The 144,179-nt window shown below is 45.2% G+C and overlaps 2 protein-coding genes across 15 annotated transcripts in view; both read right to left on the bottom strand.

Moving 5' to 3' along the window:
- RBFOX2 (RNA binding fox-1 homolog 2) overlaps positions 1–60,215 on the bottom strand; it is a 161,770-nt gene extending 101,555 nt beyond the window's left edge. For 13 of the 14 annotated variants that reach the window (XR_004307447.1, XR_004307453.1, XR_004307454.1 and 10 more), the window contains exons 1-2: positions 60,003–60,215; positions 29,774–29,824 (exon numbers count right to left, since the gene is read on the bottom strand). Coding sequence is in view for 10 of the 14 variants with exons in the window: in XM_032444984.1 (XP_032300875.1) it covers positions 29,774–29,824; positions 60,003–60,200 (249 nt within the window). In the remaining 4 variants the exon portion in view is untranslated. Of the gene's footprint in view, positions 1–10,473; positions 10,577–29,773; positions 29,825–60,002 lie in introns of those variants that run through there. The other variant, XM_032445017.1, reaches the window with a different exon arrangement.
- A 10,061-nt stretch (positions 60,216–70,276) lies between these two features.
- MYH9 (myosin heavy chain 9) lies at positions 70,277–136,271 on the bottom strand. The gene is made up of 41 exons (XM_015862207.2): positions 136,128–136,271; positions 122,100–122,452; positions 117,235–117,391; positions 107,246–107,273; positions 106,385–106,478; positions 101,937–102,029; positions 101,199–101,262; positions 100,566–100,664; positions 99,575–99,718; positions 97,396–97,491; positions 96,256–96,374; positions 95,150–95,302; positions 93,586–93,759; positions 92,495–92,668; positions 91,790–91,904; positions 89,230–89,423; positions 88,777–88,898; positions 88,350–88,419; positions 87,664–87,824; positions 86,808–86,916; positions 85,715–85,846; positions 84,923–85,129; positions 84,272–84,409; positions 83,630–83,753; positions 82,640–82,811; positions 81,858–82,070; positions 81,294–81,438; positions 80,582–80,788; positions 79,653–79,757; positions 78,863–79,015; positions 78,278–78,526; positions 77,576–77,788; positions 76,381–76,593; positions 75,881–76,042; positions 75,069–75,197; positions 74,628–74,716; positions 74,301–74,424; positions 72,994–73,202; positions 72,450–72,558; positions 72,059–72,231; positions 70,277–71,899 (listed from the first exon to the last, which is right to left on the bottom strand). The coding sequence occupies exons 2-41, from the start codon at positions 122,430–122,432 to the stop codon at positions 71,782–71,784; spliced, it is 5,883 nt and encodes a 1,960-aa protein (XP_015717693.1). The 5' UTR covers positions 122,433–122,452; positions 136,128–136,271; the 3' UTR covers positions 70,277–71,781.
- Between the last annotated feature and the right edge of the window lie 7,908 nt (positions 136,272–144,179).

Below are 144,179 nucleotides of genomic sequence, written 5' to 3'. Positions count from 1 at the left end.
AGCACAGTGATGCGAATGAAAAGCACAGGGGAGACAGTGACAGGACAAGGGGAAATGGCTTTAAACTAAAAGAGGGCAGATTTAGGTAAGATGTTAGGAAGAAATTCATTACCCATTGTGGTGAGGCACTGGCACAGCTGCTCAGAGAAGCTGTGGGTGCCCCATCCCTGGAGGTTCAAGGCCAGGCTGGATGGAGCCCTGGGCAGCGTGAGCTGGTGGGTGGTAACCCTGCAAATGGCAGAGGTTAGAGTCTTTAGATCTTTAAGGCCTCTTCCAATGTAAGCCATTCTATGATTACGATTCTATGAAGTTTCAGCATGGCTAAGTGCCAAAGGCATATATGGGCAAAAGGCCTTAAAAATGACAGTGCCATCCAACTGTCGCAGACCAGCGAAACGCGTGGCCGCCATTGAGATGCAAAGAGAATGATGACTGCATAAAAAAAACCACCATGCTCTCTGCACGTTCCGTTCCTGACTTACCTCCTGTACAATTACGGGATAGCTCTAATAACAGCCCCTACAAATCCAGCTGTCACAGTTTGCTAGTTCAGTGATTGCCCACTGAGATCTCATTACCTCGGCCAGTCCGTATGGCCAACAGCTCGTGCGGGCATGGCCATTTCTCAGCCTGGCCCTGCCAGAGGCCTGCAGAGCGGAGGTGAGCACAGCGCTGCAATGATCAGACAGATTTTGGGGCCATGCAACAAGGTCACAGTGTAGGGACAGGAAGAAGGGAAACACCTGCTCCAGAGCTTGAGACGACAAAATACTTAAAAACCTAGAAAAATAATTAAACAGACTAATGAGCCGTGGAGCACAGGTCAAGGAATATACAAGTCCTCAGTGAGGGGAGAAACAAGGATGGGGAGCAGCTTCTGAAGCAGAAGGGGACCAGGTTACAGCACTATAGCGGGGCTGTGACAAGCAGGGAGAGAAAGGGATGTGCAAGAGGAAGAATTTACTCCAGAGCTTAAGGGCTGGAATAAGCATTAGAGGGTGAACAAAAGGGAATGGCCGTGGTGGATCAGAACAGGGAATGGGGTGGGACAGCAAAGCCTAACGGGTTGTTTTGTTATTGCTTTGTTTGTTTGTTTTAAAAGGGAGCTAACAGCAAAACAGTGGCAGCTTCAGAGGCTTTGCTCTGCTCCTCCCAGCTCGTGGGGAACCTCCCACCCCGCCGGGAGAAGGAAGGGATGCTGGGGATCCTGCAGCCCTCCCACCCTCACCCACGGCCAGGGGCGAGGGGGTTCCCGTATCAGCGCCTCGGCAGCACGGAGCTCCTTGCACCGGCACCGGCCGCCTGCCCAATTCAGACCCGTAATCTCCCTCGACTTTGATTTAATGCAGCAATTACTGGTAATGTGGTTTGAAGGAGATAAATGCCCAGTACAGGGCTGGCTGGCACTGACGCTCATTCCGCTCATGATGCGAGAACAGTTTTAATTAAAATCCCCTTTATGATAAAGGAGCTGCTTGACTGGATGTTTCTGTGCAGCCCTGATACGGAGCCTCCTCCAAAGCGGATTAGAAATCAAAGTTTCCCCCTTCTCGCTACTGGCAACACACAAAAATATGGAACACAGTCACCATGTCACCCCTCTGCAGTTTTCTTAACCCTACAACTGCTGGGAAAATGCCCACGCCTGCTTCAAAACGACTGCCACCTCTTGTCGTGGCTCTAAGTGCTTTCCAAAAATTAAGCACCGGGGCTGCTTCAATTAGCATAAACACATCCGGAGAGCTCAAACCCCATGATCCAAAATCCCTTCCCCTCTCCCTGGTGTAAAGGGAATTAGCGTGGCTGCTCATGCCGCAGACCTGTCGCTGCAATGAGGAGGAGATCAGAGCATTTTGGCAAGATGGGAGGAAGCCGGGATCTGGCCAAAAGGCTGGAAAAGCAGGAGGTTCTGCTGCGTGAGGCAGAGCAGGGCTGGCAGGGAAAAGGGAACAGCCCCACGAGATAAAGGAAGAAAACCTGGCAGGGTGGTCACAGTCCCAGTGCAGACATGTCCCAGCAATGATCTGTCAGCTCTTGATCGAGTTACAACAAATGGAGGTGCAGTTTTGGGTCAGTTTTCTCCTCTACAGTATAGGAAATACCAGAGATGAATACATTAAGCACAGCTAGTTTCTATTATTGCGAGTGCCAAGAGCAGATTGTCACAGTGAGAAATTGGCCTTGTGCATCACACAGAAAAGGCAGCTCTGGGTTTGGAGGCCAGCAGACAGTGCAACGGGAAGATAAAGAGTCTCGAGTCTGAATGCACATCATTTCATTCCTTAAGCGACCGGGCACACGTAAAAATTAAAAGGCTGACTTAAGCAGCTTGAAATCCTCCTTGACCCTCGGAATAGATCTGGGGTCACAGGACCATCCAAGCCTTTTCTCAAGACCCCCCAGAGCTTTTGCTTCATTACCACAGCATTGCTCCATATTCCCCTAAAGTTCCTTCTCCCACAGTGCCCTGAATGAGACTCCATTCTGAGAACCCTTCTTCCTTTTTTCCTAGGTTAAAGTGGCTCTCATGCTCCATGCTTGCCTCCTTCAGACAACACAGTATCAAAAACAGATGAGGAAAAAAATGGAGCACTGAAAGGAACCAGAAAGGACTGGGCACAGCACCTCACCCTGTGAAAGTCCAAAGCATCTAGTCATGATACTGTCGGGAGCATCCCAGTACACAGCAGGACACACAAAGGGCAAAAGCACCAGGTGGGAGATGGCAACATGAAGATGTAATGGGGTTTTGCTGGTCCACTAGGGGAAAAAAATGAGACCGAAAAAGGCCTGGTGTAATTAACAAGATTAAAGGGGGATTTAGGATCAGGACAGAAAAGCAACGGGCCAGATTGATCCTGACAGGATTAAAGCTGGAATCCTACTAAGAGTCCAGTGGTTGAGAGATCAACGCAATGTAATGGGATTAAATCAACATCAGCTTTTGTTTTTATACAACTGAGTCCCCAGTGCCCACAGTCTCACTGCTCTGGATATGGAGAAGGATTGACGAGGAACCTCAATACTCTTCATAGGGCTCAGCCAGGCACCTCCCCACTTCAGCCCTGCCACCACCGAGCAGAAGGCACCACGGAATCCAGAAATAAAGGACGAGAACCTGAGCGTGTAATGAGTGGTCCAAATGGCCAAAAGAGCCAATGATTCACTAAGTAACCGTTCCAGCCAGCTCTAAACCAAGTGGTATCAAATGCAATGGGATCACCCTGTGACTGATGGTTGGGAAAGCCAGGAGGACAGTCCCAGCTGTATCCAGGCATGCTTGCAGATGGGCAGTTGGATTCTGATATAGTCTCTTGCTGAAGAGGAACAAAAGGAGCAGTATACTCTGAGGAATGTATCAGCAAACACATTTAAGACAAATTATCACGTGTCCCCATTGCACAACAATATCCAAGAATTACAAAAGTGAGAAAAGCCTCTTTCAGAACATATCGTTTGCATTACAGCTGGTGCAACACATGCGGGCCAGCTGCACCTTGATTCCACTGCCCTGAAGTTTCCAAAGCTTGCTGGTAATTTGAGTTGGTAGCAGGGGGAGGGGAGGAGGGGGCCAGGACAAGGCACTTGGTTCTTTCTAGACACGTATACTATTTTGGAAGTTCTTATTCTTATAGGAGAAAAAAAGCATGCATGTTTAAATTAGATGGTATCCATCACCACTCTGCTCGCTGAAGAGGGAAGGAGTGCTTATCACACACCTGTTCTCAACAGCTGCATTTGAGAGCCACGCTCCACATGCAAGGAAAAAGCATTAAAGCATCTCATATTTCTGCAGCACTTCTGAGTCCCGAAGATGTTAAGAAACAGTGATTACACATACACTATATGCACCCCAGCAAAGTCTGTCTTCTTTTCAGCAGACACTACGTTCTAGCTGAAGAGAAGCTTCCCCAGGACCAAAACTAAAAGACATAAATACCACCCATTTCTTGACAGATGCCACCTTGTCCTCACCTGTACTGAATATGTCCCTTCTTCTCAGCTGGCTGGACAAGAACAGTAATTGGCATTCAGTGCTTTTCCACAACTAAGTATGAATCAAAATCTCAGAATAATAAACTGGGGAGCATTACTGAGACAGCGCTGATGGAGCTGTGCATCCCACTTACACTGCCAAAGAGGCCTTGCCACCTTCCCAGGAGAAGCTTTGCCTTTACTCAGAAGGGCTCTGCACCCCAAAGGTACCCTAAGGATTCAAACAGGCATCACCGCAGCGGTTGAGGACATGAAAGGAGGCCCTTGTGACAGAAATGAAAGGTTAAAAAGCAGCAACAGGCAGATCACACCGCATGCTTTTTTTGTTTCCTAGCCACATTGGCATAGTTGAACTTGAGCTTTTTTCTGCATTTAAACTTTGTTTCAACACCAGATGATTGATAATTATAACAAAGTACAGAGCAGTGCTCCAGTATCATCCAATGCCAGCTCCTTAAATCACGACGAATAATAATCCCCAAGAATATCTAAAAAACAATTGTCATCTGGTCAAAATATTTTCACATTATCATCGTCTTAATGTCCCAAATTCAATTAGAGCATTGTGTGAGGGACAGTATGTTTCACTTGAGTAGGAGAAAAACTAACTGCTTTTGCCCTGGACTCAGCTACAGACCCAAGAACCATCTGGTAAAAAATCAACAGCATTGTGCAGGCAGCATATTAGTCATGAGATGTAGGACTCTGAGAACAATGAAAACTAAATTTGAGGGACAGACAAGGGAAGCTTAATTACTTGCTTAAGCTTCTTCACAGCTCTGAGGAATCCTTAACACTTTCAGCAGCAGAATTTAGCACTGGAGGGCACCAAGCACACCCTCGACTGATTTCTTAATTTTCAGCAGACCTGTTTGCACTTCCAATGTGGGACTATCCACACTGGTCCAACACCACACAGCCTGCCTCCCCAGCGAGAGGCTGCAGGATGCATCACCTCGTGCTACGGATGGAGCCAGAACCACCACACTACAGACCTGAGAGCAGACTGCACATCCTCCTCCAAACTAACTTCCTAAAGAAAATATTTGCCTGACATCACAGCCTGACTCAAACTTCTGCTGTACCCAGAAGCCCTCGCTGATGGAGCATGGGATCTCCTCCAGCTAATCACTCAAGTCATCTTGTAGTGTAGCAAACACACATATGTGTCCCTAGTGACTGCTTAGGGCTTTGGCAAAAATGTCATCCAAACCCAGATCCACTCAAAGACCTTTCCTGTATCAACACTGTAACCTTTGGGGTTGGGATAAGCGTGAAGTTCTGGCACTGCTGGAAGTAAGATTTGCAAACAAGCACCATGGGAAGTGCAGGAAACACAGATGTTCAGCCTCAGGTCGCTATTATCTACACTATTCCTCAAACCTTCAGCTGGAAACCAGGAAGGCTGAGGTTTATTCTCTTATTCTCTGAAGGTTTCTTCTCTTCCTTCCAAGATAAACAGGCTGCTTTGTGGAAAACTAACTCACACAGAACTCAGTCCCCATCAGCCTTGCAAGACTTGGCCAGTTTTACAGCAAAGAGAGTCCCCCGTGCTCACTGCTGTTTGGACAGGTGGGAATAGAGCAGACAGGCAGAAGAGCTGCAGGAGAAATTCACACCAAGTCAGCCAGCCAAAATCCTTCTGATTCTTTTGTTTGCACTCATCAAGGAAGTAAATTCCTGAACATGATGGTAATATGACAGTTGCTGATTTTACCTGTTTTTATACTAATCAGGTGCAGTGTGCTGAATGGCTGATCATGACTCCTAATCTCTCTTCTCTGAAGCTGGTAGCTTAATCTGAAATGCCTTCTCTCTCTGCGCTGCACTGGGCTTTCTTTTCTCTGTAGTGACCTTGGCTGCTTCTGGGATTACAGGCCTGCAGGAACACAGAACTGGAAAAGACAGCCTGAATTATCAGCTCTAGTCCCCTAATAACACCGGCGGTCACATTATACAATCTCTTTCAGACATTCTTCTTTCTCCATTTCCCAAATCTCCAAAGCCTGTCTAAAACCCCAGATGCAAACACATGCAAGTTGCTTTGTCACACTCCTCCCTGGGGAAGGTAGATGAGGATGTCCCAAAAGAAGCTGTGCACAGAGCAGCTCGAGTACGGAAGCAGTACAGGCGTGGTCACAAGGTGCTGCACCAAAGCTAATAAACCTTATCGAGCAGCAAAACTCATTATCTCAGTTGCAGCGCTGGACAAACAGAACTATATTACCTCAGGATTCAAGCTGCTGCATATGCATACCACAGTATGGGACCACAAGGACTTGCAGGCTGGGGAATCAGCTTACTGGCTGTTAGCTCAGGGATCTCTGCATGAGCTCCATTTTACGATTTCCCAGGGCTTTCCTGCTCCAGAGCATGAATCTAAAACTGGTGTTTATATTAGCAAGAAGTGCCTTTTGCCACTTCCACAGAAATCCACCCAGATCTGATCTCTGAAGAGTGCAGCACACTGGCATTCAGGGAGATCTCCCTGCAGCCTCCCAGCAGCTCCCACTCCCAAACCTCTCCCTGTGCTGACCACACTGCATGGTGCGTGTGTACCTTCACGGCAGCTGCATGCTCTCCAACCCTCCACAGGCTCAGTTTATGGCTGCTGCATTTATTTGCCATACCAACCAAACAAGTTCCATCCAAAGGCCCACAGGCACAGCCAGACTTCCCTCCCCAGGCCTGGCACCAAAACAGAACAGGTAGGGCATCCTCCCAGATAGCCACTTGCTCTGCTGCTACCCAATGTGTGCTTTGAAAGCCACGCTGTAATGACCATACCTCTCAGGAATAAAAACAACAACAACAAAAAAGATGTGGCGTGAGGAAAAGCACGTTGCTAAGGCCCAAGTTTGGCAGCAGAGTTGGGTTTCCAGTCCCTTGGTGGTAAAGCTGATGAGCTTGGAGCCTAGGGGGAAAATTTATTCCAGTGAATGCAAAGAGAGGCTTTTAAGTGACATAAAGGCAAGTAAAAGGCAGGTCGAGAAGAAAACCAACAGAAATAATTCAAAATGAGCTTGGCAAGCTTACTAGGCCTATTCTTGCTTCTATGGTAGATAATTAGTAGGTCTAGGTACGATATTCACTTTCATAGGCCTCCAGAGAAAGAAATCATTTCTTGCTGCAATAGGCAGCCAGCCGTCTCACAAACACTCAGCATGTCCTCTGCACATGGCTTTAGGAAACAAGGAAATTATCTATACCCACTATAATCGAAGAACAGAGCGATGAATCCGGCGCTTTCCTATCAGAAGCCGAGCAAAAGCATGGACCCCCCCTACCTTGGTCTCTCCTGGCTTTGATAGATTCTGCTGCCTTTGAGCATGGGCAAAGGATGGTTGATAAATTGCTTGCTAGGGCTGCTGCCCCTTCCTTTTAACCTTTCTTGTAACAACAGACCTCTGACAAGGCAACATTCATACATGCAACTCTCAGAACACATCATGCTCTTTAGAAAACACTTGGAATGAAATGACTCTAGATTGTATCTTATGACTCACAGCACACGGAGATTCATCTGCTCATAAATGAAAAAAATAAAATAAAATAGGGCTTTCTTATCCAGAAAAGTTGAAAGCTTTTCCCACACTCAAACCACCCTGCTCCTGGCTGCCTCTACAGGGTGCTGGCTTAGTCTCACCAAGCCAGGACCCTCTCCCCTTGCTATCAGCAATTATCCCATGGCCCGTCCACAAAATCAATGACCAGGAGCCTTTCTGAGCAGCTTGGGAGCTCAAAGGTGGTGAGGGAGAGCAGGGACAGGGGTAGATTTAGGTGTCCCCCTATGAACAAAATGTTGTCAGCAAAACCAGAGCTCTGACATACAGAAAGAAGTGCCCACCTTGAATTTCAGCACTGATGATTGAATGCGCACACTTGAACAGTCTGCGACATCAGAAAGAAACTATCAAACTGTCTCTGCCTCAGAAAGGCTTCATACAACTGCATCCCACACAATAAAAGTGTTAAGATAAATAGTCTCTCTTGATATTTAATGGCACAGCTAGTCTGCCGCCTTCACTTCGCGCGCAATGCCAAGCATTAGGTCACCACGACAGATATTTAAGTTTCCCACTCTCCGGCTCCCCACAGCCCACAATCCCCTGAAGCCTCCAAGGCCCTCATTTAAAGCATTCTGCAACAAGTTTCACTCCAGGGAATACAGTTCAGCGAGCAGGAATGTCAGCCTGAGCACCGGATGCAGAGCTGGTTCCTTTTAAAGGATAAGCACTATAATCAAAGGACTGTGATGTTGCAGATAGGCTGTACTTATGGGTCCAGCATCCACGCCACGCTACAGCTACTTAGAAAGGTGTGCTCTCCTCTAATTGTGTTACTCGTCAAATGTGACGGCATTCGGTATTGCAGAGGCTCTTTGAGGAAGATAATTCTGTAGTTTGCACCCCTAAGGGGGGAAGAAACATTACGGTTGCTGTGGGAACCTTAATTCTGGATTTCAAGACTTGCATATTTAAAACCTCAAATTTAACTTTGCATTAATGTAGCTTCATGCATCGAATTAAGGAATGACTCAGTACAAATCTCTCTCCTGAAGTCCTGATGTCCCAAGGACAAGAGCCTCAAAGCAGCAATACGGCAGCGTGGGGAATGAGAAGGGGAACTTGCAAGTGTGGAAGCAAGAAAGCAGCACAGTGGAAGCACGGCAAAGCCCTCACCATGCTAGATATGCAGCTCAGGGCCCCCGGTTGTTCCCACGGAAGGCTATGTGGCCCAAAGAGCCCAAAGCAGAAAAACAAAAAGGCATGGAGGAAAAGGTTCCTGAAAGGAGCGAGGAGGGGAAGATTCCCCGAAAGTAACAGGATAACTTGTGTTGGGAAGAGAAAGATCATACCCAGATAGCACAAATCTGCTCATTTTTTATAATTAGTATGGCACGCTTCCCAGATGATGCCCTTACAACCCATTCAGCTATTCTGGTATTTAATGCTTCTTTTACCCACCGCCTGGAAGTTTAACTGCAATTCAAGCAAGGCACCAGCACTGCCCTAAGTCAGGGGGAAGCCTGCAGAGGGCAACTACTCATTGGAAAGTGACCCAGAACTCAATCTCGCCTTATGAACAGGGCTGCAGCACTTCATCGTTTGCCTTGAGGCCAGTCCCCATGCTGGCTGACACTTCTGCTTCCCAGCAGGGCAATCACACACCTGCCACCAGCAACAGGAAGAAGGACACCGGCTGGCATCCTCTGCTTCTCAGCCCGGTAAGGAACATCCCCATTGTTTACCACTTATCTCAGATCAGCAGCAGCGTGGCTGAATTACTTCTTGGCTTAACCCACGCGCTAGTGAAGCACAAATCTTAGCCCAGCCACGGGGCCTGCCCAACCTCCCTCGATAAAAACTGGTGTTCCAAGCCAGGGTCTGCCTGCAAGGTTGCGGGGGGAAAGGCAAAGAGGCGACGTGCCTGCCAGCAGGGCCGGCTGTACAGGAGCAAGCAACTGTGCATACCCGATGCAGAGTCAAGTTACTCTGCAACAAAGATAGAGTGTGTGTGTGTGTGCGCGCACAGAAGGGAAGGAAAATCCTTTTGCCTGGGCTCCAAGGCTTGTTCTGTTGTTGAAATAAATCTGTGTTTGTTCCTGGCAGGGATAGGGAGTCAGGCTCTACAGGCAGAAACTATCAGGGCCCCCAGCTTCAGTGTTACAGACAGATTAAAAGAAAAAAAAAAAAAAAGGCAAAAACTCTGGCATTGATTACTTTTAACCTCCCGTATCTAGGTGAGGAGCCCAAGGGCAAACTGCTGATCTCAAGGGTGCCCAGAGCAGACAAAGCTGCGTGTCTGAGACAAACTGAGCAGCCCAGCAACTGGCTGCTCCAGAGGAAATTCCAGCCCCTGCTCAAAGGCTGAAAGTACATATGCTTTTCTGTATGCTTTTACTTTGCTCGCTGGATCTATATAACATTTTACACATGTTTTTTCTGACATTATTTTCCATATTCCACCAGAAACTTGAGCAACTGTGCCACTTCTGGAAAAACAACCTCGCATCCAACTTTTGTCCCAGCAACTTCTCCCCCCGCCCCCGGATCACGCTGTTTCCCCACAATCACAGATCCTCTCCAGCAGGGCTCCTCCGCTACCTGGGCTGTCTGTCAGCAGCACCAAAAGCCCATAAAGCAGAGGCGTATGGGTGCACAGGGAAAAAGGACACACAGGTTTCAGATGGGAGACAGCGAGCAGCATTAGATGGATAATTCTGCATGTGAGGCACCTGCCTAAAGCCGTTCTCCCCGTAGGAAGTCAGAACTGCAGGAAAAGCCTGCTCGATCCCCAGTTAGCAATACATGCTCTACAGCTTTCTTTTTTAAAGGGGAAACTAAAGCCCGCTGTGTGTAGAGGCTGCAGAGCTGAGCTCAGCCGAGAAGGCCGCTCGTGTTAGTGAGGAGCCCTTCAGCTTTCCATTCCTTATATGTGCAAAGTGTGCAAGCCCGCACACACAGCTCTACTCACCCAGAGGTACATCATGTTAGCCTGGGTCGCTCGAACCCAGCAGTGAGATGATCCAGGAACGCGGGAGGCACTTCAGGAAAAAGCTGTAGAGACTGAGATGGTTTTGCGTTTGTTCTTTTTTTTTTTTTTTTAAATAAAAAATAAAACAAATCCGAATGGCTCAGTTTGAGGCTTAGAAAGCGTCTCGCCTCCTCCTCCCCCCTCCTCCAGCTCTGGCTGCTCCGCGCAGCGCTCTCGCACTTAATCTCTCCCTGGGAGTTCCCAGCCCGTGTGTCTGCACTGGCGTGCACAGCACACACTCTGCATTTGCCTCCAGGGAATTTCTCTCTGTCATTCTACTTCTGAAAACACGATCTCGGCCTCGCAAGATTCTTGCAAGAGGCAGGGATGGGTGGGGTTTGAAATAAATGCAGCCCAGCTCCCAGCGCCCGAGCGTGCTCCTTTTAAAAGAGGGCTGTCTGTGCACGGAGGAGGCAGAAAGCCATCCTCTGGGGCTGGGGACAGGTCCCCATTGCTCATCGCTTCCCCAGAACCCATCCCCACAGCCCAGCGCTATTCACAGCGCTGCGTGCCTTCACCTGCCCCATCAGCCAACACCCACAATTTGGTCCTGGTTCTGAAGCCGCACTTAATCACCACCACCGGCAGGCACTGAGAGGAATCCTGGCACTGAAAAACACAACACCAGTCACCCCGAGCCAGGCGAACGCCACCGCAGTGAGCTCGGAGAGAGGCAGCTCTCAGATAAAGGGGTTAATGTGCTTCTGCAGGTGGCTCAGCACGCATGGATTTCGCAGGCTCGGCAGTGCCGGAGGGAAAGCAGCAGCTGGCTCCAGCTCCCCAGAGCGTATCGGGTGTCGTGCACAGCCCGGCCCAGGCAGCAGCCCCTCGCTGCACTCCCACCCTTCTCCCCTCTCTGTGTCACCCACTCCTGCCCCAGGCCAGCAAGACCTGACAGGCCCAGCCCAGTGAGCCTTCAGCCCAGCCCGTACCAGCACCAGGGGACAAGTGTCACTTCTCATCTCCTTCAACAGTCACACGGCTCTGCCAGACTCGGGAAACGGGTTCTACGACCCCTTTCCATTCCCCGCTTCAAAATGTAGAATCATCTTTCCTCTCCAGGCTCCTAACGCTAAGTTAAAATTGGCCTCTTCTCAAATGGGGAGAGAGGGAAAAAAAAAAACAAAAACAACAAACGTGTTTTCATTGAGGCAGCGGTATCCTTGGAAATGAGTGTTGAAGAATTATTTTTATCTCTGGCAAAGAGAGAGAGAGGGTGCTCTAACACGTATCCCCTCCGCTCCTTTGTCTTACAGACTACCTGAAGGCAACAGAGTGAACCAGCAGCACGGATGCCCTGTTTCAGTCATGGTAACGTGGGGAACAAGTGGGCTCTGCTCCCAGCCAAGGCCTGACCTCAAACATGGACAATGCCAGACAGGCCTCTGCCTTTGCTCTCACCCCTCAGCACAGCAGGTCAAGCCCGGAGGTGAAAAGCTGTGTTCCTAAATATCACAACTAGATGCTCCAGTTCATGTTCCAGCTGCAAGGTCAGGTCACTGGCAACTAAACCTCCCAAGTGAAGCAAGGCTGATCAGCCCTCCTCAGGTCATCCAAATGCTGGCTATCTGCTGACAGTGAAGTGAAGCCACCAACTCACCATGGAAGCAAAAGGAGGAGACTACAGAGAGCAGCAGACTTCGGATGACAACACACCCAAGACACGGAGCACTTTAAGATCACAGAATCATAGAATCATAGAATGACAAGGTTGGAAAGGACCTACAAGATCATCTAGTTCAACAATCCTCCCATTACTGTTGCCACAACAAACCACCAAACCATATCTTGTAGCTCCTCATCCAGACACCTCTTGAACACTGCCAGGGACGGTGGCTCCACCACCTCCCTGGGCAGCCATTCCAGTGCCTGACCACTCTCTGAGAGAAACAGTTCTTCCTTATGTCTAGTCTAAACCTCTTCTGGTACAACCTGTGGCCATTTCCTTGGGTTTGTTGCCTGGGTGAAGAGGCCAAGTCCCTCCTCATTGCAACCTCCTTTCAGGAAGTTGTAAAGTGCAATGAGGTCTCTCCCTTGAGCCTTCTCCAGGCTAATCAATCCCAGCTCTCTGAACCACTCCTCATGAGACTTGTGCTCCAGACCCCTCACAAGTTTCGTTGCCCTTCTCTGGACACAATGAACTGAAAGAGCAGGTTTCCCTATGCTCAATATTCTCAAACAATCAGAGGGTACCTGACCAGAAAGGAAATGATGCTGTGGAATGCCTCCAGCAGCACTGCTGCTCTGGTTCAGCTGAGTCCTGCCCAGATGGTCAGTGAAATGCCCAAGAACATGAAGGCTCCCGAGGCTCTCCACAGCCACAGACGGTACTGGTGGCAGTGAGGCCATGCTAGCTTCAGGTTATAAACAAGATGACAAGATGTTAATGAGCCTGATTGCAGGAAAAAAACAAACAAACAAACACAAAGCAAGACATCACTAAGACAGGGCTTTGAAACAGGTAGCTACGATCCTCAGCAAATTCTTCATCTCCATCCTAATGACAGCTTTTTCCAGGACGTATATGCTACAGAATTCAGAAGGCTGCTGTTTGTGGAAATGCATGTGATCTATTAGGGATCCTTCCTGTCTCAGAATGGATTAGAAAGGAAAAGAAACACATTTTAAAATTAATACAGACAGAACTAAGAGAAAAAAAAATGCTCAGAGAGCTTTAGCCTAGTGAAACACGGGCACATCTCCTCCAAGGGGAAGCTGTAGTGTAAATCAAAGTGAAAAGGGAAAAAACAGCCCGAGGAAGATATTAGTGCTTGCTAGAGAGGTAAGGAAGATGTCAGCAAGTAACAAAGGGGACTGAGAGAAAAGGGAGCAAGTAGCCACTTCCATTTGGCAAAATAAGAGGCAGTTGTAAAACAGGAAAAAAAAAGTCTACCTGTGAGTTGGACTCAATCATCCCTTTGGGTCCCTTCCAACATGGGTTATTCTGCCATTCTGTGCTTGTTTATCTGTATCAAAAGCTCTACATACATAGGAAGAATTGTGGCTGCTCAGTTATGTGCACACAATTCAGTCTCAGGATATCACTGGTAAAAACATTTCCAACGAGCCAAGTGATTAAAAAAGAAATAATTTTAAGATGTTCTAACCTATTTAGGAAAGATCTCAGTGGGCAAATGAGGAGCAGGTATGGCACCGTTTCAAACTGACATTATCTGTTTCTAGCTGATTGTGTCTCAGAGGCATATGATTTCAAATGCTTGTGGATTAACATTCTAGCAGATAAAGCTCAAGACAGGGTATGAGCTGGTGTGTCTGCTACACACTACTGAAATCACATTAGATAGTAAGCAGGATGAGTGGCTAGCTAAGCACCTCTTCATAACGGAGGAAAAACCCATATGATCCCCAGGAATTTCAAAGGGAATGGCACACACAGGAAGCGGCGTGGAGCTAATGCCAAAGAACACCCTTGAAATTTCTAAATTATAGAAAACAATTTCTTAGTTCAAGGAGTGTTACATTTAAAATGAGCAATTTCATATTAGATTTCATCTTGACAGAAGAGAGCAATCAATCGTAAAAATAGAAATTAGTGGTAGCTTAGGTAAAAAAAAAGATTGTGACAATCACATTTTGGTATGTGGAAGCAGAAAGGAAACTAAGCCAGTACATTTACTTATATACTTGGCATCTGAGTGGGACCAGAGAGGTGCACTGGCCTGCTTTTCCTGGACAAACAGATCACCTATTGGGCTTGCCAGTCACATTCCCACAATGAAATGCTGTTACATATTCTAGCAAGTGGGAAAAAAAAAAAGCAAAGCTGAGAGAAGGAAACTAATTAGGAAGGGCAAAAAGGAGAAAAAAGAGACAAGGGAGTCCTACAGACAGGAGGAGAAACCTAAAGTCAAAGCTGAAGGACAGTGATGAGTTTTTCAACAGTTCTCAAGAAGCTACAACAACAATCAGCTTGATGTGCTACGATGGGGAAAAGGTAGGAACACAGGCAATACTGAAGATAGAACTAAAGCATTCAATACGTATTTCTGTTCTATACTTGGAAAAAAAGTCAGCTGTTGTGGTCCCATGATAACAAAATGCCTTCCATTCCAACAGTAACTAAGGAAGATGTTCCAACAGCCTCCCAACAAACAGCGCTGTTGTCCTCTTATCTGGCTAGAGCTTACAAACAGGAGGGATGTAACCAGATAACAAGTGGGTTTTAACCAAAATACATCTGTGAACACATTCAGGTGTAGACACGAAGGCCTGCAGTTGCTAATTGCTCCATGTGTATTCACAGCACCAAGAAGCCTACACTGCTCCTGCTGTAGGACCAAAAGCACAACCACAGGGCAATGACACCCTCAAATGCAAGCACTGGTTAGAATCTGTATTGTGAAAGCCTTGATGCTGTTAGCTGAGCTTGGCCAAAAACCTGTACCTCCACCAACTCCAGAATGCTACATCAGGGAAGCAGCACAACTGAAGAAGCTACCAATACCAATTTTTTGCAGCTTCTGAATTTTCCTCTTATAACAGGAGAAAGAAAATGGAGGCTGAAGGCCACAGGTAGGGGAGCACAAGTTCAGTTGTGTTCCTGAACACAGCCGGGAGGGCATTCAGACACATGAATGAAAGATACTGACCATAAAAACATCCACTCGTGATGTTTAACATGGCTTCCTGGCAACCCCTCCTATAAAACAAAGCTGAAAAATAGTTTTTAAAAATAGCCTGAACACTAAGGGAAGACAAAGTTCTTTTATGATTATTAATAACTGCTTCTGAACGCATGTGTTCCTCTTCACTGGGCAGCTCTCCTTGGCTAAAAAGTGGGAGGGGAGGTATTCTGAAGCTGGGATGGGTTGAAGAGGCAAATTTCATTTCAAAGTAGCTGCTCTCACATTTTATACAGGCACTGGATTCAGACTGAGGATGCTCGTCGTCCCACCACGGTAAACACTTCACCGACTGCCCACAAAGGCCAGACTGCAGATGGGAAGCTCTGCAATGCTTAAAGGCACATTTCTCTGAGTAAGTGGCTGCGTTCCACAGCTTATCTGACTCTGGCAGAATGTCCCAGCAAGAGAACATGGGAATAGGACTCCCGCTACCTGTGGGGTTTGAGCAAGTCTCGTGTCTCGGTTTTTCGTTTTCTTAAAGAAGACTGGAGATGGGAACTACCTGGGGAAAGGCACTGAAGGCAGCTCTAGACACACTTGCAGTTCCTATGGAGATAAGAGGATGTTCTTTGAGGCTGGTTTGCTCCTTTGGGTGCTGCTGGAGACAACCCCTGTGACAGACTACCTCTCATTTGTGAAGATTCCCACCACTCAGGATCCTGGCATTACCTCTGATTATCAGAATTGCTGAACCAACAGGTAGATTTCCTCTGCAGGTCCAAAAGGACTCCAGGAAGTCTCTTTCTGCATTATCCCGTTTGTGAAAGAAAAATACAAAGTGCATACAATAAATCACTCAGAACACCACAATCCGTTTTAGATTTTAGATGTTTAGCCAAGCAAATAAGCTCAACATTGGCATATTACAAGAGAAAAAGCCATTTTGTTACAGAGTAACTCACTTCATTACTGGAAAACTGGATTCCCTATTCCCTCTCTGGCAGGTACAGTTTGGCTATGCAGAAAGAGGCTTCTGAAAAGAGATTACTTATTTAAAAGCAAATGATCAAGGGCTAGTTTATCTTCCACAGAATAGAGCAAAAAGCCTGAAGCAGTAAAACACCTTGACACGCAAACAAAACCAACAATTCTCAGGGACTGTCCTGCTACTGACTTCACACGGTAATTAAATTTAAGTCGTTAAATGAGCTTCAGAAGGTCTCGATTCACAGGCAAGTATGTAGCAAATAGAAAGGAAATGGGTAACAAGAAAAGCTTGTTACATTTTGTTTGGGATTTTCCTCTCTTCACAAGTAGCTCGGGAACACCATTCTGAAAGACACTGCCAATTCCACAAGAGAAACCCAATGAGCTCAGTAACTAGAAAAAGCATTCTGCTGAAAATATGTTCCCAGACAGAAATATACTTTTACATTAAGATGAAAAACACCCACATCAACAAAACTAAATCACGAAGCCAGAGAACTCAAAGTCAAACACTGAAGAGCAGGGAAACTTTCCGATATGAGGAATTGTTACAGCGATGGTGTGCTGGTTTGGACATTCACCTGCAGAAGAGAAAGCCATAACTAAAAACCCAAACTCAGCCCCCACCTCAGCATAGCTCACAATGGTAGCTGTATCAAAGGATGAACTGATGGCATCTGAGTGTTACCCTCTTTAAGGCAGAAGACACCACGTAGCAAGAAAGAAACTGCTCCATGTATCTCAGCAATGGAGATGCAGCATCACTGCACCATTTTTCAACTCTGCTTACCGCGCCAAGTGGCCGTACTGCGTGAGTGATCCATCAGCATGGCAACAGTCCAGCAAATTGAGAAACAATATCAAGATGAGAGTATTGCGACAGTGGAAAAAGGAGGAGAGGGCACAGTTCTCCTCCCCAGACCACACGCGTTCATTAATATGCCGAAACTTTGGCTTGGGCTTCCTGCTGAAAATGGGCAATGCAAAGCAAGGACAAAACCATCCTGCAGAAAGGGACGCCTTTTGGCTTGTTTGCACAAAGGGAGGTTAACAATGTTAGGGAGTTATTCAGGAAGTAATGGATACTCTCTTGCCCTGAGCAAATTCCTTTTCAATAACAGTAGTAATTTCCTAGGCAATACAACTATATCAAAGTATAATGGCTTACTATATTTATCTACACAGGCCCCGCACTGCTGGGATCTAATTTACTACAGCTTAGAAAGCAGTTTACAAATCCTAGGATAGTAAAGCTGCTAGAGACTTGAATGAAATTCTCTCCTGTTTCACTTAGTTTGAAGACCAGGATTTAACAACTCTTTTTAAGAGTATAAAATGTATTCTCTCCAACTTAGACAAACTGAAAGACTAACAAACCCCAGACTGGAAATACACCTATGAGAGTGAAAAAATCAGCTTAACAAATTATATATGTTGTGCGATTCTTTTTGTTTTTTATCCTGCTGTCATAGGTGCTTTATTTCTTTCCTTATTCAAATATCATTCTTTCAATCGACACTCTGAGGAGCAAAATAATCCTTGACACTACACAGGAGCCTTACATACCTAATGAAGACAAAATATCTCAAGTTTGCCACGTCTCTGTTAGCCGAATGCCTGAATTACAGCTTCACTATGAGAAATGGCACCAGTATATAATCAGCAAAGGAGAGGGGATTGACTCCAGCTAATGAAGAGGTAACACTGATAAACACCAAGAGACATCTCCCGAGAAACAACAAAGCTAAATTGCTAAAAGACTTTGGTGGAAGGCAGCATCAGCAAGATAAATAAGGGTGGGTGGGAAGAGACCAAACGTGTGTCAGGGGACTGCAGATACTTCCATTACATAACGGTCGTAAGAAAATCCAGGCGAAATCGCCATTAACTGAACTAAAAGCAAAATATTTCAACAGGGGTATTGGCAGTTGTCAAACCACATAAAGGAACGGCAGCCTGTTCAAATGTAAAAGGCATTAATAAAGCATGAGCCAAGAGGCATAAATAGACACAAAATATACAGGAAGATTTCTGGAGGACAGAAACACTACTGGAAAAATTTAGTTATAGAATACAATATCTCAAACTCCAATTCACAATGATCAGCAAAGGTCAGTTGTCAGAAAAGCTATTCTGCTTGTGATCTCATTCTGAGCACAGCAGCCCTTAACCATACCTTCGCCACCACTGTCAAGCTGGATTAGTCTAATGGCTGCAGCCAGCAGCTCCCTCCATCCGACTGGCTCCCTGCTGCATCAGGAGCACAAGAAGATAGAGAGATCTGTGTGTATGTGTGCAAAGCTAACTAAGCTGCTTCTTTCCTGCTATACCTGCAAAACATCGTCTGTTGGTCTTAATACACTTCTTAGTGTATTTAATATGGGACTTGAAGACATTCTGATAGGCATCTATCCGTATCTCTTAAGATAAGCCATCCTGCAGATCTTATACACGCTTTAAACACCAGGAACTTGTAACACTGGATGTTCCAGCAAATTTCCATACGTTTCTTGGCACATGTGTCAACCAACATACTTGTGTGAGGAGCCTTTTGATACTCATATGAACAGACTGGCTACAGATCTGGTCTTCAGCATCACTGCAGACCGTGGGGAACAAACACAATGGGACTCTCAAACACTTCCAGCTGAGCCCATATTAAAGTTGTTCCACCTCTCCTTTTTTCCCCACCCTAACACAACAAAATACCGTACTGTAAATTCCACTCTGCTGCCCTGTCTGATGAAACCCTGACAAAATTAGATTCTTCCATTACAGATTGACTGCAACTTCCTTGCTCTTCCCTGCAAGAGTAGCAGCTGCCTTGCATTCAGCTGAGATGAGATGAATGGTGTGAAGTGACAATGGTCAGCCAACACATAGAATTACAGTGCCAATGCTCCTATGGAAGAGATTCTCACCTTACTCCAAAGGTAAGTTCTGAATTGTAGATATACCCTCTGACAACTACAGCACTGTCCACAGAAGCCACACACTTTGGTATCAAAACAGCCAGCAGAAACAAAAGATGAAATTCCTCCCTGCTCCCAAATTCTCAGAGAGCAACAGTGACCAGAACAATCTTTTTTCATCCTTTTGTGACCTGAAGAATGCATGTTTCCTCTCAGATAAAGGCCTTGCTATGGCTATCTAATGCCAATGTCACTACAAACTGGATTAGAGATGCCCAGAAACCTCAAAATATGCACATGGGTAGTCAGCTGAAGGAAATCAAATGCTCCAAATTGTGCCTAACGTAGTTAAGTTTGCCCTTTAGGTAGGATAGACCAGTAAGAACATATTACACAGTGATTAGATTAATTCTTGACTGAAATTCAGAGGGTTGGCTCTATCTGTCTATTGTACCAGTATATTTCAAATTATTTCAGAGACCAGCACTCTTCACTTGCTCTGCTCCACAGCAACAGCTGCTCAAGAAACACAGCAGTTCTCTGTCCGGGGTGAAGTTGGCAGCAACTGGGGACAACGCTGCTGTCAAGAGTTCAGCTCCCAGTTCTGAAATGCCATTCTACTGGAAATACCAAAGAGCCTAAATCCGGCTACATATACTGCGGGATGTAAAATACCTCTAAGCTCAGCTTTCAGCAGAAAGCTCCTGAGCTTATGACATTTACCCCTTTGGCCCTTGTCAGTCTTCCTGCAGACCCCACAGAGGATTGGAGCTAGCTGCCATAAATGGCTGGAAAACAACATGTTCTCCAAGCCCTTGAAATTGAGGAGAGCTGTTTTAACTCGGGGAAACAGTGGCAAGGAGCCACAGTGACAGGTGCTCCAGAAATGGAGATGATGATCAAACCGTTGCCAACATTAGCCACTGCTGTCCTGTTGACCTGTAAGAAAGGGCAGCCTGTGCTCTCCAGGTGTATCAGGGCAATGATGGACCAGAAAACAATTGGATGTGTTTGCTGGCAGTTGCTGGCAGTAACTCAAGTTTCTCCTCATTAAAACCCAACCGTGAAGGAATATAATGGGTCTCACCAGAAACAGTCCTCCCAGGAAACCTTTATTAGGCATTATGGCTCAATGCTGCTGTGCCACCAGAGCAGCCATCACAATCCGCTGGCACCAGAAGTGTTAAAAACACAGATTCCTGCTAAAACTGCCAAGAGCTACAAACCTTCTCTTGTGTGGGCGGCAGCAGCAACTAAATCCACTCCCCAGCAACTGGCTGGCCCGCAGAAAGAGAGGCGGAGAAGAGACAGGTCAGGGGGGAGCCCCCACCCCTGAGTAAATAGCAGTGCTTCATATGCTCAGGTTTTCAGCTAAAATAAGTCATGTAAGTCCCTCTGGAGACAACAGCCTCCAACCTATAGCAGGAAAAGCACCTTTGTCCTTTAATCGCAGACTTCCCAGAAAATGCAACTTACCCAGCAATTAATACAAAATCATTAAAAAAAGAAGAAAAAAAAAACCCCTTCATAACATCAAATGAGCACCACAAGATTTTTAAATACATCTCCCACCAAAATGGCAGAAGAATTCAAGCGTGTTCTCACAAGCCATCCCTCTCCCACCAGCATTACCTAACCGTACTCATCAAAAACATTTTCTCCCACCTTTCCTTCACCCCCACCAAAACGCCTGCCCTCCCCACAAGGCCCTGTTGTGCAGATGTTGCTGGCAGCAGCACAGCTTCTTGCAGTGCAAGCTTCAACACAGGTGTGCAGAGCGTGACCTGGGCAGAATTACATGTGCCATTTCCACTGGGAAATCTAAGAGACTTATTAAGCCAGGACAGTGCCGATTAATCTACTAATGGAATGAATCAGAAGAGTGTTCTGGCCCTTTCCCTTTCGCATCCCAAAGCCTCGGGGGAGCTGAAACCATCTGGCAAATGCCTGCTCCAAGTAACGTTATGCTACCGCTGGAAACACCTCTCCCTTAATATTGAGAAGAATGAAACCATCTTCTCTCCATCAGCTATTCTGGGGAGCATCTGCTTAGCTCACTGAGGGAACCTGCTTGCACGCAGCATCCTTCAGTGGCAAGTGCAGAGCTGCTCACTCACCACGCCGAAGAAGCAAGCAGAGGAGCAAGTGATCCCATTCATTGGCTCACAGTCCTGCTGAAGCGACTGGCGTGGGCCGGGCAACGAAGCAGTTAACACACAGCTGCCCTCCTACAGCACATCCTGACAGCAGGGAGGCTCCTGCCCAATTGTCTCCATCCTTTTTTGGTGCAGCGGGAGTTGCAGGTAGGGTAGCAAGAAGGTGTTTATGTAAAAAAACAGGAAATCTCTAAGGACCAGAGAAGGAGATCTGGCCAGAGAGCTTAAAGGGAAACGAAGACAGCAAGCAGCTCTGAGGATCATACATGATACACGTTATTACAGTGAGGCAGAGAGAAGGACTGACTCAGAGATACTGAACATCCTGAGCTCTTTTTGAGTAATAAGCAAGCTGAGGAAGAAAACAGAGCTATCAGACAGTTGTCTCAAAGAAAGGACTTGCCACTTGGAATATCATACAGTAGCAAAGAAGCCTCCTTATCATAAAACGTAGACACCCCTAAAACAGAGAAAGGTCCAAAACAACAGCATTCATATGGCTGTGCAATTATGTGCCTGGTAACAACTGTTTTCTGACTGTCACAGAATACTGCTAATGCAGGGCAAGGGAGACAGAGGTCCTCCATGCTCAGAGGCAGCGCAGAGCATGTTTAGACAAGCATCCATCAGAAATTGCCTAACTTGTTATTACAGGCTCCAAGAAACAGGAACTCTGGTCCCCTAAAATTACCCTGCTTCAGTGCTTCACTGAGTGGAAACAGAAAACGTTTCACCCCGTAATACTCAATTTAGACCGCGGTGCAAATTAAGCAGCCTTCAGTAAGCACAGTAAATAATCAAACCCCATCCTCCACACTCTTTTTTTCTTGTTTTTTTTTTTTCCCCCGCTTTTAAAGAAGGAACAACCTCAATATTTTCCTCATATATCACGCTCTCTAAGCCTCCTTTTCTTGATCTTCCCTGGATGTTTTCCAGATTCTATCTGTATCTTTCCTAAAACTGGGGCTCAACTCACTGTGCTCAAGCATTGAAGAATAATTACCTTCTGCAGTTACTTGACATAGCTGGAAAGACATTCCAGGTTCTTAAAACCACAAGAAAACAGCGCTACGTATTCAGTTTGTTATCTTCTGTTACCCGAGATGTTTCCTTCGATATTACTGCTTAGCCAGCTACTCTCCATTTTACATTGTGTATTCAGTTCCCTTTGTTAATACAGCTTGGTTTTATTGAATTTCACACTGTTGAATTTCAGACCATTTCTTCCATTTATCACAATCATTTTGTCACATATTCCTGCCTTCTAAAGGCTGCCAGATCCCCACATATGCATATGTACATATATATATATATATATATATATAGTCACTGAATTACCCTAATGTGTGATGAAAAGCACAGAAGAACACGGCAGCCAGGACAGACCACACTAAGACTCCAGATAACACATACAGAGAAAGCCATGACATAATGACTCCGGACGTGGCTTTCCAAGGAGGTGCTCAGCCGCTTCTTAATTTCACCTTCCATTTGCCCAGTGTATGTAAAGGTCAGACCACGCTCCATCCAAAGCCAGTGCCTTTCTCCATCTGCCAGGCCTGTGGCCACGTCAAAGGGAGAAATTAAATTGATCTGACGTGACTGGTCCTTAAAAATTAAGCAATGTACATCTGCTGTTGCCTTAATTTCCTTTAGTGAAGCATCTGATCTCTGTCACCGTCTGATCTCCATCAACATCTGGGAAACTACACTGACTGGTTGTATTTCCTAGGGTCTCTACCCTCCCTTCACAAATAAAGAAATACGAAGGATGGAGGACTGTTATTTATATTTCACACGCACACAACGAAACCCTGCCGAAGGGGCACGGAGGAGGAGAGCCCTCCCTACGAACCTCACGGCCGGGCCCATCCCGGCGCTCGCCACGCAGCCCCGCACTGCAAACCGAGCGGGCGGAGCGGCGCAGGCCGGGCGCTGGGTGCCCCCTTCTGGCAGCGCTCAGCCCCACCGCGGCACCGGCCCGGAGCACGCCGAGCTCCCCTAGTCGGCTGAGCCCAGAGCAGGGCTGAGGGGAGGCCTGATGGCGGCTGCAGCTCCTCACGGGGAGCGGAGGGGCAGCGCTGAGCTCTGCTCTGTGTGACAGCGACAGGGCACGAGGGAACGGCATGGAGCTGTGCTCTTACTCCTAAAGCACACCTAAAGCGCAGGACTCATTGCCGCAGGATGTTGTTGATGCCAAAGACTCAGGCAGCCTCAGAAACCATTTAGATTTTGCTTTACTAAGTCTGTCTATTGTAGGTGACCTCAAAAAATACCTATGGCTAAGAAATCCCAAAGCCAACGGACAGCTTAAAGAGGATAAAGAAGTATAGGAATATAGAAGTATTGCTGAATCTTGGCACTGCTCCCCATGCTTTAAGTACTTGCCATTAGATACTGTCAAAGACAGAATGCTGGAACGCAGAAACCTCCTGTCCAACCCGGAACAGCGATGTTTATGTTCTCCAGTACGATGTAATATCCATCAACAAGCTGTTTTCTCTACACCATTTGGCCTCGAGCTCCAGCAAGCAGGACTCCAACTAATCACTTTACAGACCTCATCTAACACACGTGACACGATCTCTAACGCTCCTGCAACTGGTCAGAGGGAGGAAATGTAAACAAAATGCCGTCCCACTCACCCAGCTAACTGGGGGGCCGGGAGACTCCAAGGCTCTTGCAGGCACCGGGTAACACCCCAACGGTCAAAAAGTACATCAGAGAACAAAGAAAGTGGTCTCCTGGTCCTCACCCAAGAACGATGACTCACATCTCCTCTCTCTGACCCCAAGCAGAGATGAGAAATTGCTTGAATCAGAGAATTCAAACATGAAAGGAATTTTCATTACATCATCCAGCCCATTTCCTGCCAACGCCTTGCAGCTCCAGAGCTTTGGCCAGACTATTCATCAGCAAGGTAATCATTACTTCCCTTGAGAAGCTGTTTATAGGACTAAAGGATCTTATTGTCAGGAAGTCTTCCCATGTATGTGAATTAGATGCACTTCTTATTTTCTCCTTCTCACACAACTTCACAATTTGCTTGCTGTTATCGAGCTCTTTATTTTTTATGGGACACTGCAGTTCAGTGAATAAAAGAACATCCATCCCATCACTCCTGGCTGAAGAGACTGTGGGAGCCAGGAAGCAGAGGATCTGGCTGTCTTATCCATAATTCGCCCAGTCTTAGATAAGGAAGATGTTTAGAACAGCTTTCCCTCATTTAGCTGGTTCTATCCCAAGGCTTTGGGTTGTCTGCTTTCCCCCAGAGCACCAGGATCACTAAGACAGGCCTTCTCCATTTTATACAGAGGATTTCCTGATCTTTGTCCTGGCTCTTCATTCAAAAGGCTTCTAAATTTTATTTACAGCTTTTATCCCTCCCCTCTGTCCCTCAGCTAAGGACTTGCATTAAATATATTTCACTCAAAACCAGAAGTGCAAAGTTAAGTGGCAAACAAACCTAAAACCCACAAACACCAACCCTCCTTTTCAGCTCCCTCAAACAGCAGAACGGTTTGGGTTGGGAGGGACCCTTAAGATCATCTTGACTTCCAACCCCCCTGCTATAGGCAGGGACACCTCCCTCCAGACCAGGTTTGCTCAAAGCCCCATCCAAGCCTGGCTTTGAATGTTTCCAGGGAGGGGGCATCCACTGCTCACTGGGCAGCCTATTCCAGTGTCTCACCACCCTCACAGTAAGCAATTTCTTCCTAATATCTAGTCTTTAAACTGGAAGAGGGCAGATTTAGACATTTACCATCATCCTGTCACTATATGACCTTACAAAAAGTCCCTCCCCAGCTTTCCTGTAGGTCCCCTTCAGGTCCTGGAAGGCCGCTACAAGTTCCCCCCAGAGCCTTCTCTCTTCCAGGCAAGGAGCCCCAGGTCTCTCAGCCTGTCCTCGTAAAGGAGGTGCTCCAGCCCTCTGATCATCTTCATGGCCCTCCTCTGGACCTGCTCCAACAACTCCATGTCCTTCTTGTGTTGGGAGCTCCAGAAACAGACGCAGTACTCCAGGTGGGGTCTCATGAGAACGGAGTTAGAGGGGCAGGTTCACTGCACTCATCCTGCTGGCCATGCTTCTCTTGATGCAACCCATGATACAGTTGGCCTTCTGGGCTGCAAGCACACATTGGCAGCTCATGCTGAATCTTTCACAAACCAACACCCCCAAATCTTTCTCCTCGGGACTGCTCTCAAGCCATTCTCTGCCCATCCCATATCTGTGCATGGGACTACCCCAACCCAAGTGCAGGATGTCCTCATCAAACCACCCAGCTGCTAAGCAAGCTGTGATATCCCCAAATTCTCACCCCAACCACATGATAGAGAGAGGAGGAAGATGATAAAGGAAGCCTGGAGCACTCAGACAATAGGATTCCCCATTAGCTCTGTGCCAAAAGCCCTGCTGCTTGGGGCAGACAGCACTAAGGGAATGGAGCAGCAGTGCCTCCAGAGGAAGGCCCCACGTCGCTGTGGGAGCTCATACATCCCCCACATCTCAGGACGAAGGACTTCCTTGCTGAGCTCCCCACACTATGAGGGGCCACACAATGAAAATAAACAGAACACAAGCGAGAAGGAAGGCTTCCTGTTCTCACAGACTGCTGTGCTGTTCACTCAGACCAGGGAAGGAGCCAGGCAGCCTGCTGGGGCCTGCAATTCTCCAACAGACTACAGCAACGCAGCGAGCAAGCAGCAACCCAGGGGAACAGGCTGACAATTGGAGAGGATTTAACAGCATTTCACCTTAAGCTTGAACTCCAGTGGAAGAGATGGTGATAAAGCTGTTCCTAGTAGTTGCCATGGGCACCCAGGCTACTCTGGGCTACAGGCTCATCTACATGCACAGGAACAACAGGTCAGACCTGGAAAGCACTCAGACGGTAGATCAGCCTCTGAAATTATGCCGCTGAAGGAAGTGTCACTTGTGACAGGTAATGATGTTTCCACCACCTAAGTACCAAGTCAGTGGCCCAGTTTAATTTCAGAATGGCACTCACGGAAGTACAAGCTTTTAAAAAGAGGCTTCAAATCAACATCCTAACCTGCCTTGATGGCTGAGGATCACTTCCCGTAACAGAAGAGGTGTAACAGCTCTAATACCCTGACCCAGTTCTGGGCATGTGCAATTACCTCCTGCTTGCATAAACTCTCTCCTCCCCTCTTCCCTTCAATGGGAGCTGAACAAGGTGTTCCTGCTCATTCTGTTTCCTTCTGGAGAATATATTTACTCTGCACAGCTTCCAAATGTTGCCACAGAAGTACCAGCATTCAGCAGTAACTCAAACAAATTTTGGACAGCGTGTCTAATACACATGAAAAGCACTAAAGCAATAAGACATAGGCCTTGGTTATATTTGGTTATATATATTAAACTAGCTGGCATACTTAGTATGGAACAGCTTTCCAGGGGCAGAGTGTTCTTGATGAGTTTGTCTTTACGTAAAAGTTATATCAGTATAGCTGCTCTAGTCATTTTCCATGTTGAGACAAACTCATCGTATCTCAGAGCTGTTTGTCACAGCTTGGGAAATGAAGCAAAGAAGTCTTGCTTCACTGCATTTTAGGCAGGCACTCATGTTACAAAAAAAAGAAACACCATTTTGCTGGCAGGCCCAACAGAGGGATACAGAACTGAACAGTCCCCAGAGAATAAGCTCTCTTCACCGAAAGACCTGGTTTTCATCTCTGTTACCAGCATTATGTCGATGCTTCCCATATTCTCCCTTTACAGAATACCTTGTTCTTGCCATCAGGCCAGCACTAGGAAAAGCAGGGGCATCCTGCAATGCCTCTGTATGCATTAGACACCCACAGAACGAACCCTGAGATCTACAGTACAGTCCCTGAGAGCTTTTCAGCTCCTTACACAGCTTTAACATCCCCAGCAGCATAACGCTTACAGCAACAGAAAGCCTTCTCATTTTATGACAAGTTTTACCATACAGGTTTAGCACTCACACTCCTCAAGCCCTGTTACCACAAAAAGGTATTCTGGCAGGATGGGAAAGGAACGGGGCAGCTGTGCTATGGGTTGTCTCAAAGCAATCATGCAACACCTGAATTAAGAGAAATCCAGCCCCAGCATGAACCCGTCTGCTTTGCCTCAGTGCTGCTTGCCCGTGTGTGATGCTGACAGAACGCTTAAATATTTGGGAAAGGATACAAGATAAACTTTGTACTGTAGTCCTAAGCATTCCCAAATGGTCAGAGCAAGGGTTTAAACCAATCACTGATTTCCACTGGCGGGAAGAAAAACTGTAATAATCTGGAACATCTGGGTATGGTTTAACCACTAGAGGGTGTAAAAACAGCATAGTGAAAGGTTTGCAGCCAGCAATTAGTGGAACTGAGAGCTGAAAGGAAGGAAAAGGACATATAAATGAAACAGAGGAAGAGGATGCTACAGAAAGAGAGGGTAAGTTATATCCAGAATTCCTAGCAGGATTACTGTGGTCACACAACAACGTGCCTTGAAAATAAACCTCAGCTCTGCTGCTTGCGCTAAGGAAAACACTGCGGTCAAAAGCACAATACAGTATTTACAATAAATAAGTGCAATAGTAAAGTACAGTACCTGTATTTACAAACAAGCGCATCGGCAAAGAGCAAGATGCACATACTTACACTTTCCAGCTCAAATCCAGTTCCTAAACTGATGACAGGGAGAAATCTGACTCAATTGTCCTTACATCTCATCATGACTTTGTTACGGGGTCAGGATGCACACAATCTCACACCACTTCCTTCCTCCCTCCTGAGTGCAGCAAAGCAAGCGATGCATCAGGCAGCGCTGCCTCTCCCACACCAGCCCCAGCCCGTGGCAAGAGAGGCCTTCCTTCTGCTGCTATCATCTTAGAGGCTCCCAATCAGATTAGCTAAAAGCCTTGGAACCTCATTAGTGAAAACCAGACCTGAATCTAATCCGTTTCAGGGCTATAAAGGAAGGAAAAATGTTTACCGCAGATCAAGATATTACCTAGAACAGATAAATGTAGATATTTATTTTTAACAAACATTTGCTAAAATGAAAACACTCAAGTGAAACTGACCCTGTTTGTCCACTGTGACACTTCCCTGAAGGTACACGCCATCTGAAGGACACACGCACATACATCCCTCCTTGTGCTCACCCACACAGCGCCCTGTGGGGTTGTGCAGTCCATAACCCTCACTTCACCCCTGGTTGCTGTAAGGCCTCCCATGCCCATCGCCTCTGCTTTAGCGAGCAGTCAGCAACAGCAGCTCTGGACTTACTAATCAGAAGTTATTAAGGGATGAGAATAAGGAAACTCATGAAGCAGGACACCAAAATGAAACTCCAAGGTGACCCCAAACTGCTCCTAAATGGGTACAGTGAAACACAAAATCCACTGCAGACACTGCTAACCAGAATGGAAAAACTGAAAGCAGATGGGAACTGCTTGAAGGAGCCAGAACTGGCTCTGACTCTCAACAACAGCATTCCTTACTTAGCCTGGATAAGTAGGAACACAACTCCCAGAGCATCCCGGCACATATTATCTATCTGTGCTGGTTAACAGTTTAGTATATCCCAATAGGCATTCTGAGTAACTCCCTCCTACACTGAAATTCATACACGCGTTACAAGCACCAAAGGCTTGAGCTCTTCAATTGCTGATGCTGCAGTTCCTTTACAAAAATACCTCCCTTTAAGCTGCTGCTACATACACACAGGCCTCATCAAGACATGATGAAAATCGCTTTCTTTATATAGCAGTACCTGAGAGTATTAAAGAACTTGATTTTAGTTTCATATTATTTGTTCATTACTGAAATGTGCTGCATTATTGATTTTCCGTGCATATTAATTTCCTGTTACACTGGCTCATGCTCTGCTTTGCAGCGCAGAAAACTGAAAAAAGAATATCCTCCATTCCAAGAAGGGAGATTTAATGCGTGACAGTTGTATCTCATAATCCATTAAACTTCATTTGTTCCAAAGCATCTCCTCCTTCCCTTGCACAAATTCATCAACTGGGATTTCTCTGTCTTCTGCTAGGACACAAGAGAATGCTTACAGTTGCAATGCACTGAACAGAATAATTTTTTACTGCTGCAGAGTGAGAATATCCTGAATGAGAGCAAGGGGTGGGGGCCCTGCAGGATATAAAAGGGAGAGAAGTTCACAGTAACTGGAACAACCCAGTGTGACACGGCATTCCCTACTCCCCCAAACAAAGCTAGCACAGGAGGCTCTTGAAGTCACTGTCATCTTGCTCCCCTGATGCTGGAATTCCCACAATAAAACAGGGGAACACTAAACATCTACGTTCATTAACAAGGAGATACAATGGGAGCTTAAAATGGGCATTTTAAGCTACAAAATGTTTAAGAATAAACCATTTCCTGAGCCGCCGGCAACATGGATCATTTTTAACTCCTCACCAGAGACGTTGCCACATACTGCTGGAGGCCACATTCAGTTCACCATCTATATCTCCACAAGCACTGCACAACAGAACAAAATAATTTCCACACCTTAACAAGACGGTCAGGAAGCTGTCAGACAAAACATCCACAAGTGTACAGAAACACACGCACACATTTACTGCAATCAGACTCTTACTTGATTGTCTCTTGCTGGGTATCCATGATAACCTGAAGTCAGAGGCTCGTTCTGCAAGACAAGAAAACAAAGAGTGAATGTAGTGGTTGCAAGGAATGGAAACCAAATAATTACAGGTCTGTCTTAACTCAGCCAAAAACAAGAACACGCGTGAAACGGGGAAAGAAAGAGCAAAGATTAAAGTATGCTAACTTAATATTATCCATGCAAGCCAATATACCTAAGACTCATTTTCACCTATGGATTGCTGAGTTGTGCAAAAGGAATACAGAAAAATCATAGCCATAAAAATGAGCATAAACTAAACCCACCTTACTCCCTATCATCTCCAATAATTTTTTTTTTCCAAATAATTTTTACATGCAAGCATCATTTACCACCAGGAAAACCGAATAAAGTAGAACAAGAGGTGAGAGAAGCTGCTGCCCATGTCACCCAGTTTTGAAGAAATGCTTCCCTAAACATTAGCCATAAAAGTGTCAACTTTCTCCTTATCAAAAACCACCCCAATAGCTTAGCACGAGATAAAAAGCAGTCAGTACTACTTCAATTACCCTTTCAAGCCTAAGCAATACCTCACATGATAGGAAATCAATGCTCCAGACTCTCTTCCTTCACCCTTGAAGGGACCCTAAGTCTACATTCCTCACGTTAGTGTCACTTTGCTCTTTGGGAACACATGAATCTCCAGCACTTCTGGAATTTCTCCATTCAATTCCCAGGCTCTGCTGTATTTTACCAGCAAAGATTAAGATAACACAGCTTGTTATAATTCCTAAACATTTATTTCTGCTTATTTCTCAGTCTCAGTTTCTTCTCCAATATTCTCCTTCCAACACATCCTATTCGAAACAGACAGAGGCTACTCACATGTGTCCCATGTGTGCATCCTTCACCCTGAGTGGAGGCTAAACTAAACTACACAATACCTTCTTGAAGGAATCACAAAATGAACTGAGTTGGAAAGGGACGACAAGGACCATCAGGCGATTGTCATGAGCAGCTCCCTGCAGAGGGCTGGGAGGAAAGGAGGCCAGCAGTCCTCCACAATCAGTTTCCAAGTCCATTCCACTCTCTTTTTATGGCTGACAAGGAGAAATTCCTAAGTCAGCCCTGCACTTTCTACAGCAGCTCTTGGGGAAGGGAGAGACATTGACACAACACAGCAAGACAGTCCCAAGCCATCAACAGCAAAGCTATGCCAGGCCTGCAGCTGACAGAGATCACAGATCTCAGATACCTCCAGACCTTCCCAAGTTTTTATTGAGATCCTTCAGGTTTGGTTTTTTTCCCAGTGCTGGGATGTTGGGCTCCCACCTGCCAGATCCAACCAGAAAGGCAGTTTCTGCCCTATGCAGGGCATGCAATTGTGGGTATCATTTCACAATTTACACACAAACATTTTAACACAACATCTACTAAAGAGCAAGACACTAATAATTCAATACACAGCCTAGCAATGCTATTTTAAGTTTGCATTTGTCCTTCCTCTCTTCCTTTTTACTTCAAATCTGCCCAGGGGATTATCTACGGAAACTTGCCAGGAAACATCAAACTTCATCTTCAGGCTCTCACACTACAGCATGCAGGGTATATGAGCTTCAAGGACAGCACAACTTCTGGCAGCCAGTCTGGGGGATTCACAGTCATTAATTACATGGACCACCCTGTGAGTACATTCTTTTCAAGCACTGACAGCCACCAAGCAGGTAAAGTACAAAAGTCCTCAAATACAGACCTGAAGAAAGAAAACAAGCAATGTCATCAAGCTGCACAGGGAGGTGGTGCAGTCACCGTCCCTGCAGGTGTTCCAGAGCCGTGTGGATGTGGCACTAAGGGATGTGGTCAGTGGGCATGGTGGGGATGGGATGATGGTTGGACCAGGTGATCTTAGAGGTCTTTTCCAACCAAAATGATTCTGTGATTCGATGAAACGCACAGATATTACTTCCTCCACACCCTCAGTGTAAGTGCACACTGCAAGAAAACACTTTGATTGATGCTTCTCCCACACAGTCTACCAACCTAGAAGAGTGCAATAAACATCCACCTCCTGTTTCTCTTCTGCCGTGAGACTGTTCCAGGACTAGTCTGAACAGCACTTTGTACACACACATGGAAGGTCAGCGCTTCCAACAAACATGTGTGCCAACAACGCCTTGAATACACAGTAAATAAGGAATAAATGGAGAAGGTACCACTACAGCTGCTGAAGATAGCAGTGAACACAACTAGAACACAATAATAAATAACCCACAAATAGCAGAGTAAAACTATTTGAGGGATATCATTACAACAGAAGGTAAAAGGTGAAAGGCTGTTACTCCAAGAAGCTTGGAAAAAGCAGACATTAGAGAGAAGGTAGCAGCTGGAACATTAAGGTCACCGAAGGGCCAAAGCTATCTCTGCCTTTCATACAGCAAGACTGCCACGAAGTACCGAACTGCTTGCAAAATCCCCGCTGTGCATATCATTGCTCTAATTGAACCTCGCTCTCCAAGAGAAGGCAAGAAGTGCCTAGGGAAACTGTCTCCTGCCAATAATCTCCAGCACTACCAATTTTACAGGTCACTAATGGTGAATCCAGGGCCCGCTGCATGATTATTCCATACAGAGCTTGCTTTTGTTGTAAACTAAACAGAGCAGAAAGTGAAGGAGTTAAACTCCTGTGCCTGGGATGGGACAGTGCAGTGCAGACGGCCCCATCAGGGAGCAGGGATACGGCCGCCTCACCTCAGCCTGTTGACACACCAAGCTCATCTCACAAAATGCAAGTGAAAAGAGAGGGTGAGAACATTTATCACATGCAGATTCCCTTCCCTCAAACATGCAGGGTCCCTCCTTCCCTCAGCAGCCTGGCAGAAGAGGGAAGCCCCAGCTAACTGGCTTTCTCCCAGCAATTACCTATTTCTTTCTCTACCACCATGCAACCAGACATTCACAGAGAAATCGAGTTAGGCAGTGCTAGCCTGCCAAATCAGATCAAACTGCCACTGGGATGTTTCATTACTTTGTTTACCACTGAAAGACATTTCTCAGGTACCTGCAATTTGCTTTAGAGCAGAGAGAGAAAAATAGGCAATAATACAGTACATCGGGTTTCTGTAGTACATGTTGTGATTTTATTCCAGCCATACTGACAGTCTCACACACAGGCTTCCACACTTCCATGGGGCACCAGAGCATCATTTTGTGCTCTGGGAATAGTCTTCCCTGGGCTAGCCAAGTGGACTGTCACAGCTGTAATGGATCACGGGAGGCCTAAAAGCCTCCTCTCCCTTTCCTTTAAAATTAAGCTAAATTTTCACTTAAAGAGGAAGTAATTCTCATCGACATAAGTTGACCCCAGAACAAATTAATTTTACATCTCAGACTCATTTTGCCAGACTCAACAATCAGAGAAGCCTGATAAGGAATTTTCTTGACTGCCAAACTAAGCCTAAAGCCTGCAAGGTTAAAGCTGCACTACCAGGTGCTATTAGCTCAGTAAGCTAATCCATATTTCCCAAGCCATAGAATTGATTTCCCACTGAATTCAGACTTCATCTTGAAGTGCAAAGCCCATTCAGTTGCAAAGAGAATGTCAGAAATAAGACCAAGTCATCTCTCCACTGGGTTTGCAGGATGCCTGCTTTCTCGACAGTGCGAGGAAAAGCAGAGTGAAGTTAATGCGATTCTTTCAAGTTCCACAACCACCTTTTAGGATCCAGGCAACGGCAGCACAGCTGGGATGAAATAACTCCTTTCTCTCTGCTCTGAGCTCCCACCAGCACAGCAGCCAGGAGACCAGGACATACGTGTGGAGGGTGAGCCCCAGGAAGCCAGGAATCCCAGGACTACCCAAAGCAAGGACATAAAGGCGACAGAAAGTTACTTCTTTCATCTGAAAGCAAAATGGGATTTTGAAGTGCAAAAGATAGCAAAAGTTACTCATTTATCAGACTTGAGCTAGACAAACAGAAGCCACTTTTCTAGAACACAAACAATAAGACGTTCACAAAAAGAGGTTGAAAAAAAGCACTGGCAACTAAGCTATTAATCTGTAAGTGGCAGATATGAAAAAGTAAAGCTTGCGAGCCAGAGAGAAATCCCAGCACCGTTCTCTGCAGCTCAGTGGTTTCACTGTACTCTCTGCTCTACGTCCTACACGGCAGGAGAGACAGAAGCCCCAGGCTTAGAGAGGGGTGGGCTCTAAATGGACATTTTGGTGTTCCAGCAATGGCAGGGCAATAGTAAAATGGTAAAAGCTTTGACATTATTACCAGCTCCCAGGAAAACAGGTATGCTTTCATTAGACCCTTCCCTCGTGCAAATCACTGCATTTAAGCAAACAGGAAATAGCTTCTTCTTTTCCCAAGTGCATCCGATGCATTTAGTTTGCCCTCTCGATTGTTTGTGCCATTTCCCTACCTCAAATTATCTGTGGATAAAATTAATGGGGAAAGCAGCATCTACAGCTGAACTACCGATTACCAATGAAAAAAACTGAACTAAAGTAGTTTTTAAATGGAACTTAATGTCACCCTTCTCCCTTGATACTTACCCTAATTTGATACACAGCTCTTGCTAATCACTCTGCAGTTCCAATAACTGCATCTATAGTGTGGGACGCTCCCCTTCAACTGTCTTCACTTTCAATTAAATTTGGATCTCAGCTTTGGCCAGACTCCAACCACGCAGACATCATCCAGCAGAGAACCTCCATTTATCCACTTCCTTGTTAGCATCCTGACATCAGCAGCCCATGTTTATAGGGATGCGAGCAGCGGGACTTAGTCTTTACTCCTTACTCGTCCTCTGTTATTCTACAGTATGTTTGGGGGACTAAAAGCAAGAGATTTTGATAAAAGGCACTTCGCCAAGCAGGATGAACACTGCTGTCCTTGATCACTTGGAGGACAAGTGCTGGCTCACATGGCTCTGGTTTTTCCATATCTGAATTACTCAGGTCATGCCTTGAGGGAAGGAACACCAGAGGCACCGCCACCATGGGCTCCAGTGCCGGCCTCGCTCCATCGGGGCCTGGAGGCCGGAGGCCCATCTGGGCCCTCTTCCTTCCTGGAATTCTAGCCTGTTGCCGCAGCAACAGCAGCCTCCAGCTGGGCCCGCCCCCTCCAAGTTTTCCCCTTCTCCTAAAAATATGGTGTTTTCAGGAGGAGCCAGGGCAAGTGGGCAGGGAGAGCAGGCAGTGAGGCCATCCCTCATGGGTGTGGGCTGTGCAGGGCCTCCTGCTTCCTCACAGTGCCATGGCGCCCCTGGGGAGCAGCCATCCGGGTCTCCCACCGAGGATGGATGTTTTTCAACATTCCCAAAACGCTCTGGAAGGGCGTTGGGCCTTCCCTCCCACAGGCCAGGGAGCAGTGCTGTACAGTGAGGCTGCAGGCCAGCCCCTGTGCACCAATGAGGCCACAGTTTCCCTGCATAGCTGCCATCTTGCCACATGCGTCCCACCATGCCGTAGCTCCAGCCGTACTGAAGGTGGTGGACTGCCAGGAAAAACAGAGAAGATGAAATAAAAAGAGGCAGCCCCCCTCTGCTGCTCGTTGGTGTCGGCACAAGCAGCCCACCTTCCCAGGCAACCACATAGCTCATAGCTCGCCGGCTCCCTTCCAGCTGCCATGGGCAGCAGGACGTCAGCAAGGCCAGAGGAGGGATCACCCAGTCCCGATGGGCTCCCCGAGCAGGAAGCAGACTGCAGAGCAGAGCAGCACGCCAAGAGACACGCGCTCTGCAGGGCAGAGACCCAGCCCGAGGTTGTTTTGCTACCCAGTGACACAGCGGAGACGAGAAAGGAAGGTGATGTCAGATTAATAAAAATAGCCTTCTGACCTGACCAGGATTTGAACAGTTTGGAGCAATTAGCCAGGCGAGCTTATGATGTAGCCAGTAAGACAAAACATAGGAGAGGCCATGTCCCTGTCAAACAAAGCAGTGTTGAAGTCACCCAAACTTACCCGTGTGACTGTCCAGCAGGAAGGAGGCATTGCCACATCACTATTCCCTGCTTCATCGAGCTATTTCCTCCTCTCCTCCCAGATTCCCTTATCAACTCCTACCTCCACAAATGGATCCCAAATGAAAGCTTAACTTTCAAATACAGCATATATACAACACGTAGCCTTACGATTTCTGCCTCTTACAGCCATGCCTTTATTCATATGCATTCAAAATACGTATCTTAATTCCAACCTCAGGGAACTTCAGACCAGGGAAATCTTACACACACATGCTACAGGAACAGTAATTAGCTCATAATAACAGACGCTGCAGAACTGAAGGCACACAAGCACACGCTTGACCAAACCACACACGAAGACAGCATTTAAACTTTCAAGTCTTAAAAATGCAGTATACATGAAGCATACAGACACTCATGGATGCTGACATCTTAAAACCCATGACATTACAATACAGACATCTGTAACTATGCAGAGAGAAGGGATACCTTCATACACAGAATGCACTTCCACAGCTAACCTGGAAGAGCTAAAATGGAAGTATTTTACTGAGGTTCTCTGTAACAATGCAGACTCTCCTCCAACGTGTTTCCTCCCCCCTCCTTTTGTTTTATTTTAATAATGGAAGCAGCTTACTAGAGGTCAGAAGCAGCTTTCCACCAACTGGGTTTTTCATTTTCCAGCTCAGCCAAGGGGTGTTTTCAGCTTCTCAAAGAGATGAGATTTCATTAATTACAAGTAATTTAAATGTGCAAAGTGTACTTTTTCATTTTTTTTGGACTACATAAGGCAGCATCTTCTCCCCGCTCGAGGCGCTGAGGAAATATAGCCTGTCTCTGCTGCTCCATGACCTATGCTGGCAACAATAGATCCAGCACAAGTTAAAGCCCCTGGGAATACAGCGCACAGCGTGACGTCTATGATCCAGCAAACACAAGGACAATCTGCATGCACAGAAGTCAATAGCACAGAATATTGATTTCCCTCCTCTTTTTAGTAGGCAGAAGCATTTTAAAATGGCAGCTCGTCTTCCCTTCCACTCCTACTCAACAGGAACAGAACAGGGTTCCTAGCAAGGCTTTAAAAATCCAGCACTGGGGGGCACTTTTGCATGCTGTAATTACCACACGCAGCTGGGGAAGCATTTCATGCGCTCTAAGCCACTCATTACAGGGCAGCACGCTCACGGCATGAGAATCTAGCTTGCTCAAACACAGCACCCGCAAGCTTTTGCAAGGTAAGGAGGACGGCAGAACCCTGCCTTTGCAGGCAGCTTCTCCGCCTGTGCTTTTCCAGGAACACAGGATGGGAAATGTGGGAGGGAACAGAACATGGGAGAAGACACATCTCAAACAAGACAAGTCAATTGGCCAAGGAGTTTGTGATCCATCTCACAGATATTCAGAGACTGCTGCTCAGAGGCTGTAAGGAAAGAAACGCACTCCTACTTTGCAGGAAGAAATTATAGTCGTTACATTACTTGCAGAAGGGAAGGCTGAAACTAATTTGTGGGTTGGCTGTGAAGAAGCTGCAATATAAAATTAAACCTGCCTTACTTCTAGGGCAATTGGCACAAAAAATAGAGTGGCACAACAACACAATTTGGCCAAAATCACGCTGTATAGCAAGTCCTGCAGGCAAATAGGTACAAGAGAAAATTTCTGTGCCCTGGACATCCTGACCTGATTGCATAAACTGCCCCAGATAGCTACAGAGATGATTTTTCCAGGCTCATCTTACAAACTACTTCCTCTCCCCACAGACATCATCTCTCGGGGTCAGTTGCTCAGGCAGTGGCAGCTCTACCTCCTGAGAACCGGTGCCTACAGCAACTGACCAAGCCAGGAAATAGGCAGAAGCCAGAGGGGTCAGAGATGGAGAAATGAGGGGTTAAAAAGCCTGGAGGAGGGAGGTGGCAGGGCTGGGGGTGAAGAAAAGGCAGGCTTCATCCGAGCCCCACGGCCACGGCTGGTTCTGATTAAGCCTGCACAACTGTGGAGCTGCACAGGAAGTGCTGGGGGGAGAGTGAGGGGGGGTGGTCTCAGTCCTTGCCATCCCAAACACAGTGGTAATCTTTGTGTTCCAGCAGCACCATCTGGAAACAGTTAGAGAGAAACAACTCTCAGGCCTTCCCTCCCAGAAAAAAAGAAGAAAAAAAAGAAAAGAAAAAAAAAAAAGGAAAAAGGAAAAATATTTTAAAAGTCACTCTTAAGACCATTAAGCCTGGCCCCTTCATCCCCCTTCTGGAAAGCTCCTCTCCCTGCAACAGTGGTGAACAAAAGGGCACCTATGGCCTAGCAGGAACCCCCTGCATGGCTCAGTGGCCCTCTCTGCTTATGAGAGGCATCCCAAGATGGCACTGCTGCAAATGGAAGGATTAGACCCCTCCTAGTGTCTGTACAGCACTATGAAAGTGTATGCAGAGCACTAATCACACCTACATGGGCCAGCTTCAACAATGTCCATCTGCAGCCAGAATATCTCCCAAATGGGAGCTGGCTGCTCACTGACCATTGTGACCCCGAGAAGGTCTCCTTTCTGAGCCAAATCAGCACACAGACGACAATAAATGCTCCAAACACGTGCAAGAGTTTCATCTGAAGGGGAAAGGCCCCAATGCAGACAGAGCACAGCACAAAGGCAATGCTTCCACCCTACTGCAGAGGCACCAGGGCAACAACCTGGAGGAGCCATCTCCATCCCAAAGGGTTCAGCCTTTGCCCCAGCACACGCTCTGGAGACACTGGAGGGACGTCCTGTCACCTGCAGGCTGCTCACTGGTATTTTAAAAGGGAAAAGGTAGCGACTGTTGAATTTTACCAAAGTAAATCACCCCAGAGAAGTTTGTTTATTCCAGAGGTACTCCCTGGCACACAGCTTGCCATGGCTGCCACCTCCGCAACCAAGAGCAGTCTGCAGGGCTCCTTCCCTCCCTCCCTGCTGTTACCTTTATTCGCCTCTCTCCCACACATCACTATTTTTCAGGGTTTTTTCTTCTAATTAAACACCCAAGAGCTACACATTTGCCTACAAAAATGTAGAAACCTATCAAAACAAAATCAAAGTTAACCTTTCAACATCCCAATTAAGCAATTACGAACGAAGAGGAACGGGACTGATTGCTACTACAACACAATGCCACTCCACCACAGAAAACACATCTTTGCTTTCCTCTTACACCCACTCTATAACCAAGCGCCATTTCTTTATGGGCCACAGGCAGTCTGGATGAGACGTGGCCACATGCCAAGGCCCTCTATAATCAGAGAACGATTCATAAAAATACAGTCTTCAAATAACAGGTTTTCTCAACCATCAACCAAGGACTCGGTGAAGTCCACATATGCCATACAAATCTCCTCGCTGCTCCTGCAGTTCTGACTGCTGTTAAACAAAGCTGCCTTGGGATGCCAGCGTGGTAGCTGTGGGTATGATGCCCCTCTGCCAAGCACATGATAAAGAAAAACCCTGCCTAAGCTACCAGAAATACCCAACCATACCCACACCCAATGGCTGCTGCCATTTCACTGCACACAGAGCAAGGCAAATCACGCTGAAGGCGTTCCAAAGAAAGATTGTGTTGCTGTGCGGAGCACAATTATCCAGTGAGATGTCTTTAAGTGCTCTGAATTCTCACGTCTGGCCCAGATCAGAGTACTAGTCCTGCTTATAAGGGAAAAGCTGCCGCTGCTTGTATTCCACTCAGAAAGGCCAAGAACTTTATGTATTAATGGAAAAACAGAGTGAGAGACTGCCAACTGTCTCGTGCACTGGATATTCTTATACTAGTGTACATCCTGGGTTTAAATACAGCCATCAGCCACAAAAATAAGACTGAAATGAAACGAGGTCCCAGGAACAAAGCAGGCCTGGGGAAGATCAGGACGGGTGTCAGAGACCTTTGTGGCCACTGCAGCACTGAACCACCAAGGCTGCTGCACCCCATGAGATGGAGCTCTGCAGAGCAGCCAGGAGGATACAGCTCTTCCCTGCAGCACCTCGCAACCCTGCAATGCATTTTTCCCTCATTTTACCAGCTTTAAGTTCAGTTAGTGCCTGTGAAGCCCTTAGAAATAGCCAGCAGCCTCCTCACAGAGCCTCAGCTCCACCCTGCTGCCTCTACAGATCATCTAAAGCCACTGGAAGAAGAGAACCAACCCCCAGAGGTCTCAAACTCCCAGACAGAACATTCCTGCAGTACCACACAAAAGCATCAAAGCCTCATCTACTCCCTGCCTTCCAGGCAATGCAATAAACAAGCCCCTTGTCCAGCCGAGGGCTAACCCAAACTGGTTCAGATTTGGGGAGATCGGTTCAGCCTCCCACCAGCAGCAACCTCAGCCCCAAGTGCAAGTCTCATATGGGAGTACCACCAGGCAGGCAGCCCACACTACAGGCCCAAGCTCCGCATATGCAGGACAACTGGTAATGACTGCTCCACATGCATAACCCAACTGCCTTTCCCTCAGCACGGCCCTAACCCAGACCTCCCCAGCCCTATCTTTGTTTCTCCTGCTGCTTTCAGAAGCGCGGCAATATTGCAATCCTACCAGCTTGTAAGAGCAATGGAAATTACCGCTTGGTTCGTAAGCGTGCGTGCGTGGGAAGGGATTGTCATAGCACATTCACATAAATCTTGTTTCCTTCACAATTTAGTCTAAAAAACCTCTTCCGTGCGCAGCCCCAGGAGATTTATTTGCATTAAGAAGTTCTATCTCCCTCCCCAAGTCTGGAGATGAAGTGCAGAACAGCAGAGATCTGAAAGAACTCGGCTCCTGAAATTACAGCATGGTGTTTCTTCCTATGCGGCACATCCATCTGAAGGGAACAAAAAGGGAGCGACCCTCCCACCACACACACACACACACACTACTAACACTTTAATTTAGGCACAGAGATGCTGGTGGTGTAGCAAGCTCCTGTACTAGAGCAGACCAAAGGCACTGTGGCAAAAAGTGGCCAAAGCTCCGAACCACGCCAAAGCACCACTGCCTTTCTTTGGTTTCGTTTTTCAAGGTTCCTTTGTAAATACAGCCAACGTTTTTATCCAGAGCTCTAGTTGTAGCCCCACAAATTCAGCTCTAAGTGCTCCTTCCCTCCATACACTTGGTAACAGAGATGAAATCTCAACCCCCTTGAGCTACACGCTGATACAAAGCGCTTTCTTTTAAGAGCATGGCTTTTACAATCAGACTCAGCCAATTTCAAAATCACACAAGCACAGAAGGGCATCGTCTTGTTTCTTCTCCTTCTGCTCCCAAGTGTGAAGCCCTACTTCATGTCTTGCACGCACAGTACAGACACATGGATGCCAAGAACTTGACAAGCCCAACTGCTGAAGCATTGACCGACGCTGATGCTGGGGAAGGTGTTGGTGGTAGGATGGGGCATATTGAAGATTTCACTAATAAGCAGCCTAGAAGTGCGCATTCTCAAGAGATGGTCCTTATTTCAGAAATATTCCTGCATGTCTTCCTGTTCCTACAGCCTCCAGTAACGTGGTCTGCACAGTCCAGGAGCTGAGAGAGTCTGCCTCAGCAAGGAGAATGACCTGGCTTCAATTATTAATGCTTTCATTACCTCCCAGCTGGACTACAGCATGGTGACAGTGACAGCACAAAGCTTCAGGCTTTTAGAAAGCTCCAGATCACACGGAGCCTAGAGCTGACAATTTCATCCCCTGACATGCTGCAGTTCTGCATGCAAGTGGCTGAGCACATCTCCATGGGAGCTTTCACACAGGTTGCGGTGCCAAATGAGCTACTTCTGAAGCCCAGGAGCATCACAGCTTTCATCACCTCCCAGGAGCAGCAGGCAGATAAGTACTTGGTGTCCTCTAACAGAAACATGTACCAAAATCTTTGGTTTACCTTTAAGAAGTTGAACAGAAAAAGCAAATTTTGAAGGAGTATGGACCGATTTTTAGAGGGAGAAACAGAACAGGAGAGCACTAACACTTTGCGGTATTAGTCACGTTGCTTAGCACGTCACAAGAAAACACCCCAATTATGGCTGCAGAGGACAACATGTGTGTGGACATTCATAAAACATACAGACATGCACACACATTGCACGTCTCTTTAAATTAACTGGGCCAAAACCAAAACATGGCAGATCACTAAACCATTTGGCAACAGCGGTGAGCAACTGCAGCAAGAAAACTGTCACAGAAGATAAGAAAGGCCCACAAAAGGTGCCTGACTTACAGAGCAGCTTCTCGGTGCCAAAAGTCGAGTGTTGATGCACCAACACTACCACCTGCAGTGTATCTGTGTTTGTGTCAAAATGAAGCTTGTAATCCTCTTGGGTGAAACACCAAACCTCTCAAATCCCAACCAACAGGAAGACAGCATTGCATCAGTCAACCTAGCAATAGACAACGCCAGTGCCTGGAGGATTACTTGCAGCTTTAAAGCAGCAGCAGCAGCAAGAAAAATATAAGATGATGCTGGAATTTCACAGAGATGCTGCTGCTGCACGCACAAAACCTGTTTATTTTCCAGCAGCAGAGAAAGGCGCTGCACATATTTGGGACAGAAGATCTCAGCAGGTGCAAATCACAGACTGACTGAGATTGCTTCTCATTCCTGTTGCTCTTTGGTCAGATCAGAAGCACAAGGGAAGGAGCTGGAAATCTGCTGCTTTCTGGAAGGAGTCAAAAGTCACCTGGGGGGAAGTGGGGATGATATAGGGAAGAGAAGTTCCTTCTCCCATTGCTGTTACAGAAGTCGAAGAGGTAGCAAACTCCAGCTCCCTCAGCCTGAGGGACAAGAGCTAAAACACAGCCCACCTTCTCAACCCGTGGCATCTATGCCTCGCCATCCAGAGCCCCAGCCCACCTGTCTCTGAGCAGACTGAGTGCTTCAGTCCTCAGGAAAACGCTATTTCCACATCCTGCACAGACCCCACCACTTTCTCTCAGTTGCTGCATGAACACATGCAGGCCTCACACAGAAGCATCTGTGCTACTCATTTCTCCCTTCTTCTCGCCCTGCTACAAAGGCAATCAGAGGTAGCTTGTTTCAAATATTTCCCTCTTCTCTTGTTCCTCTCTGCTGGCAGGAATCACATCATCTTTATCCATCCCCAAATGCACAAAGGACATAAAGGGCATCACCACCCCCTGCTCACTTGCTCCCAGCCTTTTAATTCAATCACCGGTCGATGTTCACTGACACAGGCAATGATTCAGGCTTTCCTGGGGTTTATGTTCTGCTTCTCATTGCATGGAATCATGTCGGGTCCCCTCTGCCACTCACTGCAGAAACGTCACAGAGAGCAATCATAGATCGTTAGAACCATCAAGACTGGAAAGGAACACTAAGCTCATACACTCCAATCATAAGCCCATCCCCACCATACCCACTGACCACGTCCCTCAGTGTCACAGCCACACAGCTCTGATGACACGCTCCAGGGACGGCGTGGAGCGTGCACCACCTCCCTGGGCGAGCTGCCGACGCAGCACTGGCTGGCGTTACTAAGAGGTGTTTCGGTTCATATCCAACCTGAACTCCCCTGGTAACTCTCTGGCACTTGAGGCCATTTCCCTTCTCAACCCTAATCACTGTACCTGGAGCAGAGGCCTAACCCCCTCCTCACATACCCTCCTTTCAGGTGTTTAGAGAGCGATCAGTCTCCCCTGAGCCTCCTCTCCTCCAGGACGTCACCAACCCCCATTTCCCTCAGCCGCTTCCCAATCAACGTTGGTGCTCCGAGACCGCCCACAGTCTCCTGCTTGCCCTTCTCTGGTCATGCTTCAGGACCTTTTCAGAAGGAGCAGCACGCCTGGCTGCTCAGAGGGGCACAGGAGCAGAACACCCACCCACAGCTCCCCAAGCTGAGGTCACTGAGATCTCATGTTACAGAGGGACCAAGCTGAGCAGGAAAGATATCCCCCAGTCCACACCCTGGGAGGGAGCTCTGTTTTCCCTAACATCTGTCAGACCCAAGGGACCCCAAAGCAGTTCATAGTACACTGCAACCCCAACGGGCTGTATCAGCACAGCATTTATAAAGAATGAAATAAATTGTCACTTTGTACTCAATCATTTGCTTATGATTTCTGCTGCAGAAGTCAGTTTTTGATGGAAATTATTGGTCACAGCTCAATTACCCCTATTTTGCTCTATTTTTTAAAAGATCAACAGGAAAAAAAAAAAAAGAAAAAGAAAAATCAATCCAACAGCAGGGCTGATTTATTCAACAAAATCAGCTGAAGGAGATTCTGGACAAAGAGGACGAGATAAAGAAAGAGCTGATTTACATGATCCAATTAGAGGTGAAAAAACAAGGGCTCGGCACAGCCAGGAGGTGGACCTGAAACCCCATCCCAGCACCATCAGCCGGGGACCAAGGAGCACTGTGGTCACAGCCAGCTTCCCCAGGGACCAGCCACCTGCTGTCACCACTTGAAAAGGAAAGAGGGGAACAAAGCAGGGCTGGGAGCAACACAAACATCCCGAAGTTCTCACAGAATTGCAAAACACTCCTCCAAAAGCAGAAAATATACCTTTGGAGCTCTTAAGAGCTGTGATAACACCATCGATAGAGATCTTGCAATAAAACAATAAACTTATTCAGATTAATAAGACTAACGGAGCACGAACGTGGATGGAAACCAACAGAGACCTGCTGACAGCTGTTTGAACAGCAGAAAGGCCACAGATGGACAGACTGCAGGGCAGCACGATGTCACCAACCTGCGGGTACGTGGCTCAGGGGCATCCCTGATGCTCTGAGCAGCCCACTGCCCAGACGGCACAGGGCACCGGGGCACACACGCAGCCCAAGGGAACTCAATACCCCCAGCCAGGCAGGCAGTGAATAATTCAGGCCCTCGATCACTTACATCGTGCTAAGGAAAGGCAAAGCCATGCTGCGGGTGCCCGCCGGCAGAGCCACACAGGGCTGCTTGTCCCCGCGCACACTGCTCCCTGTGTGCTGCTGGGAGGGGAATGCTGCTGGGACCGTCATGTGCCTGCCAGCAGCACGGCCCTGGGAAGAAAGCTGGTGAGGAGACAGGCAGATCTCATCTTCTATAGGAACAGGCAGCGTTGGGTTATTAGAAAGAGGAAAGGTGGGGAGAAGGAAAAGAAAAAAGAAAAGGTAATTTTAAAGGAGTGTTTGGAGACACAGAAAACATCCACCTTCAAAGAGATGTGGCTGTTAATGCTATCACACACTGGAAGAAACAGCTTTTGGAAAACAAATCCTCTGTGCTGGTCAGCAATGCCTACAGCTGAGCAGAGGCACGCACAGTACAGGGCCAGCTCTCCCTCTCCATCAGGCTGAGAATAGGCCAGCACAGGTCCAGCTCCAGAGGCAGATGTTACTCTCATCTCCCACTAGTGATGAAAAGACCACAAGATGAAAGATCACCTCTTCAGACTCCCTCACCCCGCCACCCACTCCCAGAAAATAACTTACAGTGAAACTGCTGTGCTAGACCATGATTCCCAAAGCCAGAAAAGCCCTGGCTGACCCTGCAGGGTGTAGGGTACCCCCATGTCTAAGGCACGCCTGGCTCCAGGCTGCTCCCTGCTCAGACCAGGGCATGAGTAGATGGATCTGGATAGGGCCCACTGGGCCCCACAGGATCCCTGGGGGTTGAGAAAAACTCCTATTTGTCACCACTCCTCCTGCTATGGGGGCAGACATACAGGCCAAGGCATCTTACACACAGATGTCCGTCCCATTACACATCTCCCTGGAGCCTGCGAGGGCTCAGGCTGCAGCTCAGCAGACAAAGAATCCCAAACCCAATGTGAAGCCACAAGTAAATCCCCACAAGCCTGGGCTCTGGCAGCAGCTTCATTGTCTTCACTGCGGTTTTTCCTTTTACAGTTTCTGTACTCCGCTGACTGTCACAGATGTAACGTTTGAAATGTACAAATCCATAGCAAAAAAAAAACCATGCAGAGAGAAAACTTTAACTATATTTTAGCCAAACATAAACTTAGCACTGGGCACTTCTGGATCAAGACGCGAAAGAGAAAGAACAGAGAAGAATACATAGTCCCTCTCAGCCTCAACCTCACATTCTTTTTAACTAACAAGAATTACTGCATCATTAGATTTAGTGGCAGCACTTAAAAACAAATCAGATTTGGCGAGAGGAAAATAAAGCTATCAACACTTGACATTTGCAACTTGGAGTGTATTAGACCTGCTCCTCCATTTATATTTAGTACACCAGTAAAGAAAGCAGCAGTCCCTAATTACACAGAGGCAGAATCATCTTTACGGAGGGATCAAACGCACAGGAAGCATTCCACATCCTGCTGCTGCCGCTCCCCAGGAAGCCATCCCCGCTGAGTCAGTCACCACTGCCATCCCAGCAGGGCATGGTCCTGGGGCAGCTGCAAACAGCTGGGACCGACCCCCAGGGGCAGAGGCATTCAGACCAGCCCCCACATCAGCCACCCCTGGGGCTGTTTCACCCTGCTCGCTTTTACAGCACCTCATGCCTCCATGCATCGCCCAGCATTGTTTTCCCCATCAAAGGGAACCAAAGGCACATCTCAGCTTGTCTGAACCACAACAGGCTCCAGAACACAGGAGAGGCCGAAGCAACAAGCTCACCCGTGGACAAGTCCTGGAAAGACAAGGAATGAGGCACAAATTGGAAAGGACTATCAAACAACACAGGCTTTGGTACCCCTGAGTTTTATATATATACGCAGTGAGCTACCAGCTCCCACCTGCCCCAACTCAAACCTTTCAAAGAATTTATTGATTTCCTACAAGCTCTTTTCTATGTAATTTTCCCCATGCTTGCATTGTGTTCGCATGGTGCTGTTTGCACTGGTACTTCTTACGCGCACCCTGTCCGATTTATTGTAAAAAGATAAAGGATGCAATTTTCCTTTAGCTTAAAATTCACTGTGAAAAGCACAGAAACCATCAGCATCTGCTGCCTTTATTACCCCCTGACACCTGCAGACACACAGAGGTCTATACACAAGCCAACAATCAAAACGTGACAGCCTTCTGCTAATGCAGCAGCACAAAAGAATTCACCGAGAGTCCCGGTGCCTTCATTTCTGTAGCCAACCCGCTTCACTCCAAGGAAATAGGAGCTGTTTTACATAATGACCTTCAACCTACAGGAAACAGCAAAGTCAGAGTCTAGAAGGAATATTTACCGAGAGGAAACAGCTGGAAAGGGGCCAGATGAGTTACTTCAGCATGTAGGACGGTTTCTATCTCCCAGTTTCTGTGCCTGGAACAGCTCACAGCCATCACGCTGAGAGGTGCTGCGTTCAATTGCAAACACCCATCTACAAACCAGACACTCCTGGACAATAAAAGGAAGGGTGTGAATCCCTACACAGGAGGTGGAAATGTAGCGCCATTGGCCAAACCTCATTACAAGGCATCCCTGGCCTTTCTCTCCCTTGATGGCTCACAGTGACGGCCAATCCAGCCAACCCAACCTCAGGACCACTCGCACAAGCAGCCTTTGCCCAAGCCCCATTCACTACACTACGTGAAGGCACTGCCTTTCTACTAGCCCACAGCAACAAGGGCTGCCATGGAAATTCAAATGGATTTTGATGTGTTTGGTCCATATGCAAGTCACAGACATACTAAAGTGGGGACTTTGAAACACAGCACGCTGGGGAAATGGCAGTGAGCAATTGTGTACTCCCCATCTCTGCAGGGGAGCCAAGGGAGGACAAGAGCAGAGGGACACTCCCAGCACATGGCAGCCTCAGGAACACGGCAGATCCCAGCATCTGCTGTTACGAACAGCCTCTGCCCAGCCCTCCCATCTCACCCTCAGCCAGAAGAGTGCATCCCATGTTAATGGCACCAGACACACGCGGGCTGACCTATACAGCTGCTTCCAGCTCTGCCCTGCAGCACTCACTCCCCTCTCCTGTGTCCTGATGACATGTGACTCCACACTGAGCCAGTTCAGAGATGTAAATGAACTTTCACTGAATCACAGAATAACCTCAATAGGAAGGAAACTACAAGGATCACCTGAAATTCAAATCCTATACATGAGAGCGTTGTCCAAACACTTTGAATCACAGAATCACTGAGGTTGGAGAAGACCTCTGAGATCACCCAGTCCAACCATCAGCCCATCCCCACCATGCCCACTGACCACGTCCCTCAGTGCCACATCCACACGGCTCTGAACACCTCCAGAGACAGTGACTGCACCACCTCCCTGGGCAGCCTGTGCCACTGCAGTTCCTTCAGCCAGTCCTCTTACGACTCATGCTCCAGACCTGCTCCCTGCAGCGCTGATCTGAGCATACTATGGAGGAAGCAGCACTGCTCAGCTGGCAAGCACCATGGCACCTTCATCTGGGATCTGTTGAAGCTCCCAAGGAAGACACAGATGCTGCATACTGAGGATCACATGCCAAATAAACTAGCCCGACACCTATCAGGATCCAGAAGGCACAGTTCAATGTCCTTCCCCAAACAAATAGCACATTTGAGAACCCTGTCCTCTTTTTAAAGATTATCTTCCAAGCCACAAGATCCACCACAGCAGAGTCAGCTTGCTTCAGCGACAAAATTCCTCTTTGGCATTATTCATTTTCTATGAGATCAAAACACAGGGAGAAATCAGAACTGAAGAGAGAGCAGAGGTAGAGGACTGCTTCTTCCAGTCAGACTGGCTTAGCCCCAAGGTAAGGTTTCACACCACACATCCCTTGCCGGAAGCCACAGCACCATGGCTACCGCAGAAACCACCCCTAACAACAGGTTACAGATCCACGTGAGTATTTCAATGAACTCTGGTGCTAGGGAAGGATGCTGCAGTACGCAGTCAGCTTCTGCAGCATAAGACGTGGCAGCATGCAGCTCGTGGTGCTCCCAAAGCACTCTGCAAGGACCATCCTCTTTGACGACTGTCTGAACCCAGTGCTCAAGGATCTGTTTCTCCACAAACAGCCTGGTGCAGTTAATTCTCTCTCTGGGTGCATTCTCACACCAAAACTTTTGTTCCTAGCATCAGCATTATGCCATTACACACATAAGGACTTAAGAAGGGCTCAGTTCTATGATAACGAAAGCTAGGCCAAAGAATACAGGGATATTTAACTGCTGAAAACAAAGGATTACATCTGTGAACAGGAACCAAGAGATCTGCTTTGATTCCTGTACAGCTATCTGCCTTGTATAAACTCTGTGGATACATTAGTCTCTGTCTAGCCAATACACGACAAAAACAACTTGGCCCACCTAGTGACTGACCACCCTGCGAGTGGCAGAGGAAAATGAGTTGCTGGAAGTGTTTTCCATTCCCTTCCCCTGACATCCTCATTGTTACTGTGAACCTCTCCCCCAAGCAACAACACTGCTTCGTGTTTCAGCCCTACATCCTCCCTTTCTGAACAGCACATGAAAACGACGCTGCATCCTTGCCAGATTCATTGCTGCCCAGGGCATTAAAAACAGCACCAATGAATTGACCAGTCTTGTTAATTTAATTCAGCTACACGGGAAATCTGTAAACAGAAGCAGAAGCCATGACAATACTATCAGAGGGCTCTGAAGGCAGCACAATTTGCTCTTGGTTCTCATTGACAACAGCGTAAGGAAATCTGCCGGATGCTTTACATTTTTACTATTTGAGCTCATCCAGGTAAGAGGAAAGCATCCCACAGGCACGCTGGTTTTCCCACCTTGCTAATTAATAACCTTCACACATTGCATGTCAAATTAGCATTCAACAAGACAGCTTCCAGCGAGTCCTGACCCAGGAATAATTCAACAGCGGCCAGAGGTAAAAGTCTCTGTTGAGTCACCCAGGGAAGCAGCAGCAGCCTGCAGGAGACAAGACGTGCCACATCCCATCCATGCTTCCCAGCACAGCCTTATTTCCATAGAACAGCTTTTTGAATGCAGCCTGTATAAAATTCACCTCATTTTCTGGTTGTAACTTCACGCGGATAGTTACCTCTGCGATAAGCACAATGCAGTAATGATTTACAAAGAAATGCATCTTGCCAAGCGCAAAGCTGATCACCCAACAGCCTCCACAGCCCAGGAGCATCCATACAAGACAGAACAATACTTACCTAAGAACTAAAATTGAACAGCGGCCCATTACGAAGTTCTCTGTTACTTAGTGTGACCTTACTCATCATCAAAATCCTGCTCAGGAAGTCACAGCCAGACACAGTCTCACAATGGTAGGAATTCACCCATGGCAGGGAACAATGCCACATGTTTACTTTTGCTTAAAGGGTTCAGAGATTTAGGGATGGTCTTCAAAATCCTATTCTGGAAGCAGAAGTAAAGTTTGCTAATCCCAAAAGGAACTGGGAATACAGACAAACCTCTGCATCTTCACTGTAGAGTCCAAGAGTTCAGGAATCAAACTGGTAGTCTGGAGTAAGGAACTGCTCAGTAGAATGGCCATAATAACTGTATTTCCACAGACTATCCTGACCAACTCTGATGACCAAGCAAGGCACACAAGCCAAATAAAATACTTGATACCACCATGACATCAAGACCGGTCAACCGGTCCACTCTTTAGAGTACTTGAACCATCTCCTTATCAAGAATTAAACCCAGGAGAATCAACTCCGCATGATATCTTACAATAGGGGCCAAAGCATATAGATTTCCTGCTTATTTAGACAGAAACAGACTACAGAGTTCATAGAAGAGCCCGCTAAGACCTTGTCAGTGGCAATGATGAAAAGACAGGGATCTGTCATCTTGGAATAAGTGAGTGCCTGCAGGAGCTGGAAACACGTGTTGTGTTTCCATGTGGTGCCTGCTTTGGGCAGCAGCCTGTCACCACGTCCACTTGGCAGCCAGGGGCTCCTGACTCAGTGGGGAAAGGACCACTGTCCCCAGCTCAGCTGCAACGTCCACACCAACAAACACCAAAAGCCAACAGAAATGGAGCTTCTTATCATGTGATGAACCAGAACATGTTCCCTGCCCTCATGTCTTGTCCTTATACATAGATTTTCGGATGGTAGCATGAAAAGGAAAGAGAAACAGATCACCAAAGGTTAAAAGAGAAAAAAAATAGCAGCTGGTACAGAAAGAATGCTATACTGAATGCTGCACTGCAAAGCAAGCCAAACTCTATCAAACTCTAAGAAAGCTGACAAACCCTGTCCCATGAAGCTACCAAGACTGGAACCTGCTTCTTCTATAGCAAGTGCCTGCAGTAATCAGGAGTTCCAAAACTGAAACAAGCACCAAGCTCAAAAGAAAGAAAAAAAATGGCAAAAATTATCTTCCTGTTTTCACTGGAAAGGTCATGCCTATTTAAGGAAACCTTTCCAAGCAGCATGGACATGCTCCATCGACATCCATCAGCTAACAGTCCACAGTTAACCCTAGTCACACATCAACAAATTCCTCATGCTAAAAGGAATCGTGGTCCAAGCTCCTCCCGGAAGGCAGTCACAAAGAACTGACACCACTCAAGACCAAAACATCAGTTTGTTGAGCAGTGGGGGAAGAATCCTTACTTACCTCCTTGAGCCTCGAATAATGGGAGCAGGAGGAAGAAAGAAGAAAGAAAACAAACAACCAAATCCACATGGAGTCTGACAGGGCCTCCACATACTCCATGCACTGTAGTCAACACCTTCCCCACCAAAAAGACCTACCCCAAGATCATCTCTACAACCGTCAAAAAAGCCTGATGGAAAGAAGCTCAGATAACATTCCTAAGCCCGCAAACAGGCGGATTTCAGGCCAGAACATGAAACATGAACAATTTAGTGAAGCAAATTTGTGACTTATCAACAGTTAGAGACAAGCTATTCTTCTGAATCTGTCTGCAATGTTTGGCACTGAGCACGCGACACTGCACTTGTACTTGAAAGAAGGCAGAAGAGACCAGGCAAGACGGCGAAAGGCAGCAAGTCCTTTCTGCAAGGACTCAATCAGCAGATAGTGACACACAAAGGAAAAACAGACCTAATTACATGCATCGTTTCAGTTTCTTGGCATATTCCGTACACGCGCTCAGACACATATGTCTACACACGTCTGATAAATGGGTAATTGGAACAGACTCAAACGCCAGCCCCAGCCTCATTCACCACACCCAAGTCCAACACAGCAGTCCAGTTCTTGGAGAATAACTCTGTGGGTCAGAAGTGGGCCTTGGAAGTGCAGATGGACTGATGGAAATGCTACAGAACATAGAATGGCTTAGGTTAGAAAGGGACTGCAAGGATCATAAAGTTCCAACCTCCCTGCCACATGCAGGGTTGCCAACTGCTAGATCAAGTACTAGATCAGGTTGCCCAGGGCCCCATCCAACCTGGCCTTAAGCACCTCCAGGGACAGGGCACCCACAACCTCTGTGGGCAGCCTGTGCCAGCATCTCACCACTCTCTCTGTAAAAAACTTTCCCCCGATACCTCATCTAAATCTCACTCCCTGCAACCCCCTCTCCCCCCCCCTACAGCTTTATACTACTTTCTATGCTGTAGTCTGACAAGCCTGGCAACAAGATCAGGCACCCAGTCCAAAATCCTCATCCTATTCTTTAGGGTTCTGTGCAGATGGCACAGCCCCAGCCACACAGCACATTTCTATACTCTGTTTTCTCCTGCATCAAACCTCAGGTCCCCGCAAATGAGGCGCCCTGCCGGCAGCCACCAGATCAACTCAAAGAGCTGCAGAGTAGAGGTGCTGGTCCCTGTCCTTCTCTGTGTGAACAGCAGCCTGCTCCTTGTTAAAAGACCAAAAAGTTCTGCTCTGGGCTTTTTTACTTTGAAGGTAAGGTAGCGACATCCTCTGTTGGAACATCATCTTATTTGCAAAAGAGCTCCATGTTAAAAGATACAAGCTACAGATATCCATGTAACTCCGTTTGGTTTCATGTAGGTACACTGACTTCTATGCAATTTGTTCCTGACTCTTATTTACGCCCAGGAAAGACTGTGTTCAAAGAGAAACAGCTGTGCAATGCACTTGCCCATCACTGCAGAAACTGAGAGATACGTGGGTTCTGACCTAACAGCATCCCTTCTGCTTACAAAGTTAGGCTTCAAACCTATCTCACCTTGAAAGCGAAGTTCCTTTACAATGATGACCACGTTATTTAGTTCAAAGCTTTTCCACTTTCTCATTCCCCCCAAGTGAAAACTGCATCACTTTGCATTTGCCCAACACGGCACACTTAGACATCAGCCTGTGGCAGCAGCGGTAGCTGTGGAGAGCTGCAGATCAAACGTCTAAACATTACCACAGAGCCACCAGCTACAGTAAAAACAAATAGAAATAAGAACGAAAAAGAGTCAGGTTGCAGTTGTTAATGAGATTTTTGCAAGCTGGCCATATTATCAGTACCTCAATTCCTCATTTCCTACAATAAAAGATAATATATCTTTTCTACCTCTCAGGAAAACAAGAAATAAGATCATTAGTAGCTATGAAGTACCCACGCTACAGAGATGAGTACCATAGAAAAGACCATTAAAAATTAATAGTTTTGTATTCGGTGCAGGGCTTAGATTATCTGTGGTAAATACGGTTTGGGGTCAGACAAGAGATAAAAACAAAAGAAATGAAATACCAAACAGCTCTCAATCTGAACTTGCGCCCATTTTATCTGATAACAAAACTCCCTCCAGATTTAACAGCACCTCGGTGAGTGTTATCCATCTGATGCCCTTAGAGATGAGGTCATCTATAAAAACACAGCACACAGCCGCTCGGCTGGGTCTCCATAGGGAGCAAACTCGCCCAGATGCCATCAGCAGCAGCTTGGGTTCTTCTGGTTCTTCTCCCGGTGCCCCACTCTATCATGGGACTAGAAAAGCATCACTTAAATGTTGCCTTGAATCCCAGAAACCACCACAAGTTACTCAAAAGCTGAGCTTTCAGAAGCACCCAGAGCCCAACACTTGCACATGTACCCATCCCCATCCAGCTGGGCTCCAAGGCGTTTCTTACTGACAGCAAACACAGGACAGCAGCCTTTTTCTTTCTGGAACAGAAGAAGGGCAATGGAGAAGCTCTTTATTTCTTCTTCCCATGAAGAGGATGCAAAGAAATAGAACACAAATCAACACAATGCAGGAACTATTCTGAAGCATCACCTCCCATACACTACCATCCAAGAGCATCCCCTCCAGCCTTCTTGCTTGCAATACTCAGACCCAAGGGAGAAGATAAGGAGGGCCCTGTGGAAGCCAGCTCTCTGGACTCAATAAAGCAACATTCCCACCCCACTGCCAGCGCAGAAACAGCAACCACCAGCAGCAAATTACAGGCTTGGGATCACAGCTTCAGCCTTTTCTCAACCCACGCAGTGCTAAATCAAGCCTTGTAAAGCCTTGGTAGGGTTTTATTCCTGGGTTTCGCCCCCAGAGCCACAGCCACCCCAAGCACCTGTGAGGATCTCCTACAGGAGAAGAGCTCTGCAGAAAGCCTGTGCAAGGAGAGCACGCGGCCCTGCAAGAAACCTGAGCTGGATCCAGATCCCGGAGCTTGGGAGCCTCTGGGGAGAATGTTTTGATATTTGCAACAGACAGAAACACCACATAAGGTTGCTTCTTTAGCCTCTCTATTAAAGGAAATTTAGCTACATATAGCCACAGGGTAAGATGTGCTGCTGCTTTTTCTCCCCTCCCCTTAAATGGTGCATGTTGTTCCCCATTTCTATGCTAAGTAATACTTGCATTATTGTCAAGGCAATTACGAGCAGATAAAACCCAAGAAAGTCATAAAGAAAAAGCAACAATTGCTTCTAGCCCACACTCTTTGAAGAAAGCATCCAATTTTCCTGCACAGTGAACTCTCCTGGACAAAGGCAGCAGCAATGGGAAGGCGCAGCCACTGTAACAACATTCCACTGTCCTGCAACAGAGATGCGAGTAAAAGATCTCATGCCCAGCTTTCTAGTTGGTACAAATCACAAGTACACTTTGCCTACCCTCCAAAGGTTAGTAGGTTTCAACGGGATAGACGATTGAACATCAATGTCTCACCAAGCGAGCTAATGGAAATTGCATGGCTGTATCCAAAGAGACTCTGGATCAAGCTCAAATTCAGCTGGGCCTGGATCTTTGGTTTCCAGGACAAACTAGAGAACTTTTAGGCTGAATATCAGGACAAGTTTCTTCACTGAACGAGCAGTGATGCATTGGAGCTGCCCAGGGAGGTGGTGCAGTCACCGTCCCTGGAGGTGTTCCAGAACCGTGTGGATGCGGCACTGAGGGACGTGGTCAGTGGGCATGGTGGGGATGGGCTGGGGGTTGGACCGGGTGATCTCAGTGGTTTTATCTAATCTAAATGATTCTGTGGTTCTACAAAATGGCGGTGTGCTCATGAAAGAGAAATAGAGGGGAAGCACCCCTGGAGAAATATAAGCGCATCCTGCAAACCAGCACTTTCTTGACTTAAGAAAAGATTGCAGGCAAAATTAAATTTACTGGAGAGCAAAGGCAGCTAAGGCCCAAAACGCAGTCAAGCAACTAATCCCTAAACATTGGGATTATCTCATGACAGCTACACTCCAGCCTCCATTCAATACCACTGTAAAATGTAGATCAACAGGATGCTTCAATGAACTGGAACTCGTTACCTCTAATTGCTTCTCTCACTTCACTTCTGGATGTTCCTCTGATCCCTTAGTCACGGCATTTCAAAAGCACACACACAGAGAAGGTCAAGTAATATCCAAGATTGGCAAATTAAACAACAAGTTTCCAGGCAGCCAAAACACCGGCTTCTCTTTCTCTCCACTGAAAACTGGAGTCTGCCCCACGTCACAAGACGAGCCATCAGCACAGACTAATAGGTTTTACAACAATTTCTACCCAAAACGCCCTGAGGGCCAGAGGTTCCCGCGCAGCAGCCCGAAGGCCACCAGCGATAGGCTTATTTTCACAAGCTACCAGCAAGCAGCCCTTTAGCAGGTCTCCGGGGGGCCCCAGGCCACACACAGAGCCCTGCTCAGGTCCATGGCTTCCACACACATGGCTCACCACTGGCCTAGCTTTGGTTCTGTTTTGCGTGGGTTTGTTGTTTTTATTACCTGGAAGCAGAGAGGTGAGGCATAAATGCCAGAGAGCGAGTGGGAGCCCTGCTGATAGGTTCCCTGGGAGGAAAAGCCAAACGATGCTGAGAGACATACCGCTCCGAGCTCAGCTCTTGCAAAAAGAGAGCCCAGGCATCCTGCAGATGCCAGCACGCTTGTGCGTCTAAATGGGAGTTCTGGAAAGGAAAAATTAGTAAGCGTATGCGTACAGCTGGTACACACATGCAGAAGGAAACCAGCTCCAGCAAAGCCAGACCTCTGCTCAGCTTCCAATCTCTCAACTCCAGCCATCGCCTCTAAACACAAACCTCTGAAATCCAAAGAGAAACACGGGCATTGCCTGCAGGGGTACTCAAGTATCCACAATACTTGATTGGGGCTTTCCATTTTCCCGAATATGGCAGGAAAAGAGCCAACTTTAAAGTGCTCCCAGCACCTCTATAATCCCAACTTTCAGCCTGCGTGCCAAAAGGGTGCTTTGAACTGGAGTTTTTCTAAGCCTTCCCAGACAGTGTCAGGTAACTCCGAACACTCAAATATTTAAAACAAAAACAGAACAGCAACAACATGAAAAAAACAACCATAGGTCAAAAGCAAACAGAGAAGTAACAACAAAGGAAAAGGTGATTCCCTACACCTCAGTACCTCCACAACAGCCTGTCCAAACAGCATCCCACCAACTTCATCCTGGACCCAAGGCAGGGGTCAGCTTTGTAAAAGTGGAATTCCATTCCTCATCTTGGATATCTCAGACATTTTGTGTTGCTGCTTCTTTACGAAGACGGTCACGGCATGAATAATAAGAGGGGGGAAAAGCTAACCTGATTTTGAGTCATGCTTTGCCATGATGAATTGGAACTAGGTGTTCCCCTCCATGAGATTTAAATACTCCGATTTCCACAGGGTCACACGCGGTTCAGAAGCTGTTGTTCACAGGCCTCTTCTGTTTCACAGCCCCAGTCAGCCCCTCTACTCATAAAAGCCTCAAAACCATCTTTGGAAATTAGTAGCAGATCCATCTCTCATCCTCATCTGAAGAACCACAGAGGGTCCACAGCTTGAACCATGAAACCACGGAACAGGCCAGTCATTGAGATCCCTCCCATGCACACCACTCGAGGTTAAGCACACAGCTCCATTTCAGACCACGCAGGAATTTTCACCTCAAACTGGCAACAGCCATCGCATCCCTGCCTGGACCTCTTCTGCTACAAAGGACTGATGCCAAAGCACCAGCCATCTTTACAAACCCCATGCTAACATGCCAGAATGGCAACACAAAGTCACTTGTTGCAGCCATTAAAAGTTCACGTGGACTAGATAAGGCGCAGGCCAGAAGCTGTGTTAAACACCCTCCCTGATCAGCCACATCCCAGGGACTCGGGGATACTGAGCACAGAAGTCGTTCTTGAAGAAGGATCAATTCCGCACACTCTTCATCTAACTCCTACCACATTACTCTCAGACACACTTTTAATTCACTAACCAGAGCAGACCTCAGAAAAATTAAATCAAAATTCACCTTGGGGACCGAATCAACTCATTCAACCCCATGCAAAGCTACAAGCTAGTTTAATAACAACTTCCCTCAGCAGCTTAAGCCAGCTGGCACACCTTTAGCACAACGACAGGGAAGGAACACAGCATCTTGACTTGACAGCCTCATCTACAGCCCTGAAGAGAAAGAAGGGGCTCTTCCCCACTGGCCGCTGTTCCCAGTGTTCCTCGCACGATTAAAGACAAGCTTACTGCAGGAGAACTTTCCATCTGTACAGCAACCCCGTCTGAAAAGCATCAAATACAGCTGCATCAACAACTGCCTCGGGGTGAAGTTTCACCAGTGACTGAGGCCAGTATACTGTCATCCCCTCTGTTGGGGATGATTTTTACGCAGATCAGGGGGCTGATCCAAACGATTCCACTCACCCAAGCCTGCAAGCAACGAGTGATCCCATTCCTAGCTAGGATCTAAACAGTTAAAAAGCAGCAGTACCTCTGGGGCCCTTCTTTTCCAAAGCTTACAAACACACCCAAATACTTTCAGGAGACATTCCTGGCCAGCGGTTTTTGCCACTCACACACTAAAGGGAGCTGGAAAGCAGCAGGTTGTGCACGACCATTCCTCCCGTGCCACGATTAACTGCGATCAGTCCCAGGAGCAGATAGCAGCCATGATCCGATTTGTCCCAATCCCAACTCAAGCAGCTTTGCACCACCCTCCTAACAAGATCAGCTCTGGCCAAACACCGTTTATCCGGCCTGATCAGAGATGGATTAGATAATGAAACCCTAACGGCATAAGCTGTCTGAGCACGCAGCAAAAAGCAAGAAGCCCCATAAACATAAGGGCTACTGGCAGCTCTCAGGCTCTCTTTGCCTCAAGTTCTCGGCAACCAGCCGCTACCTTCCCATAGACTAGGCTTGATATTTCACGTTACCAGACAACACCAGCAACAACAACAAAAAAGCCACTCTTCATTTTCCAGTTGCGTTACTAATTGCTGTAGCTAAATGATTGCTCCCAGCACCAGAAGCGGCGTTCACATCCTGAGCCATCAGTTGTGCACGGAAGGAACCGTGGCAAGCGCGGCACCCCGGGATCCCTCCCAATCAGCCTCGAAACACGAGGTCATGGAGTTTGCACAGCAGCAGCCCGTGGCCCGGGAGCAGGAAGTAGAAAATTGACAGGATCTGCAGGAAAAACAAGGTACAACAGTCGCTGGTGTTAATTCCAGCCTCCAGAAAGCCTGCAGTACATATGAAAAAAGCAAAAGAAGTAATCAAAGAATAGGCTCTTTATTCTGCTTGTAAGCATTACATACAGTTAAACACAGAGAAAATGCTAAAGAAAGACCCGTTATTTGAAAGCAAAGTAACTTCAAAAGACCACACTATGTGAACAGAAACACTGATGAAAGCCACCTTATGGTCCATCTTCGCTTCTTGGGACAAAGATGTAGAATTTAATTTCCCGGATGTTTGGCAGTGTTGGGCATTGATACCCAGCCCCATCCATTCCTACTGTGCTAACATGGCTGTGTGTGCCCACTGAGGGAGCCCCACCACTGCAATCCTACTGCCTCGAAGCAGTCAATGAGCAGAAAACAAAATACTTTCCTTCATCTGAATGTGGAGCACAGCTTTAATGGATACAGACAACGTATATGTAAAAAACTGAATTTTAGGGCTGTTAAACCAGATCAAGTCCCTTGGTGGGGAACTGTCAGTAGGTTGACTGGTCCACATGGATACCACCCAGCTTGGCACCAGCTGCAGCACAACGGGTACATGTCCCACAGCAGCACAGGACCCAGTGGCACCCAGCACCCTCATGCCATGCCCAGGCCTCACGTGCAGGCAAAGCTGCAGCCTCACAGAATCACAAAACCATTAAAGCTGGATCTAAGATCACCTGGTCCAACCAGCAGCCCATCCCCACCATGCCCACTGACCACGTCCCTCAGTGCCACATCCACACAGCTCTGGAACACCTCCAGGGACGGTGACTGCACCACCTCCCTGGGCAGCCTGTGCCACTGCAGCACCGCTCTTCCAGGGAAGAAATCTTTCCTCATATCCAACCTGAACCTCCCCTGGTGCGACCTGAGGCCATTCCCTCTCACCCTATCACTGTTACCTGGGAGCAGAGGCCGACCCCCACCTCAGCACAACCTCCTCTCAGGTCACTGTAGGGAGCGATGAGGTCTCCCCTGAGCTCCTCCGCACAGCCCCAGCTCCCCCAGCCGGCCCACGACTCGCTGTGCTCCCTCAGAGGCACGAGGCTGCAGCAGCGCCACACGGCACGAGCGGGAGGCCTCCAGGAGGGCCCGCGAGGACCAGGGGCAGCCGGGGAATGGGGAGGGAGAGTCACGGGACAACGAGAGGAGCCGGGGATGCTGCGGCGAGCTGAAACTCTCACCGGTAAGAGAGACCGAGCGAGGAGAAGTTGGGATGGATACATTGCACTGCTCCCACCATAGATGTGCTACGAGGAACTGAAGCCAAGAAAAAAGGGGGGAAAAAAAAAAAAAAAGGAAAAAAAAAATCCTATCCCGCTTTGCCATAATGAAGCGACCCACAATAAAGCGATCCACAATAAAGCGATCCACGCGCACACAGACAAAGGGAAGCACCCACGCCCCGGCGAGGGGCACAGCCCGCACCTGGGCACGGCGCCGCTTACGGCCCCGCCGCACCCCGCACCCCGCGCCCTCCGCGCGGCCCCGGGACACGCCGTGCGTGTGCGGGCCGGGCCCCGCGGCCTCGCTACCTGCATGCCGCCGCCCTCCGCCTCCGCCTCCGTCCGCAGCCGCTTGCTGTGGCCGCCCTCGGCGCCGTCCCCGCCGGGCATGGGTTGCTCCAGCTCCGGCTCCCGCTTCACGCCGCGGGCGGCCCCGCCGCCGCCGCCGGTCAGGAGCTGCGGCTGTGGCTGCTGCTGCTGCTGCGGGGGCTGGCCGCCCTCCGCCATCCGCGCCGCCGGAGCCCCGGCCGCCCCCCGCCGCGGTCGCCCCGCTCTGTCACCGCGCCGCCCGGCCCCGCCGGAGGACAGCAGCAGGAGGACGAGGAGAAGGAGCGGGCGGAGGAGCTGCGTGCGAGCGCGGCGGGCTCCGACCCACCGGAGCGCCTCGGTCACGGGCTCGGCGGCGGCCGGGGAGGGGCCGAAGCCCCTCGGCAATCTCCGGAGGTGCCGAAGCCGCGCGACCCCCACTCGGCAACCTTCGGCGACGGCGGAGGGCGGGGCGAGGGGAGGGGAGGGACGGCGGGGCGGGGCGGGGCCGCGGCGGGGCACGGGGCGCACGGCGGAGGGCGGAAAATGGCCGCCTCGATACGGCCTCGCCGTGCCCGCCGCCTCCCGCCGGCGTGAGGCGTCTGCGCTGCGGGAGGAAGGCGGGGGGCTGAGGCTGCTACCTGCGGGTGAGGTCGGTGGCTTCGCCTCAGAGCGCCGCGCTGATGGGAGCCCCGAGTGTGGGGATGCGCTGACTGGGCGAGCGGTGATCCACTTTCGGACCCTCACAGCGTGTTTCTGATGTGTAACTAAGCATAACAGAAGCCTAAGGCCTGTACATCGGCCCGTGTCTGTAACCCTGTGTCAGAGGAAAACAATCACGGAATCGTTAAGGTTGGAAAAGACCTCTAAGAGTATCTGGTCCAACCAGCAGCCCATCCCCACCATGCCCACTGACCACATCCCTCAGTGCCACATCCACACGGCTCTGAACACCTCCAGGGACGGTGACTGCACCACCTCCCTGTGCAGCTTGTGCCACTGCAGCACCTTCCTCATATCTCAATCTTTCCTCATATCCAACCTGAACCTCCCCTGGTGCACCTTGAGGCCATTCCCTTTCATCCTATCACTGTTATCTGGGAGCAGAGGCCGACCCCCACCTCACCACAACCTCCTTTCAGGTCGTTATAGAGAGCAATAAGGTCTCCTCTGAGCCTCCTCCAGACTGACCAACCCCATTTCCCTCAGCTGCTCCCCATCACACTTGTGCTCCAGACCCCTCACAGCTCCACTGCCCTTCTATGGACACGCTCCAGGGCCTCCATGTCTTTCTGGCAGTGAGGGGCCCAGAACTGAACACAGCACTGGAGGTGCGGCCTCACCAGAGCTGAGTACAGAGGGATGGTCACCTCCCTGCTCCTGCTGGCTGCACTAATGCTGGTACAAGCCGGGATGCCGTTGGCCTTCTAGGCTACCAGGCACACTGCTGGCTCACATTCATCTGGCTGTCAACGAACACCACCAGATCTTTTTCCTCCACACAACTTCCCAGCTGCTCTGCCCCAGACCTATAGCACTGCATGGGGTTGCCGTGATCACAGTGCAGCACCCGAAACTTGGTCTTGTTGAAGCTCATACAATTGGCCTCAGCCCATTGATCCAACCGGATCAAAAGGAGTCAACCAGAAATGGCAGTGGTCACAATGTGCCAGCACACACACAAGGAAGCCATGCTCTACTTCTCGAGAGTGCCGTGCAGCCTGGACACCCACTAGGTGGTCTTGGTGGGTCCCTACAGGCCTGCTGACATTAAGAAAACCATACAGCTTTTGGCTGCGAGTGGCAGTTACAATGCTTGGCTCCAGTCTTCCCATACACCACATTTTTCTTCATCCAAAAATAGTCTTCAAGGCCACGTTAAAAGCTATTTTAAGTGGTATGTTTTTGCTATGAGGTGCCAGTTTGTCTCCTCCAGTGACAGGGAAATCTCTTTTTTTTTTTTTCAGAACGATTACAAATCCCCACGGAGTGGCAGGCACCCAGAGGACAATTACACGCAGCTTCAGTCTGCTCGCCCACCGAGGGTAAACACATGTCTCATTCATCTCAACCGGGTTTGATAAAGTGAGCCAGGCTGTCAAACAACACTGAAGGCACACGTTCAAGTCTGCCCTTAGCTCGAAAAGAAGTGCAGAGTCTCGTGGCTGAGATGCTGCTCCTTGGGAGAAAAGCATCTTCATCCTTATCTTCATCCTAATTTCAGTGGGGCAGCTGTGAGTGGAGATCACAGGTGAAGATACTGCCTGTGAGATGTTGCAGGATGCTTCAAGTGCTTCTTACAGGATTCAGCCTGGATTCAAGTTAGAAGTAAACAGTTTAGAAACAAATCTATATGAGCGCACTTGATTGCCCCCCTCTCTGATAGTCACACGTCTGTGATATGTCTGATATTCTCCCTGAGAAATACTGCAAGACAGAGTTGCTCTGTGGTACCCCACTCCACTTCTACCTACCTTCCCCTACTCCCATCCCTCTCAGCTCTGGCCTGTGAGTGATGCTGAGGGCAGGTCCCCTGACAAGGCATTTTTGGCAGGGCAGCAATAGACCCTGGAGAGCCCTCAGTGCTGGTGTGCGTGGAATAGTCAACAAGAGTCCCTGTGCCTTCGCTGCCAAGCCAACCCTCAGTTTCCACTGGTGTGCTGTGTGCTAGTGCTTGCTTTCTGTCATTGCTGCCATCCCTGCAGGTGTTCAAGGCCAGGCTGGATGTACCCCTGGGCAGGGTGGTCTAGTATTAAAGGGGGAGGTTGGTGGCCATGCCTGTGGCATGAATTGGAGGTTCATGATCCTTGAGGTCCCTTCCAACTCGGGCCATTCTGTGATTCTGCCGTGATGCTTTGTCTTAGCATTTCTCTGGCTCTATGCATTTCCACTTAAGAAAAGATTAATGAATTGATCTTCGCAGTGTGCTTGTGGGATGGGAATTACTTCCATTTAGCAGAGGAGATGGGAGGCATTCCTGGAGTCACAAAAAAGCCTTGGAGCTGGGACTACAATCATAATCTGTTGATTTCTTTTCACACAACCCAGCTGCCTGTTAGGTATGTGTATGTGCCATCTGAGACTGCTAACCAGACAGCTGCCTCTGCTGTTAACCCTTTCTGCAGCACAGCACTCCTGCCTATTTGCCATTATGTTATGCACAATTCTGTGAAGTGCTTGTCAATGCCTTGTCTTTGACAGACTGAGAGGCAGCTATGAGAAATTCTGTCCTTCCAGAGAACTCTCAGAAGCCGATACATAGAATCACAGACCACATCCCTCAGTGCCACATCCACACGGCTCTGAACACCTCCAGGGATGATGACTACACCACCTCCCTGTGCAGCCTGTGCCACTGCAGCACCGCTCTTACTGAGAAGAAATCTTTCCTCATATCCAACCTGAACCTCCCCTGGTGCAACTTGAGGCCATTCCCTCTTGCCCTATTGCTGTTACCTGGAAGAAAGGGCTGATTCCCACCTTGCCACAACCTCCTTTCAGGTCACTGTAGAGAACAATGAGGTCTTCCCTGAGCCCCCTCTTCTCCAGTTGGTACCATTTTACATTAAACTTGATCTATTTCTGTTTCGTTTTGTTTTCTCAGAAAAACACCCCATGAAGGGTTTCCTTGAAGGATACGTGCTGGGGCTCCCACTGCAATCAGGTCCCACCAGGATGCCCAAAAGGTCTATGCAGCACAGAGCATGGCACAGAGATGGTGACTCACACAAGCTCTAAGGCACAGGAGTGAAATGAGGCACAAACGCAGCTATTAGTTTTGACTCAGAGGCACAGAAATCATTAGGAGACACTTCAAAGCCAACCTCTCTTCTCCACCACAAGTGGGAAAAGTTTCTTGCTGCTGCCATCATCTGCTCATCGTGGCTCATCCCACGTGGCTCTCTCTCGCCCTCACAACCCCCTGCAGCTGTGCCCCTCTCCTTTCTACTGCAATCTGCCTCTCTGCTGAGCGGATCAGTGACATTTTAATGTCTCGCCCAACCCTCCTCATTTCTTCTGTTTCCCTCCTGCCAGCTGAGCTCCAGGTGCCAGACTCTTTTCCTCCCAGCAGCCACAGGTAACCACGTGCTGCCAAGGTGGAGCTCCAGCCTGCACTTTGCTCCTGGTTATGCAGGAGGCAGCGGTAGAGCTTTCCCTATCAACAGGCAAGAGTCAATGTTTCTCCTTGCTTATCTCCGGGTTGGCTCTTTGGTCCAAAATTTTATTAGTGCAAGTTGCCTCTTGTCATTGATCCATGTGTAACATAAGCCAACAGGATGCAAAGGTTTTGTCACCTGAGCTAATTCATCTGGCTGGAGGAGGCCAGTCCTTGTCAGCACCTTGCTCTGATGCGGCAGCACACAGCGGTTGCCTGGAATTTGGTGTGTGCCAATGCTTGCACTGAGGATACCTGGCTTCAGTAAACACTGCCCTGCCTCACCATGATCCATTTGGTGCTGGCACAGCTGCCCACAGTGCTGTGGGTGCCCCATCCACAGAGGCATTCAAAGCCAGGTTGGATGGGGCCCCGTCCAAACTGAGCTGGTGGGTGGCAGTCCTGCCCATGGTACAGCGTTGGAAATCAATGATCTTTAAGGTTCCTTCCAACCTGAGCCACTCTGCGATTCTATGATTCTCCTGCCTGCTTCAGACATTGCTGCAGTGCCTTTAATCGCTGCTAATAGCCAGCCGGTCTGTACTTCTGTGGGGCAGCATCATGTATTGAAGTTGCATCGTTTGGAGAACACTGCTGCTGCAAAGGCAGTACAACACCTGCAGTGCAGATGCAGTTATCTGCATCTATGCAGTTAGCATAAAAATGCCTGCTGCCTGCCCTGCCTACGCCTGTAAGGATGGGGAGCACCTTGAAGCCTTGTGATAGGAAAGGGGAAATGGTTTCAAACTAAAAGAGGGGTGATTTAGACTGGATATAAAGCAAAGGTTTCTTACAGTAAGGGTGGTAAGCCCTGGAACAGGTTACTCAGAGAGGTGGTAAATGCCCCATCCCTGGAGACATCCAAGGTCAGGCTGGAGGGGCTCCCAGCCCTGTGATCTAAGCCATTGGGGCTGCACCTCTTCTCCTCTCCCAGCCGTTAGCATCAAGCAGCCCCTGCGCTGTGAGCTGTGTGCAGGGCGATGGGCAGGCAGTGCTAATCACTGCTTACAGCTGCTTGTTTCCAAATACGCTGCTGAAGGAGCGCGAATGCCCAGCCGGAGACAGTGTTCGTCTGCAGCGGGGTGGGCAGACAAAGCAAAGGGCAAAGCAAAACACTCATCACAAGAGCAGAATGGTTTTTATCCTGTCGTTCTCATTTGTTTCCAGCGGAGCACCCTGGCTCGTAGGGCCTTGAGCTACAACTCAATTTACTACATGGCTGATCTCTGGAGACGAGGCTGATTCTCCCTCACTAATTGCTTTACTGAGAAGCACCTCGACGTGTGTTGCTGTACACAGGGTTCCAGGGTGGGCTGTAATGGGGCTGAGCCAGCCGAGGAGCGGAGCCCTGCACGGCTCACGGGTGTTCCCCCAGCAGCCCCTGCACCACCTCTGGCTCCATCGCCTGCCGGATGAGTGCAGGCTGTGCTGCACCCTGTGTGCTGCGCCCTGATGCTTCCCAGCTGTCGGAGCCGAATTGCGACAGCACAAACTGCGCCTCAGGAGCGTGCTGCCAGGATTGCTCCAGCTTTTCGCTATTCCAAACATTCTGCAGGCCCCTCCTCTTCTGCTGCTCAAGTTTGAGCCCTTTGTGTACTTCGCGCTCGCAGACTTTTCCAGTTCCATTCCTCAGATTTTCCTTGGTCTCAGCTTTCAGCCCAAACTTCCACGTGTCTGGGCAGGCTTGCTGAGCATCGCAGCTCCCTGCGCCTTACGGGTGCCTCCACCTGCTGGCTGCTCGGCCCTGCTTCCTACTGCAGGGACCGTGGGGTGAGCTACTCACACCACAGGATTAGGGGGTACCATATTATAGAGAAATCCCCCATAGCTGCCGCATCTGCACAAATCCTAAGAGTTTGCCTAAAAACCTGATGTGTGCCCGAGCCCAGAGCCAGCTGGGATGAGAGAACTGATGGTCAGAGCGCAGAGAAATCCTCTCCTTGTGACTCAGCGCGGCACTGAGGCTCTTGCTTAACCTTCAGCCCAGGAAATATCCCTGCAGTCCCTGAGGTCACCGAGAGGCTCCCGGACCGTGTGGGCTTTGGGCTGTGCTGTGCACACAGTGGTGGGTGGAAGAAGGCACTGCTGGGAGCACATCATCCCGCCCCAGCGCTCGCTCGCCTCCAGCACAATGCAATTATTTCAAATGCAATTTGGAGCCCCTACTGAAAAAGAAGTCGAGCTCTCTCTCTCTCTCCCTGAATTACAGAAATCCCAGACAACCCATAATCCACTACAGGAAACACAAACGCCTAATGCAATTTTCTGGGCAGCCAAAGGGTGCCAAGAGTGCTGGCCTGGGCAAAAGACTGCACATTTCTGCATGGAAAACAGAACAAAAAAACAACACCCAAACGCATTGGGTGGGGGCCGGGCCTGCAGCTCCTCCTGGTGCTGAACAGACCTTGGGAACCTCACAGCGCTGCTGGGGCCCCACAGCTCGCAGGAACGCAGCCATATTTAGGCATGTTCTCCAGCCCTGTCTCCCAGCCCTGCCTGCTGAGCTGCTGCCTGAAGCCAAGGGAAAACCTTATTGCCCTGAGTGCAGCGCAGAGGGGGATACGCAAGGCTGCTGCCTAACTGTGGTGGAGCCCCTGACTGCGGGAGAGGGAAGGCTTGGAAGCAATCTGCTCATCCTTCAGCAGGTGGGACACCCAAATAAAGGCAGCTGCAGTGCCTGGTGACAGCCACGTCACTGCACAACACCAGTGTCACTGTAGGGTCGTCACCCAGACTCTCTGACACTGAGTTTTAGAGGCACAGGGTGTCTTTTCTCCCCGGTTCCCCTTCCCCAGGCAGCAGCTCATTGTGTGTCCCAGCTGCACGCCTGCCTTTCCTTTGCAGCTGACCACAGCGCTCGGCTTGCGCTGTTTGCTCAGGTTAATCACAATACCTGCACCGTGGACTTTACCCTGGATAGCACCCACACGGTGCCAACCTACATCCATGCAGCTGCACACACATATATGCAAGGGGCCACCCAGCTGCAAAGTGACTTAGCAGAAAGGTCCTGGTGTGCTGCTGGATGCCATGTTGAACGTGAGCCAGCAATGCGCTGGAACAGAAGCCCAGGTGCTTTGGGAAGCTTCTCAGCCTGCCACGTGGGCTGGAGTAACCTCCTGCAGGGCTCTCCTTCATGGCATGGGGCACATCACCAGAAGGTGCGACTGCTCTACCCCTCCCTTACTAATGCTCAGATTTAGAAGTGTAGAATGTCTTGGCTTGGAATGGACCTCAAAGAAGATCAAGCTCTAACTCTTTGGCTGTGGGCAGGTTGGGTCTGGTCTGGCATCAGGAATGTGGCCCAGTGACCCTCTCAGCTCCCTGCGTTGCATGGGGAAGTGCTGAGGAGGAACTGAAAGCAGCTTCTGACATGCGCCCATCAGCTGGCCCCAGGAGGCTGCAGCATCTCATAGTGGCATAGCCAGGCCTCTGTCCTGCTCCTTGAGCAGGGTAGGGATGGAAAATGGGCTCTGGAGGGAAGAGGTGGCTCCAGTGCCTTGGAACATGCTGTAGGAAGGATGCTTCCCCTGCTGCAGCACCTGGGAAAGAAAGTAGAAGGTGGGCTCTGCACTGTGTGATGTTGCTTTGTAAGGCAGCACACAGGATGTTTCCCTGGATACAGCAGGAGCAAAGAGTAGGAAGCACGTTTCTTCAATCACAGCTCCAAGAGCCATTTCTTATCCCCACATCAAGCCATCACTGCACCCAAAGGTGAATTCAGGGGAAGTTCAGGTCAGATATTAGGAACAACTTCCCAGGAAGAGCAGTGCTGCAGTGGCACAGGCTGCCCAGGGAGGTGGTGCAGTCACTGTCCATGGAGGTGTTCCAGAGCCGTGTGGATGTGGCACTGAGGGACGTGGTCAGTGGGCATGGTGGGGATGGGCTGACGGTTGGACCAGGTGATCTTAGAGGTTTTTTCCAGCCTTAATGATGCTGTGAAAGGTATGGGTCAGCCTGCTTTAGGCCCAGCTGCGCAACATGGCCCCTGGCTGTGTTGCTTGGCACTGTGCTGCTTCCAGGCAAACCTCCCTGCAGGGCACCACCACCCCCTCAGCTGTCTGCAGAGCTCCACTTCAGCCCAGCATTATGGTCAGGTGTGGGAGCTGTGTCTCCCTCCCTAAGAACAGGGTTTAGGAGAGCGATCCACTTACCCTGAGCGATGCGGCCTGTCAGAGCACCCTCTTGAGCGAGGTTTCCATCAAAAGTCAATTAAGGCCGTGCCGGATGAAGCCCCCTGCAGTATAATTTCAGATTAATTAACAACACAGGGCTAAATGATGAGTAAAACAGAAGAGTGAAGCCAGCTGCTCCATCATCATCACTTCTCCATTTTCCCTCTCTTGTTCGTCCCTGGGGCTGAGTGATAGCGATAGCGCTGGGCCAGAGCCTGCCGTGCAGGTGGCAGCATCCCAGGCTGCGAGCAGAGCAGGCAGAAGAGTAATCCAGGCAAAAACGTCCCCGCTCTCACCTCACTGCTCGTTAACCGGCCTTCTCTGTGCATTTGGATGTTGCAGACTTGAAAGCATCCCATGCCAGTGATTGAGATGCCGGCATCTCCCCTGATGAGCCAGACCCTCATTGCTTGATCTGTGTATCGTAGGATCATTGAATCCTACAACGGTTTGGGCTCGAAGGGACCTCAAAGCCCACCCAGCCCCAACCCCCGCCATAGGCAGGGTGCCACCCCCAGCTCAGGCTGCCCATGGCCCCATCCAACCTGGCCTTGAACCTCCAGGGATGGGGCACCCACAGATTCTCTGGGCTAAAAAGAATCTCCTTCACAGCTCTCTTTCCCCTTTGCTGCTCAGCTGTTTGCTGAACCACGCAGGCTCAGAATGGCAGCAAGGTCTGGGGAGTCACAAGTTCAGGACTGGAGGCTTTTCCTTCTGCTTTTGTGCCCACTGTGGGCATCAGGGGAAGGAAAAAAAAAAAGGTGCAGGCGGACAGTAAGCAGCCATCAACCAGTATAAACTCTCTGTTCTGGAGCTGGGAATTCTGCTATATGAGGTCCAACAGCAAGTTTTGCATCCAAAGCTTTTCAAGGGGTCTCAAGGAATCTGAGATGGCTGGGGAAGAAATGCAGGAAGGCAAAATCCTCATCTCAAGCCTGGCAGATCAGGGGCTGTGTCTTGGGGCCCAGCTGAAAGCAGCTCTGATAGAAGACACGTGCCCTCCGCACAGGAGGGGATGATGCAGGTTTGGCCCTATGCCTCCACATCCCTGCAGCTGATCATCCTGCCCGCTCCGTTCTGCTGCTACAACAAGTGCATGCTGTAGCCTGCATCACCAGGAGGACTATTTTTAGCCAGGGTTATTATATTTAATGATCTGGTTTACAGCAGACCCATGAACCTTTGAGGCAGCACAAGCCTGGTGCAGGGATGGGAATGTTTGCAATGGCACAGCCAGCCACTCCATCATCTAGAGCTACATCCACCTGCTCCCTTCTCATTTGGGTCCTTCCAATAGCCACTGCAGTCAGCCCTGAGGTAGGATCAACAGGCAGAGCTCCAGCACACCACCCATCACACACAATCCATGTCTGCCCTGCTTTATTCCACTCTCCCCAGCTCAGGCTTTAGAGTCTATACTGATTCCCCTCCCAGCACTGCTTAGACAAATGCCACCCCCTGGAGGCAGCAGACTTTGATTCTTGCTGTTTTCCTGCAGGCTGCATTCTCATTTTCCAGCAGCCCCAGCGCTCCCGCTCACCGCTGCTCGGCTCCTTTCTCACCAAGCTTTAAACCTCAGCCTGTTGGAGACGATTTCAGGCCCACGGATGAGCTGTAAGATCAGGCCCCGGCCCAACTACAGGTGTGATGCAGCGGAGGCAGCGGTTGGGGCTGCTCCAGCAGATTTGAGCTGTTTGTAGCTGCAAAATACTGCCTTCTGAAACACGGACACTCACAGCACACCTGTGTCACCTTCCTCCAAAGTCCACATCATTGGCCACTGCCGGCCGCCACAGCAATACACCAGCATCCAATGTCAGCATCAGAGCTGTGCGGCTCCACTGCCAGGGCCAGGCCGATGCTCTGAGGACACACGTGGTGCTTTGGGAGCGGTGCACGCCATCCTCAGTGTGGCCAGGGAAGGAGGGAACGGCAACGCAGGCACATAGACTGCAGCACATGGATAATCTTTATTGGTAACATCAGTGGAGCACCAGTAATCCATTACTGACTGTAGTGGTGACACACAGCTGAGGCACATGCTAAGGCACTTTTATTTTATATATATATATTTATATATATATAAAAAAAAAAAATTAAAAAAAAAAGAAATTAAAATTTCCTTGTGACAGCAATTGGGACACGAGGCTCCTGCACTCAGAGCGCTCCAGGCAGACAGCACAGTGCTCCAGCCTTAATTATCTTTACTTTGCTCATAAGTAGGTCTAAATGCAGCATATACAATATGGTTAAGAATACAGGTAAATCCAGCAACCAGTGTACGGTGTAGAAAAGTAAAGACTATCTCTATATAACCATGGTCCCAATAGAAAGGCAGTGATAAAGACCTTTATTTTTTTATCTTAATTACTTATTACGAGAGATACAAAGGCCTTACATATACCTGTGCAGATTAAAGGGTTTTTAATATACTCTTAGTCAATGGTGCACAATAACTAATCCCAACCCCTGGTTACAGAGCAGGTGCAAGAGGCTCGGACATGTCAATAAAAGAGGGATTTCCCTCCCCTCATCCCCACCCTCTGCCCGCTACCCTATTAAATTCCCCTAGATTCTATTGCCATTAAATATATTTGGTCCCCTAGAGATTCTCAGACAAGCACAAGGACATCATTCTGCTTCCCCAGCCTGTCATCAACTACTGGTCCACGCTACCTTAGATGAAACCGCTCAGAGGCAGAGACACTAACAGGACATCATTGCACTTCAGAGATCTGTCCAGACAGTAAAAACGAGGAGGAGGGGGGAGGGAAGGGGAGAAAAAAAGAAAGGGGAAGGAAATTGTTTTGTAAAAAAGACAACTTTGGCAAGTCCTCCAGGTAGTCCCGGGGGGGTTTTGGGTTTGGGGTGACGGTTGTTTCCCTCTTCACCCCTCCCTGGAATCGTGTGAAAGAAGAAAGGCTGAGTTGCCATGGCCAAAGCACACCGTTTTTCCTGAAACTGCTCCCAAACCGTGTGGGTGGGCAGATGAAAAGAGGCAGAAGTCTGAGGTCACTGAACACGATTGCCGAAAGCAAACAAAGAGGGAGGGGAAAGAATACAGGAAGGAGCTTCCCTGCAGCTAGCATCTGAAGACAAAAAGGAGATTTACAGCAAAAATAATCTTTCCCTAACCCCACTCCCTCCAAATTGTGTAAGGATTCATCAGCAGACGTGGCACAGACAGTTCTACACGACTTTGAAGATGCCAAACTGCCGTTCAGATTTCAGAGCCCCAACTCTTTGGCATTAAATACAAAGAGGATTAGGAAACTGGAAAAGAGGAGGAAACGAGGAACGCAGATGCCCAATGGCTCCAGATACACAGAGCCGGACTTGCTCTGCAGATCCCCAGCCAATTTAAGAGGAGAGGGTTTGCAGAAAGTCCAATGGAAAAGGGGAGGGTGGATGGGTCGTTCCATCGTGTGTAACCTGGGCAAAATGAGAGGACTTATTCAGTAGCTTTGGCATCACCAGCTTCTGCCTTGCCGTCCACTTCCTCATCGGAGCACTCTCCTGTGCCCTTCCTGACAAGCCGACGTGTGACAACAAAGGGCAGGTCCCCGCGCCTAGGGAAGGACAGACAGCACATCAGTAACACCAGATTCACCCCACACACCAGACACGGCAGGCTTGGGAAAAAGGAAACAGACTGTTTGCTGTGGGTGGCTACAGCAAGCCTATGCTGTGCCGGGTGCCAAGGTACCGCACAAAACGCTCTGCCTTACCTGAGTTTGCTCTTGAGGGAGCTGACCTCTCTATTCATGGCATCAGCTGTTTCAGTGGCATCGTCCAGTTCGCGCTGGAGTTTCCTGCGGGACGCGTTGGCTCGCTGGGCCTCCTCTTCTGCTTCCTCAAGCTGGCGTTTCAGCTGCTTCAAGCGCATGTTCGCCTTGTCCGCCTGAGAACGGGCAGGGAAAGAGATCAGCGCTCCCTCGCTTACAGCACAGCAGTTACAGTGGCAATAAGGACAGTTTCCCAAGTCTCCCCTTCCTGAAAGAAGCTGCCTCGGACTTGGCAGCTCCAAGCTTTTCCTCTTAAATACAGAGGATGCCTCGACCATAGGAGAGGAACCCTCCCACCAGCAGACAGTACAATGCTGTAGGTAACCAAACACACCTGATCTTTGAATTGCTCAGCATTACGCCTCTCATCATCCACCTGCAGCAATATATCTTTCAGCTTCTTCTCAGCACGGCGCACTTGCTTGCTGGCAGCCTGGCGCTCCCTGCACAGAAATACAGCGACAGCTCAGATATGAATTTACCCCCTGCTGTCCCCCCATCAAGACCTGACACAGGTAAGTTAGAAACAAAGAGGATATCAGAAATCACACTAATTTTTTATTATAAAAGAAGAAAGAAAAAAAATGGATGGGAAGCAAGGTTTCCTAGAGATGATTAAAAGCTACTAAAAGGTATTGGCACCACAGACACTTCTCCTGACGCTACAGAGGAACAGCAACAGCGCATCACAGCTGCAGCTTTAGGACTGGTTGAGTTTGGCTGAAGCAAAAGGACTCTACAATGAGAGCAAGGATGCACCACCCAGTACCTCTACGATGAGGCCCTCATACAGACAAGGTAGAATTTGCTCAGAAGGGCTTAAAATTCCTGAGAGGGCGGGTGCTTGTAAAACAACCAGAGTTCTGGCTAGGACATACTTGGTCTCCATGTCTAACTGCTCTTCCAGCTGCACTATCTTCGCTTCCAAGGCTGTGATGGTGGCCTTGTACTTGGACTTCACTGCGCTCTCCATCTCCTGCAGCTTAAGCTTAAGCTCCTTGTTCTGGCGCTCCATCTGCTGGCGAGCATTCTCATTCTTCTGTGCGTTGCTGCGCTCAGCATTCAGGTCGGCATTCATCTGATCAATCTGTGGAGAGAAGCAGCCCTTTGTATATCAGGTGTCCCAGTGTGAAAGGCTGACTTTGTTCTTAGACACATGCTGACATGCAAAGAAAAAGGACCCTCAGGGTGAGCTGAACACCTGGAATAACTGCTACAGGAGGAGCTGTCTGTAGGCAGAGATGCAGACTACTACTCAAAACTTCTTAGCTTATTCCAATTTTTTAAAAGTAATTACTTGAAAAACAGGCTTATCAACCTTCTCTTAGGACTATGTTTGCCAATCATGTGCCTCTCCCGGGTGAAGGAGCAGTTTGGCACTTAACGCAATAATTACCAGTCCTAGTGAACTGCATCCGTCCTGAAGGCAAGTGGATTCAATACACGTGCTCTACTGCTTTAGCGATCTATCGCTTACTTGCTGTCTATGTCTGCTTCAACAACAAAGAAGCAGCCTGAAACTACTGACTTTCAAAGACAAAAGGGCAAAAACTCAATCCACTTCCAATCCAGCGCTCTGGCTGATAGTCAAGGAGAAAGTTATGTTCTTTGGAGTAGAGCCACCACTTGGAAAACCATCAGCCAACTTCTTGGCTTTAGAGAGCTAACAGAACAGCATGCCTGACTCCTAAAGTCGGAAAGATAAAGCACAGCAGAGAACAGGCAGATTAGGATCATCGTTTCTATAGCAGCCTAACAAATTCCATATGGATAGTCCATTTGAAGAAGCATAGAACTGGCGGAAAAGACTCTTTCCAAACACACTGTGGCACTGTTCAGCACGCCAAGGCAGAAAAACAGACTACAGATCATATTTCTCAGAGTTCCTCAATTAAGAAAAAAAAAGAAAGGAAAAAAACAAAAGGAAATTCCTGAAAAACTTTGGAGATGGTTCCAGCTACCAAAATCACCTCATACTCCAGGATCAGAACTAGTGAGTTAACATGAGCTCCAACTGCCCACCGCCTTTTTTGTTGTGGCATTCAGGTGTTTTTTACCTTGCTCATGTCTATAGACTTCCCAGGGCCCATAACATCCACAGAGCAGCTGGCATTTTCCAGAGCACAGCCTGACAATTTACACAGGTTAGAGAGCCTCTGCTCACACATCCAGCCTGCATAAGTACCTGAAGATTTGCCTTCTTGAGCCGGTCATTGATTATCTCAGTGTTGCCCTGTTCTTCCTCCAGCTCTTCCTCCAGCTGTGCTATCCGGGCCTCCAGGCGTCTCTTTTCCTCCATGGCCAGTGCTCTGCAGGACACACAAACATTCACGTGATGTTGGCAGCATTAATGACTTGGGGGAAAACCTGCCACCTCTTGTTTTATAAAACAAGCTCTGTCTTCCGAAAGCACAGAGGATGCGGTACAAACTGCAGCCTACAGAAAAATAACAGCCTGCAAAGTATTTTCTCCAACCAGCTCCTCCACCCTTGAGCAGGGAACATTACTCACCCTTTACCACTGCTGTTGGCAATCTCATCAGCCAGCTCATCCCTTTCTTGCTGGGCCTGGCGCTTGGCACGCTCAGCAGCTGCAAGTTCCTGGAATGGAAACGAGACGGTCACTGATGCAATGGGAAGCGACCAACTAATGCAGCACAGGAAAAAGAAGTTAACAGTAATGGGTGGTACAGCCTCTGGCTAGATCCAGACTGAATTATAAGACACCATTTGTTTCCCTCCTACTTCACAACTTCCTTTGTTTTGCATCACTTCTATTGCAGCTGTCAAGAAAGGACCGAATTCTGCAGTTTGAAACAGACCTCGTATTTGAACAGAATGAAAAAAACAACACAAAAGAAAGGAAAAGAACACTGCTCAAGCTCAAGCTGCCACGCTTGGTTCCTGGTCAAGAAAACAAACAAACCCTTGACTTGTATGCATATGCCATTACCTCCTGCAATTGGATCATCTCTGCCTCCATGCTCTTCAGCTTCTTCTCGTTCTCTTTGGCCTGAGCCAAAATCTCTTCTCTGGAGGTGCGCGTGTCCTCCAGTTCCCGCATGTAATCCTTCATTTGTGCCTGAAAAAGGAGGACAAAAATGGATGGACTTCAGAGCATCTGCATGAACAAATGCTTACATTTACCTTACAGGAAATACAGGGAGGGAAAGTGGAAATGGGGACTACATTAGTCTTCAGCTACCTAAAAGGCTGCTGTAAAATGAAGGAATCATCTCGTTTCATTTCACAAGAAACAAGGAGAAGTTGTAATTGAAGTAAACAGAGTTGCTTAAATTGCAGGGGAAAACAATTCTTAGATACGAGAGGGAGGAGTACAGGAAGCTTTCTAGTGAAGAAGTGGAATGGATGGCCTAAGGGAGGATTTGGCGTTTTTCCTCAAAACGGATCAGACACATGCCTGTAAGAATTAGAACGGTATGACAGAACTGTTTCAGGCGGGAGAAGGCCTACATCATCTTTTAAGTCTCTCTAGCTCTGCAACTCCATAATCCTTTACTGAAACACTGATATGAGGCAAGCGCTCGAGCAGACTTTCCCAGCAGCTCGTCTCTCAGGGAATTAAACAGGCAGAAGGGGGTTAGAAAGATATTTGAAATGCCAATAAATCTTTCCTGGTAAACTGCTACCAAGTTGCTGCTCTTGTGACACTGATACATGGTTCTCATGAGGTGAAATCTTGTATCTCATTTCCCTAGGTAAATATGCTTTATGCTGACAACTAAAACAATTGCAGTTCCTCACCTGCAGTTTGCGGAGCTGCTTGATGGCTTCATCGCGGTTCTTGTTAGCAGTGTCTATGTGGCTTTCCAGATCCTTCAGGTCCAGCTCTAGTTTCTTCCTGGCAGCCACAGCAATGGAACGCTGTTTTCGTTCATCTTCCAATTCCACCTCCATCTCTCGCACCTGTACACAGAAATTCAGGCATCAGCATTTCAGCTTCTTGATTTCCCCAAAGCTGCTTTTCACATCCACCTTACAAACTGCACTCAAGTGCAAGCACGTGACTTCTTCTAATCCCTGCTGGCAGAGGGACGAGGGCTAACATTCCTCACTAATAAAGCAACACAGGATCTTCAGATAGGCAAAGGCTATCTGAAAAATCATGCACACAAGGGAAAGCCTTTGTAGCACTGACTGGAGAGTTATCATTAACAACAATGTATGTACTGGCACTGTCTTAGCCATCTTTGGGCATAAATGCCTTTGCAGAACACTTTCAGGATTTACGAGGCCATTCTTACTTGTCTAATCAGCTGTTTCCTCTTCTCTTCATTCTGTTCATCACGTCCCAGGAGGTCTCGGTCAAACTGTGCCTTCATGGCCTGTTGGTTCACTTCTAGCCGCAGTTTGGCATCCTCTGTGGCCTGCAGTTCATCCTCCAGCTCTTCCAGCTGCGTCTTCATCTCCTCCACCTGCTGCTCCAGGGCTCGCTTAGCCTTCTCCAGCTCATGGACCTACAGCACAGTACCACATACAAGGTTACCTCAAAGAGGACAGTTTCACCTATCCTAAGAACAAAAAAGCCTGAGAGCAGCCACTACTCTAGACAAGACACAAGGACACTGTATTTGTTCCTTATATTAATGCAAGGATACCTCTCTGATCCAGCTGCTCACATAGCTGCAAGCTGCCACATGGATTATGATTACCATTAACTCTGGTCATTTATGTGTGGTGATCAGGAGGAGAAGTATTTGTAAGTGCAGTCCCAAATGACTTACCAGAGGTATACAGACACCCCTGATTCTGACAGAGTTCAATAAAGTAATTTTAACTTCTAATGATGATTTTTTTTAATCTTTTCCTTCCTGCTTTCACAATCTTTTCCTTATTATGAAATATTTGGGTTACCGTGTTCCACTGTCAACTATTCCCTGCATTTTCCACACAGAAGCACTAAGGTTGGAAAAGACTTCCAAGGCCATCAAGTCCAACCATCCACCTACCACCAATATCTCCCCACTAACCCAGGTCCCTCAGTATCACATCTAAACGTTTCTTGAACTCCTCCAGGGCCAGTGACTCCACCACCTCCCTGGGCAATCCATTCCAGTCCCTGGCCAATCTTTCTGAGAATAAATTTTTCCTCATAACCAAGCTGACCCCACCCCCTGGTGCAATTTGAATCCATTCCCTCTAGTCCCATCACCAGCTATGCAAGAGAAAAGGCTGACTTTCACTGTGCCACAGCCTCTAATTCATCTCACACAATACAAGTCTCTAACACTATGTCATCTGGGTAATTTCCAAGCTCTTTCTACTCAACTTTCCTGCTCACTAATGTAATACAAATGTAATATTCACAAATCCTCAAAGCATTCAGTGCTCTCTACTACAATTGACCATGTTCACACCAGCATAAGTATTCTGCAGCATCAAACTAACAGTAATGTCTTTGTGACATGTCCTGCACAGACTCCTTAGCTCCATACTTACGCTTTTCCCAACATCATCCTTTGAACTCATCAGGTCTTCCATCTCAGTGCGGAACTGCTTATTGACTCGTTCCAGTTCAGCTTTCTGTTCTATGGCTTCTTCAAGGGCTCTGGCCAGGGAGAGGGCCTTTGTCTCCTTCTCACGGGCTTCAGCTTCAGCACGGTCTCTCTCTTCTGCATATTTGGCTGAGATGTTCTTCTCCTCCGCCAAGAGCTACAAGAACACAGCATTAGTATTTTGAGAAATCACTAAGCCATTCTGAACAAGGCAAACATGCACCTTTTCTGTTTTTTGCCTTCTAAGTAGCATTCTGCCTCAGACAGAAAGAATCAAGAAAACCTGTCTTCAGAGAATGCATACCATCCCATCTCCAATAATGTGCTGACCCCATGTGAATAAACCTCTGATTCCCTAAGCATCCAACATATCAGTTCCAAACAGCCCCTCAAAAACTGCAGCCAGCATTTACAACTGGATATTGTTATCAGTATAACTGTTAGCCCTTTGGGAAAAGGCGCATCACTAAACTTCTTGTGCAAGAAACAAGTTTCCCTCTATGACAGCTTCTCTCCACTTTATGTGCTGTACCTGAGTTTAGAAATAAATGTGTATTCTCCAAACAGCACTGTTTAGATATTCTTAAGAGGCAAACCTGCCTAGTCAGATGTACCTACACTGAACAGATTGACACTGAAGTCATACCTGATCAAACTTCTTCTGCTTCTTCTCTAGGTTGGAAACTGTCTGGCGCTGATGATCCAGGTCCACAGCAATGTCATCCAGCTCTTGCTGCAGGCGGGTCTTTGTTTTTTCCAGCTTGTCATATGCAGCTATCTTCTCCTCATAACGCTGGGTTAAGCTCTCCAAGTCCTTTTGCAGCTTCTTCTTGGCTTCTTCTGCTATTTCAAGGCAGCCCAGACCATCATCCATCTTCTTCCTGGCATCTACTGCCTGAAGAACAGAAAAGACTGCATGTGAATCTCACCACATGTAGCACAACACTGTATGTGGTTTACTGGCACTAGATGAGCTGAGGAAATAGGTCTGTTGAGTTCTGAAGGAATCACCTACAATCATCAACACTGTATCAATGACTCCAAAGGAATTCCTGGGTAGAAATCTACAGTAAGATCATTATCTGAGACTCAATCAAGTAAGCAGGATCACCCTTGTCCATCAAAGGTTCTCTCATTAGATGCCCATTCCTCATTTACATTTTACTTCCTTCAAGTTAGAATTGCACTTCCTCTCCTCCCAAGTGTTTGATTTATGGAAGGTAGACTGTACCTGTTGCTGAAGAACAGAGATCTGCTTCTCTAGGTTTCTCTTCGCCTCCTCTTCTTCTTCCAGTTGCTCTTTCAAAGCATTTTTTTCATCCTCTGTTTGCTTCAGTTTAGTGCTGAAGCTCAGCTTTAGGCGAGTCTCCTCCTGCAGCAGCTCCTACAACACAAGCACCCCAGAGGAACTCAGTACATCTCCTTGGTTTACAAGGCTCACCATCCTCAGTCATTCTCTCCAGCAGGAATATTTTTGAAGTTTATTACCACAGAAATGGACAATAGGCTAAAGTGATTTTGCATGGTTAAGAACAACTTTACTCATAGCAGAATTCTAAGACAGTGATCATTTACCAACTTGGGGCACCAACAATATTTACTAGCTTCTAACTTACTAACTTATCCAATGGGATAACTTTATGGATCTATTGGAAATCATGAACAGAGAAATAAAAAAAGCCCATCAAACACAAGAATCTAGCATTGCAGCTCAGTACTAGCAACAAAGAACTCCCAAGCAGAAGAGTGATAGAGGAAGACTTCTAAGACATGGAAAGTTACGTGTGTTCCATATACTGAAGAAGCAGAAGGAAGAGAAAGAGCTCGTTTCATCAGTAATGCTCTCAACACCATGCAGCACAGCCCCTTAGCAAAACAGCCAGATTCAATCCTTTGAAGTGTTGTATAGTCAGTTAACAGCAGTCCAGATTGCTTTCTCACTTTAGTTGAGACCATTTGTAACAGACAGTGGATGTAAGTTATACAGATAATATGGATATCTTGGCTTCCAGAGCTCTCACCTGAGTATCCTGAAGCTGTGACTCCAGAGCAGAGAAGTCCTTTGCTAATTTGATTGATTTGCTGTCAGACTGGTTCAAAAGGCCTGTGACATTGTCCAGCTCAACCTGCAGGAGAGATGAGAGTATCACTTATTAAATGCATCAGCAAGATGAAGAAAGCCAGGAACAGCTGCAAGACCTGAATGTGAAAAACAAGGCACTTCTCAAAAGTAAGGCATGCGTATCATCTCCTGGGAGAAGACATGTGTCATTTCTAGGTACCTAGGGATGAAATACAAAGAATCCAAAAGAGACTCAACTGCAACAACCTTTTGTCTTTAAATCTCTTTATCACATGTGATTTGCTTCAGGACTGCATGTAGATACTCCAAATTACATTTTCAGACTCCAGAAGAGTATGCATACACCAGCAATGCTAAACACCTAACGACAGCCCTAATGATAGGCAATGCTTGGTGTGAACCAAAGGTATTGTTTATCTTGAAGAGAGCTGGAAAAAATCCTGAATTTCAGCATCTCCCTTTAGCCACCCCTCTTCACCATCAACCACATTACAAACTATCAAGATACATTCTTCCAAATCACCAGACTGTGCCACTCTAGGCTCACAAGTAGCTGAAAGGTTATGGAACTGTACAGTACAAACTGCTGCACGCTGAAGGGAAGCACCTTTTGGTGGCTGCTCATTAATGACACCAGTCCTAATGGCCTGAGCTGATAATGAGTTAAGGAGTTTGCTGAGTCCTTGGGAAGCAAACTATGTCTGTGCTTTTTTGTAGGAAAAAGTTCCTACAAAAAAGCAGAGGATAAAGATCCTCTGGAGGAACAAGAGATTTTCAAATTAACCACAGGAAGGTACCACCCTATAACCTTCTTTCCTCTCTATTCTCTGGCTACAACAGAAGCTAAGGAAAACCCATGCCACTCACCTGCAACTTGTTCACTCTCTCAGCCAATTCTGTCTTTACTCTTTCACCTTCTGTAAATTTCACCTGCAGTTCTTGGAGCTGAGCATCTACTTTTTTCCTCTTGTGCTCTGCATCCCCTTTGCCTTGCAGAAGTACCTTCACTTCATTGGACAGTTCAGCCTTTTCACTTTCCAGGGCTTGTTTTGCTTTTTCAAGATTTGCTCTCACCTGGAGGGGGAGGGAAATAACAACAAAATACCTCAGACTGAAGATACAGCAGAATACATCCAGTGAGTGATTACGTTTTTTTCCCCCTCCAAATTATTCCAACAAACCAATGTTGCATGTTTTACAGCTAAGTCTTAGACTGCTCATTCAGAAAAAAACAATATGAACACCTGATAAGCAGGAGACAAACAATCAGAGCAGACAACAATAAAGGAGATAGTCTTGCACCATCAGAGTTTCAAATTAAAGGCTGTACAGTTCAACAAATGCTAGAAGTGAAAAGAACTAAACAGTATCTTGGCTATTCAGTAGAAGATGCCTGATGGGAACAAATGAATGAATGCAGCTATTTATACATCTATAATATGCTCCATAGTACAAAATGATCTACCAAGGAATGAAGAGTATGTGCATCATGTATTAAGACACTGCAACAGAGCAGCTATCACTTCATTCACTTCAGAGAGGCTGACTGCTTTGGTCTTGCACTCCCTGTTCCACATACCCGTTTGGTTTGCTCTAATTGCTCTGCCAGTTCTTCAATGGCTTGTGAATGTTTCTGCCTCATCTCTTGGATCTGAGCCTCATGTGTCTTCGCCTCATCCTCAAGGGTCTTCTTCAAAACCGTTACTTCTTGTTCTCTCTTTGACCTGCAAAATTCACAGCTCTTATGTAGATGGCAAGGAGAGAATCAAACGGATGTGCATATCCGCAAACAGCATCTCTAATGCAGAAAAACACCAAGGTTTGGTTAGCCCTACATGCTACAAATACATTTCTCAAAGTTAGCACTTATCTTTGTACCCTTCTTAAGTACAAGCTCACTACACTAACAATCGAATGTGAAAGTGTGAATGTTTTGGGTATCACCACCACTAGGGTTACAGAACAAACTAACTTCCTTACACCAGACAATGGAACGCAGTCTTGACTACAGCTTGCACACTGTCTCCTTCTGTAGCCATTGGAGGCTGCTAACCAGCATGCTCTGACAAAGACTTGCATTTATTTTAATAAAGAAGTCAAGAACAAAACCAGACCATACAACACAACTACATATTGTAGTTACCTGAGCTCCTGCTGAGCAGCTGTAGAATCTAAAGTGTCTTCTAGCTCTGTTTTCAATGCTTCCAGCTCCTCTCCCAGGTCTCTCTTCTGTTTTTCGGCTTTGTTCCTGGAAGCTCTCTCTGACTCCAGGTCTTCCTGCAGCTCAGTGATCTGGGACTCAAGTTCCCTGATCTTTTTCAGGGCCATGTTCTTCTGAGCTGCCTCTTCTTCCACCCTGTGTTTAAGATAAGAGTTCTGGTCAGAGCCAGATATAAAGCATACATAAATGAAAACCACCTGCCCTACAAGAATAATCCAGGAAAAAAGCTGATACAGATAGGCTCTACATGATTACTTTCAAACTTTGATCCATAGATCACCTACAAAATTCTAATTTCTAACTCTCAATACTTGACAGAGCACAATTACTTACCTTAAAGAGGGGGACACAGAGAGACTGACAACAGAAGCAAAACAGAAGCAGAAGAAAAAGTTCCATTTTACAATGGAAGTTGGACACTTCACTGAATAGACAAATAAAGCACCTACCACAGAGAGACAGTGCCCTGCTACTATTTTTTAACCCCCTCTGAAATCCTATAGCAAAACTTCCACAGCACATGTTGCAGTGATAGCCTAGCTCTGTACAGAGAACGTGGCAGTGAGTAACAGCCAAAGAACTCTGATGCTAAGGATATGAATCCTAACAGTTCACAGACTGAAATACATAAGATTCCAAAGTGACACAAGACTAGAAGAAATACCTCCTAACGAATGTGGCAGTACCATAGGTCAGATTCTCACCTAGCTAAGGCTGCCTGCAGCTCCTCTTCCTTCTTGGACAGCTGTATTTTGAGTTCTGCAATCTGAGCCTGCAGCTCAGCAATCTGGTCATGCAGATCACTGGAGTCTCCCTCAAGCTTTCGACGAGTCTTCTCCAATTCTTGCCTCTGCTTTTCTTCACGTCGAAGACGTTCTAATACAGACAAGGACAAAGTAAGTTGCACAATGACACAAAGTCATTCAAAGAACACTGTGCAAGGCAGAGAAAATAAAGCTATTCAGGCAATAATATCTTTCCTGGTAATACAACCGTAAAAACTAGCTGGAGTGCATTATTCTGTCAGGATAATGCAGATGGTTCACGTATTTTGCACTTAAAAGATACGCGTGCAATTTTCCTCTCCCTCATTTTATATCCAAACCTCCTTCCCCGCTTCATTGTAAAAAAACAATAAATAACAAGCACAATGCTAGTCTCTCCCAGCATCCACACCACACGACACTCATTAAGTGATGCTGAGCACAAGGACTGCTCTCCTTTTACTGCAATTAAATAGGCCATCTCCTGCTGTGTTGACCTGGCCAGCCCCACGATAAAGAGCATCTAGCTTGAACTCTGAAGAACTTGCACAAATGGAGCATCAAAACCCACACCAACCCTGACAAAATGATGCTGCTGGAAGTAGAAAGGTGGAGACCCTTCCACAGTAGGAGAAGAAAGAGAACCAGCTTCTCTTCTCCATTAGCCTGCTGCTTTGGAGAGGCTTTTTATTTAAATCATAGGCTCAGCTGATGAGGCACATAACCTTCACCCAGCCACTGAACAGCTCTATCAAACCAATCAATAGCATACACACTATAGACTAGTTTTTAACCCCTCAAAAACCAGACTGAGACTCAAGCTTCAGAAATGAAACTGAAACTCCACAGCTTTAAACAAGAAACCACCCAAAACTGAACAAACAATTCCTATGCAGGATCTGCTTCTTAAAATATACTAAAAGACGGCACCTTCCAGGTCTGTGATCATGGCCTCATGCTTGTTCTTTAGTTTGGCTAAACTCTTTGATTTCTCCTCTTCCTCTGTTAGGTTTGTTGTGAATTCAGACATTCTGTCTTCCAACAGTTTCTTTTCCTGTGGAATTGGGAAGTTATTGTCAATGCAGTTGCTGGAATTACAGGAGAATTTTCAGAGTTGACCGTGCTTAAAGAAGATATTCATGTCATTAGTGACTACTACTGCAACAAGGAAACGTGGAAGGAAACAAATCCATTCAGGATTACAGATAATACTCCAATAAACAGTGGCTTACAGATCTGTATCTGACAACCCTTTCAAAGCCGAAAGGGAAGCCTGTTTGAGAAGTAACTTGATACTGCTTGGCATAGCAATGTACCAGAAAAGATTTGCTCACCTATTGTTAGTTAGTCAAGGCTAACTTGACTAACTGTATTTAAATATATAACACTGATCTGTGAAAAATACAGACAGGCATCTAATTTCATAAACAAATTCCAGTTAGGGCTGCTTATCACTAGACTGAATTAATTCATAAGCCTCCCATAAAAAGGAAAAGGTCAGCCTTTGGCTAGTAGCTCCAAGGGAGTCACTGGAACATCTTTAGTCTGCATGGAAAACTGCAGGAGTCTTACCTTGGCCAATTTGAGATTCTGGTCTTCCAGAACTATCACATCTTCTTCTAGTTTCTTCAGTTTGGCCTCTGTGGTCACTTTTTCCAGCTGCAACTTCTGCCTTGCACTTTCCTCTTCTTCAAGCTGCTCCTCTAGTTCCTTCACAACACAAACACAAAAACAAGGAACTTGTCAATGCTGCTTACTGGCCAATATAACCAGCACAATAGTCAAGTTCTAATTTTCAATGTTTTTTCCACCCCTCCCACAAGGTGATATTAGCACTTTCCAGAATTGACTTCTCTGTCTTGACTTGATGCAACATACTGAACTTTAGTAAATAAAATTTACAGCAGAAGAAAACAATACTGTGTTGCAAAGAATACTACAGTTCCCAAAACACCTGGTTCAAGCAAAAACTTGTCCAGTTATTTGACAAGTAGCCATAACCTTCACCTTCAAAAATGGAACGACACATTCCAGATGACTGTTTGAATGCCTGAGGCATCAGAATTGTTCTGCCCTGTTATTTCCCATGCATAGATTTTTCAATTGTATTTCTTTTATTGTTATTCTCACTCTTCTGATTCCCTCCAAAATAAGACAAACAAACCACTCTGACTCCTATTACCCTGTTTACTGATACCAGAGATGGCATTCCTAATGCATTACCTGAATATTCTGCTGCATTTTCTTCTTTTCAGCCTGCAGGTGTTGACACCGTTCCTCTTCTTCCTCCACCCTTGCTTCCAAGTCATGACAAATTTCCTCTAGTTCTTGTTTCTTGGCTGTCAGACGGGCTCTTATCTCCTCAGCTTCAGCACAGAGTTCAGCTTCTGCTTGCAGTTGTTCTTGTAGCTGCATCTTCTCTGCCATAAGCTTCATAGTATACAAAACAGAAACAACAGTAAGACAAACTCCAATTTAGCAAAGCACTAAGCAATTTATATTAATTGAGGATATATACCCCAGTGTTCTGCAGTTATATCATAACAACTTCATCTGTCTTCTATACTATAAGTTAGAGCCACATTCACGTGGTCTAGAGACCATGACTGTTTGAAATTGTTTAGTTTTGATTGTTTGTTTTCAGTTTGATTATTTAGTTTTCCCCTGCAAAAGTAATGTAGGTACCATCCCTGCAGAAAAACAAGCCTGCTGCACCTTCTGAGTTCCAAACAAAAAGAATTCCATTTACGATAAGGCTGAATTCAACCAGCTTGCTATAATACTCAGCCAAAGGAGACTTTATAGATAATGGCTGTAATAAGGCAATAGTTATTCACTGTACTAAATGACATGGTGGAAAAACTGAGCTGGGGAGAAGGGCAAGCAAAACTGAACAAGGTAGAGCTAAGTCACATATTTCAGCAAGCAGGAATCCTGCAGCTTGTGCATCAGACCATTAAAGCACAGGAACAGCTCTTGAGACAGTAGACAGAATGAGTTTTATACATAACTCACCTGGGCCTGGAATGTCTCCATCTCACTCAGTCTATTTTCTGCAGCTAGCTGCTTCTCCTTAACCTTTATTAGTTCTTCTTCCTTGGCCATCATCTCTTCCTCCTGTCTGCTTACTTGCAACAGGGGTTTCACCTGAAAAGGAAACCAAGGGATTGGAATGTATTTAATGAACATTGAGAACATGACAGAATGCTCTTGTATGTGATAAGCATCCAACAAAACAATGTTTTTTGTAAGTACTGTATCAGAAGGACTGACCAGTTACTTTGTTATGAACCATAGGAGAATCACAGAGGACTACATACAATCTGTTTTGCCACTAAGCCTGACTAACTGATGTTTCCTCCAGGATGGGATAATTCAGGAAAGCAACGGGTAAAAACTTCAGGACTCAAGGTGTAAGCAGTAATAACAGTAAAATAGTTTCACCATGCAGTGGAGCAAATTACAGTTCACGGGCAGTCAATGTAAAGAAAACAACACCACCACTCATCTCTGCTTCCCCACAAAAAACCCTAGAAGTCTTCATAGGAAGGAGGAAACTACTTTCAACTTTGACTTAGCTGCAACATCCCATAGTTGAGGAGCAAAAAATCCCACAAGTGTGGGAAAAAGACCATTCCTTCATGTGCTCATTGTCTTTATAAAGATAAATTTGTGCAAATCTAACAGCAGAATCAGACTCCAGTGTTTTCATAATTCTGGAGGAAGAGATGACAGATCTCTTTTTCCATGTTAACAATTTTTGTCCAGCCAAATTGACTAGCCATGTAGTAAAGCAAATCTTTGAAGTGATATACTACCAAAGCTAGCAATCCTCCTCTATGCATAAAACATTAAATCATGACTTCTGCTTTTCCACATTACTTGCACATAGCCTTGCACTATTCTGTACAGGCACACTGCACAGATAGAAAATATGTCGCAATATTATCTATCTAAATGAATCAAGGTGCAGTTGTAGGCAAGCTCAGTTGGAAAGGAAGTGTTTTTTTGTTGTTGTTCTGTTTTTTTTTGCTGTGGTTCAACTTGAGACGCTTAAATCACAACTACAAACTTACACCAAAACTCTCAGAAATGGAAAAAATATTACCTTGGTGAACAACCTCCACCACTGCCAGTTCCGCAGTTTCAAGTAGGCAGCACAGTTCCTCTGGAGCACCTTCATGGCTGTCAGCTGCTGCTGGCGCTTGGCAAAAGCTCTACAAAGTAAAAAATGGAGATCAGATAACAAAGGAACCCCCAGTGGGACACTAATCTCTCAATCAAGACCACTCTTGGATAACTGTAGATTATATTCTTACAAGGTTCCCTCCTCAAAAAAAAAAAAATTTTAAAAAAAAAGGAGATCAAAATTTGCAGCTAAATTCCTCCAGCTTTTTGAAGACTTTTTCTGCCCAGGTAAAGTTGATTATTGTTTCCTCTACTCAATTTCCTCTGTATTAAAAAGTTTTTCCCTAGCACCTTCCAATATTAGAAGTCTCATTCTCACTTCCCCACAAGGAGATGTAAAACAGAGGTGTTCTGTACCTGACAGATACTACTCTTGTTTTTAGATACGTACCATTTGCAGTCCTACCTAACAGCTTCAGAGAAATCACGTTTGTAGCTTGCAGCTCTTTCACAAAAATAAAACCCCAAAAACCCAAACCTAAAAAGTTGCCTGCTGTATTGCTGTATAGTGTTCCTATGGAAGGAAATAAACTTTACTGCTCTGCATGTAGGACAGCACCATGTATGTTTTCTTGCAGGTGCTAGAACTCAAGTATTACAGAGATTGGACAACTCTAAAACCATTATCAGCTGATATATACAATGAACAAATTGTGGTCTTTCTGACAAAAAAAAAAACGATTGGTAATCAGCTTTTTTTGGGGGGAAGAGAAACTTGCACCTGAAGAGGAGAAATACATATGTTTATAATGTATTTTGTAAAATCTGATCCTTACTTTCTGGCCAGGTAGCCTCTGCAGCACGCCTGGAAGCCAATAATAACATCTGTGATTTTCAGATCTCTCTCTTCTTCAAGATGAGCAAGGACTCCAGCTCTGAAAAACACTTTACTCTGTCCAATTCGGTAAAGGTTAGAATCCAGCTCCAATGCTTTGATCTAAAATGAGAGAAAGAGAAGGATACATTTATTGCAAAGATTGCTTCACATCACATTGTGAAACATGTGTCACAGCTGTAAGATACCCCTTTTCTCCCACAGTAACCCACTCAGGTCAGCCAACACTGGTAACTCCTGCAAAATCCCTGTCTAAATTAGAAGATTTGGAGTTCAGCCAAGCACAGCGTGAAACAGAGGCAATATAAGACAGAAAACACATTAGAAGGCGATAATTTAATATAACAGCACATCCAGTACCCAAAGATACAACAATGCTGCAAGGAATACATTTTTTTTTCCAAAAGTCCTCTTCCTTGCCTAAGAAGAATACATCTCTTCATTCTTCATATTTAATTTTTCCCAATTCTAATCTGAAAGGTACCCCAACCAACTTTCCCTTCCTTTAAAGGATTTGTTGTTGATACCGATACCAGTTCAAAGGAAGAAACTATATTCCTCTGAGACAGAATGAACAGGAATCCCTTAAATTCAATTCAGTGCCCCTTAGTTTATGGAATGTCTTACCATCAGCACACAGGCTTGTTTTCCATCCATAAATCCTTTGGGAATTGCATTTGGAGTTAAGATTTCATATCTGAAGAGCAGAATGCATTGGGTTAATTACATAGTTATATATGGAAACAAAAAGACTAGTTCCTATCACATTTTGACTTCAATGTCTAATGGTCTTGCTAGAACAAGAAATTGCACCTGTAGACAAAAGAACGTGAAGCAGCAGACTTGCATAGGGTCCTCTGCTCCTTAGCACAACTCCATGCTTAGTAGAGAAAAAGACAAAGATACTTTTGGGAAGCTTTGTGCCTTTCAAAGCAGCATTGATTTAGTGGTAACAAAATACTTCAGTTTTCACACTTATATATATATATAAGAGTATATACATATATACTTATAGCAGGGTAGAGACTAATTCAGATTATTTCATAGTCTTTACCTTTGTCTGAATTCCTGGAATACAACTCTGTTGGGGAAACCCTGACGACAAATACGGATTCCTTCCAGCACTCCATTGCAGCGAAGTTGATCAAGGACCAAGTGGGGGTCGAGCTTTCCAGCCTGGTAAGGAAAAAAAACATTTGCTTAATATCGGTAACCTTGTACAGAAGAGGCTTAACACCTTGCCTCCTCCCCTTTTTTGTAAAGCAGCTGGTTCTCTGTTTTTTCTGGTTATAAGAAATCAAAAGCTTTTATGCCAGCTTAGAAATAACTGCAAAGATCAGTCTCTCCCAAACTGGAAAGTGTGACATTACTTAAGGTAACTGTAAAGAGAGATCTTGAATAAGTAGGACCGCTACAATATTTGTTGCCAAAACTGGGAAGATAAAACAACTTCCTGCCAAGGAAGTCCATCTATGACTGCATGGGCAGTAGTTATAACCTCTTTTACCTTCTTCTCGTGGTTGGGGATGATGCAACGGACGAAGTTGGGGTTGGTGTTTCTCAGGGTGGCCATCAGTTTAGCCAGCTGTTCTTTGTAAAGCTGTCCCACTGTTCGGAACATACCCTTCCTGGTTTTAAAGGCTCCTGGCAACGCTGTTTCTGACATGCCAGCTACCTGATCCAGTCCAACAATACGATCAACTAAAAAGAACACAAGAAAGGGAATAAACATTCAGCCACAACCAGAGGAAACATTGCTCTGTACAAAGAACATCTGGGTAGAACAGGATAAATGAGAGGAGCTGCAGGATCCTTTTTGCTTCATCTCTACACAGATGTCAACTCCTGTACAGAATTTGTGCAGGGATAGGAGCAGGAAGGAAAAAAAAGCAACAGCTCACTACAGGAAGTTTGAGTGATGGAATCAAACTTACTCCCAAACATAGCCTACTGATGCTCTGGAGGGCAGATCTGGAAGAGCAGTCTAGAAGTGTGTTTCAGATGCTTCCACTTGCTTAGGTTACAATGGAAAACAACAAACCAAGAGTTCTAGCTGCTAGCCCACCAGAGTTATTCGTTAACTCTGATCCAGAAGGGGCTACAGTTAGAGAAAAAGCCCAGCCTGACTATTCAGTCACAAGCAGATTTGCCATGGTTGGTGATCAGAAAAGCCATATCTACTTGTTAACTGAACAAACACGGTTAAAGGCATGATAGACACCAAATCCCAAGATAGCACTGCTTGAGTTATTTTGCAGTATGAGTATTCCATGAATTACAGACACAAACAACACCACTAGGAGAAAGCCAGAACTCCCTGCCCCAACAGCTTCTCCACTATGCCACAATGACATCCGAGTACTAATGAAGCTATCATCTTGATGGGTAAACTCCAAGATTGTTTTTTTTTTTTCAATAGAAACCAGTTAGATCTGAAAATATCATCAGTCAGAAGAAACTAAAGCACTTCTTCTTCCCGTTGTTCTATCATGTTGAAATAAATCTTCACGCTCACAACCACTATAAATTCCCACACCCTAAGGTACTTTTTCTCAAGGGCCTCAATCTATTTTCTCATTACTATCCTCAGTGATTGCCTGATGCCTACACCCAGGCTCCTGTCTTAACTTCTGAAAATATATAACTTATGCTCAACTGGCTTGATTAAAAAAACCTGTCAAGAGAAATCCCCACAAATGAAGAAACAAGAAAGGACAAACACTCTTATTTACAGTTAATGCCAGTTTACAACTGCTCACTTCTAGAGCAGCCATTAGAATAGGGCCAAAGCTGTCTTATCAGAAAGAAAAGAAGGTTATTTTACTAGATGACACCACAGGGAAATCCATAGAAGAGTGTCCCAGATTCTGTTTGGAACAATCCTCTTAAAAACTTGAGCTCTGCCATCTACATCAAGATGGCAAAAAAAACAGTCACTTGCAACAGAAGATCCAGCTAAGAACAATAGATGAGATCTGAACAGCTGTGGCTCAGTTGACATTCTATTTCCAACAGGCATGTGTCAGCCTCACACAGCAAAGGCCTTACTGGGTACTACTTGCTGACAGATATTTTTCATGTAGTACCAATTCCTTTTCCAAACTAACTTTCTTTTTTGTGATCTGTGGCTGAAATCAAACCCCAGCACTAAAATCAGCATTAAACTGAATTTCAGTTTTAACATAGTCTTAGAAATCCTTCTTCCGAGTTTTGGAATGAAAAATAGCCTTACTAGTTCTGTGTTCAAACATTTGACAGGGACTTGCTTTTAGTTGTTCCTGTGAAAGTCTTGCAAGAACGCTTTTTGTGCCTGAATGTGTCCATATTTGTCTTGTATCCACTCACAAGGATTTATTTATTTTTCAAAGTCCATGAGGAGCTACTAGCACAAAGCAAAGGAAATGAACAAGAAAGACAAGCAGGTATGACAAAGGGACAAAGAGAAGTTAATGGAAGCATTTCTTGCATGGCTCTAGGATGCAATACACACACACAACAGCTGGATTTCTCAGTCACCTGGTTCTAGATGAAGAATAGGAAAGTGTTGATAGAAATAGGCTCTCTGAACGTTCTGCATCTCTGCAACAGACAGAGACGTCAAAGAAAACCCATGACAGAAAGTGACAGCAACAGTAAGACTCAAAAGCAGATAAACTCAGAGGAGATAGAATAAAATACTGAACAACACTGTGGCAAAAACACGCTAGTTGCAGGACAGAAAACCTAGATTCAACCTCAGATCTTGCATTTGAGTGTTGCAGCTAAGCAAGCTGCCAGGACGCATTGGTGTGTTCATATTTTAATCTGGAATTCTCAATTGGAACAATAATTGCAGTATATGCAGAAAGCTTAATGTAAGTCAATACACACGAGCCTTTCTTTTGTGTTACAGTGAATTTTAAATGCAGTACCAGGGTCTAAGCAAAGGAAGTACTGGATAATATTCATTTTGGTGGTTTAGTCCCCAGGGAAAAAAAAGTAACATAGGTCATAACAGATTTTTGATGAACCAACAAGTTTTTCCCTGTAAAACAGGAAAATATATGAGATTAAATTTATCTACGTACCATCTTTCCACAACTCAGACACAAACTTATCCGACGACTGATGGAGAAGAGTAGCAATGTTATCATTCAGTGGATCCATGTTCTTCATCAGCCACTCATCTGCTTTGTAATCCACCTGGAGAAGAAAAACACATCAAGAAACTCCAGACCATTTTCTGCAGCACAAGATCCAGCAAGATTCTGCAAGGTCTAGAAAAGCAGCACCAGGGTTTGCATAATCAACAACAGACTACCTAATTATTCTTGAATGTGTCATCAAAGCAAGCATATCTACAGACACCATCCCCCCCCCCCCCCCCAGAATGCTGATTGTTCTGCTCTATTGGTAAAGGGGATGGATTTGCAATGCTAGAATGCATCATCCTGAGTGTGAAGCAAAAAACTGCTGCACCACCATTATTGGTGATGAAATCTTGACACAAGGTTTCTGTGAAGTATCTCCAATCCCATTAAGTCACAGAGAACAAATTTCAGTTGGTGTCGTTTTGACATGTCCTCAACTACTCATAAATAATTTGCAGGTAAATCTCCTTAGGCCCCGTAAAGTCTACAGCAATGAAATGGCTTTGTGAAGTCTCCCACCAACCTCCCATGTCTTCCCATACACAGTCATTTTGCTAAGTAGCTACTTCTAAAAAACAGTAGTTACACAGTGGAAAATAAGACAGACATTCTTCTCATGCAGTTTAGCTATTAATTCATTACCTTGCCAGCATAATGTATGATACAGAAGTCAGCTTTGTCTTTCAGCTGTTTTGGCTTCTGAAATTTGGGGTGGGTGCCTTGTTCTTGTACAACTTTTTCCACAAAGCTTTTGTCTGTTGCTTTTGGGAACCAGCACTCTTCATCCAGCAGTGCCAGTATACCAGGGGGGCCAGCCTTAAAAGAGGGAAACACCCAAACATTGTTAAGTACAGGACTATGTCAGTAATTAAAACCCTTGGACAGCTAGGAAAAAAAGGACACACAATCCCTGTCACATTCCCCTGTCCTGTGGTATCAGTTCAACTGCTGCCATAGTAATAGAAATTATTAATAATCTCTCAAGATTATCTTCTGAAATCATAGAATCACAGAATGGCCTGGGTTGAAAGGGACCACAATTATCATCTGGTTTCAAACCTCCTGCTGTGTGCAGGGTCACCAACCACTGGACCAGGCTGCCCAGAGCCACATCCAGCCTGGCCTTGAATGCCTCCAGGGATGGGGCATCCACAACCTCTGAACATTTTTAACAGAAGCTCTCTTTCATGACACTTGTACAGGGTGTTTTAAGTGATATATATATATTATATGTATATAATATGTATATATTTTAGTAAAAGGAACACTACAGAAGACCAGAGCAGAAAATTGCAGACACTAGTTCTTACTATTGGAACATCTGCTGTGAAATGTGTGAATTTCCAAGTTTTGCAAGTGCAGAGTGAAAGCAACAGAGGTTCACAGCCTCTCTTCACACTTGTAGGCAACAAAGGAAGTTCACACTACTTATCCTAAACTTCACTTACGCACCCAGCACCATGCAGTTCTACACAAAGATAATTTTCTGAGAAGAAAAGACGGGTGACAAGGTGATCTGTTTGCATGCAATACTTCCTACAGAACCGATACTAACAGTTTTATTGATGACATACTTTCAAGACCAAGAGAAAACAATTCATTTCTGCTTCTTATCAAACCAGCGTGTCAGTAGAGGATTACAAAAGCTAGCTGTATACAGAGACTAGCTTTTCTATGACACAACTAGTGCAGCCATCTCTTGTTGTCCAAGGACAGGAGAACAAGCTTCTTACCGGCTTCTCTATGAGGTCTATGCAGGGCTGCAGGTCCAGGCCAAAGTCAATGAAATTCCACTCTATGCCCTCCCTCTGGTACTCCTCTTGCTCCAGAATGAACATGGTGTGGTTAAAGAGCTGCTGCAGCTTTTCATTTGTGTAATTAATACACAACTGCTCAAAGGAGTTCAGCTAATGAAGAAAAGGGTAGAAAGATATTTGAACAGTTATAAGGCATATCTACTATTCTAGCAATAAACATCACATTTATAGTTATAGTACAGCAACTCTAAGCTAGTGTTCTTGTCTTAACTTCTAACCCTTTTGCTTATGAACCGCATTTCCTGTCACATGCTACTGAAACACTGCATCAGTCCCAAGGGAAATTCAAACGCTGCTCCTCAGAATTTGCAGAAGAATGTTTTGTCATAAACAGCAGAAGAATTACTGTAGCCACTTAACCCAGGAGCAGAAAAGCCTCCGGTTTTCTCACAAACTCAGAGCTGGCAAGTCCTCTCTTCATAGGAGGGGGAAGCAATGGAGGTCTGCAGGCAGATTCCTGAAAACACGTGTACTGGGAAGTCCTTTTTAATCCTCATGTATAAAATCAGAAGGAGAAAACTGAGCAGAATTTCTTCATTGTGTCCTGATTTCTTCAAACTACATGGATAAGGTTAAAAACCAAGGATGTATTTTCATGTTAGACCATACTTAATTTTAATGTAACTGCTGAACAGAGTGGTTCTGTTCTACTCCCTCCGTGTTCCAGTAATTCCTAACCATGCATTTCCACATTATGAGATGTAGCAACCAAAAGTACAGTTGGATCAACAACGGGATCAGAGAGAAACAAAGCAATTTTCCTGTGGCTTGGTTTCCTATTTCATTAATAAATGGACCAAGTAACGTAGCAGCTGCAGAAAAGCTAGATTCAGAAAAACACAAGCTTATAGGAATTGCCTGGCTGCCATAGGGATGGCAGGATGGTTCTTTTCTGGTGTTAGCCTGTGACTAGATAGGACTAAGCATAATGCAAAGCCATGCTCTGAAACTGTAGTTTCATGGACATTATGATTTAGCCTAACCATTCCCTGTTACCTATAGAGGGAGCTCACACTTTCCCTTTTCCATCTTTTCCTTCAGCTGCTTCTTTCCTATATTTGTCTTGCATCAGTTTTTGTGCTTAGATTCCCCTTCACAGACTGACTCAATAATATGCCACCCTAAGAAAAACAGTATCTGCATTCTGCTACATGCTGAATTACAGAGAATCACAAATGGCCAGAACTATGAAATTTAAGTAATCGTGATGCACATGACAAAAAGGATGCAAGCACCAGAACAGAAAGCAACGGGATAACAATATTTGTAGTATACTTAAAGAAAGAAAGAATGAATTACTTGGACACTTTATTAAATAACCTGACAGTTCAAATCAGTATGGATCTCAAACAAAAGTAGGATTCACATGATATCCAAAGCTATTCTATCTTATTCCAGCTTTAAAACTATTTCCTTCAACAATTTCCTACCTGGCTCCATGGCAAACTGTGCTGAGTGCAGGGACCTGATGTGTCCTTACCTCAAAAATCTCAAAGCCAGCAATGTCAAGGATTCCAATGAAGGATGCGCCCTGTCTCTTGGTCTTATCCAACGCCTTGTTGATGCGCATAACCAGCCACCGGAACATCCGTTCATAAGTGGCCTTAGCCAGAGCCTCAATGGCAAAGTCAGCCTATGCAGAAAGACAAATATCAGGAGTTGCGTTATAATGGTGATATTCCATAAGTGGGAGCAAATAATGTCTTAATAAAGTGGCATGTCAAAGCCAACATTCAGGACCCTGCCCACGTGAGAAACCATAGCCTAATGTTCAAGAAAAAATAAATAAAACCAAGTCCCTTCCAAGGCAATAAAGTATGTTCACATATATTCAAAGAAAAGCATTTAAATTAATTTGTAATTTAGAATTTGTCAAAGTCATTTTTTTTCCCCTCAGTGCCATTATCGTACCCATGATTAACACAAAAATAAAGCATACAGAGTAAGAAATCAAATGTCAAAACAAAAGGACAGTCTGAATATTTCTAGATCTCACTTTCCCTTCCTAATCCTTCTCATGTTATGGGGTATGTTTATTTACACTGAGAATAATGATGTGTTTATGAAAAAGCCACGCAGAGAGTGAGCACAGGGACTCTACTTCATTAGTTAGCTTTGAGTTCAGGTTCACTTTAACAGCACATTCAGTACAGCCTGATTCAAGACTATTAAGAAACGTACAAACAATTTCAAGGGTGAGATACAAATTCTCTCACCCGAGTAGCTGGCCTACTCAGAAATGGTGCTTTCTATATTATAGCAACTTGGAAATGTCATCCTTGCATAGAGAACTGAAGAAACTTACTCTCCTGGGACAGCCAGTCACTAAAATTAGGAGAGTTGTGCTCTCATTTTTTCCTCATATGAGAAAAAGTGCTACAGGGGCAGGGGTGACTTCTATTTTTAAACAGATCAAGAGAGCTAATACGAGAAGGAACACAAATGCTGTATTATTCAAGTGTAGCTGCCAACATTGCAGCCACGAAGATGGCCATTAAACGCTAAAGAAAAATTTAATAGATTTGTTAGCTTTGTGACAGCAAAATTGAAGACTGAAGTACTCATTCACTTGTACAGAATGCCTACCTGTTCTTTGGTCTGAGCTTTCTGGACATAATCTCGTCCAACTTTGATGCGAGGAGTCAGAATACCTCTGGTGAAGTCTGTCACGTTGATACCCAAAAGATGAGACACTTTCTGTGCAGCTAAAGAAGGAAAAGGAAACAACAAAGATATTCATGTGCTGGGTTTTTTGTTTATTTTCTTTTTTTCTTAAAGAAAACAAGAAAAAGAAAACATTTCTGCAACTGCATTCTCAGGACAGTAAGGACTGCTCTCAAAAAGCCATAAAATGAAGAGCAGGTTAATGAAACAAAGAAACCCTCCCAAAAAGCTCAAGCAGCCCATGCCTGAGGTTACAGGTTACTTTAAAAGCTACAGGAGTCCATTTGACACAATACTCTCACATACCACTAAGACATAACACAGAATCCTCATAAACTTCACATTTACCATCAAATTAAAGATACCAACAGTGACCGACTTTATCAAACTAATTGTACTTTCTTCATCTGCTAAGTAGCTTTTGGGGCAACTCTTTTTATTTCAGATTAAAAATGCCAAAAAATCAAATGGTTTACTCTCCTTCCTAAGGTACCATTTAAAGCACAGTTTCTACCATAACAGCCAAAAATAAAAACATTTAAAGAGCGATCAGCCACCTCTTAACATTTCTGCAGTAATTCTATAATGGAACTTTATGATGCCTTCCAACATGCAGACATCCATTGTGTGAAATATGATGTATATATACGCATGTAATAATAGGCAATGAAATTAAAAGGTGCCTAAATATGAAGTTAGTAAATATTTCTTAATCAGGTATGTAAGTAATCATTCTTAGCATGGTTAAAACAGACACACACTACGTGTTCCAGTAGAGTAAGCCTTTTCATCTGGTCACCGTTATGTGTACTTTCTGCCCAGTTCTTTTACAATAACAGTGCCACATTCCTGCCCGCGAGTGGCTGCAAATCCACATTTGGCAAGACAAAGCATTTCTTTTTATATTCATATGAAGGGGCATGTCAACTCCTTCGACAGTAAGCCAACTGATAGAAAAATAGGACGGCAGAATTCCCTACATACTGTAACTGATTTTTCTACTTGCAAGAACTTCCCATAGGCTTAGCATAGGCTTTCCCATAGGGAAAGGAGATTGGTTACCTGTATTGTCTGGCATAGAGGCTTGGTCTGTGTTGCGCTCCTTCTTGAAGACTATGTTGCCAAGCTGAAGAACACCTGAGATAACCTTCAGAAGACCTTTTGAAATAATAACAGCTCAGTGTCAGACATCAGCAAAAGCCCCAGTATGACCCAGTTAACCATGTCATGAAAAATAACAAGCTCTTCTCAACAGCAAAAAATCTTTCTGGAATTTGAGGGAAAAAACCCACCACAGATAAGTAATTCCTCTACAGGACTCCCATCCAGCACACAGGACTTTCCCTGCTTCTCCAGTGCAAGGCTGTGCAACCTGGGAATATGCCCACCCTCAGCATCACTACAGTAAAGTTGGAGACAAGACCCAGAGTCACATCTCAACCTATAACATCCACACTTTTTGATGTTTGTTCCCGATAACCAAAATGCACTATTACTTTCAGTTCCCTGACCAAGATCTGTAGACCATACAGACAACTACAATATAGGAAGGGCAGCAGGATGTGGGCAGCAGGGCCAGTACCATAACCAAATCACTTGCTGAATCATCTCAACCATTATTAAATCATATATTTGTACTTCTGAACAGTGCCAATGTAGCATCAGACATTAGGACTGGGAAAAAAACGTTCAGTGTCACAGCATCAGTCTAACGTTCACTATGTACCTATCAGAGCTGACTGCATAAGAGCTTCTTGTTGCCTTGAAAAAAATTGGTAGTCACTCACAAAAATGGTTTTATGCCAAAGATTTTTTTCATCTCTTAATTTTTTTTACCTAGTACAGAAACAGCTGCTTTAAAACAATATCATTTTGACAGCAGAACAAACAAAGGCTCCATAGATTCTACATCAGGACTAACAGAAGAGAACCATATATGCTCCTACTGGCATGTCTTGAAATCCAGTGTTTTGACAGCTGAATCTGGAGTCCTGGCACTTGGACATACAGCTTGTTTTGATGTTGTCTCATACATGGAGAAAGTTAGCATTTAGATCACACATCAAAACTAAGTAACCTTACTGCCCAGCCAGCTACTCTAGATATTCTTATTTTAAGCCTAGACGAACTTCATACCTTGAATGGCAAGTACAAAATACTACAGTTATCTTTGCTGCAGTAGTTGGAACCAATAGTTCATCTATGTGACAGCAAAGACATGCCCTAGAGCATACATTGAAAACAAAACAAACCGCAAATCAAATGACAACAACAAACACAATACAGTAGGACATCTTAGCAATAAATTAGGCTGCCAATTATTTAATTCTGTTTAGGCAAACGTCTTCAACTCTATATAGCAGTTTCAGTCTTCGATGTATTAGAATATAGTATTAAATCGTGGATAACAGAAGCACGGATTTACTGCTGGCTGCACTGTGAAGAGCAACAGCTAAGGCACAGGTACATATTCCAGCCACAAGAGTTACTGCCTCCAGCAGAGGAAGCAGTGACCTCAATAAAAAAAAACAAACCCACAGATGCTTGTTTCAATGCAGGAAAAAAAGTTCTAGTTTTATAAGACCTTATACATCTACAAACTGAAATTTGGCAGAACATTGGTTCCCAAGCAGCAAGGCAGATTATAAATGAGAGCACAGAAAAAGTGAATAAGTATTGTTATACTTTGCATTGGCTTCATAAATTCTAGGGAACTGTGCTCCCAGAATCAGACAATTTAATTTCTGATCAGCAGTTCAGTGTTAAGCTGGAAATAAAGGCACTGCGAGCAGGCCATTTTCAAAGTACTAATCCAGCCAGCACTAGATTAGATACTTAAAAGCCATTGCTTAAGGGGCAGGGGAGCACACAAGCCTTGCATTACACAAGAGAGAGAGGGAAATCTTGTATCTTTGATTTGTTACTCATAAACCAGATACACAGCCCTCAGACTAGGATCAAAACCAGCAAACAGATGAATGTTTTCATTGGCAGTTTGACTTCTAACACTGGATGTATGAACTGAAACTATGCTGGTATACCCTGAGCTGGGTTACTCCAAAGCTACTAAGCTCACCATATGCACCCTGCTCACTTTGGGTTTGGGATGGAGGCTGGAGAAACAAAGTAACAACAAAAAAATACCAAAAAATGGAAACAAATAAAAAATAAAGGTCTAGAGAGATGTGATCCATTTCCTCCTTGATTTTCTAGCATTTCAAGCTCTCCAGAGGACTCATACCTAATTGTTCCTCATCTGGGATGCCCATGATCCTCATTGCTTCCATGGTCTCCTGAAACATATCTTTGTCTTGCTGACCCGGGATTGTAACATGCCCATTGGAAAGGAAGCGGTATTTGTTGTAAGGTTCCAGAAGTAGATCAGCTTGAGATAGAAAATGAGAAGGAAGTTACTGTGGTGTTATATTTTAATAGACAAGCTACCACTGAGAGCAAATTTCTCACCTGCACATACTAGCAGGTGCTGGATGAATCTGAGATTAAGATCAGTTTTACTAACAGATGAAAATAAAATATATATTAGAATAGAAGTTGAGATTTTTTGCCTTATTTCTTTCTATTCTTTCCTCTGGAATACTCCACAACAGAAGTGCCAATCATCATTATGCCTCACGTCTAAAAAAGCAGGTTATTAACTTTGAAGTAAGTTTGCCTTCAACTTCAGATACCTTAGTTGTTTCAAGTCACACCAAGGTTAATATATAGCTCTCGAAACAGTAGCAGCTATGAGAAAAGCCCTCTCTTTCTGTTATTCCTCCATATCAATTTGCAGCTCTCATACAACATGCAGTCCGATATTGGGCTAAAGCTTTACAGGTAGATGTGCTAGCATCCTAGAGTTGCATAGGTGCCAGATGCTTTGCTCCATTCAGTTAAATGCTGAGCACATCACAGTAGGATAATTCCTGCACAAGAAGGGCTTACGTCATACAAGACTAGACTAAACACAGGACAGTGATTTAGATAAGGAAGGGTGTAGATTCATTTCTGGCAAGGAGACAAGCACAGGAAGGAACCAGAGAAGCAAGTTTTCAGGAACTGAAAGGGGAGGGCAGAGGGATGTATGTGTATGCAGAAGTGGAGAAGGGGTGGCCAGACCTAGGAGGCAGAGACACGAAACTATGAAAGAACAGGTGCAAGTGTATAAAGACTTCGGACCCTCTGCTGTGGTAAAAAGAGAACTCCATAACTATAACAAAAACCAAACTTACTCTTCAGATGTTCTCCTGCTCCAGAGAGTAGGTAGTAGAAGATGTGAAAAGTTCTCTCCTCTTTGGCTTGACGAATTGCACGTGACTTCTCCAGTAGATCTTCTGAGAGTTAAGGCATATGGCAGAACATACAAAACATTTTCTCTTTTATCACAGGAGAAAACCTAGTAGTATTTGATTTTCTTCTCGTGCCAATTAACAGAGGTATTGATTTAGCAATTGTTATCAGCCAACAAGCCACTGAGTTCTGGTCTTGGTTCTGTCAGCCTCTGAATGATGGCTATGACAAGAGAACACTAACTGATAAACCAAGAAACAGCAGCCATTCATCTTCAGTCACCTGGCAGAGAGGTAAAAGTGGCTCATGAAATTCCAAAGCTATTTATCTTGTAGCAGTTTATGTTGCCATATCAGCTTCCTATGTTTAGAACTCATTAATTCACAAGAGATATCCATTGTGGTCACTAAGACCGCAAAATACAATACGACTACAACAGTAATTTCGCTAGCAAAAATTTAAGTGCCTTCTGACACATTCTCAACTTCACAAAGGTAAGGTGTGGTAAGTTTGCTAAGCACTATCACTGACACTCTCAATACCCTGTTACTTTTAAACAGTTAGAAAAAGGATACAGGTCTCGATATTGGCACCAACAATGTAACCGTTGACATCAAAGTTGATTCTGATGAACTTGCCCTGAAAGGAAGGTATTGGCAAAAAGGTTAGTATTCATTCTATCCAGCAACTGCAATGGGCAGCAAAGGCTAACCTTATTGTTTTAATAGAGGAAATTTAGAACAGGTCAGGCAAGTTTAATGCAAAACATAAGACCAGCCAATAGGCAAAGTCTACTGATCGCAACAGCAATTTAGTGACCAAGACACCAGACACCTTTAACTAAGGATGGACAGCCTACAATTCAACTTAATTATGTTTCAACCTAGATTTCCCACAACTACTGCATTTTCAGTTTTCTGTGCTATACAGTTCAAACAGTTCTGCTTCCCTCAACGCCCAACAGCAACCATTTCCATTTAGCTCCAGCTCTGGCTCCTCAGTCTGCCTCAGACACTTGTCCATCTTTCCAGAGCAAGCAAAGTAAGAATTGTTATTTGCTCTTTAGGATAAAACTAACTGTAATAAACTTAGGATAAAAATCAGTGCAAATAGTCCTGGCACAAGATCAGGTTCCTTCACACTAGAGACCTACCAGAAGCACTTTCTGGATAATTCACTGAATGAAATTCTCTTCCCAGATTAACTCAAGTCGCACAGATAGCTGTCAGGATACCAATACAATCAAAACCAAAAACATTCCTCACTCTGAAAAGCTCAGCATACTGGAAATCATGCTGGACAGTAATACTTACAAAGCGTGAGGAGTTGTCATTCCTCACAGTCTTGGCATTTCCAAAGGCCTCCAGGATGGGATTAGCCTGAAGTAACTGCCTCTCTAGTTCTCCCTAGAGTGAAATTAGAAATGAATAAAGTAGGTAGCTGTTTGCTGCATTATGCTTGGGTCAAACCAGCGCTGAGGTTTCAGTTCACACTAGCTTGGTATCTGTAGCAGAGAAGCCATATTAAACCTTAGAAGATGATCTCTTAGAACCTTCAAAAGGAGACTCATTAGTTATCCAGGTAAAACAGAAGCATTCACAAAAATACTTTATTCCCTTCCCCAAGACAAGGGTGTCCCAAGTGCTGTCTTTCTGTTAACAAGCAGCCCTTTAAAGTCACTTGGCCACAACACCCCACAGATTTCCCAGAGTCAAAACAAACAAAAAAACCATTCTGTTCAAGATCAGGCCCCCCTCTCAGACATGTCTTGCCCTCTAGGTAGGAAGTGTGAGAAAAATCCTCTCTTGCTACTGTGAGACAGCTCTGAACTCTGCTAACAGTAGGTTAATAAGTTAGTCTGAAAAGTTGTAATGTTTGTAAAAACAAACAAACATATATATACATATATAAATATGTAAAGAAAACAGCAATACCAATCTGTGCTAAGAGTCTGTTTTCCACAATACAAACAAGCAGAAGACTCTTTTGTAAGGAGGCACACAGAAAAAAGAGAGTTAGTGGTATCCCACAAACTGCAGGATCGCTCACATTCTGCTGCCATATTTGCACACTCCTCCTCCCCTCAGGGAACACAAAATGCTGGAGCTGCAGAAAAAAAACAAATCCAAACTCTTATCCCTGCCAAGTGCTAAATCATTGGAGCATGTACACCTTTCCCTTCAGATACATCTAGATACATCTCTGGCTGTTATTAAAAACATTTGTCCTTTGTGTAAAGTACGTGGAGTTCTGCATATTACCTGAAAAACTTTTGGAGACAGAAAATGCCAGTTTAGATTAATAGTTCTCTTTTTAGCAGTTATCAGTATATATTCAAGACTTCCTGTGCACAACAGATGGAAATTGAGTTTGATGTGTGAAAACCGGAATGCATGGGCAAAATATTTAATGGTGTTTATAAAGGAAAATTGTTGGCATTCATTTTTGAAGTGCATTATAGAACAGGTCATTGTCTCTCTGAAAAAGCACTAGAGTTGTGTTGCAGAGTCGTTGTTTTGTTTTTTAAAGAGGTGGTGCATCAGTAACCAAGCAAAGAACTACCAGTGCTTCTCTTCTTGATACCACAATCATCTCTCTTCATGCTTGCAAAGTGCACCGCCAAACAAAATGCCAAACATGACCTCCAGTCCCTGCAGAACTGCACACACACACAGGGGGCAGCTGCTGCAAACACTTCCATTCACTGTCAAGTATACACAACAAGGGGGTTGGTTAACCATGGAAAGGGAAAGGTGGGATACTTGCTGGATCCCAACAGAGCCAGTGTGTAGCCCTGTAAGGAGAAAACCTTGAAACTAGGTTTCAGTCCTTGAAACTGTGTAGCCATCACATTTCCCTCTCCTATTCTGGCACATGTCCTGACCCTGGAACGCACTTCCCTCACCACCCTGCAGTGAAGTCCCAGGCCTCTGTTTGTGACTACAAACTGTTGCTATGCAGGAGAGGTCAACACTTCAACTCAACTAAGGCACAAGGAGGGAAGAGATCAAGAGTTGCTTTTTCCTCTAAAAAGAAGTCAGGCTGAATTTGCTCAATTATTAGGTTAAAAATAAAACTCAGACTGTGCTTCGCTACACAAATGTCAAAAGTTTACGGAAATTTTTTCTACCCAATCTCCTCTTAATTCCTCAGTAAGAAAGTGTCCCTAGTGTTACACAGGTGTTGGTAAACCATAGTTTGAAAGTGACTCAGGCTCTTGAACCACACCAAGGTAGAAATAGGTGTAAGAGAACACTAGCTCAGGGCTTATAGCAATACAGCAATGTGAGGAAAGGAGAAGGCTAGAGCTGGTCACACCCCTTAGTTCTCATGACTTATCTCTATATGGAGATGGGCATCCAGAAATCACAGTTAGCTTCCACATCTTTTATTTTAAAGGAAAAGATGTTGTTTACCCTTTTTTTTGTTGGTTTCATTTATTTACTTTTTTTAAACATTTCAAGAATGAGTTTCTATATGCTTTTCCACAACCAGGTGAAAGACTCTCAGATAACTGGATCCCAACACTAGATTTGATGGGGAAGGAGGAAAGAGATCATCAATAATGTAACCTTTATTACAAAGGTTTCTACATCAGCAACCACTACCCCTGAACTTCTAATTAGCTGTGAACATTCTCATCTTCGTGATTTAACAAGTCAGTAGAGAAGCAGAGACTAAAAAGGGGAAAACACTGGTCCTAACTTCCACAAACGAAGCTTGATTAAGTGAAAATGTGTTTATATGATTCAATTCATTAGGCCCCAAAAGCAGCTTTAATGCACTTAGTACTCACACCATGCAGCTAGAAGCTATTTAGCTAATATACCAGTGCGTTGGACTTGGTGGAAGCAGCCACAACCTCCAAAGCAGAAGAGCTACAGCTGACAAATATGCTTTGTAAATCAGATTTTGCTGAGATACTTCAGAAAACAGGAGCTTAAGATCAAAACTTCTACAAGAAGACAGTCAAGAAACCCTCCTGGTAGATTAAGTGTCACTACTTCTTACTCTGTCACTGACAAAGTTCCACATCTAGTCTTGCTAATCAGTGCTAGCAGTGGGTTTTTGGTATCACAGCATGAAGGTTTGACACTGTCATATTCTATCTTAAAGAATAAATCTGTCAAATAATATATAACCCCTCATAATCCCATTCCAAGTTTAAGATTTGTAAAGGATTGTTGCCCAGAACTCTCCTTACCAACTAACATTTAAGAATCCGCAGGTTACACAGTGGAAGAATACTTAGCTTAAGCCCACGATTCTGTTTTCCACATTTAAAAAAAGAAAAAGAAAAAAAAAAAAAAGGAGAATGTTTCTAAATACAGCTACTGACAGACCACGGAAAAAGCCTTCATATGTCTCAAAGTTTGGCATGTAGAAGGGTTTTTTTTTTGGTTGTATTCCAGAAGTGACTTATAAGAATGTGTGCGCACAAGCACAGCATGCCTTATTCATATACTCTACACACATGAGGCATGCCTATACACTAAGCTACAAGCAAAAAAACTTTTACTGAGAGATAACACTGGATCACTTGGCATCTGGATTTCATTACACAGCTCACCAGTGAACATTTCAAAGTGCTCAGCTCTGACTAACAAGCTCACAGTCCTGGAACACCCCGTCTGCAGGGCAGCCTTCCTCATCCATCTTTCTCTGCAACTTGCAGTCACATCTCACTGCTGGGAGGAGAAAGCTAAACACATGCCTACATTTATCTTACTAGGAACACCACACACACTAGATACTCAGTTCTATGAAAGTCTGGTCCAGTTCTATTGCCTCTGAGGAGTATATTTCCAAATAAACTGTTCATGAACTCCTGCAAGAAAAGTCTTAAAATGTAAACTAGTTTTTAGCACAGAACACAAGTATTCCTTCTTTACATTACTTTAGTCCTCAATCGAACATCCTATTAAAAAGATTATTGTGCATCACACACACACACAAAAATAATTGTGAATTGTCTATGGGTTTGGTTTAGCTGCAGAAAGTGATACTGGTGTGGAGTGAAAAGCTGCTCAAATAAATAAATAAATAAATAAATCACACAATGGGACAGAAAACGCATTCCTGGTGCAGAACGTGCAGTAAACGTGCAGCTCACCTACGAGGATACAACTGATGAATTCGGCAATAGTCCACCGGGGGAGAGGGAGGGGAAAAAAATATAAGTGAGACATTTTCAAAGTCCTCCCACCATCACCACCACCCTCCTTTCATGTGCTGCTACTTGGCTCTTTTCCACCCTTTTAATGTTCTCCTACAATTTCAAAGTTTTCAGCTGAGGTTCACTAAACTACCACTGTATTCCCCAGTTTTGAGGCATTATATGTAATAGCCAAGCCTAACAAACAAAGGTACGGAAGACTGGAGACAACTCCTCCTCAGAAGGATCAGTTTTAAGCTTCCTGGACTGGTTATAAGCTGTATGTCTGCGTAAAAAGATCAGGATGGGTGATGTTTCATTTACAGTGTTTCTAGTCCATGAATCCAAGAGGTTGTAGATGAGTTTATTCCTGCTGTAGCTCCACTGAATTCAAAGGAGGTTTGACTTAGAACAATGTACCCTGGCTCACAGTTATCAATAAACTTGTATTATTTTATGATTCACTGTCCTCCTCAGTCCCCTGAGAGATGTTACCATCTAAGCTTTTATTGAGTAACATGGCTTTCACCAACGACAGCCAATACACATCTATTGTCCAAAGTCAGCACAACAATAAAGCATCATTAAATTAAATCTAGGTCTTACCTGGTCTTTTTTAGACTTGTGCGAGGAAGCGACATGAGCCAGATACTGAATGACCTTCTTGGTGTTCTCCGTCTTACCAGCTCCTGATTCACCTCTGCAAAGAAAGTCTGCAGTTCATTCACACACACAAAAAGCAAGACACAGGGGGGCACATTTCTAACTCCAAAGGGCTACGGAGCTCCTTAAATCCACTCTATCACAACAGCCAACAAAAACTGAATCATACCAGAGAGCTGCATGAGTGGAGCTGGATGGAAGGCTATAGCCCTCAGCTAGTTAGTCTGCCAATGGGCATGGATTCTGCCTGCTCACACAATGGAGGCAACGTGCACAAGAACTATACTTTTTAGTCACTTAGATATGAAAACTTCTAAGTGGATGAGGAACAGTCCTGAGGCAGTTATAGAGCTAGCAGTGAAAGGTAAAGAAATGAATCTCTCAGAGCGAAGGTCCCCAACTGAGGGCCAATCAATTTTGCTGTGTCAAGAAGAGAAATTGCTGTAATAAATAAGACTATCCATTTGTTACTACAATGGGCTCATCAGCACTGATGCTGTTAATCACAACAGTTGCATCAAATCTTAAGGAGTTCTCCAAGACTTTTCCAATGACAAAACCTTATTTCTTCAGGAATTTGGACTGTCTAAAAACCTCTTATTCCTTTCCTTCTTCCTTCCGTTCCCATGAAAATTATTCTGCAGAAGGATTAAATCTTGGAGGAACTGAAGCAGGACCTTCCTTAACCCTCCAGCAATGCTCAATTTAATTGAGAACACCCCCAAGTGCTAACTATTAAAAGAGTCCTCCAACCAAGATTTTTAACACAGACATCCCAACAAGCTTGCAAATGTATATACTCACGTGCAAAGGATGGACTGATCCTCTCGGTCTAGAATAGAATTTAAAATAGTAGTTAGATCTAGACTTGAAACTTAAATCAATGTGACAGAAACAAATCAACATCAAATACAAAAGCAGTAAATTCTGACTAGCATCATCAGAAATAAGGCCACGTAACCCCTTTCATGGAAGCAGAAGCCAACTTCCCACCATCTGCTGAAGTTAAATTTCAGCAGTGCCATCATGTTTTCTTCATCCAGAGAGAACAATCATTTACATCATTTTTTCTGTAATCATCACAGAATTCTCTCACTGAATGTTTCTTTATCACAGAGTTCATTTTATACTAGTTATTCATCCCACCTCCCCTTCCATTATTCTGGGTTCATACTGACTAGCAACAATGATCAGAAGAGCAGAGAATACATTTGGGAGGTGGAAATGGGGCAGGAACCACTAAAAATTCCAAAGAATCAAAAGCTCACATCAAGCTGAGGCTCCCACCCCAAAAAGAAACACTAGAAGCTCAGTAAGAAATTACTGTTACTTATTTTATACAGAATGGGTTTGAAAGCTACAATGCTGAGCAGCAGCCTAAGTGCTGTACAGATTACTTATTTGTGGCACCAGTTCCTTTGTATTAACAGAGCAGTCGATAATAGCAGAATCTTTTCCTTTTCATGCTGACAAGTTGCAAAAAGCAGGAACAGGAATATTGTGCTGAATGCTAAACAGTAGACATGCTAATTCCTGTGTTCATTTCCCAGCTATGGATTACGAAATCTTTCCAGTTACAGAACTTACTTCACCCAGCCTAATCTACACTATCTTCCCCAACATCTTTAACCTCCTCTCAGCTTCCACCTATGATTCCACTTCCTCATAGGCAATCCCTGTCTGGTCTTCATCCCACTGCTCCTCAACCACTTCTATGCAAACACGCTCCCCTGCTTCTGCCTTGATTTCACTTTCCATCCACCCCTCCACTCTGAGTTCCACTTTAGCCCCCAGAGTCTGCACCATATTCTCCCCCCAGTTAGAAGCACTGGGCAGACTGGAGAGTGTCTGCACCGTGTACAGCTTCACTAGCTTGTAGGAATCAGAGTGGAAGTGATACCTGTTCAAACACAGAACAGACTCAGGAACTGCAAGTCATGCACAGAAAATCCTGCATCACCTAAGAGCTATTGAGACACGCACTGTGCCATCAAAATGCATTTATTTACTTAGGTTACGATCCACTCTGAGAGCCCGAGTGTCACAGCAGCTATATTTCATCTTGTTACTGTTGTTTTTCCACATCATACTCCAACTTTGTGTCAGACTCCAGCCTAATCTCTAAACATACTGCAAGCCCCAAGCATTCACAAATAGAAAATTCATTGCATTCCTCTAATAAATTATTTCAGCAATTGGTAGCTTTCATCAGTATGTTTACAACTATGACCGTGTCCACATTTTAGCTACTTCTTTTCATTTCTCCATTCTCTTAGAGAACTTGAGTGCACTCCATGCTGTCCTCTCCAGAGAACTGCTTAGAAGATATAACCAAGTCACCATTCAGGTTTCTTCGTGTGAGATAGAGAGACTGAATTCTAATTAGGGAAGGCTTTATAGTCAGGTAACTTTTCATGGAACAGGAAAAGCAAGTGAACCTACCAAATTTGAGATTCTGTCTTTTCTTAAACTATTCCAAAAACAATATTGGAAACATTAGGTTCACACACTACAGAGAGGTTAACCTGCTCTGAACTTGCTTTGCTGGAAACTGCCTGTATTCAGTTGAGCATAAAAGTTTAGAGGAAAATAATCTGCTTTATCCCAGTTAATACCATCCTCAGAAAGGAGCTGATCAGCCTAGGACTGGAAGAAAGCAAGCAAAAGAAAATTGTCACTCATAGAGTTTTGGATCAGAAAACACTTCACATCTAAAACCAGACACCTGCAAGTTTATTAGCATTACACATTTGTGTTTTTCAAGTGCTGAATTTTATTCTTTTGCCTTCAAGATATGTACTCCTTTTGCTGAGGGAGTGCTGAAGAGTAAATGTGAGGCAGTCTTAAAGGCCTCACCCATTCCAAGTTCTCAGTGGGTCAATGGCTCAGCAGGCACATCTGCATGACTGGGCACTGGGAAGGTGGATCAGGGGAATAACTAATGACTCATTTATGGATCGCCTAAGGAAACGTATTCTGTAGTAGTGCAACACTTAGGTGCAGTGCTCTATCACAAAATAGCTATATGAAAGGATAAGATTGTGCCTCTGAATAACATCTGCCTTTCAGAAGCTTGACTAGCCCATTTGTTCTAGAAAAGTTTATATTTGCATTCAGGTACCACAGTGGCTCTTCTAAGAAGCCTATCAGATAAAAAAAGATGCCCCTGATGACACACCTCACTTCTGGTAACCAACTTTGGTGTTGGAATCGTGCACTGGGGCTCATACAGGCAATGGAACTCTAAGTACTTCCTTACCACATCCAAGGTAGGATCCTCATTCTTACAAAACACACTGGTAAGCAGACAAACCAAATGTCGCATGGAAAAAGAGATGACCAACATCAAACAATCCTCAGTTTTCCTTTGGCACAAAAAACTTACGATCATCACAAGTTTTACTGACTTGCTGAGCAGCTCTTGTTAGAGCTACAATGGGGCAAGGCATTAACAACACTAAGGAATTACCACAAGAAGCCACAAAGGGGCAAGCACAGGATCTCTCTAGGCCTTAACACAAAGCGAGGTGTTGTCAGGTGCTCAGCAGGAAGAGCCACAGACAGTGTTTAAAAGCCCTCTCGGCGGTAGGGTTGCCTCCCCCAGCACACTTGTCTGGTGGCCCGCTGCAGCTGCGTTAGTCACCTCTGCTTTAAGCCAGCAAGAACGTACCTGCGAGTGCAGGCAAGCCACCGGCAGCGTGCAGACACTGCCATAAAAGGCAACATTCCTGTTTGCAATCCGGGGGAAATTCTTTCCCAGGACGGCAAAGCGGCAGTCATTGGGATAGCTGGAATTCTTCTAATTGTGTACAGACAGACAACTGAATAATGTGTTGAGCAACAGGAAATTGGAGCCTACCAAAGGGCCAAAGAGCTAACAAATACAAAAGCATAACTCTTAGACACGCTTCCAATTAAGACTTGTTGTAAACGCCAATATTTATTCTCTATACAATGCTGACTTGTGCCATCACGAATCCAAATCCAATTGCCCAGACAAGAAGCCACCTCCACTCTCCCACATTTTTTTTAGGCGATCATTTGACATGGGCGTACTGCACAACCTCAGTCAGCACTTGCCTTTACTGCGCTGTCAGTTGTGCAAGCAACCTACTCAGCAAAAGAGAATGTGCTGGGTACCATAAACTCAGTCGCTTATAATAACACAATCAAGAAACGCCTGATTAAAAGAAATCTGCATCTGCTTTTCAATCCTAAACAGAGTCACTTATTAAAAACAATTCAGAATAACAACTCATTAGTTAATTATAGCAACAGCTCTGTATTTCAGACCAGCTGGCGAGGAAGGCTTTTTATCTAGGCTCTTCCTCAGTTCTCATCACCACAGTATTCAAGAGACCCTAAGAAGCAGTGGGCTCAAGCATCCAGAAATGCAGAAGTAAGACATCCTTCACATTTAGGCTATACAGCAGGATGGTATAATGAGATCTCTAGATTAATTTTACTATATGAAAAAAGCAGATCTTACTTTTCTCAGTTTAAAAATAAAAGATTTAATTTTAGACTGCTTCCAGGACCTTCCAGGACACATTAAAAACTTAATTAAGCCAAAATTTGTTTCAACATGACAGAAATCTTGTACATTAGTGGTGCTCAGATAAATATTCTACTGTAAAATATCAGATCTGGAAGAATTCTGAACCACTGTGTTCAAATACATTGGCATTACTCATGAATGAACAGAGCTCTAAACTCTTGAATTTGTTTAATACATTTGGGGGTGGAAGAAGAAGAGGTTGGTAGGCTAGAACAGAAGAACAGAACGTGCAATTCAGGCTCCCCATCTCAGTTACAGCACATCCTACCAAGGCCTTTATCACCCACTTCCTCTGCATGAGTGACTGCAGTTGCAGGCCTGTTCATCTCCATAAAAGGAGAAGTGCTATAGCACTCACACAATGGTGACATCATCCCTCCAGCCAAGAGGAAGTGTAGCTGAAAGGCAAAGGCTTGGCTTGCTATCCGCTGCCTATAGCTGACTCATTAAGGCTACAAGCTTAACCGTAGCTAGATGGTACCACCCACCTTCTAACCACGGGGCCCGGCCCTGTAGGTTTCCGTTACTGTAAGGCTGTGCAGGCCTGCAGCCCAACTGGGGAACCAACTGTCTGCTGGCCAAGTTAGGGAGGTGACCTAAAGCAAGAAGTGGGCTGAAATGCAACACTTCAGCCACGCAGCAGCTTCAGTTCCTTGTCTCTCCTCAAACTTCTTGTCTGACCTCAAAGCAATCTTACAAGCACGTCCTTCCCTCGGGGCCCAGACACGTGAGGAGCCCCAGGCACCTGACAACGCTGTGCTACTGGAACAACCCTGCTGGCACAGAATCTCATCAAATGTATTCACAGCGGTGCTTTAACCTACGTGCTGCTTTGAGTAGGATCAAAAACACCCCAGGGAAACACCCAGACACAGACTGAAAACTTGCTTTTGCATTCCCATTTTGGGAATGTGTTGGAGAGAAGTTTCTAAATATGAATAACCTACCATCGAGCACGAGGGAAAGAGAATGGTAAGCATGGAATATTTAAGACAGCTCTTACAAAACACAGCTCCTAGATCTGAAAAAGGAAAAAAGTCACTTGGTTTGGCAGGATAGCTACAGTGCCAAGACTCAGCTTTGCAGTACATGAAGTCTGGAGGGCAAGCACAAGGAAAAAAGTGCCATTTCCAAAAATGAAATACATCCTACTGGATGAAATGTAAATATTTATTTCCCTGAGCCTGTTTTTGGACTAAAGCCCACAGCCCTTTCTCTAACATTTCAGGACTGAATCTGGAGATAGCGAAATGGGAAAATAAGTTAGGCTGTAATTTTAGGCTACACAAATGTTTACCAAGTTCTGACAGGAAAGAAAAACCGCTGTACAGCCTGCAAAAGCTCAGGCTGCTCGTGGTCCTAGGACAGCGTGCAGAGGGGGGACTGACAGAAAGGGCTGAGCTTTTATGTAAGAACTGCCAGAAGGCTCTCGCTCTGGTTTGCAGGAATGAAGCAAAAAGGGTGTGGTAACTACTAAAAAACAAGTGGGCAATGGACTCTTTTTAGCTCCTTGTTCTATTGAGAACCACATTTCAAGATGCTTTCTTTTCAGAGTTGCATTCAGAAAGCTCAAATGATTCCACGCACATAAAACACCTCTTAAGAAAAATCAGAAACTGCTTGCATCTTTTCTTGCAATCTGTACTCAGACAGCATCAAACAAACATCCTCCGTAATTGGTATCCCAATTTAATGCTGCCCTTTGCATCAGAAATTTGGACAAATCTCAGAAATAAACTAGTGAAACCACATGCTATTTTCCTTTGGTTTTAGTGGAAACAGAATTGACTTTTGCATGCGACTTGAGAGAGACATCTGTGCCCTTGCATAATCCGAGAAGACCTTCAATCAGCTATTCCTGAATTGGTAAACACAGAGAATATCTGACAGAAAATAAAGGTGTGTTTTGGGGTAGCACATTACACAGTGCAGTATAGCAGAGCAGAGTTACAAAGCAAGCTGAGAAAGCAGCACTGAGATCCAGAAATTAGAACAGAAGTATTCTACTAGCTTGGAAACTTTAGAAATATGTCACCATCTGAGAAATATGAATAAAATACTTCAAGGTCATGTTCCACAGGAGCAGACCTCAAGGACTGTTTCTTATAAAAATGACAGCTGGGTCTAAGGTGCATCTAATGACCTGCAAAAGCAAGTAATTTGTCTTACAATAGCTAACCCTTTCTTCCCTTAATATAACAAGGCTAAGAAATTTCAGAAAGGTGCTATGCTTCATGATTTTTTCTTTTAAATACCAAACTCATTGACTGCTTAAATCTCAAGCCGCTGGCTGCATAGGTTCATCTGCAGATTAATCCATCAAGGTCAAGGAGGATTTAATAACTGTATAATGTTTTTAAGTGTTTTGTTCAGTGAACCATTAGGAACCCTATACTGATACGCAGAAAAACTGGATGAGAAGTGAGATGAAGCACTTTCAATAGCAATGTGCTGCTTATACCTTCTCCTACCCATCTTTTAGTTGAGCAGAGGCTAATAGACGGGCAGAGAATGTGTATAAGGAAAGTGTTTTGGAGAAAAGGTTCCAGAATAACCATGCATGTCAAAGCTGTTACAAAGAAGTTTCAGACACTGACATTTAACAATGGTCATCATGCTCCAGACACCAAGAAAACTCACAGCTTATTGCTAGCTTAAGTATTTGACACAGAAAATTTCCTTTGTGTGTTCTGAATAGACAAACAGGTGCCATTTAATAGCTTTAAAAGGTTTTTTTTTTTTCCTTAATAGATCCTCTGGAGAACATCAATTGAGGTAGCGAATTTATCCCTTCAATGAACATCTGCTGCTTTGCAATAATGATTTGTCTGCTGAAGAAACCATTCCACTTGTAGGCACTCTACTTCCATCATCAGTGCCAGAAAAATAACTCTTCTGAAAACAGTCAGACCTGAGGCATCTGGAATTCAGGTTACCCAGGGAACAGAAACATTAAGAAAAATGGTTGTTTTCTTGGAAAACAAAAATGTTATAATTTTCTCAGAGTTCTTCTCTTGAAACTTAAGAAGTATCCCCAAGCACCATGCAGCAAAATTGTGGGTTTATCTCATTTCTGAGTCTTAATGTCCTTGGTTGGAAAAAAGGAGGGGGATACTTAAAACACGTTTTCCATTATATTATAGCTTCAAGGAAATGCTTTTGGTGAAGTTTAACCAGAAGAAAAAAAAAATAACCCCAAAAAACCCACCCTACAACTTAACCCCTTGGGATATAAGAATGCCACATGACACTTTTCTGAATAGAGTAACCATGGAAGACACAAAAAGAGGACCAAACTTAGTGCATTGGCATAGATGCCTGAAAAGGGTTAAATAGTTTCTGGATTAGCAGAAGTTGGAATAAAATTCTCATCTTCCTCGCCCTTCCCTAAAGAACCTCCCTTTGCTTGTTAGAATACCATAAATTGACTAAAAATCAGAAAAAAAGAATTAAAAAGGAAAAAAAAAAAAGTCCAAATCAATTAACATGCAAGACTTCTCCACTCTGTCAGTTTAAGAGATAACTACACACCATGCTGGCATAGGTCAGTCACCAGCCTTGCTATCCTTCTCCGGACTATGAAGGGAATCCTTGCCTTTGGGGCTCAGAAAGCATGGTAGGGAAGACAGACTAATCCTAAATGCCTCTAGCTCATGTGGAGAACTGTACCCTTTTATCTTCTATTCTCTGAATGGATTCCTGCCATACCACTGGCTGCTGCATCAAGCCTCCCCCACTGCTAAGCAGCACTGAGAAAGTGGAATAGGAATGTTGCTTTCCATTGCCCTAGAGGCTAGCCAGGACCAGAGACATTACAATAGCCTACTCACCTTTGCTCCCAGTAGCATACAGTGGAATGCTGCTGCTAGCCATTAAAATAAAGCAGCAAATAACCATATAACAATGTCTGGGCATTTTTTGCTAGCAAACATACAGACATGATGTGTAGAGAAGAGCTGGGACAAGCCTCTAGATTGTTAAAATTACTGATAATACTGTGTAGCTAAAATAACTCTGGCTTTTCTTCACCAAGTGCAAGGTCCCGCAGCAGGGTCAGGGCAATACCAAGAACAGATATAGGATGAGCAAAGAATGGCTTGAGAGCAGCCCTGAGGAGAATGATTTGGGGGTGTTGGTTGATGAAAGACTCAACATGAGCTGGCAACGTGTGCTTGCAGCTCAGAAAGCCAACTGTTTTCTGAGTTGCACCAAGAAAAGTGTCCCTCCCAACCCAAACCGTTCTGTGATTCTACAATTCTGGAAAAGGCAAACACTCCAGAAGAGCTCATAGCAACTTTCTGCTGCTAGGAAAAACAGTGGCAGGGCTTCCAGTCTTCAGCTTTGAGCACCAACACAATTCAAGTCTGAGATTTCTGAGTTTTAGACTTCACTCAAGAAGTGATGGAATGGAAACACTTCTCTTTTCAAAAGGAAAGGAAATATCCCTGTAGATCAATCACCATCTCTGAAGCACTTTCAGACAAGCTAAGCTCATCTGTCCCTTCCTGCAGCTGTCTGGACATACACTACAACATGCAAGTTATCTGTGTTATCTGGCAGGGAAGAAGAACAAGGTTTAACTGTTAACAATGGAATGATAAAGACATCTTCAGTCTCTTTACAGCAATGCCAAAGAGTCCGTCTCTGATACTATGTAGAAAAGATTTCTTGTTAGGGAACCGTAACTTTGGTAGGGATTAGTCAATAGCTCATTTAAGGAAAATATATGTTGGTACTTCAGCTGACAAGAAGGAGTGAGCAAGAGAAAGAAGGAAGTAATAAAGGAAGTGAAACAGTGATAAGCGCTTTGCAGACAACCATACTGCCATATATTGTGCAGGAGGTGCATTTATCTCTGTGATTCATGGCAAATCCAGTCTTGGTTCAAAGAAAGAAAGGCCCTATGTAGATACAGGTTTGTTTTTATTTCCCACCTGCTTACAGTACTTCTTCCAGAGTAATGTTTAAGTAGTATAGATGTATTTTCTTCAGACCTGTCACATCTTCAATGAACTGCCATCAGTACTCTGCTACTAGTCCACTGCTGTATGGCTCTCCCCTTCACTCTTTTTACCAATACAGCTTAATTTATCCATCATGTTAGCTCTCCTGTGTGCTCTGCTCCACATGGCACCACACATCAGCAAACTTCCTTGACATCCTCCACAAGGAAAAACTGTTTAAAGTCATTAACTCTGGCAAGTGGAAGAAGTTTTTCTTGCTTTCTTTCCACTCTGGGCAACCACATTGTTATATTCTTCCCATGCTTGCAAGTACAAATAACAGTGAGGGCAGGGAAAAAGCACAAGTGTTTAAAATTGAGTCTAATTAGAATTTTAAAGTATGTTTTTATTATAACTGGCATTTGTTCAAAAAGTGAAACTAATGACGAGACTCTGAGAGACCAACACCTTAATCATCATTGCTATCCATCAGAAAAGTCAAATTTATACCAACCAGCCAAATCAAGCCTCTTCACATAACCCAAGAAGAAACAGGAAGCAAAGCAGAGTACCTCCATGTTTGAACACTCTCCAGGCATCCCACACATCAGCACCAACTCTGTGAAAAACCTCCTCAGAGAAGGAGAGATATATACCCAGCCTTCAGAACTCCGTAATTAAATTCTCAAGTGACAATCAAGGAGATAAAATATACAGTTCTTCCTCTTGGTATAAAGGGAGTTATTAGGGAAACATGTCAACCTGCTTGCTTGCTTTTACCCATAAACAACCAACAAATGTATTTAGTATTGTCTAACAGAACAAGAATGTAACAAAACAACTAATCATCAGTAAAACTACTACTGATCATCACATCCCAAAATGCATGTTATACCAACCTTGTTTCACCCAACCAGACTGCATGGCTGGATTTTAACAGTTTTCGTAAGTGATTGCACCTATCTGTAGCTATGACTCCATAGAATTATAGAGGGAAGATCTATTTACTTCAGTTATCCTTGCATGCTTCTCTAAAGCCTGCTGTGCTGAAACCGATCAGTTTATGTAATTATGCACTTGTCTGACCCCCCTGCAATGTTCTTCAAAACACCAGACCAGGAGAGAGCTATTCACCTGAGCACAAGAACTAGTACCAAGCAGGTGTCGTGCCTGTAAGCAACGGTGCAGCAATGCCTTTTGATAGCAGTAAGATGCTGTTCTTCTACAATGTTTTGACTGCAATCCTGGTTTGTGATTTCAACAAACGAATCGTTACCTCAGTAAGCACTTACCTTGCATCATACTCCGGTAGGCTGTGTCTGTGATGGCATAGATGTGAGGGGGCATCTCATGCCTCTTTTTGCCTTTGTACATCTCCACTATTTCTTCTGAGTATATTGGCAGGTTCTTGTAAGGATTGATTACCACACAGAACAGGCCTGAGTAGGTCTGGAAAGAAAACGCCCCCAGCAATAAGGAGTTAAAATTTTGTATACTTGTGCCTTTTAACAGCATATTATTTGAAAACAGATCAGTCATTTTCAAGTGCTTCTTCCAGTGATATTAAGAGGGATGCCTCCCACTAAGCAATATTAGAATATCAGCAACGCCTAAAGTTATATCAACTTGGATGGTACTCAACCTTTCAAAGTATGCAAATAGCATCAACTGACACATTAGTCACGTCGATAATCAAAGTGGCCTACTCCCTAGCTAATTAACAGCCTGTGAGGAGTGGCTTTGCCTCCTTTCAAAATCCTGATATTTGTCTATTTCATTACATAAAATAGGCACTCAGCTTCTAGAAAAGAAGCATTTTACATCACGTTTGTGTATCTACTAGATGAATTTATTCAGTAATCAATCAACTACAACATAATAAAACTTCACATGAGAGCAAGTCAGTTTACTTGTGTCCAGAAATGGCACAGATGATGCAGAGAGACAGCAAGACATTACAGAACACAACACAAAGATATATATTCTCTGCACTCTAGCACAACACTCATGAAGATATTCTTGTCTGCGCTCAACAATTTTCATGCTAAATGATAGCTACTAATTACAGGAAAGGACAGATAGCACATCCTTGGAGTCTTACTGATAAATGAGTGTTACTGGTGGCATCAAATCACTTTGTGAGGCCTTAATATATTGCCTGTAGGAGTCGGGCTTGCTTATTTTCTGTTATCTCCCTGCTCACTTATGCTCGGTATGCAGAAAATAGGCTGGACACCTCTCTAGATGAGAAAGACTAGATAAGTGCAACTTGACAGGACTTACATATAAAGTTTATTTGATGAAAAGCTGCCCCTCCATCCCACACTTAGTCAAAACATGACTCCAGCAGAGGGAATCACGCCAAAATAGTTACTAAAGGAATACCAACATACTCCTTAGAGATTTTCAAGACCACTGGACTAGGCTGAATTCAGTTTTGACCCTGCTCTTAATGGGAAGTTAGACTGGATGGCCTCCTGAGGACCCTGCAAACCCAAAGACTTTTGTGCTTTACATGTAATGATTGCGATCTAGTTGTAATTGTAATTGTAAACTAGTTTCAAACTAGTGAGTATAGAGAACAATTTAACAGTATTCCATTCTTGAAGAGTCAGGAACATTTGCCAAAGTTTACTTCTAATGCATTCCATAGCAAAATTTTCTGATCTGAAAGCAAATTTCAGCTTCTCAATTGGTTTTCACTGAGTTGAATTCTGCAGTTCTAATACAACTGTCAAAATATTTTTAGTGAAAGTATCTTTTTTTTCCTCCAAAATTCTTTTGAAATCTAAATATCTAAAAGCAAATCTAAGAAGTGTTTTAATTGCAAAGGCAGTAGGAAAAGACCTTCCATGTTGCTTAGATGCTTTAAGAATAGCATTCCATGCCTTGGTGCTGAGTTTTAGAGTTCCTTATCAATTTTAGAGGCTGCTGTCCAAAACATCTGGATATATGTAGCCCTCTACAGATACTTGCAGTGCTACCAGAAGAGTACATTTAGCACCTTCTATTGCTGATATCTCTTCCATTGTTTTCTCAATGAAGAGAGCTTTGACGTGGTAAAGAGTTCTCTACAATAAGAGCAGAAAGTACTTAATCGGATTTAGCCTCTTAGCTAGATAAAGGAAAGAATTAGAGTACATTGATCAGAAGGATGAAAATAGCATCTACTACACAGTTCACAGTTCTATATCTAAGTTTTCTATGCACTCATTTAAATCTTAGGTAATTAACCTATTCACACAGCACAGGACTTCAGGAAGCTAAATGTCAGTGAGATTCTAGTCAAGTTAGCTATGAGATAGTGCTGGAAAGGAACTATAAGTTGCAGAAACTAACATGATTACTAATTACTTTAACCTCAGCTTCAGTCCTTCATCATGAGAGACAGCACTTGCATAGTACAAAAACAGCAGCTGAAAGTCTGGGTCATGCTTTCCTCATCTTTGAATACAGTAGTGGAGAGGTAGAAAGCAGTCTACTCCAGAGTACTGTATTCACTGTGCACTCATTACACTTCTTTTCCCCTATATTAGCATGGGAATTGCTAGCACTGTGGAATTACATGTTCTCCTTAACACTTCAGTTCATGCCACAGAGGAGTAAATGAAAAGAAGTGGCAATATGTGAAAAGGAATTTGAAGTCTTCCTGTCTGTATTTGTATGACTTCTTATGGACATGTTTGCCCACAAAGAAGAACAGTCCCTTTTCAAATAAAAATAGCGCAAGGGTCTGAAGTTGAACTGAAGCATTCTGCTGGAGGAGAACAACAATTTAGAAGAAGGCAGGCATTAACTTCCTCAGACTGATGAAACAGGCCTGCAGGAAAACCTTCCTTCCTTGCTATGAAAGGTGTCAACAATCAGTGTTTTGTAACTGACTATTTGCTCTATCAAGCAGTGCTATGCTTCTTGTAGCTGTAGTTCCCATGGAAATAAATAGGAGGCATTACTTTCAGAGTGACCTATGGACACTGCACGTACTCCTTCAAGAGGATTAACCATCAAGCAACAGCCGCTTCAGTGAAAGTATCGTAAGCATTCACGTTAATCTTCTGACTTGAGAAGAACTGCTGACAGGTACGATCAGTCCATTTCACAAGTGCACAGAAACACCATTTTGGCAAGTCTAAGGCTCCGTAATAGAGCATTGCTACTCTAAGTTTATATGTGTGAAGGGTGTGGATTTTTTATTTTCAATACTACTTTCTACCTAACTAAAAGCACTCCGTTTATTACAGCCACAGATCATGTCTGAAATTTCAGAGGATGTCTTGCAAGATAAATGAAATAACCTACTGTACAGTGCACAACAGACTACATAACACTGGTGAATTATTTTCAACACCTTATTACATAATCTAGCAATGCATCCTGTTCTAAAAATGTTACACACATGATCTTGCATATCCTATTTCAACACAAGACCAAGATTCTTCCCTCCGATAAGAGGTTTTGACCAATAGCCAGAAGAGCTGTTCAGCTGCATGGAATAACTAACTGCATCAACCTCCTAAGTCTCAAAATCTTGAGACCAGAAGGTGATGGAATTTATACGAGCTTTGCACCCTGCAGGTGTTCTCTGATTATATAAGCAGAGGTTGTCCGTGCACCACCATGCCACACTAGAAGAGCTGTGGTCACAGCATCAGTCAGAACTTTTAGCTTGTGTTCATGTTTCTTAATTTAGAATACAACCATCCATAGAGGTTTCTAACCAAGACAGATAATTAGAGTGAACTCCTGCTATGCAGCAACTTGAAGATAACCAGGCTCTGTTAGGACAGAAGAGATTGTCTACAGCTTGCCTCATAAGATGACTAGAAAAAAGACTAAATCTCTTTGGGTAAGGTGAAGTAATAAGCACCCCAAAACACAAACAAACAAACAAACAAAAAACCACCACAAAAGGAGGGGAAAAAAAACACAATACCAAAGCCAAAAACATACAGAAAAGTAACAAAGCACAATACCAAAGCCAGAAACATACAGAAAGGTAACAGCTTTATTTATGTTGTCATTTCCAGATGAAGAAAGAGGCAGATTTGGGGGTTTAGAAGCTCAAAAGGAAGGAGAAAAAGTATCTAGATATGCTTTATTATCTAGAACTGGGCTAATATACATGTTTACATATTAAATTCATTCTTTAATGCAACCTAGTAGCTCTTCTAATCTATGGTGAAAAACATTTTATAATGTCTAAAATACTGAACATCAAGTATTTCTACATCCATCAGGGATTTTCTCTCTGGCAGACCTATTTTGATTCTGTAAGTAGAGGGCATTTGGAGAACAAACAAGCCAAGGAACACTTCTTTGTGTTTTAAGCAGTCACTGCAGCCAAATTTTACATTACTATTGAGTTTATTTACCCTATGTTGGCAGGGTATTAAAAAGTAGCAGGACATATTTCTGTTGGCTGCACAGAAGTTAAGATAGAAGGGACCTGTAGAACTAGTCAAAGTTCCAAATTCTCCTTCCTCAATTTTCCTTATTTACTATTTTTGGTATGCAGTGAAGCAGTTATTGCGTGCTTTAGAGGGTTATGGTCATGGGCCCCACACATGGTATCTTTGTCTTTTCCATAATAATAATAATTCCATTCTGGGGTGAGAAGGAAGTGTTATCCCATCTGTAAACTCACATGTGAATATACGTGCCTTTTCTAATAGCACACTCTAAGATCCAGAATTTGTGTTTAAAAACAAACAAACAAACAAAAAAACCAGCTTGGCACTGGTATTTTTTCCCAGTGAAGCTCCAGACATGGGAAAAATCAACTCAGATGTTAGGTATATTAAGATCATGCTTTTATTATTTAATTCAGTTCAGACTTCCTGTTTACCACTTTCCAACTGCTCTCACTTCTTGCTAAAAGCAAGTTAAGTGGCATTCAAAACATTCTGCAAATGAAGACATTGAAATGTGAAAGACTGATTTACCACAGCATTCCTTGAAAGCTTCTACATTAACTAAAGGGGGGGACTGGCACAGTTTAGTGAAAAAATTGTAAGTAGAAGGAAGAAGTTGAGTCACGTGAGAGTTATATATATGGGCAATGAAAGGTTAACATATACCCTTTAAAAGCAAATTGATTACAGTAAGTTCCCACACTACAAAATAGAGAACTCTTATCTTAATGGAGAAGATTACTCACGTAGATCAGTCCAGAGTAGTATCTTTCCTTCAAGTTGTGAAGCACAGAAGCCTCATTCAGGCACGTCAGCTCAGCCATATCTTCTACCTTCGAGAATTTGGGAGGGTTCATCTTCTGGATGTCATCCTTATTTACTTTCACCTTCTTCCCATTCTCTGCCAATTCCACGATGGCCTCATCTCCCACTTCTTCCTTTAGGCTAGCTGCTTCAAATCCACTCTTCTCTGAGGGAACCCATACCAACTTCTTGGCTGCCCAGTCAGCCTGAGTAAGGGGGTTGTTAATGATATTTTTGTCCACGTAAAGGTACTTATCTGCATCTCTTTGCGCCATTGTGGTTTAGATTTAGGGACCTGCCACAGAAAAAAAAAAAAAAAAGTGTTTTTAAAGCCTCAAGTTGCCTTGCAAATTCCTTGCTAAATTCCTATGCTAAATACTCTGAGCTCTTCGTTGTCAAAGTACGCCTTCCCCCCCCCCCCCGCCTTCAGTTACATGTTAGTAAGCACTGGTAAGCTGTCAGACTTCCAATAAGGTCAAGGTTTTGACTGCCAAAAGGATGGGAAAAAACAAACTAGCAAGCAGTTAAAAAAAAAAAGAAAAAAGAAAAACAACACAGAACAAAAAACTGACCGTTAAGCATTTGGAAGTCATTATTTGGCAGAAGAGAGAAAGCACATTAAAGTGGCAAGCATCAAACAGTTCAGAAGATGTGCCAGCATTCACAGCATCAGATACTACGTTGGTAATGTTCAGGTAAGATTAGCTCTTAGTGCTCTACTCAGTAGAAATACTTGCTCAGAAATATCAAAAAAGTTTAACCAACAATTTTACTTCCTATCTCCTTGTCATGATTAACTATGAACAATAACAAAATTCACAGCTTCGCAGAAACATCATATTCCAGTCTAGACAATGCAAGAGACACAGTCCACTCCTAGAAGACACTGAATAATTTAAGGACATGAATTAATGCGGACCCTACATCCTTTCCACCACTAGCTCAGTAGTTAACACCAAACCTACCACTTGGTATCTCTTTTCTAGTCAACATTCAACAGCAGAACAGCTCCAAGTCAGTTAAAAAGGAGAAAAAATAAAATAAAATAAAATAAAATAAAATAAAATAAAATAAAATAAAATAAAATAAAATAAAATAAAATAAAACAAAACAAAAATACTGCTGTCGAGACTTTAAAGTAAAAAATTCTTCCCCAAGATCCACCTATAAAGCAGTTACAAAGCTGTGTTTGGGTAGAAGAAAGTGCCACCACTATAAGGAGGAGATGTAGGCAGCGTGCTAAGAAAACAGCACCCTAAATTTAGCATTTCATCAAAACCAGAGCACAACTGCCATGGATTTTCCAGTTAATAAGGCAACAGTTTTATTGGTGCCATTCAGGAATTCTTTCAATCACGAGAAAGAACTTCACGCATCAAGGCTCATTAACCACGTAACAGCAGCCTCTTTACATGGCCCCATAAACATTACTTCTTGGATCCTTCCTCACAAAGATATCAGCATGCTTAATATATGCTTCTCATAACTTGGATAGAAGCTAGAGCTCTTTACCACCTGAAGGAACAGGAAATTATAATATCAATATTCACGTCATGGAAGGCTACAGGGATAACTACTCGTATTGCTACTGGGATGACTATGTTACAGAACGTAGGCATATTTACTTGCCAACCTACAAATCAAACAGGTGAAGTCTGGTTACAGATATTGCCAAAAAAAGGTATTGAGGGAGGGGCTGAGCTTCACCTATTGGAACTGTAAGAGCAGCAATCAATGTTGCATCCCAGCACTCAACAGTAACAAAGCCAGAAAAACATCAGCTGCAATAAAGATGGACACAAAGTGCCCACACCAGACATTTATAAGCATGAGGGGAAATTCCTCTCAACAAATGTATCACTGTATGTGCTGTATGAATTTGTGCCAGAAACTACGGTACTTGTACATTAAGAGTCAAAAATTCTTCAGCAAACAGAAAGAAAAGTCCAAAAAACAATTCTTCCTTTTAGCCTGCATTTGAAGTCTTTGTCTTAAGCCTTACAGGAAAGGGCAAACGCCCACCCCCCGCATTTTGCCTCATCTTTCTTTTGCCACACATTGACAGTTCCATCTCAATCACCACAGTGACAATTCCCAGAGCCATTCCACCTCCTTGGCTTTTCGTGTTCTTATTGAAAATCCAGAATTGGATGCGAACACCATGAAAGAGCTCACCATGAAACACTCATTTGTCAAGAGAGCTGCAAGCCCAGACTACAACAGCTTGCCTGACGAAGCAAGTGGGAAATAGCAAAGTCTAACAATTCAACAAAAGACTTTGAGAGCCTCTGCCACTGCAGTGTCTCCTGCAGGTTGTGGTCAAAGGGTTAAAAGAAGGGAGAGGAGGAAGAAAAAAAAAAAAAAAAAAAAAAAAAAAAAAGAAGTAAAATAAAGGAAATAAGTATTCAATTGTGTCCAGAGTTGTATCAGGTTTGGCAAGGCAGCAGCTGTGCTCTACCCTCCATTACACAGTTTCCTGCCTTTGCAACTCCCAAAATTCTAACTGGTTGCCTTTTTTGGCTATAATCAGGCAGGACACAGAGGCAGCGTGCTTCAGCTAAATTCGGTTTCATCATTTCCTGAGGAATCCTAAGTAACCAGCCGTCTGAAGTGTCCTGCATTACACCAAAACACAGCCCTCACCTCCTTACTGGTAAAGTATGTGCAGCCAACACACCTCGGAGATCTGTGCTGGGATAAAGAATAGTTCTTTTTAGATAAGAAATATAGATCAGACCACAAGAACCCTTTCAAGAGGTACTTCCAGCCAGCTCTAGATCCTAAAAGAACTAAGAAAATAGCTACAGGGAGCTGAGTCAAATCTCCTTACAGGAGAAGTCCTGAAATGTTTCAGTAACTGCAAGACTGCATTCTTCAGTCCCTAAAGAATCACTGCAAAGCATCTATCCTTTCATTCTCAGTGCTCAAAACAACAGCCATCCAAGTAAGAAGATAAATGGCCAAACACAGCTGTTCTAAAATCTCACCAAACACCAAGGGTTGGGTTGTTTTTGTTTTGGGTGTTTGTTTTATGGCTGTACTACTAAATAGCAAGGTTAGAAGACCTTGTACACCTTAGATTTCAAATGCACTTGAGAATTACACTATGCGGGGCAGCGGGAAACAGCCTTACTCTCAACTCACCATCTCAAACTAGCCCACAATAGAAGAACCCCAAGGTACAAAAACTAAGGCACTGGAGGATCATGCTGCAATAACATGGTATTAGCGCTCCTCTCATGGCTGACCTCTACCACACAGGGACTCTAAGCTCCAACCATTGAGTTGGTCTTGTCCGCAAGAACAGAACCAACAGAGGAATCAGATTCAGCAAGCTCTGTCTCGTGGTCTCCAGAACTTATCTTCCAAGTTTATCGTGTGTTTCATGGAGCATTTCTATGAACTCCTCAAGGGACAGTCAGTCAGTCAGTCAGTCCAATGAACTGCAACTCAACGACAGCCCAGCTGAACACAAGTCATGACCATTTTAGGAACAAATTAGGAAGCAATTTGTTTGCCCAGTGGTTTGCACTTGGGGTGTAGATAATTACGTGGGGAATGAACATTTATCTTCACTCGGCTGTTGTGCAACTGTCAAATGAGCATATTGCTAACAATATTGTTTCTGATGCAGTACCAGTCTGCAGGTAATAGACACAAAAATACAGAAGGAAAACATGGACCATCCTTGTTTTCAGTTTAAATGCCTCCTTCCTAGTATTGTTTCCAAAAATGAAATTCCAGAGTCACTTCCCTATTAACCCAGCGTGCTCTTGTTGTGCTTCCCAAGCAGTATGAAGAACAAGCTGCTCAAACATAGCTTGTTTTCCATACCTCAGGCACCAAATGAGGTTCTGACCCTATTTCACTAGCTAGAGTGAAGCCATGGAGACACACAAGAAAGAAAAAGTGATCTCTATGGTCCTGAGTAGGAGGAGACTCTGACATCGTCAATGTATAAGCCAACTTTAAAAGAATTATGAGAAACCTTTACTTACACATTTTCCCGCAGATTCTTCTGAGATGAATAAACTAAATGCTGGCTTCGAGTTAAAATGCCACGCATTCCCTTTGAACTAGGCAGAACTACCCAAAACCCTAATTTGATTCATCATATGGACACAAGTTTGCCTTCGCCTTTGCTACAATTTCATAGCTGTAAGGCTCCAATTAGGAGACACTGCACTCACTCCTCTCCCCACCTAAGGCATCCAGTACTCCACAAAAGTCTAGAAACACACCTTGCCAGCTTGGAAAGGTCTAAAAGCTGTCTCTCCTTTGAATTAGTGTTTTGCAAGCACTAAAAACACATCATGCTATCTGTTTGCAATTCAGTTTTCCAGAACCATTTGCATTATTCCACCCCTACACCATTTAAGTCTGTCAGCAGCCACAGAATTGCTGCTTCTAGGACTAAACCACTTGTTCAGTAAGATGAGCTTGTGTTATGTTAAGCTACAGACGTAAGGGCTGTAGCTGTAAGAGCATAATATGGTCAGAAGAGCACGTAAATAGGTAATTACTAGAAAAGCTCTTCTGCTTCATATCCACCAGTAAGATGCCATTGTAAGAGCTTTCTGTGTACTCCCCCCAGCTCATTTGGTGCCCTTTGGTATTACCCTTAACACGAAGGTGATGAAAAGAACGAACAATAAATAGCAATGCAAACACACTTAAACAAACAACCCTTTATTTTTCATACAGCTCACGTCTTTGAAGCATTTCAGGAACAAAGTTTCCATGCTCTTATTCACACTGGCTTACCTTTAGCAGGTTGTGACAGAAGAGCCCACGGCACAAGAAACCCTTTCACAGAGTGCAGGAATGTACACCTTGTTCTACAGGCATACAGCTTTTATGCTAGAAAACTACAGCATTAGCAGTCACTTATAGTTCCATTTCAAATACAGCTCAACTTTCCACAGTGAAGAAACTTGATTCTTTGTTAACACACAGCATTTAAAAATAACCTGGCACCGAGAAGCTGGTGATTCCAACTAAGTTTGATCAGTAACATTCTTATGCCAGAAATCCTCATTACACATACAATCTGAACAGCTAATACTTGAATTACCTCTGCAAACTCGACTATTTCACTTTCTTCAGTCAGACTCAACTATTTCACTTTCTTCAGTCAGCTGAACACAGTTCAGCAAATCAACAGAAACAGTTGGAGTAAGTGCAACAAGTAGGATGTGCAGGACAGACCCACCCCCAAACAGATTAATTCCCTTGGATTCACTAAGAAACTGCTTAGCTCTCATCTGCTTAGGATGCGCCAGACAGACACTTCTCTGCTTCACCTACCAGGATGCCAAAGGGAAGGAAAACTGTGAAGTTTGTTATTTACAAGTCGGAGTAGTTTGTGCTAACACCTATATAAGAAAAGAAGCCTGAATCACCAAGGGTGATGGTTTGCAGGGGGAGGAGGGAGGAAGAGAAGGAGAAAAGCTGTCATGCAGCTGAGCCTGATGGACTGCTTATATCTACCCATTGCTCAAGCCCAGTACACTGTGACACACTGGTACCTGATGCTTCAATAGAAAGCTCAGGAATCACAAATTTCAGCTACTCCACTGGGGAATACATCAGACAAGTATGCAAATTCACAATTAATACTCCCTCAGACAACCTACTGAGCTGCAGAGGCAGTCAGCTACCCTTACCCTTGTTGTTCAGCATGCTGAGCTGCCACACAGTCTCATTTCTTCTAGTTCAGCTTTATTTGGGATTCATAATGGTTGCTATTAGGCTTACTGCAGTTCACTTCTTTCCTCTCAAGTCACATTCTGACGCACACAATGCATTGTTGAAAGCTTTATTTCATAACTGGAATGCAGATTGCTGGCAATTATTGTTGCACATTCAGTTTGACTGTAGTGCTGCCCAGACTTGCCAGCTACCATGTTTATTACCATAAGCTGAACACAAGGTAGAGCACTGGAATACTTTCTCTCTAAGCTCCAAGGGTTCCAAGAATGAAGAAGGAAGGTACCTAAATATCTACCGCAGAAGCAATACTCGTATTACTCAGGAGCGACCTACCGACCAGACCACATGCTGCAAGATGGAAAGAAGGATCTGAAAGGAATTCTGCCTCTTCCAGGTGGCCTAGAGGTAGCTGGCAGGCATCATCAGAACAAATATAGAATAAAAGTTTCTCAATTTCTTCATATCCAGTTCTTTTCATCAGCTGTCAAGCAACACTTTTGTGGTATGCATGAGGCAGCACTTGCACATTCTACTATAACAGCTGACACAGGAGGTTTGCTCTGTGAAGCTGGGACTTCTCACGGCTAACTGCAAACACCACAAAGCCCTACACAAGTAAGACATTGTCCTTACATGCCAGGTTAGTAGTCACCTCTTCCACTGTTCAAGAAAAGAACAAGATTAGGTTCACACTACAATCAGAAGCTACAAACTAAGCACACAGGGATGTAATGTAAATTAACGCAGATCTGAACAAGCTAAGCTCCCAAGCTTACCAAGCAGTCAAAAATGGGATAACATAATTTTCACCACAAACTACACACATACGCACAGAAAAGCTCCAGGGCAACTGTGCTGCATGCCATAAAAACACTTAATCTATAGGTTACAGGCAAATATGTCCACACTGAGCATCCCTGAGTTATGCTACCCCGTGTTTTAATTACTGCAGTGAGATACAAAGGCACATTACAACGAACACGGCACCAATAAAGCGAATCAGTTCTCTGCAGCCTGTGCAGTTGTTTAAACACCCCGAGCACTGATTCACGAGGGGGAGGGCAGGCCTCCTGTTAATTTCAAGTCCAGTCTTTAGCATGACAAAGCTAGGCTGGCTGCCACCCAACCCTATTCACTTTGAATAAATATTCCAAGTTTACAATCCTGCATAATACACTTTCTGCAACTGTTGTTTCTCATTAGTGCATGTACAGTACATGCCTTCTCAGCAGAGGAGAGAATTCCTCTTCCAGAGACAGTGTGCCCACAAGGAAAACATTCCGGGGGAGAACGCATTCTTCGTGACCACTCAGCAAAGTAATCCCACTTAAGGAGACGGCTGTACTGCGGCCCATCCCTGCTGTTCAAGCTGTTTTGCTGGAAGCCTTGTTTTCAGGCCGCATAATGGCCTGCAAAAGTTCTGATCAGGCACGCAGAATTCCCCGGGGACGTCTCACGAGAGAAGGGGCGAGAGTTTGGAAAGTTTCAGCCTGTCCTTGTTATGGCAGGGTCACTTTCTGTCCCTTCTCTAATATTCTGATTTAAGGCTAAAAAGCTATCTGCCAACAGCTCTCAGAAGCACTGAAGTACAAAGCCGTTGTGCTAATACACAGCTTTATAACAGTTAGCACTATCACCTCTGTCAACTCCAGGTGGAACAAGGAATAAATTATACCTAGTTAGAAGACAGGGACAAAGTCATATATATATACACATATATATATATGACTCCAGTCCAGTCTTTTAGATACAGATAGTTAGCACATACATGGCTAAGACTGAGTTATCTGCCAAGAACAATTACTCTCACTTCCATTAAGCAGAAAACTTGCTTTGGTCTCAACATCGGTAAAAACAATTTTCTTCCTGATCTCACCGGAAAGAACCAAGAAACTCTGCAAATATGTCTGGCAAGACATTTTTTAAAGGGTTATTTTTACACTGTGGTGAGAACCAAGCTTTTCTAGACATTCACAACTCAACCCGCTGTGCAAAACCACGGCCACGTCCGAACAGCCTCCTGCTGCTCCATCTCACACTTTCTTCCCTGTTTCAAATAGTCTCCCTCACCATTAACAGCAGCGTGGTAGGCAAAAAGCCTTGCATGGGGAAGTCAGCCATCTCTGCAGGGTCCAAATTAGATCTGCAACTGGTTCAGCTAGCAGGGAGCAATTGAGAGGACTCACTCCTGTGTGTGATGGCAGTCTTTGAGGTGGGAGCAGGACGACAGGACAGTGATGCCCCCTGAACACAAGTACAACAACTCCTACACGGAAAGAGAAGTGAATAGCTTTAAGCTTCATGATGGATGAAGGAGGTCAGGATGAAAACAGCTTTCTTGATCATACACTTACTTAGTGAAAGCTCTGAAACATGAGGAAGGAAACATTTCCCCATTTCAACCAAGGTATTTCACAGCTCCCTGCTTAGCCCTCCATCATAAGCACCTCCATCGTAACCACCTCCATCGTAAGCACCGTCCTAGAGAACGCCCTCTGATGCAGAGTGCCTGTCCTGCACAGCTCACCCTCATGCTCATTTTCTAGTTAGTTTGCTTTGTCCTGACCCATGCTTCCTTCCCAAAGCATCAAATATATCAACCTTTAACAAGGATCTCTCTTATTTTAGAATTCACCCAACTGTGCCCTCCTGGAGCCTGATTTTTGTAAGAAAGGACATAAAGGCCTTTGGCTTTCAATGTGAAATTAGTGCAAGAAGGGCACATAAAGCAGGAATCTAATCTGAACTGTTACAACAGTGGCCACAAGGAACACTTCATTCTCTCCCCTCTTGTTCCAGCACAGGAGGAAAATAGATTTTTAGGAAAAAAAAGAAAGAAATTCTCCCATCCGCAGCAGAGACTCACACACTTGGACATTCCACTCTCCCAATCAAAGGAGGCACGTGTGATCTGGAAGTTTCCAGCACTGTTTTGCTTTCTGCTCTAAGAAGACAAAAACAAGTTCAGGAAATACTGATCATGCAGGAGCAGAACTGTTTCATGTGTTGCTACCACAATTAGCAGCACTGTCCACAACCAGACACACTGAAGCATTGCAGCCCGCTCTGATCAATCACTATTCTTCCCCTTATCTACACAAGCAGCAGCGAGCCATTACCGGACATGATAAAAATGGTATCACACGATGTGGTAATACTTATCAGTTACATCTACACTGAGTTTTTAGGAGTATAATACAACTAAAATCTGCTGATACATAGTTTTTTTCCTAAAGAAAAAACACGTAAAAGACTAACCCTCGCTACTGTGTGGATGAAGACAATAACCAGACTATGCACATGTATATGGCAGCCCTATCTGGACAACATGCGAATACATGGTTCTTACAAATTACACCATTTTGTCTAATAAACTGACAATCTGGCTTTAAACTGATGACTAATCGCCTGCCTCATCACATTTGTGCATTCTCATTTTACATTTCCCATCATGTACTGCGTTAAGCTCAAGTTCATCTAAGCAAAACTTTGACTTGGGAAGGGCCATTAAAATAACTCGGCATACTTTACTGCATAACAAGAGGTCAAAGACTTCAGTATCTGCTATTAACATTCATGCTGCAATTTAACCCACAAGACGAAAACTGCAAGAACCAGTTTAAGTAACAAACTTTAAGTCACGGTTCAAACTGGTTTTTTGCGCCTGTTAAGTCTTAAAACACACAGAAGCGCCACCCAAAAAAGGAACAAGAAATGTACACAGCCTCCTCTGCATGTTTAACTATGAACAACTATGCCAAAGAAGATTGAAACCACTGAAATTGAACTTTTGTCTAAGTGTAATTCAATGCTTCTCTTTTTCATGACTATTTGCATCAACTCTATGTGTGCTAATGAGACCAGCTGCACTGAGTATTGCAGATATTCCACTTTGGTTGAAGTCAAATCTTCTCTACCTCCAAGGCTGATCAGGGGAGCCTACATTCAAGTGAGCTGCTGAAGTCTTGACCTTAAAAGAAAAACAGAGACGAATGCAGTACTCTGATCACTACAGACAATTAAACGGGAAGTAAACTATTACAAGAGCGTGCTTTAAGTCTTATATTTTAAACAGGAAGCAGCCCAGCAGAAAAAAAAATGCTTGACCGCACACAGAATTATCAAAGCCAAGCTGTTGTATTTCTCAGAACCTCTTTTCTTACCAGCCTAAACGTCTACTTCGCTTTAGTTTAAATGAGAACTTGAGTTCAGCATTGAGGCATATATCACAATAGTTTTCCTGCCGAGGCTCATTAAAATGGTAGCTCTTGATGAATAGATGTATTCATCAGTTACACAGACTTTACAAGCTTCCAAGTTCAGTTTCCCTCAATACATATTGATTATTAGCTTGAGTTTACTGAAATCACTCATCCATGTGGTTTTATTTACTGCTCTCAGAAGAATCAGTATACATGTATTAAAGAGAAATTTCAACTCGCAGTCATGAAGACGAGCAGAATCCAAGGCCTGTGTACAAACCTCTAGAGGTACACATTTCATAAAGAGGTCACAGAGTCAAACCACAGCACGCAGAATTCTATTTTATTACGCCTTTCTGCATCCAACAGCAGTGCATTTGTAATACTTGTTAAGAAACAACTTGCAGTAGACAAGTACGTTAGATCAATTTTACCATTTCCTCTTTGCTGTGTTTAAAAATGACTTGACTCTGCAGTGCTTGGCTCCCCATCCAGTGAATTCAATGGCAGTTCCATTATGGAAAACCGTGGACACCAAGGGCTCTTCAGTCTTTGCAGGATGCCCAGAGAGACAGCACGTGGTACCAAACACAGACTGAAAGGCCATAACTGGAAACCTAATGCATTATGCTGAACAACACTGGGTTGGAGTCTGGTGAGAAGGTGTTTAAGTGCTACAGGAACCTGGCACAGCGTGACCAATCAGCATTGACATTACCAACCACTTCAGGTGCTCGGAACAAGTTCTCACAGCCGCCAAAAAAAAAAAAGCAAGAGGACTAAACCATAATTAAGCACTGGTATGAAATTAAGAGGAACTTGTAAGCCAATGCATTTCATTTAGTTGGACAACACCCATTTGCATTAGCTTCCAGGGCAGAAGTTGCATGCATGTTTTTGTCTCCTCATACCCTTTTTAAATCAGGTTGCTAATTTCCATATCTTTCTACACCAGAAAACTCAATTAGAGCCACGATGTGCTTTAACTGAAAAGAAATTTAAGGTACAAGGTCACCAAGCCACCACTGAGCCAGAGCGACTGCCAGCAAAAACAATGCTGCTGTAGGCAATCCTATGCTATTGTAGCTTTGTTCCAACCCACAAAAGACTTAACGTCAGGCACACAATTTCGCTACTTAACATGCAAACAGCTGTGCCTCAATTACTAGCTAGGAAAACAAAGACTAAAAAGATATTCATAGCAGAAATTAAAAATCTGAACAATGTTAGAGGGCACCGAGTGCATTTTTGAGTCAAACGTACCAAACCGTATTGAAGCCCTACACCCAGGATTAAAGGTCTGGGAAGCACTTAGTAGATGTGCGCTCTAACTCCAGGCCTCCACAATACACTTTAGTCATCAGCTAGTTTCAGTATGTTACCCAATAACCTGAAGTCACGATGCAAGAAAGCAGATGCAGCACACAGGGTGGGAGGTAAAACAACCTGAACTTAGACTTCCCTTTTTGGTAGATGTTGCATTAACCACAAGAGTTCCTGTACCTCCAGTGGGTCCGCTCACAAACTCACCCTATTGCAGTCACACAAATATATCAGTGTGGTCAAGACACAGGGCTCGAGCACAAGAGCCATCAGATTTCCAGACTTAAAGGTACCGAGTCATTCCTTCCAGCAAAAGGCACATCAAACTCCAAAATGGGCTGGGAAATCAGAACACTTACAATACGTGCCCTCTCCCAACTGTTTAGCATCCTGGGATTAACAGCACAAACCCTGAACTTCTGGGCACAGCAGACTACTTGAAGCTCCCAGAACAGAGAGCTAACCCAGGAGTTATTAGTTATAACATACATTTTGTACAACACTTTTTTAGCATACCTGCTAAGATAATAATGGCTCCGGTTCTGAAGATACACTGCTGTGGTGCTAAAGCTCTCTGCATATCTGAAGGAATACCTGCAACGCCAAGCACTGCCAGGAAGAATTTAAGCACCTGCAGCATCAAACTCTACTAGAAACAATTGAATTTTCAATTCAAGATCAAGTATTACAGCCACCAATGCTGGAGCACACCTTCACCCTCTGACACCTTGTATGAAACCCACCAAAATAACGTGAGGGACAACACAAGTTACTTCAGCCTCCAATGGAAGAAATCCTTTTCATCCATACCATAGTAGAAATATCCCCACCAACTGTGCAAAGTGCAATAAAAGGCCTTAAATTTCTACACCCATTCTTCTGGAATAGACACCCAACTATTCTCTCACCCTGTTTATACAGAAACAGCCACTCTGCTACCTGACAGAGCAAACTTTGAGGTTAAAGTCTCAAGATATCGGAGAGCTTCCAAATCAAATCTTAACACCGCCCAACCAATCATCCAGGAGATGATGACTCCACATTACGAGAACCACCACATCATAAAGCACCAAGACAGAAAATACAAGAAGTTCTGACCTTTTTCAATCAGCTACCAGCAATTTCACAGGTAACTTTAAGCCACTGAAACTTTTGCCTGTCCACTTCCAGCAAGATCAGATGCTACACAAGGAATAACGCTCTCAAGAAGGGGTACGTGTCCATTTAAACACCTGTACCTGACGCAGAGCTTCATGGAACCGCTGTATGATTTCACCCCGTAGTTATTTTTACAAGGTCAGGTCAGCAGCACAATCTTGTGCTTATACAGGTGATGGTGGTTGTGATGAACAGCTTCAAAACCCTTTTATGCCAAAAGCATTTTCATTTATCAGTTGCTCCCCTCCCCATTACAACTTTCCAGTTAACAAAAATATTTGCTTATCTCATTCCAGCTTCAGGAAAGAGAGCCACAGTCGCATCTATGAGTCAATAAATATCTGTGTCGTGGTTTACCATTTTCACTGGAACGCCACGGCTAAGTGAACCCAGCCACATCGTCACCAGGTGACTAATTACAAAAGCATTTACACAAGCAGCAACTGATTAGAGATGCTGCTATTCGGGAGTTAAAACTTCACCACACTGAGGTCTGCAGAAGGAAGATGTATAGGAGAGCTAAGGGCATGCAATTTAGCCTTTGAAGCCACAGCTGAACAGCCTCCGTGCAGATTAATCTATATTTCTTTATAGTGTAGGGTAGAGACACCAAGGCAGAGTTCAAAGTCCACCTCCTGCCATATCTCCCCCGGTTTGAAGCATGACTTTCTTATGCATTACTTGGCACGTTGATGCATTTTTGACAGAGCTACTCAGCTAAGAGAAAAGCCAACGTTCTTAGTATGCTCTTATAGATCACGGCTCAGGACACTTAACACAGAACGCAGAAGGAAAAGGTACACAAGAGGAAAGCTGAAGAACACAGTACTTCTAGAGAAGACAAAGAGAGTTACTGTAAGGAGGAAAAGAAAAGTGAGTGTAACAGGCAGCTCCCAGAAAGCTTCTCCACCAGAAACGAGGCGTTCCCTCACAGCTCCTTTCACCCCACTTTTAGACAGAGCAGAAGCCGCCCCGCCTGTGGAAACCCGCTCCTGAGGGGGGCTCGGAGGTTCGGTCCCCCCCACAGCTGCTGGGATATCACCGAGAGGCGGAGGATCGCCGCTCCGACCCCGTCGGAGGTGATGCCTGCGAGAGCGAGCTATCTGCGAGCCTTCCTGCTGCAAGCTTCATCTTGCCCTGTCACTCCCTCCTCCCTCTGCCTCCTGGCCTCACTCTGCAGCCCCAACTGAATGAGGAAGTGGAGATGTGAGGGCGGAAGCCAAGCCCAGCGCGATGTCTGCGGGAGGACGGGCAGCCCGTGACTCAGGCTGCAGCCCTGACAGCTGCCGAGCGGTCCCATTCTCCCCTTCCCGTTATTTCCAAGGGGCGGACGGCGGGGCAGGGAGAGGAGAAGGGGCGGCCGCCCCCGGGGTGAGAGGGAGGGCAGGGAGACGGCGAGGGGCAGCGGGCAGGGCGGGAGGGCGGCGAGGCGCTCCGAGCGGCCGGGCCGGGTAGAACGCGGCAAGGCGCGTAACTCGGAGGGGCAGCGCTCCGGCGGACAAAGAGGCGCGGAGCCCCGCGAGGAAAGAAGGGAACGAGTCCGCCCGCCCCCCCCGGGCACACCGCAGCGGTTACCTGAGCCAGGCTCCGGCAAGGTGAGGAAGCGCCGCGCTGCGCTCCTGGCGGCGAGAGAGTGGCGTCCGCACGCTGCCGGCTCCTCCCGCAGGCACCGCCGCCACCGCCTCTCGCTCACCGGCACTGCCAGGCGCACGGCCGGGAGGAGGAGCCGCCGCGCTGAGGCACCGCCCGCTGCCCCGCCCACAGACGCCCGTCAGCCAATAGCGAGGTGGAACGGGGGAAAACTGGCGGCCGCCACCACCAATAGGAGGCGGCGGCGGGGCGAGGGCGAGGAAGCGGGCGGCCGTTTGAGGAGAGAGGCGGCCGTTGAGAGGAGCGGGCGGCCGTTGCGGGAGGGGCGGCGCGTTGCGTCGCGCCCTCTGCTGTTGGCGGCGCTCGGGAGGCGCGAGTTGCCCCGCCCCGGCCCAGCCCTGAGGCCGCCGTTGTCCCGGCCGAGCCCCGCTTCCCCCTCTCCCCTCCCCCGCCGCCCCGCGCCGTGCCGAGCCGCTCCCACAAGGCGCCGCGCTGTGCCAACCCGGCCCCACAATGCCCCGCGACGGGTGGGAGCGTTGTGACAGGGGGCGGTTGGGGCACGGCTCCCTCGGCCTCTGGGAGCGGTGGGAGGGCAGACGTCGGGGTCTCGTTATAAAGGGCAGCGCTGGGGAGAGCGGGAACGTGGGTATAGCCAGGCACTGGTGCTGAGCAATGAGCCTAAAACAGATCGGGAAAGGCACGCCAAAACAGTAGAGGTGTGAGAAGGGAGAGCTGATGTCATCCTCACTCTTGGCACTCGCTGCGGCCGTCTCCAAAATCTTGAAACTGAGTGGGGAAAAGGGAGGATTCAGGAGCCAAAAAGGAGAGAAAAGTCTGGTGAATACGGTGCACATGAGGCCAGGCGTCAGATCCAGCTGTAAAGATGAGATTCGCTGCACATTAACACTTGTATCAGTACAGGTGAGGGGCTGACCTGCTGGAAAAGAGCTCTGCAAAAAGCATCTGGGTGTCATGATGGGCAACAGGTTGGCCAGGAGCCAGCAGTGTGCCCTTGTGGCCCAGAAGGCCATTGGCATCTTAGAATGCATTACAGAAAGTGTGGCCAGCAGGTCAAGGGAGATGATCCTTCCCCTCTTCTCTGCCCTGGTGAGGCCACATCTGGAGTGCTATGTCCAGTTCTGGGATCCTGAGATCAAGACAGGGAACTTCTAGAGAGTCCAGCAGAGAGTGAATGAGGTGGTGAGGGGTCTTGAGCATCTCCCTCACGAGGAAAAGCTGACGGCCCTAGGACTGTTCAGCATCAGGAGGAGAAGACTGAGGGGCATCTAATCACTGAAGTGCAGCAGTCAAGTGGCTGGAGCCAGGCTCTTTTCAGCAGTGTGCAGCAGTAGAACAAGAGAGAGTGGGAAAAAAATAACACCTGAAACAGAGGAAGTTCCATACAAACAAGGAAGAACTTTACTGTGAGAGTGATCGAGCACTGGAGCAAGCTGCCCAGCGAGGTTGTGGAGTCTCCTTCTTTGGACGTCTTACAGACCAGTCATAATGCTCTGTTTTGCAACCTACTGTAGGGAACCTGCCTTAGCAGGGAGTTGGACTAGGAGATATGCAGAAGTCCCTTCCAGCCCCTACAATTCTGTGATTCTGTACTGTCAGGTAATATCACAGAGGAAAATGAAGTGAAAGAGGCTGCAATCAAGACATCAGCAGAGAAGTGTTTTGAGTAAGCACCTCTTGTCCAAGTGAAACACTTCTGGCTCAGAAAGATTCATCGCCGCAGTTTGGAAACAATGCCAGGCGTTGATGTCTGAGACACAAAAGGCAGTGGAAGAGATCTCAGAGAGCTTTGAAAGATTTGTACAGCTGAGTCTCAGGGATACAAAGGTGTCATTGTTAAAGGTGGAGATGAATGGTATAAATATAGGTAGAACACAGAAATAAGGATTTGGCAGCAAGAAGAAAACATGGGTCTGAGCTAGTACATTAAGGCAAAGGATGAAAGGGAGCTGGAACTGTGAAATGAGGCAACCAGAGATATGTAAGTGATCAGTTATCTTAAATGGGGACACAGTCTGCATCGTCTCATGACTTATCCCTGAAAAAGTGACAAACATAAAAAAGAATATTTAAAGATTGAAGGGCAGGGTTTTAACTTTTCCCATGAAAATAAGACAATGAAAATACTGAAGAGTACAACATATATAAAAACCTTTGAAGAAAAGGAGAGGCTTTGTCTTCAGCCAAATGCTAAGTAAGGTAAACAAAGGCAAGCAGTCAATATCAAGTCTAAGTAAAGGTTATGAAGGATAAAAGCAATCAAAGGAACACAAAAGGCAAAATTCAACTGACAACAGAAGTAATGTGAGAAATAAAAGGTAATGTGAGTAATAAAAGCAAGTATGAAATGCAGACATTAAAGGACTGTCAATCATTGTTAAGGACTGTATGATCTGGGAACATGTCAAGTTTTCTTGCTCTTTTCTGGCTCATACTTTCATATGTACACTGCACATCCTGAGTCAAAGACTTCAGGCTGAGATCAGGCTGGAGTGTCTTCTTCAGGCTTGGCTTCTTTTTTTCCTTGAATAAAGAAACTGAGAAGTTGGTTCCAGTTTAATCAGTGGCAACTTTCTTGATGACTTCAAGCACCAAAACTGAACTCAAAACAGAGATTGCAGTGTCACACCTCTTTTGAAAACTCTGCATATTTGCCCAGTGCTCAGATGTGTAGATGCACAGTAATTGAGACAAGTCAGATTGGAAAAGTATTTTCTGTAGCTTGAAACTAAGTGCAAGGGGTTTTAGTGTTGATCTGCTGGCAGGAAGTTACCCAGGAAATGAGACACACCTCAGAATGAAAGAAGTATGAGTAAAAAAGCTAACAAATTAATTTTATACTTCCGTTACTGTCTATAAATTCACGGGATGCTTGTTTGGTCCTTTTGATCAATGCCACTTGCATCTTCTACCAGTGCTTGTAAGCCAGCATCCTTATAATGGTCACTGAACTGAAAATCAGCTTCTCAGCAGCAGCTGGATTTACAAGTTTGGTGGGGGTAAAATAACTACATTCTAGCGTTCCTGGAGGAAAGAAAACCCCTTAGCGCTGGGTATCCAGAAGTTACTCCTCAGTTTGCCAGCCTTTGCTACGCACCAAACAAACTCAGTTTGCCAAATGACACCGATTTCCCCTACAGTGGCCTAACCCAAGGCAATCAGGCTGAAGCCTGAACTCTTGTGATGAACACTAGCCACGTTTGATTTCTATATCTGACAAAAGGCAAAGTATCCAAATTCATTTTAATAAACAATTTCCAAGTGCTTCGCAAGGCAGAGGAAATCTCTTCCAAAAGAAGTTTCTTAGAGACTTAAAGAAGAGTGACAGGAGACAAAAGTTGTTTACTTTATCAGAGAAGTCACATTGCTAAATGCTAACCACAGTGACTTTACACACAGAAACCGCATGCACACAGGTCTGGAGAATGTCACAATCTGCTATTGCTAAGAAGCTTTAAGTCTGCTTTTGCAGATGCCTGAAACATCAATAGTTTCAGAGCAGTTCCATAATTGGAACTAATTAAAAAAGCAGCTCTGGAGTGACTTTAATAGAGACACCCATACATAGCAGCTGCTCTGAGTGCAGATGAGAGCTTGAAGGGTTTTTACGTACTGGAACAGAAGGAAACGGCTCTTTGGAACAGAGTATGTAGGAGGAGAAAGCAACGTTACTGTGGACTTCACCATTCACTGCCTGTGCTCTCTAAACAACATGGAATTTGTCTGGAATTTAGGCACCAACTTTTAGCACATAACTTCCTTTTCCCCTTGTGCCATTTCTTTATTGTTCTGCTCCCGTAACAAATGCCAAATTCAAACTGTGAAAGCACAGAAGGTGGGAAACCATGAACATAAGATGTGGAAGGAGTAAAAGCAAGTGATGTTCCCACTGGGGCATCAGAGCTTACAAATTTCATGACTATATAAGCCCAAATTCTAGCTCTGTTCCTCCAAATTCTAACAGGAACAGCTGATGTAAAGGAGCCACACTGAACCACACTAATGTAAATGTGACCCAGCAACCTGTCTCAGAAGTGGCCAGAAGCAGACAGTAGGAAGAGAATGTATTTGCCCTTTTCTTACAGGAAGAGATTACCTTTCACATGCCTACCCAGGTCCTGTTATGGCTCTGAAGAAGGTATAACTTCATTGTCTCATTTTCATGTGTCAATGTGCAATTCTATAATGATGTCTTTGTCAGCCAAACTGGCTTGAGATGTTATCTGTTCTCCCCCCAGCCACTTATTCTTCATACTGTGTCACAGCCACCACTGCCACAGTGGTGCTGACGTAGATGTTTCAGAAACCATATTGTAAAGTGGATCGCTGGAGTTTTAAAAAGAAGGTTAAGAAAGAAAGATCGGCTCACTGATCTAGTTTATAGGCCCACAGAGAGAGAGACGAAGCAGCACAACCAGAGGGATTAAGCTGTGTGACAAGAATCTTTCAAACTGACTTTGCTGATGGGCAAAATAGGAGGGCGGTATACCTGAACCCCAAGGTTGGGGAGGAGGGGAAGATCTGTGCCTAACCATTTAAAACAGTTACATTTACATACAGCCTCACTGCTCAGCTGGGGTATAGGTCAGAGGCATAAATCTCTACCCATCGGTAGGTAGCACAGTAAGTAAATTTACTTTGTACCAGAGAGCCTCCTTTCAATACAACAGAACTGATGCTGTGTTGTACAAGGGACCTAACTAAGAAAGCAGGTTGTCACAACTGTGCTTAAAGTCATGGGAAGTGTCCTCCAAAACACACCTAGATGAAAACTTCAGCTTTAGGTAGAGAAAAGCTCTCCTTGGAGCTTGTGAGTTCCTCCAGACCCTGATATGGAATTGTAACTCCATTATGCAGGGTTGCAGACACCGCATTCCTGATCTGACATACCAAGAACAATGGCCCAGAGCTCTTTACCTCCAAGGAATTCAAATATAATTATTGCTGCCATGTAAATGCAAGCACTGTGCTAAGCAGAATACATTTTTTAGTTCAGTATACCCCCTTCCTAACCTTCTTTCCTCTATTCCTGTTCTCCCGCTGATTGCTATTTTCTATCTAGCCTTAAAAGCCAGGAAAGCAATTATACAAAAGGAGTTATATATCAGAAATGCAAGCCATGCAGCAAAATATCTTTGCCCCCCAGCTAACACATGAGATCAGAGTTGCCTGCCTTGAGCCTAACACAGCTTGTCCAAAATGCCAGCAGAACACATCCTGTTACCTGAAATAAACATGCCATCTCCTTGCCACAGAAAACAAAGATCATTTTCAGGCATACTGTTGTGGTTGAGCTCCTTCAGTACTAGTACCAGGTATTCAACCAGTACCAGGCAAGACATTTTGGACTTGCCTACCCTGGCCTCACAGCTCTCTCTTTCAGCAATTGCTACCGGTCCTTCATTACCATCTCAAATTCCTCCTTGTCCTTCTCCCTTTCTTAGAGGGGGTAAGAAATGCTTCAGATTCCTGAGTTCAGAAGGGCTTAGGGGCATTCTTTACTCAGTACAGGATAAGCTGAAAGGGGAATAAACGTTCGTGTCGCCCTGCAGCTGTCATGCTTGTGACACACAGGTTGCAAACATACTGGCCAGGATCAGATATTGATAAGGAGAAAATACTTGCAATGGATTGCCAAAGCCATCTAGATGCTGCTTTCCTGGCTAGGTAGGACCATGGAGAGCTATACATTGCCTCTGCCTTTCTTTTCCTTCATTGGTCTCAGTCTGGGCCCAGTTTTCACAGAACCAAGAACAGAGTAGCAGGAAAACAGGAGCAAGTTCAGAATCTGCAAAGGTGAAAGGTGGCTAGCTACTGCACAATGCTTACATTGTTTAAACTGCATTTCCTCATCACTCGCCTCTAACAGTCCTCTATACAAAGGGCATATAACGATGTTCACTTCCCTGGCCCCCTCCCCAGGCATCTTCTTCCTCCAGAGGGAACTGATTCTCCCTTTTTTCATCCCTGCAGGACATGGACACAGCCCCAGTTTCAGCCTGCTGCCTTTCCAAAGGTTACAGTGTGTGTGCTAATGGTGCCTTGAAGCTTACCTCATGTTTGCTGTTTGGTTTTAGGTTCAGCCTGCAAGAGTAATCGAGGCCAAATATTTGCTCAAATGGAGTGACTCTGTGGTTCTCATTCCAGTGAGCTGGCTGGGGACGAAGTGAAACTAGCTTGAAATATTCAAGTATACCCAAGAGATGCTTGGAACAAGGGATTTTTCCAGTGCTGTAGAAAATCATCCAGATGCCCATTACAGCTTTGTTGTGGGAACTGCAGGGGAACTAACTAGTTTATAGCCTACCACAACTAAAGACACTGCTTTTGTCTGCCAGAAACCAAAGTTGGTCCGGTCAAAGCCAAGCTTTGGGCCCATTCTGTTGGGCTACAGCTCTACAGCCAGAAACAAGATTCCATGCGCAGTCACGCCAGCATTTACCCTCTTCTACAAGCCTGGAGCCACATTTTTCTGATAAGAGGAGGCTACATCCTTTGTGCATGCAAGTCAGCAGCAGGTCTTATAAACACACCCACAGATTCTCAGTGTAACATATTGCAAGCTCTGTGCGGCTGAAGCCAGTGCGTGCTTTCCTCAACAACCCCCTTTCCGTTCTGCCAAGATTCCCTCCCACATTTGGGACTTTTTTCTTCCCTGCTCCCTTGAGAGCCTCCTCCATTCTCCCATATCCTCCAGCCTCCCACTGCCAGCATGCACTGTTTGGTACAGCTTTGTACAGCCTTTGAGAACATATGGGGCAGCGCAGGAAGCTGGGCAGAGATGCGTGCAGTGTCCTTGTTTCAGCCCTGGAACAGAAGACCTGTAGTACTGACAGTACCAGGACAGAAGGCAGAAACTGAGTCCTGGAGACTTACTGAGGCATTATCTTTGCAGGGTGTGAAAAAATACCAACAGATAGATGAGGTACCGGCACAGTGGAGAACCACATTTTAGCCAAGATGCAGCCAAGAGCCCCACTTAATGCAGCCACCTTTTCCCCTGTTTGTGAGAGCATTGTTTCCTGGGATTATTCTGCAACAAAGAAAGCAACTCACAGGGCACCCCCTGTGTTTGTATAACGAATTCCTGTCAAAAATCAATACGTCACTGAGGAGCAGCAGGCTGCTGGACTGCCCAGCCTCCGGCTAGCACCCACCCTGCAGTATTTCTCAGCTATCAAGAGGCAGGAAAGTGTTCGAAGAACTAAACCCACAGATCAGAGATGTTTTCAGGGGCTCTTTGTGAAACCCCTCTGTGTGAGCAGCTGCTTGCATTAGGCTGGGAGGGAAGCAGCCCTGCACACCCCACTGTCTTCTGGGCAGGGATATAGAAGAGAGTTGGTGGGAGAGTACCCAGACTTTGAGATAGAGGCCCACACATGGTACAAATATAAAACACTAAATGAGAAGAAAGCTCTACTGTCTTCTACCTATTGGGTGAAAACATGTACTAAATAAGCATGCTAAGAAGTCCTGTCCTTTCTCTCCTTGCATTTTCTGTTCACACATGGAGCGGAAGCACCCTGTTCATTACAGGGGAGTTGGACTAGATGGCCTATAAATGTCCCTCCTATCTCAACCATTCTATGATTCTCTGGTCCTTGCTGCTCTGCCACTGCCCCAACAACAGCTGCAATGAACTTCAGGCACTCACCTATTTACACATCTGCAGCTAATTGTGAGACAGTATGGAGGCCTATTAATTCTTTGACTCTTTACAGAAGAATGTACATATTTAAAAGCCTTCTGAATTTCCATAAGCCACCCCTTAGATGTGGGACAGCAGAACACATAAAGACAAAAACTAGATGCTTATCCGTTGATTCAGCTTTCCTGCAAAGTTTCTTTCAACAGCCACCAGAACCCTTAAAATAATCACCCTGACCCCTTTTCCTTGTGGTTTAGAAACACATCAGTGATGGGAATCAGAAAGATAAGGTTTTTGTTCTTACTTGGAATCCATGAGAAGGAGTATTGCATTACACAGAGAGAAAAATGCACGCAGGAAGAGGAGGTATG

This window comes from Coturnix japonica, chromosome 1 (genome assembly GCF_001577835.2).
Source record: "Coturnix japonica isolate 7356 chromosome 1, Coturnix japonica 2.1, whole genome shotgun sequence".
NCBI classification, from domain to species: domain Eukaryota; kingdom Metazoa; phylum Chordata; class Aves; order Galliformes; family Phasianidae; genus Coturnix; species Coturnix japonica.
This window is presented reverse-complemented; position numbering and strand designations above follow the sequence as displayed.

What these genes read in the sequence shown, in the direction of transcription:
- MYH9 (XM_015862207.2), bottom strand. Translation starts at nt 122,432, where the DNA reads ATGGCGCAAAGAGATGCAGATAAGTACCTTTACGTGGACAAAAATATC. An exon ending in AGCAGCTCCGCAAACTGCAG is followed by an intron (nt 75,198 to 75,880) that starts GTGAGGAACTGC and finishes CTCCTTTTTCAG; the next exon opens with GCACAAATGAAGGATTACAT. An exon ending in CAGTTAGACATGGAGACCAA is followed by an intron (nt 72,559 to 72,993) that starts GTATGTCCTAGC and finishes ATTTCTGTGCAG; the next exon opens with GGAGCGCCAGGCTGCCAGCA.